This window comes from Sorghum bicolor, chromosome 7, assembly GCF_000003195.3.
Source record: "Sorghum bicolor cultivar BTx623 chromosome 7, Sorghum_bicolor_NCBIv3, whole genome shotgun sequence".
NCBI lineage: Eukaryota > Viridiplantae > Streptophyta > Magnoliopsida > Poales > Poaceae > Sorghum > Sorghum bicolor.
In genome coordinates this window covers 62,987,801-63,101,041 of record NC_012876.2, presented here as the reverse complement: position 1 = coordinate 63,101,041, position 113,241 = coordinate 62,987,801, and the positions used below count along the sequence as shown (strand labels likewise).

Genomic DNA, 113,241 nt, shown 5'->3' with positions numbered 1-113,241 from the left:
ATCGTGTCCCGGCTGATTCGAGCGATGTGTTTTGATTCCACCTTTCGAATCCCCTTAGTGGCATCCAGTGTCTTGACTATCAGCTCTGCAATCCAAAGGGATCTCCTCAGAGGGTGTTTGTGCTCAGTGCAGTTATACTCCAGTGTGGCTTGCAAATCTGGGTAATGGTGTTTCAATGTCAGCACCAAGTTCTCATGGAAGAAATCCTTGGGATCTGCCTCTGGAATCCACAGCTCAGTAGTCCATCCCATCCTTGCATTAGCAGACTGTGGTGGAGGTGGATCTTGCATCTCCTCATCTTCAGGCACTTCCTCCTGAGCTTCCACCCTTGATTCCTCATCTTCCAGCTCAGGAACTCCCTCCACACGTTGTCCTCCTAGGTTGAACATGGCGCGGTACTCCTCAGCAGCCATGCGTGCAGCACTACGGGTGCGGGGCGGCATCTACAAAAAGTTTTTAGACATAGATCAGATGGAGGCAATAATTTCACAATAGAGCAAGATAGAGAAGCATAAACTTTTAACAAATAACAAGACCATAGTGGGAAGCACGGAGTAAGTAAAATAAGGACCTAAATTTTCGACCATTTGCTAACTAGGTTTGCGTCCTACAGTCAACAAAGCTCTGATACCAATTTGTCACACCCATATTTTAAGAACAAAATAGGATGCATAAAAGACTCATATGTGCCCCAGGAATAGTCACACACATAAGTAGACAAATCTCAAATGTACCATTGCAGTGTTTATTACATAGCGGAATATATATCGAATCACATAGTCTCATACAAAAATGATAGCATAAAGTAAGCAACGCTCTCGACGGAAGCTCCACACAGGGACACTGTTGACTGGTTGACTCCAAACCTAGTACTCATAACGATAATCTTCATTCCAGTCATCTTCGTTATCATATCCTGAGGTGTTGGGAAATTGCAAGGGTGAGCACATATCGTACTCAACAAGTATAACCAGGGGTTCATGAGGCTCAAATAGCTGACACTGGTTTGACTGCATTTAGCTTTTATTGGTGGATAGCATATTCATAGTTAAATAACAATTGTCAAGGTAGCATATATAATCCATTTATCCCATGATCAAGTGTAAGCATAATTAATCTCATAGCATAAACGATAATCAAATGAACATAACAACTTAACAAGCTCATCGTCGGCGCAGCAAGAACCCCCAAGGCCGCTCATAACCGTGAGCACGGCTAGTATACCAGTTTTACACTCTGCAGAGGTTGTACATCTTTACCCATGAGTCATGATTTACCCTTTCGCCCGAGGTAGCTAGTCTCTTAACCCCTTTCCTAGGGAGGTCGGCAGGGATCACTATGAAGCCTTTCAAAAGTTCGTCTAACATGTTAGGGCCGCAAGGTTTCCTTTGCGAGCAGATATAGATACCCCCCTTCCGAATGGCACAATGACGCGCAGCCTATACACATAGGGACAGGGGCTCGCACTATACCCGTGTCGGTTCAGCCCCTCCGCCCTTTCGGGTAACCTCTAACAAGCTAGAAAAGTTCTTCATACTGAGCTAAAGCCAGAGCCATTATAGCCCTCATGGTTGCACTGTTGTCCCGGTGATCACTTACAGACAAGATCTCATATCGTTATTTGTCATCTTTTAACGTTCATTGCATAGCTATTAATCATCTTACAAGATCATGGATTATATCAAGCACTAGCACATCTACACCAAATGCATATCAAGTAGGTAGCAAGGAATCCAGGTAACAATCATCCATGATTTTGCTAAGGTCGACAAGGTGATAGCATGCATATGATATATATGTGTAGTTATAAGTGAATAGGTAACAAGGATGATCCCAAGTTATACTTGCCTTGCTCAAAGCTCTCCTGAGCTTGCTGGTCCTCAAAAGCTTGGGCTTGGTCACCAACGTACGGCTCACCGTCTAATCCCAATCATCAAACAACAACGCGCAATCCAATGTAGACAATCATACACGAAGCAAACAAACTATAATTAGAACAATACACCAAACAGTGGTAAAACAAATATAAAGGTTCACCAAAATATTCTACGCAGCGCTACGATCACATAAACGTAAAGTTCACGAAAATCGGAATTAAAACGCGGAAGATATGAATTTTCTAAGATTTCCTATAGAGAAATAATTAATTAAATGCTACTGCAGAATTAAAAAGTTTCAAAACAGTAAACCAATATTTCTAACATGTAGAGCATATAATTACGAAACTAACGCAATTTGAATGGACAAAAATGGAGTTAAAATGAGCATTTTATGACCAAAACCATTTCAATGGCAAACTTGTAAATAGCCGAAAGCGTATTTCAGTATCAACCGGCAGCTTTACGTATTCCGAAAGGAGAAAGCGTATTTTGGGAAACCTGTTTTGGACTGCGGGTTTAATCTCAACTTTTCCAGGGGCTCTTTAACAAAAGTTACCCCGAAGGGGTATGATCTAATCTGCGCCTTTGATCTGCAAACGGACGGCTCAGGCGCGCTGGGGAAAAGGGGTGGCCGGTGGCCGGCCGGAGCAGAGCTCTCCACGGCGGCGCCATGGATGACCTCGCCGGCGTTCTCGGCCTTCTCGCAACCGTGCACCAAAAGCCAAAGAAAAAACACCAGAGGGACGAGGAGCTCACCGCGGACTCACCTAGAACCTTGGCTCGGGCCGAGAGAGGACAGGGAGGTCGGGTCGTGGCGGTGGCTCGGTGTGGCTCGCGGCAAGATCCAAAACGCACGAAGCAAGGCACGGGGACTCGGTTTTGGCGACCCAAAAGCAAAGAGGAGGCCGCGGGGTTGCCCTAGGGGATATATAGGGGTCAGTTTGCGCGAAAACGGCAAGGAAATCGCGAATTTCCTGGGATCGAGCTCGGCATGGAATCGGGTCCTGCTCGGACTCGAGGAAGGGGAAGGTGACGCGCTGACACGCGGGCCCCGATCGTCAGTGAGAGAGAGTGAGAGAAGGGGCAGGGCCCAGCTGTCGGCCAGAGAGGGAAAAGGGAAGGGGCGCGCGCGCGTGTGGCGTGGCCACTGGGCCGCAAGCTGGGCCGAGCTGAGCGCGACTGGGCCGAACGCAAAGAGGGAGGAGGGGAAAGCTGGGCCAGATTCCAGAGAGGCTTTCCCCTTTTTTTTTTTCTTTTCTGGTTTCTTTTCCAAAACATTCTCCAAATAGAATTTTGAAAGCACAATTTATTTCTAACCAAAAACAACCAACACAAAATAAAATATGTCTCAGCATGAATGCACAAAATCATATTACTAAACTTATGATAAATTTTAATTTTCACAAAAATTATTTATTTGCTACATTAAATGCTCACGAAAACTCTTAAATAAAACCAATTAATTCCTATTAATTGAAATTCACATTTTGGGTGTTACAAAATGACGTTTTTTTCTACCGAAGCCTATTAGCCATAATAACGTGGCTTAACACGAGTTCTTTGGCTCCTTGTGGTTGCTTCTGATTTTGAGTGAAAAAAGCTCATGCAAAACAAGATGTTTTCTGAAGATCCACCAGGGTATTCTGTCTCGATCTAGGTACGATTTTGCAACGATTGCGTAGCTTTTTCTAGACAGAAGTTGAGCAAGAGATCGATGTCCGGGTAACGTGCCACTTTTGGTGCTTAATTAATTAATAACAACAACAACAACAACAACAAAAACAAAAGGAACAATAAAACAAGTACGCATTGGAGCGACAATAATACAAGTCGTTGCATCAGTCCCATCATCATCATACCTATCGAAATATATCTCGTATCGGAATGTGCGGCTGTAATGGAGCGGACGTGGTGCCAAGTAAAATCACTGGCTGGCCACCCTTTTTTCTTTCTTTCTCTGGATGATGAGTGGATGAATTGACGGTCAAATAAAGACGTCGAGCCGCAGGAAGGCATATATACCTAAGGTTTTAAATCTCCGGATAAAGATATTTAGCAAATGATCTCTAAAACAGCTATGGCAAAAGCTAAATGGATCGGAGCTATATATAGTGGGCTGTAGCCGCTAAGTTCTACGTAATAAGGCAAATATAGCTTACATCATCCTCAAACAGCTTAAAACCTTAATATATACTGGTAGGCGAAGAAACGAAGAATCATATCCGCCACGCACCTCGTCTCCAAATGGAGCAAACGGGTGCCTGCAGCCTGCCTCCATATATAGTAGCGAGAACCAAATTAGAATAGAAGGTAGCCACACATCAGCTAGCGACGACGACGCATCGCACATCTGACGTGAAAAAAGTGGAGATCGACGTCGCTTGAGCTTATCAGCCGACTCTACTAATTATTCAGCAGTATTTTTCTCTTACAATAAATTAAAAAACAGTACTTTCTACTATAACTTACTAGTATAATGCCCTTGCTAACGCTGCGGTTTTATCTCGGGGATATACATAAAAACATCTAATAATTTTGTTTCATATAGTTTAACCTTTACACAATATATTTAAGCACGTATAGAATCTAGAAACACTTTTGCATGAAGAATGCAAAGTAAGCTAAGTCTTTAACCATCTAAGTTACATTCTGTCTAAGTTCTTAATCATAACTTCATAACTTGGAGATCTTCAGGGAAGCTGTCAAAACATTCATTTGAACGACTCTTCAAAATGTTTGCCAAGAATTCCATCCTCGGTGTAGTTGATAGATGTCCATGGCAGATAGTAGTAAGCTAAATTATTAATTTTCTATGTAGTGTATGGACTATAGTTGAAGAATATATATACACCTACAGTGTTGATCGGTGGCAATCTTACGCCATCCCATGACTTCATAAAATTGTATACAAGGAAGCCTCTCAATCTCCTAGAGAAGAGCATTTGTGAGTTATACAAAAGTTGGTTTCATATGCATAGAGATGAAGAAAGTATACATGAATCTATGGTCACATTGCCAATGGCAACATGGATATGATCCTCGAGTACATCGGGTGGGATATTTTCCTTGTCTAAAATAATTGGCATGATTTGGTCCATCTCAGAGTAATTAATATCTGCATAATTTTTTCTAAGTTATACAATAGTTTGTTTCACTTTAGTAGAGAGAGAAATAAAAATAAAAACTATCGAAGAGATTAATTACCTGTGGCTGATATTGCAGTCAATGTTTCAGTCAAAGCACAGGAATTGCTACTATTTTGGGATGTAACCTTCTTCCGTGCTCGGTAGTTAGACATGTATTCATGTTTTTTCCTATTGATCTCTTCTCTTTGTTCACTGGACATCTCAGCTCGACTAATTCGCTGCTGCTCTCTTCTTTCTTCCCTCCTCCACGAAGCATCACTAAAGTGGCATTTGAGTAGTGTATAACAGAAGATTAGAAAGACACCCCAAAGGTGTTGTACACATACATATGAGTATACCTGTGACGTTCGTGATATCGCTTAACGCATCGCGTGTATCTTCGGACGTAGACATTGTGAAATATCAACGAAGATTTCTAGCTGGCAGTAGCGGTGGACAGCCGGTGATGTCTAGAATGCAGAAGAGCCGAAGTAATAAACCTTGAGGAAAGGGCAAAAATTAATCGTTTTCCTTTTTTTGTTAAGAATAAATGAAACCCAACCAACCAATTTATTAAGAAAAAACATGCAATCCACGGAGAGGTTCGGGGGGATTCCGCATTCTGCTATACTGACATAATAAACTGAAAACAAAAACTTACTGAATAATGAACTAAAAACAAGTTTAATTTTGACATCAAGACCACGTCGTTTAAATAGAGTTCGATCGTATTTTGTAGGGTAGTTTTAACAAATTTAATATTTCTATAAATGTATATATAAAGTTCGATCATATATTAAAACACCAAAATCTCTACTAAATTATTAAGCAATCTCTTAGGAACCTATCTTCCATCTAAGAGCAACTCCAAGACTACCCTATATGCACTTGGCAAATCCTAATTTTTGGCAAAACATGGAAAAAAGCTCCTCCAACACTACCCTATATGCACTTGGCAAAATAGGATGCTTGGCAAAAAGAGGGCCAACTGGCTCAAATTTGGGAGCGTTGGGAGCGTTTGGCATCCTGCTGCGGTGAGGCCCCACACATTCAGCATGCACGCATGCCTTAAATAGATTGTAACTTTTGCATAAAAGTCTCTCTGATTTTTTCAGGAATCACAAGATAGTCCAAATTTGCCAAAAAATAGCTAACTGTTGGAGAAGCCTCTTTTTTTCACTTGGCATTTGAGTTTTACACTTGGCAAAATCTAAGATTTGCCAAGTGAAGTTTAAGGTAGTGTTGGAGTTGCTCTAATTCTGTAGCCTAGTTCTAACAAGTTTAATTAGCCAATTAAACATTAGCTCTAAACCGATCGGACATAAAAATTAGAATAGAACAAAGAATATGGCTACCTGCTGTCGTGCTGTGTGCTGCAATGCAGAGTGAATCGGAGATGGAGAGCCTGGAGCCCTCGATGGCTGGACCTTGTCGCTGGACGAAGGTGCGTGCCTTTATGGTCGGGCGTTGTCGATGGCTCTGCGGCGAATCGCGATCGGCATGGTTGCGTGGATTGTCCTTGGCGACTCGGCCCTCGCCGCTTAGATCGGACGCTCACATACCGACGGTTGTTGTGGCGTGAGACAGCGGAGTGCGGCGTGAGATAGGCGCTTCCCACATGGAATCGTGACCATTAATTTTGGTGGATGTGTTTCTTTAGCCATTGATTTTAATGGTGTAGGATTCTTGTGTACAATTTCCTGGGTACACAGTGGTTGGAGACTCTCAGTGGGGGACGATTTTATGGGTGGATCAAGTATAATTAAAGAATTCTATTATAGTAGAGATAAGCCAAATGAATAAGCTGTGGCTGCTGCAGTGATGCGTTCGCCACTGCCGTTTGCAAAACTGTGCGTCATCATGGGCCCGTAATGTAATGTAATCTAGCCCGTTCGTTAATGTAAGATTCCTTGGGCCTCCAGAGAAGGAAAGACAGGCGCCGTAATGTAATGTAGCCCATTCGGGCACGAGGATCACCAGGCCAGGTGGGCCCAAGACCCCGCGCACATTATGGGCCGAGCCGCCGAGGGAAACGACGACAGTTCCCGCACAAGCAAATTCCACTAAGGCTTTTTTCTTTTTTCTTTAAAAAACAAAGAAGTACTAGTGTCACCTGTGTAAAAATCTGAAGGATAAGGCCCTGTTTAGATTGGGGATGAAAAATTTCTGGGTGTCACATCGGATATGTCGGAAGGATGTCGGAAGGGGTTTTAGAAACTAATAAAAAAACAAATTACACAGTTCGTCTGGAAACTTCAAGACAAATCTATTAAGTATAATTAATCTGTCATTAACACATGCGGGTTACTGTAGCACTTAAGGCTAATCATGGACTAACTAGACTTAAAAGATTCGTCTCGCGATTTTTAATCAAACTGTGTAATTAGTTTATTTTTTTTATCTACATTTAATGTTCCATGCATATATCCAAAGATTTAATGGGATGGATGAAAATTTTTTAGGTGGGAAACTTGGGATTGGAGAATTTTAGGATCCAGCAGCGCAGGCAAAGATTCAGAGACTGTCTGCACTCTGCAGCAAGGTCGATCGCCGGACACGGACAGCAAGCAGTGCACCCTCCTGTGATCTGCTGAGAAAAGTGAAAATATGCTGCGACTATAAAAGATAATAATAAATGTGCGGATGCAGCACTGTTATTAATGCACAACAGCGTTATTTCGGCCTTGTTTAGTTCCTAAAAGGTTCTGTGAAAATTTTCATATTTTCCATCAAATCAAATTTTACGGCATATGCATGGAGTATTAAATATAGATAAAAAAATAACTAATTGCACAGCTTATCTGTAATTTTCGAGACAAATCTTTTAAGCCTAGTTAATCCATAATTGGACAATATTTGTCAAATACAAACGAAAGTATTATAATGCTAATTTTGTAAAAAAATTTTAACTAAACAAGGGTCATTTCGTTCGGAAGAAGAAATGGCAGCGAATCAGTTTTTTCCGTTGGGGAACGCTAGTAGTACAGTACAACTACAAACCTAACTTATCCAGGGCCCACCAGCCTAGGATGCTGCCAACCGACTGGGCCCGCGTGGTGGGCCGGTCTGGCCTGGCCCTCAGGCCCTAGTCTGGTGTTGTGACCTGGCCCACCACCCCTTTCTATCCAGGCCTGGGCGGGTAGGGAATTTGTCGCATCTGTTTCGCTGATACCTTTGTTTTACTCTTGTCACACAGACACACAGTCATGGTGTGTGTCTATATATATATATATATATATATATATATATATATATATATACACCCTAGGTGTAGAATACTATTCTACACCGAAGTGTTATACTGAGCAAAATCCAGTATCACTCAGTATTCGCGTTTCAGTATTATTCAGTATTTCGTGGTCCCGAGTGTTGGGCAAGTTGATATTGAACACTCTCCAGTACTGCTCAGTATTTTTTCTACTCATTTTGACTTGCGGTGTAGAATAGCGGTACCGTATGTATATACACACGTACTAGGCTACTAGCACTACAATACTAGGGCCTTGTTTAGATGTGAAAAAAATTTAGAGCACTTTTATTTGTTTGTGATAAATATTGTCTAATTATAGACTAACTAAGGTCAAAAGATTCGTCTTGCGATTTACAGTCAAACTGTGTGATTAGTTTTTATTTTCGTCTATATTTAATGCTTCATGCATGTGTCGCAAGATTCGATGTGACAGAAAATCTTGAAAACCTTTTGAATTTCGGAGTGAACTAAACAAGGCCTAGCATAGCATACATTGTCATGCAGTACCCTGTGTGCTCCCTTTGATAAATGCCATGCCATTTTACAAATTATTATTAAAAGCACAACAACGGCTCTGATCACACTGTATGTAGTAGACGTAAAGAATACGTACGTGTCTCATGGCCCCAGCGGCCCATGCGGCGCGGCCATGCCTGAGGGCCACTGCACCTACTGTACGTCATAACAGGTTTAGTATGCGTCACCGTCACCGTCCCGCCGACTATGACCTTTATTTTATTTACGACTCTGTTCTAAATTATAGCTTATTCTAAATATCATAGAGAGTTAAAATATTTTAAGTTTTACTAAAATTATAGAGAAAAATTATACAAATTTATGATATCAAATTGATATACTATAAAAATATAATTGATGAAAAATCTAATAATACTTAGTTGGCATTGTAAAAATGTTATTACCTTATTGTATAAATTTGGTCAAACTTAAGATGCTTTAACTCTTCAAGATTCTTAGAATTACTTATAATTTAGGATGGAGGGAGTAATAATTGATGGTATATGCATCGTCCACCATGCATGGTGACTACTCCCTTCTGGTTTGTCCTAAGTCAAACATTTCAATCTTTGACCAACCATTTTAAAGATCCTTATTGTTTGACAATATATGAATTACATAATATGATAGTAGTTCTCATAATAAATCTAATTAAAATATAAATCTTATGATATGAAACTATATAATTTTTAAAAAAATTAATGGTCAAAGATACACACGTTCGACATAGGACAAACAAATGTGATATTTTTAAAAAAAACGGAGGGAGTAGATTACTACTGTTGCGTATGTATGATGACTAACCTTCGATTCTGAATTTCTGATCCATCCAAGTAATCCATCTAATAATAATCGTTAAAGTATACGTGTGCATCATGCTGCTAACTAGCTTACGTGGCACGAGCATTGGATCCTTAACTCGCTCTTATATTACATTGCATGGGAATTGGGAGGGAAGACAATCATGAGGAGGAGGAGGATAGCATCCGGTGACCATCATCATCAAGCATGTGTGATAAAGACGTCCGTCCTTGTATATATGTGCACATGGCCCACATGCATGTAGTAGTAGGTGGGACCTCAGGACAGTGATGTATGTGGCCAATTTCCCGTCGCCCCCACCGCACGCTCCTCCTTTGTCACAACTGTATTTATTTTCTTTACAAATAAGAAAAATATATATAACTCATGCATCTCAATTTAATTAATCAGCATCATATCTTGCCATTACACAAACATAAACAACAACTAGCAGTACTATAATATACTCCAAACAAAGAATTTGATGCTAATCTATTTTCTGAAACAGTACTACGTGCATGGGATCAGATAGTACTGTATGTACTATATACTACTAGCTAGTCTGGACTATATGCATGTTCTCAAAGTGAAGATGATGTCGTATTATAGTAGCCACCATCATCATTAACATGCATGTTACATGTGAGAGCTTTAGGATGGATCAAAGGAACAGGCCAAAATCAAAGAAGCTCATGCATCATGATTGCGTTGCGTTGCGACATGCATCTAAAATTATTACACAGTAGTAGTAGAAAGACTTTAATTTGCATCAAGCGCGGATGCAGCTCCCGTGCGTACGATGACGATCAACTGGTAGCGGTCGGGTTTCAAAATAAATCCGTGTTGGTACGTGTAGAGTACCTGGGTAAAATCTAAATCCATTAATTATTATAAACAAAGACAACTAATATAGTGGTAGTATATAACAGCCCAGAGGCGGAGCAAGCCATTTCGATTGAGGAGGGCTAAGCAATGATGACATGTCTAAATGTACTAAATATATGTATAAACGTATTTCTCACCAAATTTTTAAATATTTTTACATATATAGTTAATATTTATAAAGAAAAATCACAAAATTATCATAAAAATATCTAATTTGATGTATTGTTATGTTGTAAAATAAATATTTGTAAGGATATTAAAAAATTACTATTTGGGGGTGGGGCATGGCCCCTGCTAGCTCCCTGGCTTCGGCAATGGCAGCTCTGATCCTAAAAGGAACCAACTACTGATGACGACTGCAAAATAATAAGCCAAGTGGAGTAATTTATAATAATAATACGAACCTTGATCTTTTGCTTTGTTGGCAAACTGGTGTAATTTATAAAGACAAATTATGATGTTGATATTGAAAAATAATGTTCGCTGATTTGTTACCAGAGAGAAACCTATATAATGGCTGATAAGGCGTACCAATAAGTTCAAACTGCTAACAGGGTGTTTCCTTTTTCTTCTTCTTATTTGATAAGCACATATACATAATGAGCTATGCTGTGAAATAAGGTCCATATTTTATACAATGGCCACCATGAAATTCAACGTATACACTTGAGAAGAAAAAAAAGTAGTTGGTGACTGAATTAAAGAAGAGTGAATGCAAAGAGTGAGAAAGATAGGGAGAATCAATTTGTCGTTGGAGAAAAGAAATGCTAGTACAAAAACTAAAGACCCATCCGGGGTCCACAGGGCCCATCAACATTGGCTGCTGCCAACTAACTGGGCCCGCTCTGTGGGCCGGCCTGGCCTGGCCTGGCTGTGCCCGTGGGCGGGTGGTGGGGATTGGAACGGTGAGCTGGCCCACCTGCCCTTTTCTATCCAGTCCTCCTTCCCTGACCGACCAGAGTTTCCCCAGTATCAGTGAGTGATCCTTCTTCGTGTCATCCAAGCCAGTGGCAGTCATCGCAAATTCCATCACAATTGGAGGGCACAACTGCCTGCTTTAGCAACATCTATCATCGTTTTCTTCAGAGCAACGGCACAGGCACCTACTACCATCCATGCATTTGATCGGAAGCAACGTAACATCCCGATCTTTCCGATAGAATTTTGAAACGCCATGCATGACATGCATGCACGGAGCATGATCGCTGTGAGTTTTTTTTTTTCAACGAGAATTAACTCTGCTTTTAAGAAAACACGAGGTAACAAGTTTGCTGGGGTTGCCAGCCACAAAACAAACCAAGGCAGGTTTAGCCCGATTACAGAAAGGTAAACACAGAACGGCCTTAATAAGAAAACAAAAAATCAAAAGCTGGTAGATCTCGAAGATATCAGTAGCGGTAGTAGACTTGGGGCTTAAAATCTTTCAACCAACACAGAATTGCCCTCCTCCAGCACCTGCAATGAACCACGTACAATGATCGCTGTGAGTAGTGGAGTGGATATGATGGTGTGGATTGGCGTCTTGCCTGCGTCGTCGTCAGTGACAGACAAGAGGCCTCGTTTCCGTCTACGCAAATCCTACTGTCTACTACTCCGTAGTCGTAGTCTACATCATCGTGTCATCCCCAACCGATCCAGGATCCATCCGCTAGCTGTAGGCGTCATTGTAGCCCACGAAAATTCAAGCAAAAATAGGCGTGCCGATTGGGACTACGGACAGAGAGAGTCAGAGGGAGATTGTACGTTGATCGGACAGGACACGACAGGAGCGAGCGGAGGAACACGTCGCTCCGTCCAGCTAGCTACGACGGCGCCGAATCCATCCATCATCGCGAAGCTGACCGCGCATGCATGCAACGCAAACCGACTCCAAACCACCCAAATTTGTTCTATTTTTTTCCTCTCTCCTTCTTTGGCCTTGTTTAATTAGTTCCGTAAAGTTTTCGGATTTTGGTACTGTAACATTTTTTGTTTATTTGTGGTAAATATTGTTCAATTATAAACTAGTCTCAAAAAATTTGTCTCAGACAAACTGTATAATTAGTTTTTATTTTCTTTTATATTTAGTGCTTCATTCATGTGCCATAAAATTTGATGTGATGGGAAATTTTGAAAAGTTTTTGAATTTTGAGGTGAACTAAACAAGGCCTCTGTGATGAATGAGAAAGACGAGATATCGAGTGCCTAGAAAAGAATATTATAGCTACATACCAAAAAAAAAAAAGAAATTCATGGATCGCATGCATGTGCTGCCGGGCCGATCCTACACGGGTGCCACGTCGCCCCTCACCGCAAGGCGCGCGCATGTTGGTGCATCTGTGTAGGTACTGTCGATCGAATCGGTGCGGCGGCCGCGCGCGCCATGCCATGCCATGCCATGCCACGGCACCGGCAGTGCGCTCTCGCCTCTCGCTCATTCCTTTTGCAGCGGCCTCTCCCACACCGTGCATCACGCTACGTACGTGCGCGCTGCATATGCATGATGCATGTGTGCCGTGCCGCCTCCTTTTCTCTCACTCGCTCCCACTCCGGCCTCTCCGTTATTCCTCATCACGCCATCAATCCATCGTTGCGTGCCGTCCTGACCTAGCTAGCCTTTCTCTCTTTAGCCCTGTTTATTACTTCTAAAAAAATTTTTTGGTCCTGTTTAGTTCCAAAAATTTCCTTTTCGTCTCATCACATCGAATCTTTAAACACGTGCATATAGTTTTAAATATAGATAAAAAAAACAACTAATTACATAATCTATATGTAATTTGTAAAACGAATCTTTTGAGATAATAAATTAATCCATAATTAGACAGTAATTACCAAATCACACGAAAATACTACGGTAATCAAATCTAAATTTTTTTGCCAACTAAATAAGCCCTTCTGTTTTCGCGCTCACGGCTCACGCAGGCTGCATGGATCTGCTGATGAGAGTATACGTACACGAATAATCCATCCGGCACGGCAATGTTCATGCATGCATGCATGCATGTCATGCGCGCCACCCCACACACGTGAGGTGTTGCGGCCCGGCCGGCGGCGTGGCATGAACTGTCCACCACCACCCCTGCGACTGCGAGCATGAGAGAAGGATGTGCAACGATTTTATTCCCGCAAGTAGATTTTGTTGAACGTCCTTTCTGTTAAAAAAGAACCAAGAAGCAGAAGAACAAAGCCAAGCTAGGGCACAATGCATGCATGACAAGGCAGCATGGTTTTTTTTTTCTTTCAAAAAAGATATAACATTGAGTAAAGCAAGGGTTTTTTGTCTTCTTCTTAATGCATGTCTAGCATGTTGCTTTACCTTACGAGGGCAACTTTCAAAATGTACTACAAACTGCATAGTTTTTCATCACTATACAAATAAGCGCATGATTTCAATCCCGCTATAAAAAAAATCAGCTAACTTCGATACTTTATTTTCTCTTAGAATTTCATCATTAGAGCTCTAACATATATGTGATTTCATACTATAAAAAACCTCCGAGTTGTCTATCATAATCAACTAAGGCGCCTCACGCGCAAGGAGAGGCGCTTTTGATTTGACGTGGAAGAAGGAATTGAAAGAAGGCTAACTCACATCTTTCTTGTGCTTTGAGATGGATGGGGCACAACCGCACAACCCAGAGGTGCTGATTATTATGACATTTTTTTGCACATGTATGCACATTTTGTTGAATATCCTGATGACAATAAAGGAAAGGGCAAAATGCAACAAGATGTTTGTTTTTTTATTTGTAGAAAGCATTGAGTAAAGTAAGGTCTTTTTTTGATGAATGACATGTTGCTTTACCTTGCGAAGACAACTTTTAAAATGTGCACTACAAACTGTATATTTTTTCAATCATGCTTAAACCTTCATCTAGCCTTGGTATATTATTGTAAGAATTTCATCACTAGACCTCTTAGTTATAGGTAATTACATACTATAATAAGGGCTCTAAGATTTTGTCCACTGTAACCGACTAAGCCTCATGCGTAAGAGGGGAGCATTTGATTTGTCGTGGAATGATGGAATTGGTAGAAGGCCAAGCTCATATATTTCCCGCGCTTTGAGATCTCCGTGGGACACGAACCAAAGGTGTTGAGTATTATCACATTTTATTTGAACATGTACATTTTGTTGCACATCGTAAAAATAAAAGCAAAGGACACAATGCAATATGATGTTTGTTTTATTTTCTTTGAAGAAAGCATTGAGTAAAGCAAGGAATTTTCTTAATGTTTAGCATGATGCTTTAGCTTATGAGGATGACTTTTAAAATGTGCACTACAAAATGGATTATTTTTCAATGTACAATAAGTGCATAGTCTCAGCTCTGCTATAAACTCTAGCTAGCTTTGATGCTTTTTCTTTAGAATTTCATCAGTAGACTTATTGATTGCACGCAATTACGTACTATAATAAAACCTCCAAGATGTCTACCATAATCGACTAAGAATCATGCACAAGGGGATGCGCTTTTGATTTGACGTGGAAAGGAAGAAATTGGAAGAAGGCTAGCTCACGTCTTTCCCATGCTTTGCGATCAATGGGGCATGAACCAGAGGTGCTGATTATTGTCACATTTTATTCACACATTTTGTTGAATATCGTAAAAACAAAGAAAAGGGCACGATGCAACAAGATGTTTGTTTCTTCTTTGAAGAAAGTGTTGAGTAAAGTATTCTTAATGTCTGGCATGATGCTTTATCATGATGATGACCTTTAAAATGTGCACTACAAATTAGATCTTTTTCAGTATATAATGAACGCATAGTTTCAAATCCTACTATAAAACCTTCAGCTGGCTTCAATACTTTTTTAGAATTCCATCACTAGAGTCCTCAAATATACGTAATTACATACTACATAAAACCCCTAAGATGTCTATTGTAACCAACTAAGCCTCATGTGGAAGGGAGACACTTTCGATTTGATGTGGAAAGGAGGAATTGGAAGAAGGCAAGCTGACATCTTCCCTCACTTTGAGATCGCCTAGGCATGAAATGAGCACATTTGCTCATTTACCTTATGAGGATAAATTTTAAAATTTACTACAAAATTGTATATTTCTTCACTGCACAATAAACATATAATTTCATTCTTGCAATAAAACTTGGCTAGCCTTGGTAGCCTTTTTTCTTGGAATTTTATCATTAGACTTGTTAACTATATGTAATTACGTACTATAACAAAGCCTTTATGATGTTTATCGTAACCGACTAAGCCTCTCGCTGAAGGGGCACCGTTGATTTCTTGTGGAATGAATAAATTTTCTACTACATAATTGTATTTTTCTTCACTGCACAATAAACGTATAATTTCATTCCTTCTATAAAACTTGGCTAGCCTTGGTAGCCTTTTTTCTTGGAATTCTATCATAAGACTTGTTAACTATATGTAATTACGTACTATAACAAAGCCTTTATGATGTTTATCGTAACCGACTAAGCCTCTCACTGAAGGAGCACTGTTGATTTCTTGTGGAATGAATGAATTTTCTACTACAAAATTGTATATTTCTTCACTGCACAATAAACGTATAATTTCATTCCTTCTATAAAACTTGGCTAGCCTTGGTAGCCTTTTTACTTGGAATTTTATCATTAGACTTATTAACTATATCTAATTACATACTATAACAAACCTTTATGATGTTTATCATAACCGACTAAGCCTCTCGATGAAGGGGCACTGTTGATTTCTTGTGGAATGAAGGAATTTTGTACTACAAAATTATATATTTCTTCGCTGCAGAGTAAAGATAAAATTTCATTCCTGCTACAAAATTAAAACTCAACTTGTTTTGGTGCTGGTTTTTAGAAATTCGTCATTAGACTTCTTAACTATATGCAATTATACACAATAAAAAAACTTTTTAAGATGTCTACTATAACCGTCTAAACCTCACACAGAAGGGGAGGCACCTTTGATTTGTCATGAAAATAGAATGCTTCTGATTTGTGAGAGAAACTAGAAGAAGGGCGCCTCACATCTTTGCCTGCTTTGAGATCCATGAGAGTCGAATGTGAGACGCTCATGATTATAGCACTTTCTTTCCCCTCTAACAAGAATCCACAACTTGAAACTCTAATAGTCACTTTTTGATGAAAAAGTCCCATTATTAAGTCTAGGATTTTTTTTTCCTTTGCGTGTACGTATTAAGTTCAGGATTTGTATTATACCAGTTGTATGTATATCTTTTTATTTTGCCCTGAGCCTTTAACATGAGCAAAAGTCTATGGTTGTAGTAAAGCCGGGCCCACAGAAAAGGCGATCAAAGCGGTTTATCTGCCCCCCTCCTCTAGCCTCTCTCTCTCTCTCTATCTATCTGGACAACAAGTATTTAACAGCCTCGGCGGCTTGGCGCTACCGCCTTGCATTCTTCGCGTTGTCCGCTCGCCCCTCCCTCGTTTCACCTCCTCCCTCGCACCCACCCACCGCCGCACCGCCGCACCGCTCGTGATCTCCCGCGCGCCTACCTGCGGCCGGAGAGATGAGCTCCACGGCGGCCGACGTCCTCCCGGCGCTGCCGCCGATCAGGACGACCACGGCGCCGGCGCCCGCCTGCTCGTCGGCGGCCTCGTCGTCGACGGCGCTGGCGCCGGACACGGAGTCCGTAGCCTTGCCTGCGGCGGAGAAGCAGCAGCAGATGGAGGTGGAGGTGGAGGCCAGCTCGGAGGCCCAGGAGCAGGAGGCTGAGGCGGAGGCGGAGCCCACGACGCCGACGTCGGAGGGGACCCGGCTGCGGCCGCTGGCCGAGTGCCCCCCGGCGCCGCGGAAGCCGGCATGGGCGCCTCCGCCGCCTTCGACGCCCGCCAAGCGCAAGTTACCGTCGTCCGCGGCGCCGTCGCCGCGCCGGGCCTTCTTCCCCGTCGTGCGCGACCTCACCACCGTGTTCCGCGCCCTGCCGCCCAAGAAGCGGATCCGCGCGGGCTGACGGCCGGACGCGGGCCCGATCCGCGCCGCCGCGGCTCAGGTGGCCGCCAATTGGGGTCCTAAGGCACCTGGCGTACGTGCAGGACGGTGCACCAGCATCCACTCCTGTGCAGCGGTCGCGGATCTGGGTGTCCTCCGCCAGGGACGACGACCACCACGGCGTCTCGTCCACCGCTCCGCCGACCTCTTCTCCTCTTCACCGCCTCCGCCGAAAGCCGGCCGCGTGCCGTGCCCGTAGTGCACCTGCACCTCGATCGTCCTTGGAGCTGGAGGAGGACGACCATGATTGCAAAAGAGCTTGGTGTTGTTGCTCATGGACTCTTGGAGTTCTTGCACTCCTTGGCTTCTCCTTCCGACCACTCCCCCTCTGTTCTAATCATGGTTTGCAAGGCCATGACATGGTACAAAGCTCTCGTACAGTGTGTTCGGTTTATTATTTTTTTTCCTCTGCTTTTTTAGTGGGGTTGCGTTGAGTAGAAACTGTAGAATTGGAAAAAGGCTGTTTATTTATAGGGGTTAATGAATCGGAAAAAAAATTGGAAAGTCTGTAAGAGGGAGAATTCCCAGAGATCTGTTCATTATATTCGTTATATAAACTATAGTTTACAGTTTGCCAAAATCATTAGCTTTCTCCTAAAGAAAAAAGATCATGGGCTCCGCTCAGTTCAGTTCAGTTGTTCTGCTGGTGTGTACTTGTGTTTTTGCTTTACGATGGCCTTGGTTGCCGTGCCAATTGCAGCGTAAAAGCTCGTCCGTCCGTCTGTCGCAAGAACAAAGAGCTCAAAGATGGGAGAAACAAACAAGCTAAGGGCATCCTGCACATGAAGATAAGGCGAATCAAGCATGAAGATGTGCTAGTTTCTACTGAATTCGATCTGGTATAGTTAAAGTTTCCTAACCCGGATGAGCATTGTGATGCTTGGTGTGGGGAACTATAGGGATTGGATCTTCAGAATTTGTTGGGCTGCTTGCTGTGGATGGATCCATGGAGGATTGGACACAGGACCGTACCTGAGCATGGAAGGAAGGTGGGGGATGGATGGGAAGCGTGGGCAGGCTGGGGGGATGTACTTTGTGCTCTTTTGTCCCGGCACTACACTGCACTGCACTTGGTGTGGGAGAGGAGAATCTTCCATTCATGAGAGCAGCATGCATGGGGATGGCCAATGGCATTGCCATGGTTTTGTGTGTGTGTGTGTGTGTGGGAGAGCAGTAGTTTCTTTTTGATGTCTCTGGACCTGGAGGCTGCTAGATGGCTGGGTATGCCTCTGTGTCTGAGGCCAGTCCTTATTTATCTCTGTAAATTTCCTGTCATCCTATCCTACATGCCTTACATTCCTCCTCCTGGTTGCCTGGTTGTCTGGTAAAAAAATAAAAAAAAAATCGAGTTGCAACAGGTTTGTTTGTTTGTTTGTTGTTAAGTTCAGTTCAGTTGACAAATGACAGTGGCAGGCACAGATGGGATGGGGGACTACTGCGGCGAAGAAGCTGCTTGTGATTGTAGTACATGTGCAGAGCAAGCAGCCTCACAACAGTCACATGCAGGCATGTGGTGGAAGTTTTTTTTTTTTTTTTTTTGACAAATGGTGGAAGCTATTGGGTGGATGTGGATCCATCCATGGTGATTGCCTGATTGCTGGCGATGGAAGAAGCTGTGATGTGCATGCATGCTGAGGGCCAAGTGGGGGAGAGAGGATCCAAGAGACAAACAAGGGGAAGAAGCTGCAGACACTTTCTTCCTTCTAGCGCTTTCACATGGGCTGTTGCATCAGACGCATGCAGCAGCTTTGCTCTTGGCCTCTCTCTGCCTATGCTGCCCTATGGAACAGCAGAGGTCTCTCATCAGCGAGCCCCAGCAGCCCCTAGTTGTTTTAGGAAAGCCATCATGAGATGGGACTTGGGAGACCCGGTGTTGCCTCCTATGCAGTGAGGTGCAGGGGCACGGACAGAGCTTGGAGAGGCTACTAGCTTGAGGTGCATTTGGCTATAAATTTTTTTTGAAGCCGCTAAATTTGGTGCACATCATCTGCAGGGCGCCAGGGTGCTGACTCTACAATTTCCTCCTACGCAGCTTGGACAAGGAAAAATATATTTTTTTCCCTTGTAAAACTATATATGTGCTGTAGTGTAAAGCATTTGGCATTTCCTTTTTCTTTTTTCTTTTTGGTGATGAAGACGCTCAAGTCCTCAACAGTGTCTCAAATCTATAAATATCAAGGGAAATAAAGGCTACGAAGTGCAGAAGATGGATAATAAAACACAAAACGATTTTTTTTTTTTAAAAAAAATAAGAGTATATCGAAAACTAAAACGGCCGACTGCTGGTGGAAAAGAGTTGCTAAATCAGCATTAGGAATTTGTAACGCGCAAGAGGTGGAATCGATATAAGAAACGGCGATCTGGGGGAACATGATGCGGGGTCCATACGAGAGATTCGTTCACATTCACTGGTAGGTGAGCAGAACATGAGAATAAAAATATACGAGTAAACAACACTGTGTGTGTAACAACTAACAACCGTGCCTTTTTCAACTGCCTTCTTTTAACGAAAACGTCGAAGAGCATCCAGAACATCTTATGGTTCAATAGATGTAATTGAGCAATTTGGACTAATGCATAGGATAAAATTTCAAACACTTGATACATTTTATTCTGAGACAGAGAGGATATCTAAGACTTACTACTCATGCCTGACTAACTGAAGTTTAGTCCTTACTCCTTTGTTGTTTAGATACTAGAGTACCCTCAATTTGCCGGTCAGTGAATTAGTAGTTGTTTTTTTAAAAAAAAATACGCTAGTGGATTGGTTATTAGTAGTTATTAGGGTATAAATAAATAAAAGTATTGCACTCGATGATGATCTTAAACTAAGACTATAACAACTAATCCTGGGCCTTGTTTAGTTCACCCAAAAACCAAAATCTTTTCAAGATTCTCCATCACATCGAATCTTGGGGCACATGCATGAAGCATTAGATATAGACGAAAACAAAAACTAATTACACAGTTTATCTGTAAATCACGAGATTAATCTTTTGAGCTTAGTTAGTCCATAATTAGATAATATTTATCAAATAAAAACAAAAATGCTATATTGGTACCAAACGAGGCCTAGTGAATACGAGTAACCTCCTGCTCCTAGGAGAGGAGTAATAACGAGCCGGCATCCGGACATGTCTTGCAGTTGTGCACCCTCTGCAGGCAGGCAGGGGATTCGGTTGGTTTCACCACGAAACCCAGGGCGATGAATGGAGGGTCCCCAAGTCAAATGGGTAGGTAGCCCCTGCCCTGCACCAGCAGCAGCACGGACGGATGGGCGACGCACGCCATGAGGACACCACCACCACCCAGTGCGTGTGCGTGTGCGTGCCTAGGATTCTTCTTGGGAGGGAGCGACAGAAATGGCATTCCCATCGCCCATCGCCATCGCCACGTCGAGAAAACAAAAAAAAAGTCTCCCTTCGCGCACGGACACAAAACGTTACCACGGTTCACGCCTTCACGGCACCATTCAGTTAATAATATAATATAGGCCTTGTTTAGTTTGTAAAAAAGTTAACAAAATTTTTCAGATTTTTTATGAAGTACTAAATATAGATTAAGAAAATAACTAATTGTATAGTCTGTCAGTAATTTATGAGACGAAGTCTAGTTAGACTATGATCAAACAATATTTGTCAAATATAAACAAACGTTGTACAATATCTATTTTAGAAAAATAAATAAATAAAACTAACAAGGTCATAGCATAGTACAAATTGACTGCTCCTCTCGCCGTTCTCTGTTGCTGCAAGCTGTATATAGTGTGCGGAACGTGCGGCGCGGGCAGTAAATAAAAAACGACAGTGCCCTGCAGCTGCATGTTCTCATGTTCTGCTTCTGCTGCTGATGATCTGCTTCCGATGTGTGTCGTCGTCCTTGGTTTCGCGATTGTCCCTACATTCTCTTCGTCTGACAGTAGAGAGGAAGGGAGGAAATCTTCCCCTGCCTGCCACTGCCACTGTCACGGCGTCCGTCCTCGCTGTCACAGCGCGTGTAGCAGTAATCTCCTCTACAGTAGGTCCCTCGCACCGAACCAGAAAAGGGCGACATTGAAGTTAAAATTTATTTTAAATTAAACTAACCTACCTTGAATACATTGATAAATACAACAACACTTTTGTTTTACTAATCAATATTAGCACATGTTTGTTACTGTATTAATTGATTTGACTTAGCACTGTAGCTAAAATCACACTCTTTTTTTTTTTTTTGGTGAGGGGGGGACGGCCCAACGCAACATCTCGGATCACGGATCTTGGAGTACTACTATTTAGCACTGCTACGGCCTCACAGTAACTACTTACTCCCCCTCTCTAATCTAATCAGCGACAGGCACACAATAAAGAATCCGGCGAGAGACCCAGCCACACAAAAAGGTACTGCTACTGTATACACGTACGGTGCATTGCGCTAGTTGCTTACCTGTTGCCACCACCGACACACTTTCATTTCGACACAGCTCACATGAAGCAGTAGTATATGTACAACACGGTTTTATAAAAAGAGGAGTATATATGTGTTGATTGTTGCTTCTGGATCTGGGATTAGTATATACGACGCCAGTATAAAAATTAAAGAGTATATATGTTGCTTCTGGATCTGGGTTTGCTGAATCGCAGCCGCATTTTATCATGGGATCTGATGACATTGCACCGATCGATGTAATATTATTATTATAATAACCAGCAACAACTGTTGATGATCCTCTTTACTAGTTTCTTTGGGGGTTATGAGTAAAGAATGTCCATCAGCCTGGGATCCGACTCCGAGAGAGATGGGTGTGTGGTGTACGTCGTACGTATATATACTTTTCCACTTTATCCAGGCGTTGCTTTGCATCCAATGCAGCCAGCATTATTACTCTAACAAAGGGATCAACAAAAGTAGAGAAAACTATGTTAAATCATTAAATTAAAAAAAGAGGGTTGGTTAGCAATGCAAGGCAGGCTGACGCTGTAGATCCGGTTGCGGCTGCTTTACCCAACCCAACCACCACCAGTGCTTTCCCTTGCAAGACGGAGACGGGTAAGCTCATCATCGCTGGTGGCGCTGCCATTGCGTTGCCTTGCACAAGGTATCTTTGCACGTTCTCCGCCGTGGTGCTAGCTACGCATCCATCCATCCATCTCTGATCTCTCCGGCAATAAAAAGGCAACAAAGAAAAAGGGTACGGCGCCACACAACGCTACATTACACTACGAGCGAGAGATCCTGCTAAACATTTTTCTTCGTTCGTTGCAGACTCTCGCAATGCCAGAGGTACATATATACCGGGGGTGTGAAATAGCCCCAGGACACACGGACAACAGGCGCGTTGCTCGTACTGCTATACATGCAGCATGCGTGCATATCTAAGGATCCACTAGTACCATCGGCGGCAGTTTTATGCTACACGCGTCGATGAACCTTTGCTGATGCGTGCGGATTTTCACGGGAAATCCACTTATAGGGCTTTGAGCAACCGCGCGCTACTTCTCAACTAAACAAACAGGAGAATGCATTCACTTACAGAGTGTATATACTCTTTTTTCTAATGTCAATTCACTTATATTCTGACCAAGGTTGGATAAAACTGCTTCGCCATTTATACTGGGAGCTAAGATTCTAAGAACCCCGCTCATATAGAGAGCGATAGAGAACTAAGAATCAAGATTCACGAATCCTACCAAATATGCTCTAATTCTTATTTTGATCTATTGATTGATACGACTACATTGTGGAATGTACATTGTTTACTTGTTAGTAGTGTGTTTGAGGTAGCGATGGATGCAGAACATTGTCATACACGCAGAGGTGGATCCAGACCCCAGGCTGCCTGAGGCGTGGCCTAGAAATCTCTTTAACAATTCCTTTTTCAGCTCAAAAAATATATGAGAATATAGATTTTGTCCTACCTGATGTGATCTAAAAATATTTTCTAGTATTTTTAGCCTCTTTTTTGAGGCGTTTCTGGATCCGCTACTGTCTACGGGCCATGTTTTTATATTATAATATTTTGTTCATGCATGTACTAGGCAGAATCGTCGCAGATGCAGGTGCAAAGTGGCAACAGAGATCCAGATGCCACGGCGGCCATCCCATCCATCGGATCCTCCATCCTCCTTTTATCTGACATGAGTAGATGGATGAGATCCGGCTGCATATGCATACGCATATGCATGGCTGATCACGAGATCATGCGTCATGTTCATGCATGTCTGAGAGAGCAGTAACCAAGCGTGGTGTGTGTGTGTGTGGTGGTAGATCTAGAAGCGAAGAACACAGAGGCAGAGCCGGATCTCTGTCACACCAACTTGCTGCAGCTGGATGGCTGGCCACTGCTCGTGGGCCCAGGCCTTCCACATGTGACACGCCATTATATTAGGTGTGCAGTGTGCTACAGTATTTCTTTACCATACGTACAGACACATCGGAGCAGAGCAAAGCACCGTCACTGTGCCTGGGACTGTGGCACTACTGGTCTCTTTTCCTTCTCGAAGACTGACAGACTGTGATCGTGCTTTTTGAGCCCTGCCGGTGCCGGGAGCTAGCCAGGACAATCCTTCGGTTGGAAAGTGATGCCTCGCATCACTCTCTACCACCACTGGCCTTTAGCAGCAGCAGTAGCAGTACTTGCTCTGTAACAGTAGAAACAAAAATGCACACTGTTATGCTCGATCGAATTTCTCGTTTCTCAACACTGCATTATGAAAAACAGAAGATGCAGCACACTGACGAGTGGAACAGAGAGAGAGAGAGAGAGAGAGAGAGAGCTGACCCCAGCCAGCATATGCAATGCACATCCCAGACCCAGAGGCAGCAGGTGAGGAGTGGCACAAGTCCAAATCTTGATTCTGAAGCAAAGGCGATGTTCCCTCTGCCGTTTGCAACACTCCCTCCTTTTTTAGCCTTTTGACCACCCACCCTTTACTTCCTAGCTGCCCCCCAATGCAAGCCTTTCGGGGGTCGGCACGCATAACATTGCTGCAGCATCTGCATGGGATCCAATGCCAATGCCGGTTGCCGGGCAGTCCATCACTTCACTTCCTTCCAGGATGATCTGCCAATGCCAATGCCAGCGACTGTGCCTGGCAGCTGGAGCGAGAAGCTGATGAGCCCAAAAGCCTGCAGCTGGAAGAAAGGCACCGAGGTGGCCGGTGATGGTGAAGTGAACATCAAGTTTAAAGCTTCTTCTCCCCGTCCCGTCCCCCACCATCCCGTGTTTCTCCCCTGCCCTCCAAGTTTAAAGCTGGGGCTGCTGGATAGACGACGATGCAGTACCCATCATGATGTCGAGCAACAATTCTTGTGCTCCAAATCCCCCGTCCATCCATGCCTGTCATCTCAGTCTCTGCTAGTACGTCGGTTATAGGAATACCAATTTTAACTACATGTATAGAAAAATACAAATATCTATATACTGAATAAATATCCTTAAACTAACCATGTGATGATTTTTTTTTTTGTAATTTATAGTAAACCTATTTGGAAACACTGAGTGTTGATACTTTTCCCATTTGGAAACATGAATGTGATACTCTTTCTCCTATAATTAAATATAGTTAAACTTGAAATTTATTGAGTCCTTAGCAAACGGGATGTTCACCTTTTTTTTTTTGAGACAGAGTAGTACTTACGATACACGATGAGAGGAAAAGGTGCCACCTTTGAATCCAAGCAAAGTGTATACAGCTTAGACAATAACAGTAGTGCGTGTATGAGGACTGAGGTGAGGTGTGGTAGATACTACTACTAGTAATAGTAATAGTACGTACGAGACAAAGTGCCCTTTTTTTTTCTGAGCTGTTGTTGCTATTAGGTTTATTGTTATGTTTCGATATAATAATAATGGGCAGCTCTTGTACCTCATTCGTCTAATAATTTTTTTCAGTCGTCGGAGCGTGCATGATGCGTGGCCATATATGGTCGCATAGGATGCTCGCGCCTGAACCAAAGGGAGAACGGAGCAGGCAGCGAGCAAATAATGAGGGTCGATCGTATGATCCGAGCGAGCGAGAGCGTAGACGTAGAGTACACATGGACAAACAAAACACACATCGCACCGGCCTTGTTTAGTTCGTAGAAAAATTTGCAAAATTTTTCACATTCCCCGTCACATCGAATCTTTAGACACATGCATGAAGTATTAAATATAGACGAAAATAAAAACTAATTGCACAGTTTGGTCGGAATTGACGAGACGAATCTTTTGAGCCTAGTTAGTCTATAATTGGACAATATTTGTCAAATACAAACGAAAGTGCTACAGTGTCGATTTTAAAAAAAATTTCGGAACTAAACAAGGCCCGGCCGGCCGGCCCCAAGGCCAAAGTGGCGCCGGCACGCACACGTATACGGCACACTATACATGCATGCATGCATGTCCCAGATCCACGTACGCGCAGAATCGTCCTAATTAACGAATCGTACGTGCACATATATACAGCAGCAGCGACATATATATAGGTACGTGGTATACAGTACGTATCACGGAGATAGTGTAGTGTAGCCGTGTATAGCTATAGGTATATAAATACGTACGTGTTCGCTGCTGGTCGATGCCCAGTAGTGACGGATTTAGCGGTCGATGCCCAGTAGTGACGGATTTAGCATTTTAATCATGAGGTATATACGGATATAAATAATATAATATAATTAAATTACTAAACGATGATAAAATAGTTGTGAATATAGAGTGTTGAGACTGTTGTATGGGCTGAGCAGACTAGCAGTTGTATATAACAATGAATTATACGTGTACATGCTATTAAAGAGTATATATACTAGACGTTTTTTAAGAAATTTTGAGAAAGACAGCTATACCTGATGCTACTACTGTAGATCCGCCCCTGATGCCCATTGTTGCAGTTTTGCATGCAAAAATTAAAACAGTAACATCAGTGCGTGTTGTGTTACGGGGATCCATCTTTACTATTTACTACACCTGCTCCAGTCAATTATGTATTACGGCGCGGCCGGCCGGCGGTGGATAATGATGTCTGGTGGCGTTATTGAATTGCGTATCGTTTTCCCGGCGATCCAAATCAGATGGTTAATTCGTGAATAATCGAATCTCGTAATGTGAGAGGATCAGAGAGAGAGAGAGGTATAGGTAGCACTATAACTTACTGTGTATACAGCTTGTTCGCTGTTTTTTATTAAAAGAAAAACACCGTTGAATAGTTGTTAGATTCAGCGGATAATCTCGTACGAACAAGGTAACACTTGCTCCAACTAGCTTCAGTCGTTACAATTACACACACACGTCGCCCTTGCAGATATATAGCTATAGCTCATCAGTGATGTACAGCTACGGTGCTTGTTGAATTGCTTGCTTGTACAATGCATGCATGCGCGATCGCTCAGCTCAGCTCATTGTCCGGCCTTGTCCGTTTCCCCGGCCGGCAATGCAAATAAGGTACGGTGGTGGATAATGCAATGCATGCATATAGCATAGCATATATAGCATCCCCCGTCGTCACTACACGTACAGCGCGCAAGCAAGCGCCAAGCAGGGAAGCTGATGGACGGACATGCATGGGCCTCTCTGATCTGGCACCCTGCACCAGAGAGAGTGGCGTATGTTATCGTTGCAAACAGGCAAGACAATCCGGACCTGATCTGACGACGACATGATGATCCATCCATCCATATCCATCCCGTCCTCCCCATGCATGCATGCATGCGTATGTATCGTCTCACTCTGATCTGGACGGACGTGGACAGTGACTCAGTGATGAGCAAACAAATGTCATGTCTGTCTGCACCCTGTAATTAAAACTGGACAGGCAGCATCCATATTGCATCTCGCGGTCACAGGTAGCGTGGAGACGCCGCCTCGCCGTCGCCTAGTCGCCGTGCGCGCCGCGCCCAACAACAACCACCGTCCAGCCTAGCTGACGACCGTGCTAAAAAGCCAAACCGCGCGCGCACGGGACGGACGTCGAGGCCGCGCATCGATCCCATATATATATATATATATATATATATATATGCATCCTGCAGTAGTCCCCGCGTCGCGCGCCGGATTCCAATTCCTCTCCGTCGTCACCTGTCCATGCTCCATATATCCGGTCGTTGACGTGCGCAAGCGCAACCCCATATATCCCTGTGCTGTGCTGTGCATGCCCTGGCCCTTGGGGCACGCACCACGCAGGCGGCCTTCTCGGCACCACGACGACCGCCGCTGATTAGTACTGTATTCCCGTGTCCGGATCCTGTCTGCCCGCGCCCGCCGCCACGACGCGCTCGCTCGTGCCGCCCATGTTGCCGTGCCTGCCTGCCGTCATCGATCTGTATCCGATTCAGGGATCATCAGCTTTCGATCTCTGGCTTGGATTCTATGCATTCCAGGGAAAACAAAGGGGATGCCTGCAAATGCAATGCATGATCACATCAGTTCACGATCATTTTGCAAGGAAGAATATATATAATGGACCATGTACTTCAACAACAGAACCGAGTGCTACTGCTACCCCATGCATGCATGTAAACTCCACGGCAATGGATATATCCTGTCCACCTACCACTGGACCGGGCCCGTGCCTTGTTGTGGATCGCAGGAGTTGACCTTTGGCTGCTCTCCATGTGAAGATACTATCCAAGAAGCCGCAGATCCCAAAAAACTGTTTTCTTTCCTCTGAAATATAAAGTTAGTTAGGATACAGGTGTGGTGTACTGACCTGCTTGATCGCGACAGCCATGCATGAGCGCCTGCTTTTGACGTAATGCAAGTTCCCACGTCTCAACGTGCAGAGGAATGCAGAGCCGGGTCTAGATACTACTATATATGCCAAGCCAAGGCAATCTGACCTTACCAAACGTGCAGACTTCAGAACCACAAAAGGCACAGCGGCAAGCTAGCAATTCATGGCAATATTGTTATTGTGTCAGCATCGCTCTCCTGTTCTGTTCAGGATACGGCGACAGCCTCTGAATCGAAAGGATGGGTCAGTACAGGCCCAATGCAAGAAGAAGAATGTTCAAGCAGAGCCAGCTCGTGAAGAAAGGATGGGTCGCCAGCCCAGGCCCAAGAAGAAGAATGTTCGCCTCTACGGCCTTAGAATGGCAGCAGGCCTGAAGCTAACGAGAGCAGTGAGCCAGTCGGAAGGCTATCAAATCTGTAATCAAATATCCCAAAACTAAACCGACAACTCCTCTGTTCTTCTCCTCGTTGCTTTGCTTCCCTGCATGAATTCCGATTCCTCCTTCTCCCTTTCCCTGCTGCTAACATATTGTCTATAAGTTTCAGGGCATCCTGAACGTGGGAAGTAATTAAGAAGGTTTCAGCTGACGTCGATCTCATTCATAGCAAAATCAACACTAATAAGGTAGGTCTTAAACAAAAGGAAAAAGCTCGAGATCGATCGGACCTCAAGTCAAAATCTGACCTCAAAAGTTAAAAGTGTTGAGTTATTAGCATCCCCAACCATTTTGCAAATAAGCTTTGCATTCATGTATTTGCAAAAAAGTCTTAAAAACACTTATTCAACGGTTTGACATTTAGACTTTACAATTTTGTTAATTTGGCAAAAAGAGAGGAAGGATTGGCATATATGCCAAACCTGTTCACACTTGGCATTGGAAAATTGGCGCGAAGTGATTAATGCCAAACCATTGGAGATTGCCTCTTTTCACCTTTGCCATATTTTTTTGAGACTTGACAAACTCCCTCATTTGCCAAACCAATTATGCAAAACGGTTGGGGATGCTCATACATTGCATTTCTATTTTGAGAAACGAGTTGAAGAATGAATATACTATAAGTTGAAGAGTAGAAATATAGCATAAGGATCTCTGCATAATCAATTTCCATCTCCTAAGTTCTAATTAGCTGACATGCATGTCCCAGCTAGTATAGACGACGCGGAATCCGTCCGATACTCCTCCTACTACGTAGTACGTGCACTTATACAGCAGCAACATACGCATACGCAGTAGTACTACGTGTCAACGTACTGATCGATGCCTGAGCAGAGAAAATTAAAAACGTAGGACGGATAGCATTAGTGCGTGTTGTGTTTGCGCGGGGGATTCATCTTTACTACAGTTATTAATACGTATCATTTTGTCTAGGGGGTGTAGTAACTGTGTATCATTTTCGCTGCAGGTCACGGCGATCCAAATCTGATGGTTAATTCGTGAATCTTTTGACACTGTGATCAGTGACTGAGAGGAGGGTATGCATACAAACGCTTGCTTGCCCCGATCCACAGCTCAGTACACACGTAGGTCACCCAGATATCAGTGATCTACTACAGCTACACAGTGCTTAATTGTTTGCTTGCTTGTACAGTACGTGCTCATCAGCTCTCATTGTTGTGTCCGGCCTGCTTGTCCGTTTCCCTCGGCAATGCAGATCAATCGGGTACGGTGGTGGTTACAATGCAATGCATGGTGTGGCAAGCGAAAATGGAGCCACACATGGCAGCAAGCAGCATAACATCGTCAGTCCGATCAGTACAAGCGCGCAAGCAGATGGATCGATGGACCTATCTGACTCTGATCTAGCACCTCATCTAATTTGCTCTAGCTTATCGAACGTTGCAAACAGGCAAGACAATCGAGGTTGACATCGCTGGTGATGCCAATTCTCAAACCGGGTACACGTACACGTCGAGGCCCGGCCCGCTTATTCTCCTAGTGTTTGCCGCCGCAAGCTCCGCAGAGTTGGGACTATATACCACTCCGTACTGGCACTCTATTTATTCACTTGCCATTTTGCTGGATCATCAAGATCCATTCCCTTGTTTCAGTCAGGGTAACTTGCATTGCGTACGTTGCAGCATCGAGAGCAGGCATCGCCATTAACACAGTACGTCACCTGTCACCTGCTGCCCATAATTATTTTAGATTATTTTCTCCACCATTCTTAGCAGCAAATCCGATGGATCGATCTGCCCATTGGGTAGTGATAATTTCCTTTTTCTTTTCTTTTTTGATTATGCTCACTCTTAGTTAATTGATTGTCAGACTTCTCCAAACTCGATCGCAACAAATCTGCTCACTCAGTCTTCTATGACGTACTAATAACTTTTATCACCATATAAGAAGCAATGATGCCTTCACAAATGAATCTGCTCTCTGCCGTCCTCCTAGTCGTTGTCCTCCTACCCGTCGTCATGGCAGATGGTAGTGGTATGTATAGGTGCATATGCATGAACTACATGTTGCAAGCGACGGATATCATTTGATTAATCTTTTGCTAAAAGTTATTTGATGCGCCTTAATTTGACATTTGTTGTATAAATATCAATACCTAGATCTGAACCATGTAGAGCTGGCATCCTCCTGTTCCGAACACCTGAGCGGCAGTTATCAAGGGATATGCGTTGGATTGATAAACGACAACACCTGCAATAATGTATGCTTAGATGAAAGCAGCGACAACCTTCAAGGCTTTTGTAACCTTTTACAATGCTGGTGCAAAGGCAGATGCACCACCGAGATTGAGGCTGTTGCTAGCGCTCCGATCCGGCAATGATACATATATATAGATCCCTCAATCTAGACTTGGATAAGAGAGTCAGGCTAATTATGAAATATGTACCAAGGGAAAAACCGAATATTCTAGTTTTTATTTGTCATTATCAGATTTGAGCCGATTCTGAGTGTGTATCCCTTAATGTATCTGCATTATTCACAGGTAAGACCTTCCCACCCTAAAAGTATTAAGGGCCATGACCGATTGTGGCTATCCGATCGATCAAAATCACATCTACATTATTCTTTTACCTTTTCCTTCGCCTAATTTTCCAAACCATAAATTATGTTATCCCTTTGTCTCGACGGTGTTTGAAGACCTCTAGGTGGCCTACCAATCGATGAGCCGCTTTACATGCTGTATGCCGGAGCGTGCAGAGAGTATCGTCTTCCACACGTGCCGAGAGGACGTCAACGTCGTCGACGGCGAGGGTACATTACTTTTGTGTAGCCGAGCTTGAACTCAATGAAATCAGACGGACTCCACCACTATATATAAACGGAAGCTTTGGCATGCACAGCACGATCACTTACGGGAAGACATCATATCATAATGGGGATAAACAAAATATTCATGCGTGTATAATAATGTATGTATACCAATTGGAATTCATGTCTTAGTGCATTTACATCTGAACTCTTTCAGTGCATACCTCTGAAGAACTCTCTGAACTCTGAAGAGCATACCTTCAGGCTTCAGCAGAGCAATTAGAAGAGCTAAACTTCAGTGCATTTACCTGAGTTACCGATTGCAATCGTGTGATGCCTCATTCTGATGTTGGCATAACACCATCCCTGCACTGTGCACAGCGTCCAATCTTCCTTTAGTTTTTTGCTCTTGTAATGTAATAAATAAAAAAGCTCCACCTGTTCATTTTCAGAACTTCAACAGGTGGTGGACGCCATCTTTTAGGAGCACTTGCATTCCATTTCTTATGTTCTGATTGGAGCCAATGGAATTCAGAGATTAAAGAACTCACTTTGTGACCAAACTCATTGCAAGATTTCAAAAAAAAAAAAAAATCGCAGGATTAGCCCCTTGTAATAATATCACAACCTGTAGTCTTAGGCCAATCTCAATGCATAGTTTTATAGCACAGTTACCAAGACTATAAACTAGATAACCGAGCCATATGAGTTTCATGGGGATGAAACTCCTCTCTCATCTGATGAAACTCCTTCATTTAATGACCCTGCCAAGTCAGCAATTTTACTTATGTGGCAACCTATTTAATGTATATTACATTCTCATAAAACATGCATTGAGACTAGCCTTACTTTCACCACCAAGATTGAGGATATATATACTCCACCACTTTACTATCTCGCATATCAATAAGTTGCAACCTAATTTGTTCTACATACAGTAATCACCGGCACTTTTCCATCAATAATATTCATTATGCTCGGAAGACTACAAAAATCGTTTGATACATCGACAAAACGTGATGCAAAGTGGATCCCATCTCGAAAAATCTTCTTGCTTGTATCTAGTGTATACTCCCTTCGTCCATGAAAGAATTAATTTATAGAGTTATCCTAAATTAAAATTTTTAAACTTTGACCAAATTTCTAGAAAAAAAGCTAAAATTTATGGTATCAAATTAATATCATTAAATTCATCATATAATATATTTTTATATGATGCATATTTATGACATAGATGTTGTTACTCTTTTCTATAAAGTTAGTCAAACTTTAAAAAAATTGATTGACACAGATTTTAGGAATTGAATCTTTCGTGGACGGACGGAATAGTTTAGTATATAGAGGTCTTAAATTCACAAAATGTAGATGTTAGAGAATTCGGATGCCTGCCGGCACTCCAGCAGCATGCAAGAATCTTCCACAGCTTGCATCATTTTGACGTAGTCATTCTACAGCTTTACAAAATATATATATAAGATGCAATTTTAATGTCATGATACGATTCAGGGGCACACAAGAAACAGTATAGAAAACGAAACTGTTTTGGCAATAAAGAGAGAGCTCCAGATATCAGCATGATCTATAATTTTGTGGAGCTCCAGAAGACTAGAATCGCTGACCTGCCGAGTGCCGACCCGGAGGCTGGAGTCCTGGTCTTGGCTGGCCGCCGCCGCCACCACCGCCCGCCTAGCTCCCACCGCCCCACGTTGCCGCCCCACGCCCTGGCTGCAGCCTACGCGCGGAGCCGCGCCGCGGAGGCCACGGCCCGTGCTGCTGCTACCACTTACAGCTTGCCGCGCGCGGCGCAGCCCGCTCGCCGCCGCGCAGCCTAGACCCTAGGGTTAGGGAGCCCGAAGCCGGTGGCGGAGTCGCTTTCGTGAGGGGGCAGGACGCCGGGGCAGCAAGGGTGGTAGACTGGTAGCCGGGTGGAGACATGGAGTGCCTGTTGGGCTAGTGGGCCGGCCTGTGAGGGCTGGATAAAATAGGTCTACATGTTATACCTTATTTTACATATTATTTATATGTATAACATGTGTTCTACCTCCAAGGTCTACATAAAATAAAAAGAATATTGCTTAGACAAAATAGGTGTGGATTTTAGCAAGGAATGAATAAGTTTTTGCTTGTAAATGAAGCAGTCCAAATCTAAAGGACTTCTTTCGTAGTTTCTTGGAAGATAAAGTTAAAATGCTTAGATGTTAAGTCTCCCGGTACTATAAATAGAGGGAGTATGTAACCTTTCGATCTTAAGTAAGGAATAAACAATTCTATAGTTATCATGGTAAGTTATCTACTATATAAAAAAATTCATGATAACAAATTATGATGATAGATTTGTTATGAAAAATGTTATACACAAAATATTATACATAAAAGTTATGAGTATAACCAGGGTTTTCAATTTTAGTATTAAATTTTTTTTGGCCACCCTCAAAACTATAGAAATTTATGAATTAGGCTGAAAGTTCACCGATTTTTTTAGAGACTTGCACATGAAGTATACTTTTTCCCTAAAAGAATAGATCTAAACAAATATTAGCATGATTTATGACTAAAATCTATTGACTAAAATTCCATGTCGCAAACAGAGGCACTCCACTGTTCCACCTTTTCGGTGCCACCAAGAAAGAGCAAGACGACAAAATTAAAGGTCCCAAACGGATTGAGGAAAACTCAACAAACCTCCATCCAACACGGAAGACCCGTGGGTACGAAGATCATCAACGAGACTGGTCCAATGGGGATAGTCATTCCTGGAGAGCATTGTCACGACAATGCATTCCACGATCAAGTGTCTGAGTTTGAAGCTGAGGTAAAGAAGTATCCATGACAGTGTCATTCGTGACCTACATGCATCCGCGGGGATCAAGGCTCGCAAAGGGGTGGTTTAGTTAGAACATGGTAATGCATACTACTACAGCAATAATTCTTATGGTGATCTTGCCTAGTTGATAGTGTATAATTCCATTCGTATTTTTCTAATTTTCATATGGTTCGGTGTATTTCATAAGAGAGACATATATGCAAATAGCTAGGAGCATTTCGAGGGCCGAAGTTGTTGGAGGTTCTGCGTATTTCATACACAGTACCTGATATATCAACTAACCAGACATGATTTTATAACCCACTCAACATATGATAATATAAGCTAAGATACATGAGTAAAGCATGGCTTACATATATATAATCTACACATATTCCGTCCAAGAAATAAAACTGCAGACCATTCTAGCTAGCACGCACCATATGTCTTAGCTAGGTCTGACGATCGAACCTGCGCCGCGCTCTTATCTCATCAATGACGGACGGAAAACTCTGCATGAGCTGGAAGTACCCATCCGTCAGCACAGCAATCTTGAAGTTTTCCTCCAGAACAAAGTAGTCCAGGCACGTGCTCTTCAGCTCCGAGCAGTTGTACATTTCAGCACAGCTGAGAACCTCGGCAACAGTCTCCGCCGATACGCAGTCCCATAGCTTGCGGGCGCACATGAGCTTCAGCCGGTACAGATGGTACATGTCAGCTGCCACGAGCAAATTCTGGAACAAGTCGATGTTGTTGGAAGAGCTCTGGATTTCATCATCCCTTGGTAGTTCATCCGTGTACATGAACCGCAGCAGGACCTGGAACGTTTTCGGCTTGATGTCGTGCAGCGTGATGCAGCGCATCTTGGCCTCCGCCATGGAGCCAAAGAGCTGCGCTTTGAAGACCGGCGAGCAGGCGGCGAGCACGGCCTTGTGCGCACTGAACTTCTCACCGCTGACAGAGAACACCACGTCTGAACCATCGGCGCAGTCCAGGAGGCGGCCGAGATGGCCAGCGATGTCGGAGGCTGGCACTGGTATTGGGTCGTTGTCCCGCTGCTGCAAAACTATGACGCCAAGCATGAAGGTGACAAAACCATCTGTCGTCAAGTAATCCCGCTCTAGATCACTACGTCGCACGAACTGTGGCAAACCCCATCCACGATTGGCTGAATAGCCATCGGGTGGATACACGAGCACACTAGTCCGCACTGAGTGCTCTGATGACGGTTCACCGTCTCTGCCCATCACGAAGCATTCGAAGATGGCCTTCACATTTTTGGACTCGCTGACGAGAAATAGAAAGAGAGAGAGGTATTCACCATTATTGTCGGCCTTGTTTCCATGCGGGTAGGCATCGTACTCTCCAGATGTGGCCCCCAGCGGAGAAATCGTCGGAGCAACATCGTCTGCTGATGGCAAGGTTCTTGGTTGCTGCGAAGTCAAGCTTGAATTCGATGAAACCAGACTCCCAACACGTTGTCATAGAGCTCAGAGATGTGGTTCTTCTTGTATATACTCCAACCTATCCAGGATGTCTCTGAAAAAAGAAGAGGATGAGACTCTTTTGCGAGTGTACCTGATGTGATGAGTATGAGTATATACAGTAGACAGGAGGGAGTTTGAACGGTTCGATTGGCAACCAACACATTCATATACTGTTGATGAACCAGCACGGCATGCAATGCAGCCACCTCAGTTTTGACAATGAACAGAACTTGAGACTCCAGAGCCGCCTTCGTTTCAGCTGCCGTTTGAACCCCCCCCCCCCCCCAATGCCCACCCAGTCCTGCCTAGCATGGCAGCACAGATGCAGCTGCCAAATATGCTGAGAGAAGAAGGTACCAAATATGGCAAATATGCTTGAGCTATGTATGCACCCAGCACAGTTTCAGGAATTGATATCAGGAAAAAAAATAAAGGGACAAGTTTTTTCCATATATCATGACGGGGATGAAGCACGAAAGGTTCTGTACCTCTCATATGCATGTACCCTTAAATAGAGAACTGCAGAACATAAGAGTGATCCTTCAATTTCCAACAAAGCAGACATAAATAGACATCTCTAAGTTTCTGTTCATGTTATACTAAGGAAAACGTTCACATCACTATATTAGACTGCGTCAATTCTAAATACACTCTCTCATATATGAATGAACATCTCACCAATAAAACTATCTGGTAGTACCATTAACAGAGCCAATTCATGCACACTAGTACCAACAACCAAAGACGATATATACAAGTACCCCCCCCCCCCCCCCCAAAAAAAAGTCAAATAATATGGTTGAGATTGGTAAGGATTCCTACTACCTCCACTCAGAATAAATATGATGTTTTAACCCGAATAAATAACCTTTTTCATGCCCATTTTGTTCGACCAGTTTGTCGGAAACGTTATGCTTTAGTCACTAGAGGCAATAATAATAATCCATACAGTACCATCAAGAAAGTTCACACCACTAGAGAACACTGTCATGGTTTTTAATTCACCATCTATTTTCATCAAGCATCCATTACTTAACACTCCTTTTCAACCATGAAAAATATAAAGATATTACCAAGTCACAAACTTTCACACTTGATAATGTAAATTGAAGAAGTACCTGAAAGAGCAGCAAAGCAATAAATAAAAGACTGATTGCTGCTGGCAGGAAAGATCCATCTACAGCCTGGTGTCACAATTTTGAAATTCCCATAGTTGAATGAATCAAGGAGAGAAAGCTATTATGTTAGCATAGACATACAAAATGGTACTAGACCTGAGGCATGACATAAACAGCAACCAAATGCTTCACGGAGAACAGATAACGTATTCGATCGACAACTACATATTTCTGAGGAACTGAAAGAAACAACCTCCTTCTGTTACCTTCTGTGATGACAAGTAATAAATGTATATAGCTAGATACACAAGGCAAGGTGTTGTCTAAGCCTCCAATCCATGTCAACGCGACATTACTTCCAGATTTCCAGTTCTCAAGTGAATCAAACAGCACAAGGTTATATGGACTATATAAAGCAAATTATACCAAATTGCGATCCAATAGGTATTTTATAATCGCAACATGCACAGGTGTCCCCCCTGCGGAAATATCATCGGAGCGGACAGAGAGTCCCCGATGGCGATGTTCTCAACTGAATAGGTTTGAACTCGAGAAAACCAGAACCCGAAATCGTCGCATCCGACTGCATCCTAACACAAGTCGCTTGAACTTTGAACACCGATTTCACAAGCTAACAAAAGCTTAATCTAAATTGGACTGGAGAGCAGCACACGGCACGAGGATACTCACATTCCGGCCTCCGTTGTCAGAGCCACGACTGCACCACCGCGGACTAATGGCTCCTCAAGAACTTCACCACACGCTGTGCACCTCTCGTCGCCTAATCGCCCGGCCGCCGCCACCCGCCGCTCTTGGCCTCGCCTAGGTCTAGCTCACGGTCTCGGGGCGACCGACGGCCGCCACGGCTAGTGAGGATGTGTAGCACTCGTGTGCGGGCCTGGCCCATAATGGTGGTAAGGCCTTCCTTTAACAGTTTGAGCGGGTCGAAGGTAAGAAGCCCATATAAACGTGTGCCCATTCAAAGGACCCGTCCGGATCATAACTCGATCATTATAATTTAGATTAGACATTAGATTATCATAGTAGATTTATAATAATAATAAGAGTGTTTCGGTCTTATGGATTATTATGATTGGTTAAACTTGAGAACTTTCTAGTTTATCCTTTAGGTCTTGTTTGGATGTTGTTGAATTCACCTCAATCCACATGTATTGAAGTGGATTGGGGTGAAATTTAGTTCAAATTCCACTCCAACCCACCCTAACATATGTGGATTGGTGCGAAACCAACTACATCCAAACAAGGACTTATAATTTGACAAGTTAGATATATAACCGATGGGTAAGGTGGACTTTCAACACCCATAATCCCCTATAAGTCGTTGGTCATGAAAAGCCATGATTGAAAATACTATTTACTGATTTATTATGAAAAAAATAGTAAAAAACAATTGAACGGGCTTTGGTCTCACCTGAACTATGGGATTATGGTAGTCAAGAGTTTTGATCATATAATCGATTCTGTTTGGATCAAAATCTGATTATTATAATCACAGGGGTATTCAAATAGGGCCTTAACTGGCCGCCTAACATATGTGCTACACTTTGCCGTCTAAACCTGTAGATGAATTTAAAACACACTCAAACTCAAATACCGAATTACTTGTCTCTCAACTTTCGAAATCAGATAAATTGCAACCTCTTTCTAAAATAGTCTAGGTTAGTTTCAATGCCGAATTTGGCTAATATGCCACGTGGACCCCATATGTCTTCGGTTTTTAGTTATGTGATCTTTTATTGAATGTTGGACACCTAAATCATCACAAATGAAAAAAGTTTGAACTAAACAATTATAGATCTCTTAAAATGCGACAAATTTTGTACTCCATCCGTCCAAAAATAAAAGCCATTATGTAATGCATGCAGATCAAACTTTCTCAACTTTGACTAAGTTTGTAGAAAATGTGTGCAATTTTTATATCTCCAAATAAGTTTATTATGAAAGTATATTCTATCCAATAATACTAATTATGTATTATAAATATTAATATACTTATATATATATATAATTTGTAAAAGTTTTAAAAAGTTGACTACTTGAAAAGCGAGAACGACATGTATTTGAGAGGAGTATAGAGCAAGTCTCCGTCCAAAGTTGTTTAAAGAATTCAAAATTTTGAATATCATAATTAAAGATTTTGAAATGTGTCTCTAAATGATCTCAAATAAAAATATTTTTAACTAAAAAGTTACAAATTGCATTGAAATCTGTAATAATTTGGTATAAACCATGTCAATTGCCAAGGTCATTTGGATTTTTTTTGAGATGTGTGAAACTAAAATGAATATTTGGCCTTTAAATGATCTCATAAAAGTTGTGTCAATTACAAAGTTATAGATTAGATTTAGAGCTACAAAATTGCTATAAAATATGTCAACATCCATGTTCGTTTGAAAAAACAAAAAAAAGAAATCCAAAATCCAAAAACTTTACATCAAATATTTAGGTCTCTAAATAATCTTGGATAAAAATGTTGTGAATTAACATAGATGTGGATCACATTGAGAGATACAACTTTGGTATAGGCCATATCAATGTACTAGGTCATTTGAACAAAAAAAAAATCAAAACTTGATATTCTAGAATGAATATTTGAGCCTCTAAAAGATCTCAAATAGAAACATTGTCAACTACAAAATTGTAGATTGCATCAAACTCTATAATTTTGATAAAAGTTTTTATTCATCCCACTTCATCATATGAAAAGTTAAGGTTTTTAATATAAGAGACCCGAGAAGGCAAGAAACCACTTTAAAAATGGTCAAGGATGGTATTTGATCAGGTTTTGAGTTAAGGGGGTAAGTCAGACATTACTCTTGATTCTTTTTGTTTGCTAAAGTGTTATTAATTCATATTCATATTGAGAATTCCATGAATATTTCAAATATAAATCTACTAATATTCAGTCTAAATCTGTGAGCTAGCCATCCTTTAATACCCAGTAAGCCTCACAAAGAAAAAGAAAAAAGAAAAATGAGGGTAAAGTTAGTGAACATTGGACAGGTACAGTACAGTTCATCATGCACACAGCAGCAGATATCAAATAACCTTTACTAATTTTATAACTCATCACTGAACAAATAATAGATATGCCATGCACCTTACAAAGTGGATTATTATGCAAAAAAGAAATAGTAACATGAGTAAAGCAGCCTGGCACACATATATATTTTATATTCTTGCAGTACTGTTTTAGTTAAACTCAATTGACATCCGGAACAGAGAGGAAAAGAGGAAGCAAACATAGCTAGCTCACGAAAGAAAGCCTCAAGAAACTGCAAACCAATGTAGCACGCACCATTTCTTAGCTAGCTAGTGTCTGAACTCTGAACTCGGGCTCTTATCTCGTCAATGATGGACGGAAAACTCTGCATGGGCTGAAAATACCCCTCGGTTAGCACAGCAATTTTGAAGTTTTTCTCCATGACAAAGAAGTCAAGGCACGTCCTCTTCAGCTCCGGGCAGTTGTGCAATTCAGCGCAGCCGAGAACCTTGGCAACAGTCTCCCCCGATACGCACTCCCATAGCTTGCGGGCGCTGCGAGCTGGTACATGTCAGCTGCTGCGAGCAAATTCTGAAACAACTCGATGTTGGAAGAAGAGCTCTGGATCTCCTCATCTCTTGGTAGTTCATCGGTGTAGATAAACCTTAGCAGGATCTGGAACGTTGCCGGCTTGATGTCGTGCAGCGTGATGCAGCGCATCTTGGCGTCCGCCATGGAGCCGAAGAGCTGCGCTTTGAAGACCGGCGAGCGGGCGGCGAGCACGGCCCTGTGCGCGCGGAACTTCTCGACGCCGACAGAGAAAGTCACGTCGTCGGAACCGTCCATGTGATCCAGGAGGTAGCCGAGATGGCTGGCAATGTCAGAGCTCGGCGCCGGTATTGGGTTGTCCCGCTGCAGAACTATGACTCCAAGCATGAACGTGACGCTGCCGTCCTTGACATAGTCGGACTCTAGAACGCTCCGTTCCACAAACTGTGGAAAGCCCCATGAGCCGAAACCCTCGGGTGGATACACCTTCACACAGCGATTTCCATGCGAAGATGACGGTTGGCCGTCTCTGCCGAGCAGGAAAGCGTCAAAGATGGCCTTGACGTTCTTGGAGCCGCTGACGAGCTTTAGAAAGAGAGAGAGGTAAACAACGCCACTACTGTGCGCCTTGTCTCCATGTGGGTAGCAATTTACTCTCCACACGTGCCCTCCTGCCGAGAAGTCGTCGGAGGGGACGATGTCGCCGATGGCAAGGGTCTTGGTTCCTGCGAAGTCGAGCTTGAATTCGATGAAACCAGACTGCGAAGATGTCGTTGCCATAGAGGTTGAAGATGTGGTTGTTCTTGTAGCTATACTAACCTATCCAGGACGATCCAGGATGAGACTCTTTGCGAGCGTGTATGAGTACTCTATATATACACACTGCAGAGAAGGGAGTTTGAATGGTTAGATTGCCAACCAGCTGGGCCGTATATTGATGAGGGAATGTGAACCAACACGGCATGCGCGATGTAGCGCCGCCTCGGTTTTGACAAGGGACGGAACTCGAGAGCCGCCTTCGTTTCAGCTGCCGTTTGACCCGCAGTCCCGCACCACAGCGGGCGTCCGTGGCCGGCCAACGTGTGCTGCTTTGCCCGTCGGCACACCGCACATGCCAGTTGCACTGCATGCCCGACCAGTCCCGCCTCCAAGGAGAGAATAACGTTAGCGTAAATATACAAAATGGTAAAACTGAGGTATGCCAGAAATGACAACTAAGGCCTTGTTTAGATACACTCAAAAACCTAAAACTTTACAAGATTCCCATCACATCGAATCTTGCGGCACATGCATAGAACATTAAATATAGATAAAAAAGATAACTAATTACACATTTTACCTGTAAATCACCAGATGAATCTTTTACGTCTAGTTGCTCCATGATTGGATAATTTTTGTCAAATAAAAATGAAAGTGCTACAGTGTCAAAATCCAAAAAGTTTTTGATCTAAACAAGGCCTAAGGCTTAGATCCGAAAAGTTTTTGGATTTTGACACTGTAACACTTTCGTTTTTATTTGACAAACATTGTCCAATTATGGAGTAACTAGGCTTGAAAGATTCGTCTCGTGATTTACAGGCAAAGTGTGTAATTAGTTTTTGTTTTCATCTATATTTAATGTTCCATGCATGTGCCTCAAGATTCGATGTAACGGGGAATCTTGAAAAGTTTTTGGTTTTCGGGGTGAACTAAACAAGGCCTAAATGTTTCACAGAGAAGGAATATTTTATTTCATCTACTTATTACTCCCTCTGTCCCTGAAAGCTTCAACTCCTAGAATCCGTGCCAGTTAAACTTGTTTAACTTTGATCAACTTTATAGAAAAGAGCATCAATATCTATGACATAAAATGAGTATCTTATGAAAATATATTCGATGATAAATCTAATGGTATTATTTTGGTACTATAAATCTTAGCGTCTTTTTCTATAAATTTGGTCAAAGTTTTAAAAGTTTGACTTAGGACAACTCTAAAAGTTGCAGCTTTCAGGGACAGAGGGAGTATCTTGTTTGGTAAGATTCCTTTAAAAAAGTTTTGGTTCCTTTTTTTCACTGAAAAACGGCTTTAAACGATTTTCCTAATAAACCGTTTGGTAGAGTTCTCCCGAAGGAGCAGGAGCTGGAGTTGGAGTAGCCCTACTAAACGAAGCCTATATGTCTAAGAGCAACCTTTGAGGCAGCGAGTCACCATTCTTTGTGTGAAATGGTGTCATATTGTGGTGCAGCGTGCAGGGGACAAAGAGACCAGGACCCAGTGGCGGAGCTCGCAGTCAATCCAAGGGGGGGCCAATTGCTACAGTATAGCAATAGTTAGGTTGCGGTTACCACGTGGTATGGCAGCACTAGTGAGCGACCGAGCATATTACCATGGTGCCTTCAAGCAGTTAGATGCGGCTTGTGTTGTTTGCAATCAATAGTTCAAAATCATGAAGGCTTGTGTTTGATTCTAGCTAGATTTACGTACCATAATGAATTTGTTGCATCTTTAAACATCCAAATCATTTGAATGAGCTGAACTCTTTAGAAAATTTTCTTGGGCAAGGGGGGGCCGCTGCCCAGGTTGGCCGATGGGTAGCTCCGCCAGTGCCAGGACCTACTGTGGAGAAATTTCGTGGTGGACAAGGCGATAATGTGACTACAAGAGTCGGGCAGCAGTGGTGAGACTAACTCGCGTAGGCCTTGTCTGTCGAATCTAACACCATGACCAGGAGAAAGTTGGTGACTGGAAGTGTGTACCTTGATGGATCTCTAACCTAGACTAGGGGGTCATATTTTAGCAAACAATACAACGGAATATATCACCGCATCTCTAGAAGTTCACCCACTTTATCCTTAGCTCTTTACTTACCGTGTTTATTGCTTATATGAGTGTATTTGGTTTGTTTCCTATACAAGCTTGTCTAGTAAAACTAAGCCAGGCTAGCCTAAGTCTATCCCTAGCAAGCAAGACCCGTTTGTTTGGTTGCTTACATTGCTGAGCTTGGCTAGGATGAGTTTGTGTTTGGTTGGTTGTCTTAATTTGCATATAATCACCCTCTTCTTTGAGTTGGTGAGTTCACCCCCATCAAACATTTTTGTTGAACATGTGGTGAGCAGAGAATAATGTAGCGAGCACCTTCCACCATGCCATGGCCACTAGGGCATCTTCAGCGAGGAGCACAATTGTAAGATGTGAGCACCTCCTGGCGATGAGGTCGTGGCGAGGAGGTCATGATGAGGGGCTCTGGCGAGGAGGTCGTGACGAGGGCCTTCGACGAGCAGGCCATGGCGAGCACCTCCATGGCGAGAAGGTCGGGGCGAGGACCTCCAACGAGGAGCTCATGGTGAGGATCCCCATGTGCATCTCCGTGCGGGGACCTCCATTTGCATCTTCGGCGAGGACCTCCATGGGCGAGGACGCGCGGTGGCCATGGTGCGCGTGCAGGCCGCACACGAGAAGGGCACGACAAGGAAGTGGCCTTGTAACGAGATGGGGCGAGGAAGTGTTGGTCCTGTGGTGAGATCCAAACATGGCGCACGTAGAGGGAGAGGGAAGAGTGGCGGCCATGCCATCTTGTCCACCGCGCGTGGAGGTGCACCAGCGGGGGATGAGGACGACCATGGAGAGGGAGCTGGCGGGGTGGGCGTTGGGACTGTGGGGGTGTGGTAAAATGCATTGGGAGGTGAGGGGAAGAACACATAGGGCTAGTTCGGGCCTCGCCAGGGTGGAACGCTCGATTCGCTCGTTCAAGTTGTGCCAGACCCCGAACGTACGGCTTGCCAACCCTGGCCTGGCTCCAGAGGCTGAATAGTCAACTAAACAGACTGATTTTGGCCTCAGGGAGCCATGGCTGGGTCTAGATAGACAACCAAACACACCCTATATGTGTAGAGACGGAGCCACCACTAGGGTTGCTGCCCTTAGTCCCTTTGGCTGGGACAAATCGAGCATTCGAGCTAGAAGCAAGACGGTGGACGATGGTAGCAGCACTTCCAATCTCCACACCGTGCTCCACTCCAAGCTCGACTTGGTCCTCAGCGGCTCACCACTCCCGCTGATTTGCTACCGCTGCACCTAGTGGCGTAGCTAGGGGCTAGCAGGGGCCAAGCCCCCCCCCTCTATGGTCTAAAATTTTGTATATACTCCTACTTCAGCTACTAGCATAAATAGTTATTTTGAAGGAAATAAGTTCGTAAAGGTATTATTTCTATGGCTTTTCTTTGTCTCAGCCCTCCCTAATTTGTTTCTCTGGCTCCGCCTTTGACTGCAGCGGCTGTCGGCGAAATTTTAGATGAAATATTAGATCTAGTCACTATTTTTATAATTTTTTTGGATGCATTTGCACCCCTAGTTAACATGTGGCTTCGCCCCTAGTTTCGTTGATACACACTCCTATAACTTGTGGGCGCACATGAGCTTCAGCCGGTCCAGCTGGTACATGTCAGCTGCTGCAAGCAAGTCGAGTTACAGATCGACGCCGGAATCAGAAGACCTCCGGTCCTCATCTCTTGGTAGTTCATCGGTGTAGATAAACCGCAGCAGGATCTGGAACGTCGCCGGCTTGACGTCGTGCAGCGTGATGCAGCGTGTTCTGGCGTCCGCCGTGGACCCGAAGACGGGCGAGCGCCGAGCGGGCGGCGAGCACGTACGGCCCTGTGCGCGCGGAACGTCTCCTCGGTTTTGAGAAAGTATATAGAACTCGAGATTCCAAACGATTATGGTAATTGGCACCGTTAATCGGCACCTGGAGCTCTCTTTACCCCGCATTATAGCAAAGGCAGCCGCTTCGTTTCAGCTGTCATTTGCCACGCACCCCTTTCTTCCGACGAGTGGGCTTGCCATGCCATGCCGCTCAGGCGATCCTCAATGGGAGTTTCATGATACAGTTTCCAACACATCAATATTTTGGAAACAGTGCATAGGAGTTTCATGGGGATGAAACTCTCTCTACTCCCATGAAACTCTTACCATCTCTCTTCATTAATATAGCGCCACATCAGCATATTTAATGTGCATGAAACTCTAATAAAACCTCCATTGAGACTGGCCTCATCAGTCTGCTAAACGTGTTCAGATCAGAGAAAGAACCTACTGAAATTTTACAGGAATGTTTTGAGGGAGCCACAAACAAGCCCAGCAGAAAACAGAAACACAGGCGCTGCATTTTCCGCGGTTTGAATGCCCAAAACGCTGATTATGTGTATGTGTTACGGCAGCCGTCAAGAATATTTTGTGCAGAGGATTCAAGTCTTGAGGTGTTTGCATACTCACCAATCACAGTTTTTAAGGAACTGATATCAGGAAAAGAATTAAAATAAAGTGGCAACTTTTCCAAATGTCATGACAGGGATCAAGCAGGAAAGGTTCTGTACGTCTCGTGTACCCTTAAATAGAGAATTGCAAAAGATAAGACTGCACCTTCAAATTCCAACAAGGCAGACTCACATACACATCTCTAAGTTTCTGTTCATGTTATATTAAGTACCAGGCAAAACATTAAAAAAAGACTGATTGCTCCTGGCCGGAAAGGTCCATCTATGGGTGTGACAATTTTGAAATCCCCATAGTCAAATGTATCAGGGAGAGAAGGCTGTTATGTTAGTGTAAATATACAAAATGGTACACCGTACATAACTGAGGTATGACAGAAACAGCCTTCTGTGATGACAAGTAGCTGTGTACATTCAGATACACAGGCAGGGTGTTGTCAAGCCTCCAATGCATGTCAATGCGACATTACTTCCAGACTTCCAGTTCTCAAATGAATCAAACAGCACAAGGTTATATGGACTATAAAGCAAATCATACCAAATTGCGATACGATAGGAATATTATATTCACAACATGCTTGGGGGATTAAGCTTATTTTTACAAAAATAAAACCCAAAAGACAAACTAGTCTACTAGTTTAGCATAACCTCCTTGGCATTGCATCTGAGTTATGTGCCAGTACCATCCACCTTGCCTACCATATCAGTATTCCTTGGCAGATTCTTCATTCAACAATGCAAGAAATATAGTGCCAAGATCAGGCATTCAGTTCGTCAACAAAAACTACATATCATAATTCCTAATATGCTCAGAAATCTACAAGACAGTCACCATCGTCCAAAATGGCACATTGAATCCATGGTTGAACACGTAGACTATATACATGGAGGTTTCAGCATGTTATATATTAAATCTCAACCCTCTGTTTCAGCTTAGCAGCAAGATCAGGAAATTCCTGCACCAACCACATGAAATCAGCTGTGAACACTATCCTCTTGAAATTCTTCTCCGCGGCAAAGAAGTCAATGCACTTGCTCTTCAACTCTGCACAGCTGTGCGTCTCGGCACAAACTAGAGTAGAAGCAAATGTATCCACTGAGATAATGCCCCACAGCTTCTGAGCACACATCAGCTTCAGTCGGTCCAATGCATAGCGGTCAGCCGCAGCAAGTAGATGGCGCACCATTTCAGTGGGAGAGCCTCCAAGCTCATCATCTTCAGGCATCTCATCCGTGTACATGTAAGCAAGCATAGCTTTAAATATTGCTGGTTCCATATCCTGCAGTGTGATGGATGATGCTGTGGCTTCGTCCATGGAGCCAAAGAGCTCAGCTCGAAAGACTGGCGAGCGGGCAGCAAGAATAGCACGGTGAGCTTGGACCGTCTCGCCTTTAAGAATGAATGAAACATCTGTCCCAACATTGGAGTCAAACAGACAACCAAGATCAGAACCTATGTTGGAGGGTGGCACTGGAATGGTGTCGGCACCGAGAACTATGATGTTACATAGAAACGTGACCCGACCATTTGCCACACAGACTGACTCAAGAACGCTTCGCTTCACAAACTGACGCCATCCCCAGGTTACAGGGCCTTCAGGGTATTCGGGACATTCACACGAGTAAACCTTGACAAACCTCTTATAAAGTGAGAAATTAGAGTCAGATGCTCCATCTTCTCTCCCCAGGCAAAAAGCATGGAAGATGGTCCTGACGCCTTTCGAATCGCTAATAAGCTCGAGGTACAAGGAGACGTACTCGCCCTTTTCATCTTCCTTGTCCCCACGAGGGTAGCAGTTAATCTTCCAGAGGTGTCCCCCGGCGGAGATATCATCGGAGCAGACCAAGTCCCCAACGGCCATGTTCTTTGTCTCTGAATAGTCAATTTTGAACTCGAAAAACCCAGAGCCCGAAATCGTTGCATCCGATTGCATCCTAACACAAGTCGCGTCAACTTCAACACCGATTCACAAGCTAACAAGGGTTTAATCTAAATTGGACTGCAGAAGATCGAACAGCAAATGAGGATACTCACATTACGGCCTCCGCTGTCGGAGCCACGCCGGCACAGCGGTGGAGTGATGGATCCTCTGGAACTTCACCGCACGCTGTGCGGCGCTCGTCGCCTACTCGCCCGGCCGCCGCTACCCGCCGCCGACAAGCCTCGCCTAGGTCTAGCTCGCGGTGTGGGGGCGACCGAGGACCGACGGCCGCCACGGCTAGCGACCACTCCTGTCGTGGGCCTGCCTCAAAATGGTGGTAAAGCCTCCCCTAACAATTTGAGCGGGCCGAAGGTCAGAAGCCCATATAAACGTGTGCCATTCCATGAACAGTTGGTGGTAGGCCCATTTGCCCCAAGCCGAGTGTGTCGGCCATCAGCCTGGCACTTTTTAACCACAAACCACAATACGGTTCAGTATTCGGCTTCGGCTTCGGTTTTTTATTCAAACCGAACCGATTACCGATATACATCTCACAGACCAGAAAGCACAGACCCCAGCCCACCACGGCCCATCAAGGCATCAACCATCCATCGTTGTGAATCCCATCTATAGTTGGCCAAACGGGCGGTCCGGCCCTGGCACTATACGGCACTATACGGCACTATGTCTATCGTGCCGTGCCGTCTCAGGTCATCGTGCCAAACTCTCGACCCAGGCACGGCACTATGGCTCCTTAACCGTGTCGTGCCGTGCCGATAGGCACTGTGGCCCATCGTGCCCGTGCCGGCTCGTGGCTTTGGGAGAAGTCGAGAAGCTCATTGCGCCCTGTCTCAAGGAGAAGATGAGCGCTACCGCTGTCGTATAGTCAGGCGGGAGAAAGAGTGGTCGCAACAAAGATGTGTCTGCGCCGCCGACTAGGGAGTTAAGGTTTGAAAGTGTTGTGTGATGCTTATGTACATGACTCAGAATACATTTAATGGTCATGATCTATCATCAAAGCATCAGATGATGGAAATAATCGTGCCAGCGTCGTGCCAGCCTATTAATCGTGCCGTGCCCGTGCCGGCACTGCGGGCCGAAGTTGCGGCCCAGGCACGGCACTACCATCGTGCCGTGCCTGGACCGTGCTTTTTAGTGTCGTGCTCGGGCCGGCCCATCGTGTTAGTGCCAGATGGAAATCTATAATCCCATCTATCCATCCGCATTCGACCATCCAGTAGCTGCTGAGGCGCCCCCATTCCTAATTCCCCAACAGCCAACACAACAGCTCTGAAACCCTAACTTGTCCTTGTTCAGGCCTCAGCACCAGCACTCGCGCCCAGCACGTGGCAACGGCAGACGCAGACAGCCCTAGCACCAGCAGAGCGCGGTTTGGCAGCGGCGGACGGCCCAGCACCAGCAGAGCGTGGTGGCGGCGCCAGCGGACGGCCCTAGCAGAGCACGACAGCGGGTGGCTAGAGCAGGTCGCGACGAGGAGCAGGGCGGCTGGCAGGTTGTTTCTGTTAATTCGATTAAAACCAAAATAGAAAAACCAAAACCGAATTCTATGATTTTCTGGAGAATCGATCGGGTGATATAGGTTTAAAACCAATTTTTTTATAACCGAACCAAATTGTCGGTTAAAACCAAACACCGAGGCTGAGTCGGCTGTACACGTTAGCTGATGACCGGCGGTCTTGGAATGATGAGGCTCTTGACAGCAACTTGTTGCACATGGATGCACAAGCGGCCAGAAGAATTCCACTAGGAAGGCGCATGGTTGGGAGATCGTCATGAGCTTATCCATTCAACAGTGTTTTCTCTCATAACAAATCAGCAACAATAATTTATGTCATGTCTTATCAGCCAAACGAACAAAGCGTTTCGTTCATCCTATCGCCTTCCGGTGGAACAGGAAGTGCAAGAGCGGGATTATGGAGCAGGCGCAGCCTCTCACTCGATCGGCCGCTCTTAATTAATGATCCCCATTAGCAGCGACTATGGAGATGCAAAGTGCCACCGAAGGTTAAGGTTTTCTGGTCCCATGACTTTATACCTTGTAGAAATCTCCATCGTCAACATAGAGCAAATAGATGTGTGCGGCTTCTGTGGCAATAGGGAGGAGTCGACTTATCATGCGTTGACACAGTGTACGTATGCCGTCAGTTGTTGGCAGAAGCTCAAATCTCTCACGGGTATCAAAGCCCCCAAGCTAAATCCAAGAACCTAGACAAGAGACTTGCTGGATAATTCTTGTTGTAAAGATGGAGACCAAGAAGTGATCTTGTGTGGTATGTGGTCGCTTTGGAACTCCAAAAATGATCGGCGACCTGAAAAATCTCCAATAGAACCAAAATACCAACACTCCCTCCATCCTAAATTATAAGTCATTCTAAAAATCTTAAAGAATCAAACTATCCTAAGTTAACCAAATTTATATGATAAAATAATTATTATTATGATACTAACTAAGTATTATTAGGTTCTTCTTTAATTATATTTTCATATTATACTCATTTTTTGTTATAAATTTTAGTATTTCTCTCTATAATTTTGGTCAAACTTGAAAATGTTTTGACTCTCCAAGATTCTTGGAATAACTTATAATTTGGAATAGAGGGAGTACTTTGGAATGATGAAATGTAAAATGCTAAAATTTTCAGAGTTATGTTTAGTTCCATTCACAATAAAAAATTTATTGCTCTCATTATGGCTTCTTGAGGCTTTTTTTGGCCTCTTAATGCCAAAAAAAATGGAGAGTGGCAACAATTTTGCCAAAAAAATTACATGATGTTTAGTTCTATTATACAAAATGATAGACCAAAACTAAAAAATTTTTGAGATAAAAGAGGAACTAAACACACCCATAGTTAGGACGTAAAAGGGCCCAACTTTGATTTACAATTTTTAGAGAGATGGTCAGTCCGAGGTGGTCAATAAGGTGATCGCCATGTACCTACACTGCGTGACTGGTGATTAGCCATGGGCTTGGGTGGACTGGCTTTCGTGGGCGGAGTATTGTTATAATACTTCCTTCCACACCGCTCTTTGTGCTACTTCCTTTGAGGTCGTCTATGGGCATCCACCCCCGCCGATGCTACCGTACAAGCCCGGGATGTGCGCGGACGGAAGTTGCTGATGCCCTCCTTCGTTCTCAGGACGAGGTCTTGGCCGAGGTTCGCCAACGTCTTCTGCAGGCTCAACAGCTCTCTAAGAAATATTATGATGCAGGTCATCACGAGCTAAAGTTTCAGGTGGACGATTGGGTCTGGCTGCGGTTGCTGCACCGTACGGCTCAGTCCCTCATGCCCGGCGCCAAAGGAAAGCTCGGGCCTCGTTATGCCGGACCGTTCCACATCCTTGAACGAGTTGGTGACGTGGTGTACCATCTCCAACTGCCCGAAGGCGTCCGTCTCCATGATGTATTCCATGTTGGCTTGCTCAAACGACACTGTGACGATCCTCTAGCAGCGCCAGGTGTTCTCTAGCCAACTTGGGATGGCCGACTCCTTGATCCCGCCAAGGCGCTCTGGGTCCAGCAACGCCACGGCCGTTGGAATGTGCTAATCTAGTGGCACGGCCTTCTCGAAGAAGAGGTGACGTGGGAAGACGTCGATGAGTTCTGCTCCTTCTACCCTAACTTCTTGAGGATGAGTTGTTTGCGCAGGCGGGAAGAGATGTTATGATAGGCGTCAAGTATACAAGGCGCAAGCCCACTAGTGGCTAGGCGCAGCCAGAGGGCTAAAGGCCCATATTTATCTTATTATTCAGTTATTTAGATGACTATTATTATTTAGAGAGAACTATAAATATTTATAAGAACTTGGAGATTGGGTTAAGCAAAAATAATATTTTGTTTCTGGCTTCCTCAGGGAGCCAGGATTTGCCCTAGCCGCCACCTACCCTAGCTGCGCCACTGCCACCCTTCTTCCTTGCGAGATCACAGCGCCCCGCCATGGTAGCCGCCACCTACTCTAGCTGCGCCACTGCCACCCTTCTTCCTCGCGAGATCACAACGCCCCGCCATGGTCCCTCGCGACTCAAGCCTTGTTCCCCGATCTGTCATAGCTACAACCTCCGAACTGTCAAGGGCAGGACCCCGGTTCCTATCAGGTACCAATTCATGGCATCACAAAATAAGCACCTGATGTTTGTCATGCGTGGCTGGATATATTATTTCGAACAGACTGCTCTGGTATACTTAACAATAATTCACATTCATATGACTAATAGTAACATAATAATATGCTCAAAAAGGATACCATGCTAAATATATGCTCGCACACCTGAACTCTATACATTGATATTTGCTTTTGCAAGCTATATACCAACTGTACCCCTCAGTTCAGCACCAAGGACTGAAAATTCCTACAACAGCACCACAAAACCTTCAGTGAATGCAGCCACCTTGAAATTTTTCACCATGGCAAGGAAATCAATGCACTTGAACTTTAGCTGTGGAATGTTATACGTCACAGCACTAAGCACAAGCTAAAAATGAAGCTGCAACATCACTGGTAAATTTCCCGATGAATTGACTGCACAAATTTGCTTCAGCCTGTCCAGTGCATATCGTTATGTGGCTGGTGGGGATCGAGGGAGATGGATTGGGATAGAAGGAGCGGCGGCTGAAGGCTTGAACAGTACCCGCGCTACAGTACCTGTGGGTACTGTTCATAGGGAGGCGGCTTTGAGAGCAAGAGAGGAGGCTAGGGTTTTTGGCGCTAGGAACGCCGGCCGCGGGGCTCTACCCACGGCTGGCAAGAGAGAAGGGATTTCCTTCTAATCTCTTGCTTGATTAGATTGATACATCTCCTCTCTTTATACAGAGAGGTTTACTTGACTTACAAGGAAGACTTACTTGACCCCTAAGCAAGCGACTAATTAACCCTAATGGACTAAGGCCCAATAGGTCCTTGACTCTTCTAACAATATCACTCAGCAGCAGCAAGTAGATGTTGCATCATCTCTATTATATAGTCTCAGTTCATCTTCAGGCATCTGTGTACATGAAGTCATGAACCGAAGCATAATATTGGAAGTGGCAGGGTCGACGTCCTGTAGCATGATGGATGGCACTGTGTCTTCTGCCCATTAAGCTGAAGAGCTCTGCTCTGAAGACTGGTGAGAAAACAGCATGACAGCACAGTGAGCAGGAAAGGGAATGACTCCCGCCCACAATGAACAATACATTGGACCCGACGTTTCAATTGCTCCAATGAAGAAAAACATGAAAGACCAACAACAGGGGGCACAAAGATTAGACAGATTGCCATGGATAAGAGTTCTATGCACCAACATCTCAGTGTTACCAATTTGAAATGCCATTTGTCAAATGAAATTAAGCAGCAAAGCTTAACTTGCGAGTATGAACATGCTGGAGGAGTGGAGGTACTACAAGATTGAAAGTAAATGATGGTGGAGCATCACTGAGTATATTACAAACCATTCATCCAGCCAAGTGTACTACGGTCTACTGACAGATAGCTGAATATACATTAATGCATAAAATAGCTAATAACTTGAAAGCTGCCATCACACGCACCCTACTTCAGGACTGTACATATCCATGAGCACAAGGGGCTATGTTACTCCATAATTTGTCGAAAAACATGTAACTCCATAATCCTAACTAAAAGTCTAGAATACTAATTTAGCATAACCACTTAACTACCATTAATTTACATGAGTGGTCCCACACTTTAACTTGGCAGAAACTTTACCAGGTACTGCAAGAACAGTTAGTTACGGGCACTTGATCCATCACCACACTAAATCTATGATTGCACACTCGAAGTATAGACGTTAAGGTTTAAGATTGCCCAGTAACCCTCCTCCTCAGCTCAGCAGCAAGGGATGGAAATTTCTGCAGCAGGATAGCAAAACCATCTGAAAATGCTGCCTCCTTGAAATTTTTCTCCACACCAAAGAAATCCAAGCATTTGTTCTTCAACTCTGGACAGTTGTATGTCTCAGCTAAAACTAGAATAGAACCAACTGTATCGACCGAGATATGTCCAATCAATTTCCAAGAACAAATGAGCTTCAGCCGGTCCAGGGCGTACCGGTCAGCTGCAGCAAGTAAATGCTGCAGCATATCAGTGGGAGAGTTCCCAAGCTCTTTGTCTGCAGGAAAGGAATCGGTGTACATGAACCGGAGCATAACTTTAAATGCCGCAGGCTCAATGTCTTGCACCGTGACAGTTGACATTGTGGCATCTGCCATTGAGCCAAAGAGCTCTGCTTTGAAGACCTGGGAGCGAGCTGCAAGCACAGCCCGGTGAGCAGGAAAGGTCTCGCCATCCAGAACATGAGTCGGGCATGAAAAGAAATGAAACACATTCTGGCCAGATCGAACAACAATCCGAGGGCAAGCTAATGTAGTCCAAATCAAACAAGCCTAGGCAGACGCTTGGAAGCGAGAAAAAAAATTATTTTATAATGTTTGAACACAGGAATCACAACCAGATTTTTCAATTTCTCCTAGTAGCATGGGGTTCTCCTAGTGTTTTAGCATTCAAAATTTAGTATAAACTTTCTCTAGTAAATACCTCCTAGTGAGGATTCCCTAGTGTTTTGACTAGTGGTAGTGTTTTATTACTAACTAAAAACACTAGGAGAACTCCACCATTTTGGTAGTGAATTAAGGTAGAGCCTCGCCCATTTAATCGATCTAGTTTGCAACCTCAACGCGTGGTATTGCAATCAACCTCTACTCACTATTCATAGTTCAATCTACTCACTGATTCATAGTATTCTTCAGGAAGTTGTTTGCTTTTGAATGCCATTGACACCGCCGAGCCAGTCTCCAGGTTTTCCAAGCTCTTTATCAGCATCAGATTTTAGCATAATCTATTAGATAGTTTAATAGTGATGTGAGAGGTCAGTGTTGAGATTAGATGTCAAAAACTTTGTCTAAGATGGATCACAACGCAGTCATGTTTGTGCCCTGCCAGGACTAACGAAATTATTTCACATATGAAAAAAAAAGTTACTGTAGACTCTCTTTGGTTCTTGAGGAAGAGAAATATTTTCAAAACTTATATTCAGTTTTAGCACCAATGAATAACATTTAGGCATGTGATAACTATCAATGTTATATTTGGTCTAAATCTTGCTCCTGCAGGTTATTATTTTTGACACCAGCCTGCAAATTATAGTTGTGAAGAAAGGTATAATTAAGTGGAAGTATGGTTAATCATACAATTAAAAATTAAAAAAAAGTTATAATGACAATAGAGATTTTGGTATTTTAAAGACTAAGACATGAAACAATTTGGCCTTTCACAAGATTGAACTCTATTTCTATAGATCCTAAATAAGAATGCAACAAAACACCTTACTAGAGAATGTTCAGAATGCCCGGCAACAATAACAAACTTATACATTGATTGTTGTAGATAAGTGTCTAGCTTGGTAGAGGGCATCAGTAAGTAGTTCAATATTTATAATTATGTTTTTGAGGCATTTATAAATTGTTAAAGGAAAGTGTACGTATTAAATTTAATTAGAGCTAAGGGCTACTAAAATTGCATATATTATTACCTGAAGCATTGAACTATTGTTATATAGGATATTAGTGTTCCTTATGAGTTCTCTAATATCCATGTATTTGTGCATCTTGACCCTAGATCATGAAAAGAAATGGCCTTTCGCAGGAGATCAGGACATTCCATGCCCATTGAATGACCTGCAGTAGGTAATAGGTATATCATATCTCTATTGTTATGAATTCGATCGAGGAAATTTTTGAAGTAACACAAGGATGCGAAGCTTTGGATGCTTACTGCTAGATGGAAGAAGGAGCAGAGCAGCAGATAAATGCTCAAGACCATGGAGTTTTTGTGCAAAATCTTCTTGGTAGTAGCAACCTTTTGGCCGACAGCCCCCGTCTGTTGATGCAACAAGCATTTGCATTCTGTCAAGCACGTTGCGTGTGTGCTCTTGAATGATATCCTCCAGAGCTTCACTGTGAAAACGTATGAATAAAGATTAGCGTAACAATGAAATCGGCCAGGTATACAAACCTGTGAAGATAAAGGGGGGGCTGGTCAGGGCTCTGCATCAATCCAAACTGGTGAGCAAGGGAAGGTGGGGGCTGGGGGACGAACCCAGCGGCGGAACCAGCGAGTTTGATTAAGGGGGCCGAACAAATATGACTAGTGCAATAAAATATATATAATTATACATTTAAAGAACTTTTTTTTAAAAAAATATTATACTATTTCTTACCAAAATCATCATATTTGAAAAAAAAAATAGATGAAATTGATATTTCTTGTACTATAAATATTAATATTTACATAGGTATTTAAAGAAATGACGACTAGGCTTGGGGGGCCACTGCCCCTGCTAGCCCCCCTTGGTTCCACCACTGGACGAACCAGCTGTGACCAAACCATCAGGCATCTGTGTGGGAAGCGACGCAGGCACCCCAGAACAACCCCTACGTGGCTACGCGTGGCATATTGCATAGGAGGAGCTACGGAGAAAGAGGACAGAACCGAAGCCGAGGAGGCTCCGACTGTAGCAGTAGAGTACAAGGACATCATGATTGGCGAGGCCAGGTAGGCGTACGACGACCTTATTTATGGCTATGGTGGCCGCGCGGCAGTCATAGGCGGTGTTGTAGCGGCGGCGAAAGTGGTGGGTTGGACGATGGTGGTTTGGTTCCGTAGAGGGAGCAGAAGGCAAGGTCGAAGAGGGTGGCCCCACCGCCACCACCCCTCTTCATGGCCCATGCGCCGCTGCTGCTCGTTCGCGGCCCCGAGGCCTGAGGCAGAAGGGACTGAGTGCGCAGACGAGCAGGTTCGCGAGCATTCACGAATTAACGGGTGAGAGACCCGCTATGGCCTCAATCCAACGGCTCATATCGCATATTAGCCGGATCTGACGGTTAGCAGGCTAACGGGTTACATGGCTATATCCATTGCCCGTGGTTTTGGTGCAGGATTCGTTATGTAGAGATTGTCTTCGGAAGCTAGCATGCTCCTAGACTCATTTCTCTGTCTCAACCGCTCAACAAGGGCGTGAAAGGGGTCAATAAACAAAATCAACATTATCATTTTTTGGTACTGAAATATTGCTATGTATTTCTATAGTGATTGATACATGCATTTTTTAGAGAATTAACTCTGCTTTTAAGAAAGCACAACATAACAAGGTTTGCTGGGGATGCCAGCTGCATTATAAGTTCATGGCAAATAGAGCCACGTTACAAGTTAATGCAAGATAGAGCTAAACATTCGAAAACATCAGTTGTTGTGGTGGTCTTGGGCTTAAAATTCTTCAGCCATTGCAGAATTGATACATGCATTCAAACATTACTTATTGTTCAAGCAAGTACTCCTATATATAATATTTCATGGTACTATTAATCATAGGTTCTCATGTCTGGCATCCATAGTTTAGGGACACACAGATAGTTGATATATATTGTTTACTTTTAACAGTGAATATATATAAAATTGTGCATAGATGATAAAAAATATTTGTTGATACATGATTTCTATAATACAAAATTGATGTTATTGTTAGATTCATTTTACAAAATACTAATGGTTTCGATTATTTACATCACTTAGTTGTTATACTAAAACTAATATTAATATTTTAGCTCTATTAATACTAATAAATAGAGATGAATCTAGTGGGTTTACTGATGACTGATATGTACATTTACGTAATCTGGGAAATGAAAAATAATATAAACTGATGTTTCATGTGTTATGTAGGGTGCTAATAAGCTACAGAAATTGAACATCTATATCAAATGTTGGCTATGAAATGAAGATGATCCTCCTACATGGATGCTGGAAAGGGATGCAAAAGGGCTGCTGCTGTAGAAGTTTTTGAAAGAAAATGCATAATGAAAGATGGCTAAAGGTTGGAGAGAACATTGTAGCTTTAATGAACAAATGACCATGTGGGATTTGTATGTCCACAGTATGGTGTATTTTGTTATGTTTCTAATCAGATTTTCTTTAGTTGCTTCTTCATTTTTTTTTTAAAAAATGAGAATCAAAACTTGGCATAGCGAGAAATGTACAAGATAAACAAACGCAGACTAACTATATTATATCTGTCTACAAGATAAAAAAAAGGTATATGTCAATATGAAAAGTATAGGTAACACGTACGAGCGATAAAACTGAAAAAATGTAGATAGAAATGAAGAGCCAACTGAAATATGAGGCTATCAGTATCAGAAAATAGTATGTTTAAGTGTGCAAAAGGAAAGTCAAGTAGTTGGAGCGTCAAAAATATAGATGATATAGGAGTAAAGGAGTAAACTCGGAAAATGACGGATGAGTATAATAAAAAGATAAGGACACTAGCAGAATCACGAAACTGGCGCAAAAAAAGAAAGAAAAAAATGAACAAGATATGAGGGCACGAGGATTCAAACGCGGGGTGTTGAGCATGGAGTGGAAGGCCGAATCCAGAACTTGGGAATCGAACATGCACTGCGGAAAGCTAGGAAAGGGAAACGGTAAAATGCAGACGGGTTGACCAGTGCGAATCGTAAAACACAAGTGATGGTGATAGATAAGGATTGCGCGTGCATGCCGTTGCAGTGACGTTCATTCGGAGATTGATTCCTAGGAGCTGGTCTCGCTCTGGAGGAACAGAGGGAAGCATCGATTGAAAGTCGGTGCAATCATGGAGGTCGTCAAGAAGATGGCTCAGCATTCACTCCATCAGTGTAATACATATAAGAAGACCAGTGAATTTTGCAGCTGATCTCTATGATTAGCATGCATCGGTTACTCGGCAAGATTTTGTATGGCTTAGTCCTCCTAGCTTCTTGTAGCACTGTCTACTATTTAATTTGATTGTAATGAAACAATATAAGCAATGATGCAAAGCTTTTTTAAAAAAAAAAGTCAGAACAACTTATAATTTAGAATCGAGGGAACAGTTGTTTTTGTTCTAACTCTGTGTACACTTTTTCCTACTTTGTCGTGTCTAATAAAAATAGCAGCAAAACTCTTGTCATCCTCTAAAAAAAGAACACCAAGCTCAGCCTGCTCCATCGGCTACAAACCATAGCCTAGCATGTGTAGCATCTGGAGCACCGCCTACCTGATACTGATGCAGCCGAGGAAGAGAGGGAAAGAAGAAGTGCATCTATCACAGCGTGTGCAAATCGGTCTAAGCGCCAGTGCATAGTGGATGGAGTCAAAGTTAATTCATTAACTACAAACTTTCAGCAAGAATCACATGTGTGGGGTAGAACAATTGTTACTAAAAAGAACTGCATGCCCAAGAAAGGTACATAGGAAATGCAACATAATCAAAATGAGAATCAAACAACATGATGTGGTAATATTCAGGAAAAGCTTTCATCTTCCACAAACCATGAATTTCCAGTTTTCCACCCGAAGAATGTGCACGACTCCGGTTACTGAAAAACTAATGCCATTGAATTCGGTATTGCCATTCAAATAGGATAACTACATAAATAGGAATTAGCAAATAGAATGGGGCACCACAAGATAGACGCACAGACAAAAAAACAACATCGAGCATAACCCAGCTTCAGTAATCAGTACAGGTCAGGACCAAGAGTACAAAGAAATACCAAGACATATAGTTTAGGCCACACATTGTACATGATGTTCTTATTTTGGAACATGATGAGGTGACAATATCCACACCTTCCCATTGGTCTGCATATGCTCAGAAACTATGGCGCCAGAACAACAAATGCTTAGACACAAGTTGAGCTAGTCCAATGCTATGAGACATAATTATTATTAAATTAAAAATGCTAGGAAATACGAGATGCTAGCCAGCATCACCAAATAAAATATTTGAACACTGCACTAATAATGCTCATGTCCCGATCCTCTCTCGCAGCTCAGAGATAATGGAAGGGAACTGCTGCACCAACTTCGCAAAACCATCGGTTAACACGGCCGCCTTGAAATTATTTGCCTCAGCAAAGAAATCAATGCACATGTCCTTCAACTCTGGGCAGTTGTACATTTTAGCACACGCTAAGGTTGAGGCAACTGTATCCACTGACACATCCTCCCACAACTTTTGGGCACAGAGAAGCTTCAGCCGGTCCAAGGCATACCGATCAGCTGCAGCAAGCAAGTCCCAAAGGGTCTTGATTGGAGTGTTCCCAAGCTCTTCATCACCAGGTAAGGCATCTGTGTACATGAATTGCAGCATGAGCTTGAATGTTGCTGGGGCAATCTCGTGAAGGGTGATGGGCGTCATTGTTGTAGCCTCAACCATGGATCCAAAGAGCTCTGCTTTGAAGACAGGTGAGCGGGCAGCAAGCACAAATCGATGTGCGTGGAATGTCTCACCGCCAATGACAAATGACACATCCATTCCATCCATACTATCCAATAGAGTACCCATATGTTTCCCTATGTTAGAAAGTGGCACAGGGATGACAGAGTTGCTCTGTAACACCACGATGGTGCAAACAAACTTGATATGTCCATCCTCCACATAATTATTAACCATATCAGTATGGCTCCCAAACTGAAATAACTGAAGTATGTCAAAATATCTTTCTGATGGGAAGGACCAACTACTTTCAAATTTAAATGCTTTACCATCCTTGTTCTTTATTGATGTAGTGAAGATGGCCTTGACCCATGTGTTTCTAGACTTCCTCAAAAGTTCGAGAAAAATAGAGGGATTGTCTCTACCTTCCTCTGGAGTCTCTTGGGCCCCATGTGGGTAGAAATTTATCCTCCATATGTGCCCCCCGGCAGATATAGCATCAGAGTTGACAGCATGGCCTGCGGCAAGGTGTTTGGTTTGCTCATAGTTTATTTTGAACTTGACAACAACTGAGGGAGAATCCATTATTGTGGTGGTTTGTGCCTCTAGGATGGATGAGCGGCGTCGCTTACTCACTGCATAATTATGGATGAAGTAAATTTGACATTAAATACCTAAAATTTTCCATATCATAGTACATGAACTTTTTCAATGCCACTAAAGTTACCATTGCTAGTCTCAATGGTGACTCCCCTCATTCTGTGGCGTGGCTAGCTCTCCGGAATTGGTAGGTTTCGTTTCCTGTGACGACGATTGGAGACAAGGTAGTTTGCGAATTGAATTTCACCTGCATCATGGGAGAAACCAAGATTACGGACAAAAATAAGAACAATACTTATAGGCTAAGACTATTTAGATCCATTTGATAAGTTCATCCTCAAACCCACACAATTACCCACTACCCCATCATGGATAAGAAATGAAACACATGCTCATCACCCCACCATACCCTTGGAAAGGTGGTACCATGATTGGAGGCCCTGGACTATGGTGGCGTGGGGCTCCTGCACGGTGAAGAGGATTCGGTGTGACAAGCTCAAATAGATCTATGGCAGCAAAGCTTAATCGGTTTCGATGTGGTGAGATCGGGATTCAGTGATGACTCTAACAAGGTGGGATGGATTGTGAGAAGAGGATGATATCTAACAATGAGGCATTAGGGGGGAGGCGGCGGCGTGCCTGAGACCTATGTGCGGCTAAGAGGAAGGGGAAAGGAAAGGGAAACCCTAGAATATGCCTTATATATTAGTAAGCGGGTGCCATCGAGAGCGTGAGATCAAATAAGGTGTGTTGAAATGGGTTGCATGGCCCATTATAACGTGGAGACCACATGTGTAGCCCATGGGGCCACCTAGGTTGTGAAATAGGCCCATAACTTAACAGTGGACATTAATTTATGACAACAAATTTGTTTAAGATCACCACTCCTCTTGGCAGAATGGATATGCATAATATATTGACTTGGATATGCAAGGAGGGTGAAGAATGGTAGATTCATAAGAGTACTTGCTAAAATTAAGTAGGAATCATGTATGTTTCAATCTGCATCATCAAGAGATATTAAGGGACAGTCATGCTAATCCACTCCACAAACATGGTTAGAGGGTACAACAAGACTTACAAGCCCCCATATTACAACTCTTCGCGTGCGCAAGCACCATCAAGAAAACAAGAGTGCAAACCTCAATTTCCATACTTGCACTAAACACTTGTAGTGATTGTATTCATCTTCTCTTGATCACCTTGGTTGATGGATCTCTCAAGTATATTTGCTAACCTATCCTATAGCATCCAAATGCTCCGACCAACTTCAAATGGCAAGGAAAAGGTGTACATACTACCCCCCAAACACCCTCTAACTAGTTGTTGTCATATTTGGGTTGTTATGCCTCTCGTTGGAACATCCGTTGGCTGTAATATCCTCACTAAATCATATGATGAGTGCCACATGGCTAGCTCTTGTGCCCCAATCACGTCACTAGGGGCCTGTTTGGTTGGGTGGTTAACTCCCAACCAGGCTCTAGGAAGCCACCCTTCAGCTGTTTGGTTGTCTGTAAATATGCCGAAGCTAGGCTCTACTAAGCCACTTTGGACCTTGTAGCCTGGCTCCAGAAAAACATGGAGGATGACCATTTTTCCTGGCCAGGCTCTGGCCAGCCCTTGGTCAAGATGGCATCACCTTCCTTCTGTCTTCCTCACTGCATGGCCACCGCACGACGGCGCTGGCGCTCCGCAACGATGAGCCTTCGCAGTCATCACCCTCTCTGCCTCCCTCGAGCCAGGCAGGAGTCCTCTAGTCTGGCGCCCAAACCCTCGGCCTCGACGAGCACCTATGCACGATGGGCCATGGACGCGGCGTCGATGCTGGAAGTGTACTGTTGCGATCGGCGCAAGCTCCTCAGCTTCATCCTCTCCACTCGATCTCTCCCGCGAGCGAGCATGGTGATGTCTTCGCGGATCTCGGCCCACCGGTGCCACCGCTGCGAGCGCGGGCGAGCGTGGCGATGTCGTCATCCTCGTCCTCTGGGTCGGCCAATTCACCGGTGCCGTTGGATGCTGGGATGGCTGGCAGGAGAAGCTGGCGGCGGGGACCATGGCGAACTCACCGATGCTGAATGCACTTCCAACCGGGAACATCTACCCGTGAGGGTGTGTCCCGGCAACGGCAAGAGCGTAGTTCTGTAGATTTCATCCCTACAGTGTCTCGGGCTCTCGGCAACGAGAAGAACTCATCGTTCTGCCAACAGCAAGAGCAGCCATAAAACTGAACTCTTCTTCATATTTCATCCCGATGGCGAGCTATTCTGAAACTCGCAGAATTGTATACCATAGTTGGAAGGCCAAATCTCTTCAGTTACAGTGATCTTAGGTCAACTACAGAGAACTTTTGTTGAGCAATCTTGGTTCTTTTTTAATCAGATCAGCTTCAGTTGCAGAATTGTATACCATAGTTGGAAGGAGGATATAGATTGGTTTACAAGGTTTGTCATTCTAGTAATCAAGTATATATAGGAATAAGACTGGACTTGTGTTCGATGTGTGAACTTTTGAAGGCTTAAATAAATAGTTAAATATTGCCTCCTGATGATTTGAATAGACACAGAAAATTCACCCTATGACCTTTGTATCTGATACATTTCTGCTCTCAATGGTAAAGCAAAATGCAAGAACTCTATTTTGCTTTTGATGCCTAAACACTAGTACAGTACAACACCTTCTTCTAGTCAATATTTGGTATGGTAGTTTTGTTCTTCACCTCACCATATCATTTGTGCCCTTGACCCCTTCTCCTTCACTGCCTAGAAAATTGCTCTGATGTGTTTTGTTAAGTGATTTCAATCTCTTCATTAAGATTGTTTGGTTAATGAATTTCACTAGGTCTTGTTCTTGCACAATTTGGGGATCAATCATCTAGTTATCCAATGGGGTTGACCAAATTTTTTGGCAACCATTTTTTGCATAAATCTCTTTGTTTTTGACATGTCTTTTGACCAAGCTTCAATCCTATGATTTTGGGTCTCTTGTAGGGTCTTCAACTCATGCTCTTGATTTTCCATTAAAATCTCTTCACCTAAGTCAATCTGTTTGCATATATGAGACTAAAACCTTGTATAGTATCAAATATTTTAGTCCTTTTGGACATGTTGTAACAAAATTGTGAAATCACAATTACCATAACAAGGGTACTTGGTTCTTCAATATCATCCTTAATGCATTTAATAGCAATTATGTGGAAAACACATTGTTCTTCCAACAGATCGAAGTAGAATATACGATGGTCTTCTAGAAAACAAACACGAATCATTGGAGTTGTGGAATCATCATGTTAGAAAATCATGGAACTACCATAAGCTACTAGTGAAACTTGAGCACCTCACAAGGCTAATGCCCCCTATTTGGAACATGGGGTTTTTCATGTTTGTCACTACTACACAAATGATTTTGCAAGACGATATCCTTTATTAACGGAGGCGGTCACAAAATCCAACCATCACGGTTAATGCCTATGATTAATGGAGGCATGTATTTTTTATTTATCGAGGTGGGCACTTTTTCCCACCTCTAAAAATTGATTTACAGAGGCGAGCGTTCTTAAAACAACTCCCTCCAAAAATAGCATATTTTCACAAGTGGTCATATTAAAGTGTCTGCCTCCATAAATTGATTTTCAAAGGAGGGCACACTATATTGCCCGTCACTAAAAATTGGTGGCCTAGACAACCCATATCCCGACCCGATATCACACTCATCATATGTATACAAAGAGTTAGGTTTTGGGAGGCCACTAGTGTCATCATCTCTTTCCTCTCCTCTTAGCCACCAGCAGCACCCTCATCTCCCAATGCCAGCAGCGCCCTCAACTCCCTCTCTCTTTCTCCCCACGCTAGCTCCCTCTCTCTTCCTCCCCATGCCAGCTCCCTCCCGACAGCGCACCCAACTCCTCCCATGGCGGCGCTCCCCTCCCCTCTCCTGGTGGCGCATCCCTTCTCTCTGTCTCTCTCCCACTCCTCTAGGCACATGGCAATGGTGCCCCTCCTCGGTGGCGGTTGGATCCAGCCACCACAGTCTCCTCCTTGGTGGCGGCAGATCTGACCATCTTCTCCTCAGTGGCAGTAATTCCAACCCCCTCCTCCTTAGTGGTAGTGGATCCGGCCTTATTCTCCTCGGTGGCGGCAGATCCGGCCTTCTCCTCCTTGGTGGTGGCAATTTCGGCCCCCTTCTCCTTGGTGGCGGTGGATCTAGCCCCCTCCTCCTCGATGGTGGCAGATCTGGCCATCTCCTCCTCAGTGGTGGATTCGCACCCCTCACCGGCGGCGGCAGATTTGGCCACATCCATAGCAGCGGCGGATCCGGCCCCTTGGTCATCCTCGGTGGCCGACCCGATGGCCCTAGGAGGTAGCTAGAGATGGGGTGGCAGATCGACAACGACATAGCTAAGGTAGTGGATTGACGGCAATGGCGCAAGGCCTAGATCCGTGTGGCCTAGATCCAGGCCATGTGGGTTTTTTTTATTTTTTGTTTATTTTACTCAATTTACAGAGGTGGGCAAAAACAACTGCCTCCATTGATCTTCTATTTACCATGACCATTGATTGGAGGCGGTTGTAATGCCCTATCTCCATTAATCCATTTGGCCCACCTCCAAAAATTTTTTTATAATAGTGTGTATTTCTCATAATTGCTATATATTTACTGTGAAAATGATCTAATTCAAAGTACCCAATTTATTCATGTGAAGTTCTTGCATTCAAAAGGGCGGCTAATTGTTTCGAATATGCTCAGCCAGAGATAGAAATGAAGGAAATAGATTGTCTGAATTTGAAGACATCACCAGAGGGGCGAGAGCCACACCTGAATAAAATTCCATTGATTCCGGCAAGCCGGTGCATGGAGGGTCCAGGACTGAAGTTTACAAAAAGGTTTAGGACTAGGAAAAGAGAGAGATTACAACACCAACACCACCAACACCACCACCACCAACAACAACAACAATACTCAAAAGACTCAAGGATAAGCCTAGACAAAAGCTGAAAGATGCCAACCGAATGTTGCTTTGCGCCACCACCGAACAACATACTCGGTTTCACCGTGACCATTGTGCCCTCCACCACTCCTTGTAGCTAAGCCATTCTGCTACCGCCCTCCATTTGAGGGCCAACTAGTGAGATGGGGGCTAAGAGTAGCAACGGACACGCAAGCCCAGGATCATCAAACATGGCGACCTCCCTTGGAACTGATGGTGACATCCTCCAACACATCCGAGCCCACATGCCACTATCCAACGCCATCCACGGGGAGGAAGCCATGGAGGGGAATGGCGGCAGTAGTGGAAATACCACCCGACATTTGTTTTTTTGGCACCATCAAGACGACCACCAATGGAGTAGAGACGCCAGAGGAGGACACTCATCAAAACATCAGCAACAACTGACAACTAGAGCCAGTCTCACCCAAGAGGGTCCAACAACAACATGGCCGTGGCATATCCCTCCACAGTGGCACACTCAAGAGGGTTACGACATCGACGATGTCGCACCACCGGCTCCAGAAAACCAGAGCTAGGTTTTCACTAGAGGGGAGGGACAAAACTACAATCAAAGAGTTGGGAGCCTACATTATCGATGCCTCCAAGGAGGTAATCGACGTTGGAGTGCGTCGCCGTCGATCGCACATACAGGGTCATGCATGGCTTTCACCATAGTCTGTCAACTTGCCAAAGTGAGCTAGCATGGACGTGCAGAGATTGCACTGCTCATCGAAGGACCTCAACGTTCTGGAGCACGTAAGGAGGCACAACACCCATGTGGGCCCCACGACTAGGTACCGCAGCCCGGTCGCGCCAAGTCCCATGGTCGGGAGCCGCACACTACCTACAGGCCGCCGTGCCCAGCAGCGCTATAGCCTCAGGCTGCCAATGAGCACCACCACCATGTGGCCACCTCGAGCGTCGAGGACCCACCAACGCCTCTGACTTTCCATGGCTGCCCCCGCCACCGCAAGAAGTGGAAGTCACGCCAGCACCATCAGATCGATGGCAGGGGTCACCGGATCCGGCCACAGAGCCACCGGATCTGGTGAAGGTTGCTCTAGAAGCATCGGGAGCAAACCATAGCCTGAGCGAGCAGAGCATCCACCGTCGAGGAAGCATCTTCTTGCCATTGTTCGTCGTGCCCCGGCAGAGCTGGATTGGGCAAAGGGCATTGTGTCCAGACCCCTAAGCCACGGATCCAGAGCTGTGCCACCCTCCATGATCGCCACTGAGCGTCCTTCTTGCTGGAGGCTCCAAGGTTGCCAATGGGAGGAAGGGAGAGGAGGGAGCACGCATCCATCCCCAATGAACACAGAGCCGACCACTGGAAGCAAGGATCTGACCAAAGCTAGCAGATCGAGATATGCTCGAGGGATTTTGGATTGGGGAGAAAGGAACGATGGAGGATAGAAACATGCAGGGGCGAGCCTATTTGGGTGCCGCCCGCTGGCCGCCGCTGCCACAGCTTCGCTGGCGAAGAGCCGCGGCAGCAGCGGCCGTGCTCGCCAGGGAGGGTGTGGTGGTTGGCGGCCAGACTAGGTCGCCCTCGGAGTCGCCTCGCGAGCGAGACGACGCGATGGCCGCATGGGCTGTCTGAAGCAGTACCTATCAAATTGCCTGAATTTAAAAGAATGAGCACATCTTGTTTACCAATAAAGCCTCTAAACCTCATAGTTCTTCTCTTCCTGGGTTTTGGTTCTGCGTGGGGTAAATATTCTGCAGAAAACAACATGCACAAACAGTCAACACCTTATTCAGAACAGTTCCCATCTTGTTCACTGGTATTTCACCCGTGTTCGGCTGGCCATAAAAACGGCTGATGCTAATTTGTTGTGAGGAAAAAACACTACTGGCTGACCGTAAAATTCTCGAAAAGCTCCAGTATCATGTGGATAGGAGGAACCTAGGCTGGACATTTATATATGCATGATTCTTGCTAGTCCACTTATCGAAACAAGCATAAAGCACAATTCATTGGCTTTTCTATATGCTTTGAGAGCTGCTAGCTTATTGTCAACTGAATTCTTGTTAGATATTTTTTTGTGTCATTCTTCTTGTAAGGAGGCTTGGCCTTGCCAATGATACTCCTACTAATCCTCTTATTCTTAAAAATAAATGACAGAGCACTAGCACTAGCAGTATCCATTTCTTTTGGTCTATGTAAAACAATTATATAGCGAATCTCTTCTTCCAGCCCTCCTAAAAATCTAGCATAGCAAAAGTTGCACATCTTTAAAGCTTCGTGTAAGATAGGATCAACAGAGCAGGTAAACCACAACAGAAGTGTGCTACTGCTTATGCATAATCTCCATATCTTTGCACAAGATCAGAATCTCATCAGCAAAATAGTCCAAATGACCTATACTAAATGAAACAGGTTTTGAATTAATTTCCAATGTGCTTCAGAATATAGGAGATACCAGTCACTAAATCATCTAAACACCATACTAAGTTATGCTTGGACAACTAAAATACACATATGGAGATAAATTACACACAATATCCCAACCTTCTCCCGCAGCTCAGCAATAATCGAAGGGAAATTCTGACCTAACTGCACAAAATCCTCGGTTAAGACAGCCTTCTTGAAATTTTTCTCAGCTGCAAAGAAGTCAATGCACTTGCTTTTTAACTCCCTGCAGCTGTACATCTCAGCACAAGCTAAGGTAGCAGCAACAGTGTCAGCTGAAACCTTGTTCCACAATCTGTGGGCACATATGAGCTTCAGTCGGTCCAATGCATAACAGTCAGCTGCAGCAAGCAGATGCTGCATCATCTCATGGGGAGAGTCCCCAAGTTCATCATCTCCAGGCAACGTGTCAGTGTACATGAACTGAAGCATGATTCTGAATGTTGTAGGAGCAATGCCATGCATGTAGGGTGATGGATGGCATTTTAACCTCAACCATGGATCCGAGGAGCCCGACTTTAAAGACTGGTGAACGTGCAGCAAGCACCGTTCGATGTGCATAGAATATCTCGCCATCGAAGTTGAACGATACATCCGTCCCATCTTTGCTATCCAGTAGCCTCCCAAGCTGTTTTCCGAGGTCTGAAGGCGGCACGGGAACAGAGCCCTCACTTACCACCATGATGGCGCATACAAACACTACAAGAAATGTGATGCGTCCCTCTGTTACATGATATTTCTTTATGTCAATTTGTGAAATGAACTGGTGCGCCACCCCTGTTCGTCTTCCTCTTCATCGAATACACAAGCTAGTGCCCTTGGGACTGAGGTGGAATTCAATTGGTCATTTCCTTTCAACCAGGCAACGAAGATGGCATCAACACATGAGGATTTGTTCAGAAGCTCAAGGAAGAAAAAGACATATTCACCCTTGTTTCTCCCCCTGACCCCAGAAGGGTAGCAATTCATCCTCCACATGTACCCACCAATGGAGATGGTGTCGGAGTGGACCGCATCACCAATTGCAAGGCGATTGCTGTTCTGATGATAGTCTACGTTAACCCAACATGGAGGCCCGCTCCTCTATCCCCATCGTATGGGCGTATGGCTCTTCTTGCTAACTGAATAATCTGCAAGTAGTTCAGCAATAGGTTATATATAGCAGATTTGACACTTCCTAAAACTTGTAGACGCTAACAAATGATTCCAAGTACATATTTGGATCACTGAATAATTAGAAAGAAATAAAAGCAATCATCAATGGCAAATTATTTTGGATAGTGATAGGGAGCTTAAGGGTTCACTTCAGAACGAAGTGGACAACGGCCAGGCACGGTAATTGGCAACACAATCAAGCAAGCAAGCAATCCCGAGGCATCGCAAGATTAGCATGTCCTAAAACTTGCTGGTACACTTATGGATTTGGCGCAGTTGCCAATGATTCCTAACACATACTAATAAGCTAAATAAACCCGTTATATGCAGCAAGAACTGAAGACGAACAGAGCACAAGATCGATTCTCACTGCCAGCTGTCTGCCGAAGGTTGTAAACAAAGCAGATGAGGTGCCGCCGGCCGTTCCTCCTACTACACGCACTCCAACCTCTTCCTCTCGCTCTGCAGGTGCAGAAACCCCTACCCTCTCGCTAGGGTTTGTGTCACGCGGTTGCGGCGACGAGAACGATCCGAGAAGGACGGACGGTGGCTGGCGCAGGATTCCGTGGAATCTCTTTAAGCCCAGCCCAAGGTTGCCTCGTTCCTTTTCCATCTACCGTGCGCAGGTATGGCAGAGCTTGCGCTTGATTTTGGGCCTACTGGTAATGGGCCTTCGCCTATAGACCCGGGCTCTGTTCATGTTCTTGAAGATTCTTCCCTAAAAAAAGAAAGAAAAAAAATCTCTTTTTCCTTCCCTAATTTTTATGAAAGTCTGTTTTTTCTTTCTCAATTTCAAAACCGGATAAACCATCTTCTTTAATTTTTTAAACCGTGTATTTTATCTTCATGGAGCGATTTCGAAGGTGGTTTCATTATAGTGAAGGGTGGTTTTGCTACTGTGAGAGTGATTTTGTCTTTTTTTTAAATTATTTTGGCTAAATCTTTAAAAAATTATAGTAAATCATAAAAAATTATAAAATAAAAAATCTAATTTTTTGGACTCCATATAAATAGATCTACACAATGAATATATAACATACAATAAACATATAAGCTTAGGTGCAAATTTAACGTTGTCGTCGCCGCCGCGCCACCGTCCCTGTGGCCGTGCTCATGGCTGTTAAGGAGGAGGTGGTGGCCTCGTGATGCCTAATGTCATGCTTGGCAGTGGTGCCATCGTCGGGCACTTGGAAGAACCGTTTCGATGACGACGAAGACTTAGAGTTGCAATGCCAGCAACCAATGCATGCTGCAGGGTGACGGCGACTAGCATGACGTCTCCAAGAAGTACACCATCACCTCGCCCCGAGATATGCACTAAGCAGATGCAAAATTCCAGATCGCCATGTAGGAGGAGGCCACCAAGAAGGAGGCAGCGACCATGGGGAATTGCAAGGCCAAGGGCCGATGCACAGGAGGGAGATGGTGGACTCTAGCTCGGGGTTCATCATAGGGGGAGCGGACTCGTCGTCATGTGTTCCTCGCTCCCTAAAGATTTGTTGGTAAGCGTTTGTTGTCGTTTGTTGTTCAACTACTACAGTTCATGCACTCACCTGGTTGTGATTTGATTCATTGTTTATAGTCCACTGTAATTCGATTCCATTACCACTTGTGTTTACATTGTCCAATCAATCAACATTAGGTACAGTTTTAAGAGTGAGTATAACAAGAGGTTCTTAATAAAATACTCAACATTAGGTACGGGTGAATGGCCCGATCGCAAAAAAAATATAATAAGAGGTTGTAAGCAGATTGAATGTTGAGGTTGAAAAGAAAGGAAAAGAGAAAAAAGAGAAGCGGACTGTAAGCTTATAGGTGGCTTAGACACAAGAGGAGATTAAGCACAAGGGAGCTGTTAAAAAGGAAGAATATGGAACTTCAAGATTATAATTGTATCCTTTGCAACAATAGAACAGAGGAATCATTGTTGCACTTAATGCTTCTTTGCCCATTTGCTCAAGCATACTGGGCATCGCTAAACTGTCATGTCATTCTACAAGAAGATCTCTACAGGAATATAGAAAGTTTCAAATTACAGCTGATGTCACAATTTCCATGGAGCTCATTATACTAATGGGTTGGTCCATTTGGAATGCAAGAAATGGTCTAATCTTCAATCAAGTGCAACCATCAGTAGAACTGTAGAAGACACAAAGCGGGTTGATCCTTTCTTCGTGCAAAAAGATGTTATTTTCCATCCAAAGAGCAATGGTAAACAATCTTGTTTAATCTTTTTAATTTCTCTTATTTCCTTTCCCGTCTCCTGAACCTCCTTGTCTTGCTTTGCTTGTCTTGTACTGTTTTGTACTTTTTTATTTTTAATAAATTTTTGCACCGTAGGGGTGTAAACCCCTCCAGTTTCTCTAAAAAATGGCGTCACTTTTGGCTTGCTCAACTAGGTGAGATGGTCAAGCCATTCTGCGGACAATCCGGATAGCTCTTCTCTCTAAGCAAGTCCATAATACTAGTAGTTATGTGAAAAGAATACGGTACATATGGTGTGGAGCATTGTCACATCACAAATCAAGAGGCCATTAGTTTCTGTAACCAAACAGATTAAACAGTAGAGTAGAAGGTCAAATGAAAATTTGCAAATGGTCCAGAATTCTGACGCCAAAGTTCAAGTACTTCTAAGTTCAACGTGCTTAGATTTGGAGATTTGCCATTATAATTTGTCATTGGTATCTTTCTGACATGTGGGACATACACAAGTCAATTTAGTAAAATTATAATGGCAGTCTTCAAATTTTCCATAAAAGTATCGGACAAAGATAGCACACATGGACTTAAAACTACATGGATTTTGGACTTCGGAGTAGCATAGCAAAAGTAACATCTCAAAAGCATGAAGCATAACAACACCAAGACAGCAGAGAAACAATACAAGGCTATTAAGTTTGCATAATCTCAGCTCCATAGCTTGACACATCAATTGTGATACCACATACCAGTCACAAAAATATATATCTGAACACCATAACCAGTCAAGTTTGGATGCCAGTATGCCCCACCAGGTTATAGTCCCATCCTCTCTCGAAGCTCATCAATAATGGAAGGAAAATGCTGCACCAATTGAATAAAACCTTTAGTTAAGAAAGCCTTCTTGAAATTTTCCCCAGCTGTAAAAAAGTCAATGCACTTGCTCTTTAACTCCAGGCAGCTGTACATTTCAGCACAAGCTAAGGTAGTACCAACAGTGTCGACAGACAAACCATCCAACAATCTCTGTGCACAAATGAGCTTCAGTCGGTCCAATGCATACCGGTCAGCCGCAGCTAGTAGATGTCGCATCATCTCTAAGGGAGAGTCCCCGAGCTCATCATCTCTAGGCAAGGCATCTGTGTACATAAACCGAAGCATGACTCTGAATGTGGCTGGAGCAATGTCACAGAGGGTGATGTTTGGCATAGTAGACTCAGCCATGGAACCGAGGAGCTCAGATTTGAAGACGGGTGAACGGGCAGCAAGCACTGCTCGGTGTGCATGGAATGTCTCATTGTCAATTGTGAATGAAATATCAGTCCCATCCATGCTATCTAGCAGCATACCAAAATGTTTTCCAATGTCTGAGGCTGGCATAGGGATGCTGACATCACGGCTAACCATGATGGAGCATACCCAAGTGATATGTCCCTCTGTCAGGAAATTTTCCTCTAGATTATTAAATGAAATATACATACTAGTGATAAAGACCCATTCAGCAGCATTCCTGCTATGAGGCAGAGGAACACAAACCCTTGATGATGCAATCCTAGAACATGGCTTACCGTTCTTGTTCAATAAAAGGATGTCGCAGATGGCCTTACCACTTGTGGATGTGCTCAGCAGCTCCAGATAGAGTGTGAGGTATTCACCACTGTCAGACCCAATATCCCCTCTTGGGTAGCAGACTATCCGCCACATGTGCCCGCAAATGGAGAACGGATCACAGTAGACTGCCTTGTCAATGGCAAAACGCTTGGTTTGCTCATAGTTTAGTCTGAATTCACGGGAAGCCGAATCAATAGTCCGCTGCTCCAGCATTGTCATGCGGGGTCAATTGCCTGCTGCATAGTTAGGAAGTAAATTGTGTATCAACAAAGCAGAACTTCTGGAAGTGTCACAGGGTTGTGGTGTGCGTTTAAACTTTGTTAGTACTTCTGTTGCTTTCTATAAAAGCAGAGTATTACCAGAAGTTGCAATCAAATTGAACAACAAATCATCAGAAGGTTAACAGTTATCTAGTACTCTTCTTGCTAATGCACATTGGCGAGACTAATTTTAATAACCTGGGAAATTTCCCAGAGAAGAGAAATCCTTAAGCAGAGGGGCCAAAATAGGGGGGCACAGGGCACTCACTGTGCCGCCGGAGGTGAGAACTGATGATCCCTGCTTGTTGGTGGCGGCGACCGGAGATGAGGCGTTGCACGCGGCACGCTCCGACCTCGACAACTCACCCCACCTGGGACCGACACCTCCTGGTGATCCTGGACTGCCACGGGCTGAGGGACTCTGGCCGAGTCGTGGTACGACGTACTACGCCTGGCGTCCTCCAATAGCCATCGCGTCTCTGGTCTCTCGCCTCCCTCTAGGGTTTGCCTTGCGACAGGGGCGGCTGTGTCTGGCCGGGTAGGGGGGAAGACCGTAAGGGCCACTTGGGCAGCCTAGTTTTCCGGCGGAATCCCGGCCTTTTTCGTTAGAGCCTCTTTCAAGCTAAATTTGTGTATTTTTGGCAGCCCACTAAGCCAAGAATTACAGCCCGCTTCCCTGTGATTTCTACAAGGAAGAAATCCACGACTCATTCGGCCAGGAGGTTTCTTTGTACGCTCACAAACCACACACGGCTTCTTTCTTCTTCCTCCACTTGTGAGCTCGCATGGCTTCTTCCTCCACTCGCGACGCCACCCAGTCACGAGCCCACCGCCACCATAGCATCAGGCCACCCTCGCCGCCGCATCCGTCCCCCGCCGCAACATCCCTCCACCTCGTTGTTGCTCGGTCTCTCTTGCTCATGCGACGTCGACGCGGAGGTCACGCTCAGGCGCTCCTCCAACGCCGTTGTCTCACTCCTCGTCCGTTGTTGCCATCTCCATCTCCACCGGCATTATCATCCATCTCGAAGATCAAGGCACTTCATCTCCTTTGTTGTAGTAGTTTCTAGATCTGCTAGGGTTTGACTCATAACTCCATTGCTTTTCGTGGATCTTGGAGCTGCAGATCCGCGAGCTAGGACACCGCTACCGCCGCCCATGTGAAGCATCGAGACTGGGCCATAGATTGACCAACTGGGCTGTGTGTTTCCAACTCTCAAGTCCAACAACAAAGCATGTTCTTCTCAGTCTCATCTCAAAACAAAAACAAAAAATGACCAACAAACCATGTACTCATTGTTTTTTTCCATATCCAATTAGATTTGTACTAAATTAAAATTTTGCAAAACTGATCATCAGTTTTAAAATATATAGTTTCACAACATGTGAACTATATATAATGAAAATGTTTCTAGTAGTGAATTTTAAAATATAAATTTATGTTATTAACATATATGATTTTATAAATTTTCTCTTCAACGATTATGACAAATGATATATTGACTTAGGGAAAAGCTAATGCGACATGTTTTAAAAATAGAGAGGGAGTATATGAGAAACATCTCTTTTGAGAAAAAAAATGCATATGTGAGGGTAACAAAATTTTCTCCGCAATGGATTTTTTTCTCACAGAAAAAATATAGGAAAGAAAATAGGGAAGCTACAAAAGAGGAAGAAAAAAAGACGATCTACAATAGAGGACTTAACTGTTATATTCTGTTTCAAATTATAAGTCATTCTGACTTCTTGTAAAAGTTATGTATTTATATCTAGATACATCGCAAATCTATAGAAAACCAAAATGTTTTATGTTGAAACCGAGGAAGTATTTATGTGATTCTTTATATGAACATTGACAAAGCACATGGCAAATAATTTTGGATTAGAGTTTGGTTTTTTAAAAGGCCCTACGTGGATAGAAAAAAAGTAACACCTTGCCTTGTTTTTTTGACGCCAACTGTGAGAAGCTGGTGTGGGCGAAAGCTTGTTCGACTCTGCTCTCCACCACGTTGGAGAGTAGGTACGCGAGAAGGCGGTTCTGGTCCGTCGGATGCTGCAGGGGAGGGCATGGGCGTATGGGCAGCACGGCCCTAAGCAGGGATGAAAATAATACCGATATTTTCCGATAGTATTCGAGACCGAATTTATTTAGAGAGGTTTACATTTGTCCTCCGAGTTCGAATATTCAATATCTGATACCATATCTGTATCCGAATACTTAAATTATATGGCAACTGCTCCGGTACTCCCTTTTTTTATAATTTGCACGAATCTTAAAGCACATAATTTAAGGAATTAATTGTTTTATTATTTTGCTTCTGGGTCCCGCCTGGGCTCAGCCCGTCCAAGCCAAAGCCCTGGTCCAGCCCGTCCAAGCCCATCCCATGGCCTCCGAGACGGCGTCCGACGGCGTCGGCAGAAAAAAAAACTTCTACTCGTATACCGGGGGAGGCGCCGGCACTCACCCGCCGCGGCACCAGCGGCAGACGGCGGCTGGCCGCGACTAGCCGCGACACCGGCGGATGGAGGAGGACCGCCGCGCCGGACGCGTCACCGGCCGAGGGAGGCGCCGTCCCTGACCCTGCCGCCCCCCGTCAGCAGGAGCCGGCCCTCGCCTCCGTTCAGGCGGCGGCCAGCCGCGACTAGCTGCGACACCAGCGAATGGAGGAGGACCGCCACGTCCGACGCGACACCGGCCGAGAGAGGCGCTGTCACATCTCGCACACAAGCATATGAATATCATCGCTCATTCCAGAAAATATCATCACTCACATCAGGTAGCTCTCTCTTTCTCTCTCTGCTTGCTGGTTTGCTGCAGAGAACCATCTCCTGTTATTCTGATCCTTATGCTTGCTGCATCAATTCTTTTTTTTGGGAGGAAATTGCTGCATCGATTCTTCCAATTTGTAGTCTCTGTTGATGCTGTTCAGATACGCATTCAACCGCTTTGTTGGGTGTCTTTGTTGCATACCTGAAGGCGAGGCACTCTGGTGATGTCTGGTTGAATGGCTGCATGCCAACCTCTGCAAGGGAAGGAGCTGCAGCCATACGATGCTTGTGATCCTTCGGTGTTCGGCAGGCAAGCTCCGTTCCACCAGCCATGCGGCTTGCGCCGCTGGAGATGTCGTCGTCGGGGTCGGAGAGGAGCGCAACGGAGGCGAGGGCCGGCTCCTGCCGACGGGGGCGCGGCAAGGTCAGGAACGGCGCCTCCCCCGGCCGGTGTCGCGTTGGGGCGCGACAGTCCTCCTCTAGCCGCCGTGTCGCGGCTACGCCGCCTGCCGCTGGTGCCGCGGCGGGGTGAGCGCCTCCCCCGACCGGTGGCATGCGTCTGATTCGGCCGGTCTAGGAGTAGAGATTTTTTTTTTCTGCCGACGCCGTCGGTCGGCGTCTCGGAGGCCACGGGATGGGCTTGGACGGGCTGGACCGGGGCTTTGGCTTGGACGGGCTGAGCCCAGACGGGACCCAGATGCAAAATAATAAAATAATTAATTCCTAAAATTATGTGCTTCGAGATTCGTGCAAAATTTTGAAAAAGGGAGTACCGGAGCAGTTGCCAAATTATATATTTATGATGTCGATATTTAATCGTATTTTATTCGACATAGTTGATATTATCTGTATTCGAATCCGAATCCGACCAGAAATATGAAAACAAATATGATATCAGTGATATATGTCCGTATCTAATCCGTTTTCATCCCTAGCCCTAAGGTTGGACTTGGACTGCTCTTGAGCTTTCTATATATTCCTTTTTTTAGAATCACATGGTACAATATAGACGTTTAAAATACGCATACACATTCACTCCTATGTACATACTTATGCAAACCTTACTCTTATGAGCACCTCCAAAAGACTGAGACTGTTGACAGCAACACCGTTTACCACTAAAAACATAACACCGTTAAGTTCTAAAATAAATCTAGAAAAATACGAGCACCCGAATTCAAGTGGGGTAAGTTCCACCACACAGAGAACCCAACCAGTTGATCTATAATCAGTTCGCATATATTCTATTCACTTGTATCAGTGTTATGCATACCTTTTGTTCTTCGTCAACGGCTACACCAGTGGCGGAGCCAGAATTTTAAACTTGGGTATTCCTACTTTCACAAAGTTAATCTATATGTTGAAAATATAGTCAATTATACTGCAAGTTAGCAACTTTAAACTAATATTTGTTTTCTAGAATATAGACTTCTAATTGAAATGCTAGTTTTTTTACATGTTTTGAGCTCAAATGTGTAAAATACTATATATTATAGCAATATACATTTATATATATAAGTGTATACACATATTTACATAAAAGTATATCAAAATAGTTGGGTATTCCCGGGAATACTACGGAATACCCTAGATCCGCCACTGGGCTACACTCAATCAGGTAGCATTCCAGCAAACGCAATAAAAGAGAAACGGTCTACCACTCGTATGTCTTAGGTTCGCGTTCTCACCAAAAATACATCATTGTTCAACGACTATCGTGACCGCTTCTGAAAGGAGGGCATAAGCGTCTTCAAGAAGCCGCTACGTTCTCGTCTGTTCTTGGAAGAAACCTGTTGTAATCAGAGATATATACAATAAATAAATACTGTGTACTATAACAGCGAATATATATATATATATATACACACACAAGATCATTGTGTATTGTACCCACCGTCGTCAGCTTGCCGACCAGCAACGCAGCCGGCCGTCCTGTTTGATTAATAATATTCACGTTCTTTTCGCTGCCATCACGATTGCTCCTCCTTGGTCGCCTGTGGAAAGGGAAGACGAGCACCAACAACCTCTTCCAGCTCCAGTCGTCACCGCCGAAGCAACGCTGCCGGATGTTCTGCTGGCTCATCGCGCGCTCCAGCCGATTCACAGCTGCCTGCGGCGGCCGCTGCCGCTCGTCGCGACGAACACCAACAGCCGCCTGAAATTAACGAGGCTAATTAAGCTTCCAATTATATACTGAAGTATTGAACATGAGTATATCTACGAGACTACGATCGGCAGGCAATTTCACATTGTACAAATATTGTTGGAACCGGCCGATCGAACGTACCGTGCTTGTGTCCCAATCTCGACGAGGAGGAGGAGGAGCAGGCGGCGGAGTGGGGCTTGCAGTAGCCGTGGTGGCTGCCGTCTGCCGTGCCGATGATGCCCTCAGCTGCCGCGAGTACTCCAGCAGGTCCGCCCGCCGGTTACTCTGAGATTTGCCGTCTTTCCGTCGTCGCCGCTGCATGTCAGGACCATCGCCATGGGAGTGATGGTGATCTTGACGCTGCTTATTCTTGTGGTGGTGGTGGTGGTGGTGATGCCCAAGGCCGTGGGATGAGGTCGCCGTGGAGGCGGAGCCACCGTGATCCCTTGGTTCCGCTTCCGCCACGTAGAACGTCACCAGCACAGGCTTCCCACCCAGCTGCTGCCTCCTCTTGTTCTTGCTCATCTTCATCCTCAAGAACCCAGATTGCCAGATATGGTAGAAGTCTAGCTAGCTCGTCGATGTCTAGCTAGCTAGACGCAGCGAAATTTGTACGCTCTGCACTGAATAGTGTTTCACGGTGCTTCGGAGAATTCGAAGACATCCAGCTCCGGCCTCCATCAACTGTGAATCCGGGTACCGATCGATTGGTGCCCTGCGAAGCTGCTCTTCCTGTAACTGCCAAAAGGCACCAGAGCTTTCGGTTCAACCAAAACCATGTTAGACAATAAAATAATGGCATGCTGTTTTGTAGTCTCCACCATGCATTTGCATACTGACTAAATTGTTGCATCTCCCCTGTTACTTGCTGTTTGGATAACGACAGCTTCAATGCATGCTTCATTGGTCTTGGATATAGTTTTCTAGAATAGCTGTGGCATTGGGTTGGTCCAAAGGTCCGCCCGCATTTATGGCAACGTACCATATGCAACCCAGCTTCGTGTACAACTTATACAACCACCAATTAAGGCTACATGATCTAGATCCAACGTTTGAGGTTTTTTCACTTAAACCCCTCCACCTGTGGGTTTAAATCTAACCCGTGTGTATTTAGATGGGAGGGTTAAAGTGAAAAAAACCTCAGACATTGGATCTAGATCTTATGCCATTAATTGGTGGTTGCATAGGTTGCACACGAAGTTGGGTTGCACAGGATACATTCCCCGCATTCATATGCCAACTTTGTGTGAAGTCTTTCTTATTAGGAAATTAAAAAAGACAGTCAAGCCTCTGAACTATTTGGTCTCTAAGAGCAAGTATAATAATGGGCTTATAGCCAAGTTAATACTAATGTGGAGGAAAGAAGAGAGGAGAGAGATGATAGCTTGGCTCTTATGTAAGCATCAAACTGGGCACGGATGCATAGGTAGTGATGGGCCCAAATAGCAAGTGTTGTGAGAAAGAATAGGAAAAAGAAGAGATTTTAGAGATAAGTATGAGACAACTTATTGATCTTGCTCTAAGATCGACTGACACAACCCAAGTTTTCAGCTCAAACGGTTGATCTGAACATATATATATATATATATAAACAAATGCTCTAGCAGACTATTTAAAAGTTGGATAAAATCCTGCCCGAACCCATCTCACGGGCTGATTTTTTGGGATGGGCTTGGACTGGGCCTGCCTGGGCTGTCCGTGCATTATAGTGAGGAAACAAATAAAAGAAAAGTTTAGGGTCATGCTCAGGTCTAGGAAACTTTTTTTTAGTGGAGCACTGTCTTTATTCATTCAACGAAATACACTTACAAATGCCATGAGGAGGCTCTACAAACAAAACATGTCTACCTATTGGTAAATTTACAAAGCTTCTAGCTATAGAAGATGTGCATCCTGTCTTACGAAGGCAAAATCAATCCTTGAAAAGTTCTCCATTCTAGACTTTATTTCCAAGACGATGGCGCCATACCTGCCCATCCCCTCGCCCTGGATACTTCGAACCGCGTTAGCACAATCACTAGCCAACCTTGCTGCCCGCAAACCAAGGTCACTGGCCACCTCCACATTAGTGTTTCCTTCCAATAAGTTACAAAAACTGTGACCAGACTCTGTCTAAAAGTTATGAACCAGGCCAAACCCGATGGGCCCAGGTTGAGCAGAGCTGCTTAGATCTGACCGGCCCTAACTCTCCTCTACGGTCATGCTGGGCTCACCACCTCAGGCCCGTTGAGACCCATGACATATGGGTTTCTTATGTTCCCAAAATCTAATTCTTCCTCATTATGGTCAAGTGTTTTGTCAACGACAGCAGGGACGATGCCAGCGGTGGGACTAGAGGGCTTCAGACCCCTACCGCTGCTGGGTCAGCGGAGCCCCTAGTGCTTTCCTTCTAATTTTAGACACAAATTTATAAGGTAGGGTGACTGAGACCTTTATTTTTTAGATATCTCTTATGAATTTCATCATTGATCAATGTTTTTAATATAAGACTACTTCAAACTAATATATTTTTTCTATTGCGAGGGGTTATAATAGAGCTAAATCGATGTAGCATTTTTGTTCATCCCTCCTAAATTTTTTCCTGGCTTCGTCCCTGAATGACAGGATTTCAAAGAATCTGCAGTTGACAGTGGTGGCAACACACGTGTCACTGAATATGAGAGACAGAGGGAGAGAGACACTTTACAACTCAGATCTTACAAAATATACTGGACAATTGTAGCTGATAGCTGATCAGGAGACCACCAGTGATCAATAAACATCTAACATTGTTCTTTTGTTGTCCAAAGAATGTCCAGAAAGAAAATAACCCAACATAATGTTCAATATCAGGGTCTAATCCGTTATCATATCACTAGTTTTATGATTAATCAATAACATAACAATTTTAATTTGTGGTTTCTCAGGTGATGTAAAAACAGCGGCCAACAAAAACATGTCATCTCATCGGTTTGACAGAGACATTCAGAGCCTTCAAACAGCCTGCCATGCAGTCGAAGCCCAGTTGGAAATTTGCCAGCAACAACGGTGCATTAATAGTGCAATACGACATACTGTTAGACTATTGTAATTATAGATTGTTAGGTAATAGCATAGCGCGAGTGTTACACCTACACGCGCGCTATGCTATTATCTAAAAATCTATAATTACAATAGTCTAACACATACAAGTACACCCTACAAGCTTTGAGTAGATCAGAAAGAAATTATGGAGCTAGGGTACCAAAATAATAATAAAAAAAACCTAAAGACCCCATAGCTTCAAGCATAATCCAGTTTCAGGACAGACAGACCGACAGAGCAGGGGGCAAGAGAACAGAGAAACACAAGCTTAACTAAGCTATAAGAATTTGCCACTATCCATCCATGGCCTGAGTTCTGTGACCATATCCTCAACAACCTCGTCTCAGTTTACCAGTATATGCAGCAACTTAGTTCAAATACAAGGAATCAACTTTAAAATACCAAACACTTGAAAACTAATCAAACAACAATCACCACAATATATAAGCAGAGCATGATGGTAAAGCTATGATTGATCACGACCAAATATGCGGACAGGCAATAACGGAGTTAATATCTCAAAAGCGTAAACTCGGCTTCATGACTGGACAGGACCAACAAAACACAGAAACATCCATACAAACATGCAATTAAGCTACTGATGCATATAACCATAAATTTGCACCTGACCTGGGTAACCTCCACCGCATCACCATCACATGTATCATTAGCACAGTGCATACTTAAACAAATAATGCGATAGAGCAAGTTCTAAGCTGTAGATCACCTCTAGCACGCTTGAAAATATATATAAGGTAGCAGTCACCAAAATATCAGAACACCAATAGATGGAGATGAATTGCAGTGATGTCACGCCACAGGCCTCTCTCGCAGCTCGGCAATAATGGATGGGAACTGCTGCACCAACTGCACGAAACCATCAGTTAACACAGCCTGCCTGAAATTTTTCTCCAATGCAAAGAAGTCAATGCACTTGATCTTTAACTCTGAGCAGTTGTACATTTCAGCACAAGCTAAGGTAGCACCAACTGTTTCAACAGACACAATGTCCCACAATTTCTGTGCACAGAAAAGCTTCAGCCGATCCAAAGCATACCGGTCAGCCGCAGCCAGTAGATGACGAATCATTTCAGAGGGGCACCCACCAAGTTCAGCATCTCCAGGGAAGGTGTCAGTGTACATAAATCGAAGCATGAGTTTGAATGTAGCAGGAGCAATGTCATGTAAGGTGATGGATGACATCTATCGTAGCCTCGGCCATGGAACCAAGGAGCTCTGCTCTAAAGACCGGCGAGCGAGCAGCAAGCAATGCTCGGTGTGCGTGGAAGGTCTCATTGCCGACGATGAAGGACACATCCGCCCCATCTGCAATATCCAGCAGGTTGCCTAGATGTTCTACAATGTTCGAAGGCGGTACAGGAATAGAGCTGTCATCATTTACGACCATAATGCCGCATAGGATCCTGATGTATCCATCTTTTACATGATATTCTGTTAGATCAGCCTGTGCGAGATACCGAGAATTAACCCAGCCTTGCTTTCGGAACAGATGAACCCCTGTCATTCTGTGAAAAGTTGAAGTTGGTTTCCCATCCTTGTCCATCAAGAATACGTCGAAGATGGCACTGACGCTGCTCAGTCTGGGTTGGCTCTCTAGCTGAACGAACACATAGAGATTCCGGTGGCTGTCAGAGCTCGTCATTCCACGTGGATAGCATTTTATCTTCCACATGTGGCCGCCAGCAGAGAAAGGGTCTGAATAGACAGCCTTGAAAACATCGCGCTTGTTTTGCTCGTAATCTAATCTGAATTCGTGGAAACGGAAATCAATAGGCCGTCCCTGCATCACAGCCGATTGGTCTTGATTGTCCACTGCCAAATTTAACGATCAAGCATCACAATGTTAGATGTCCGCAGTTTCTAATATAACAGAAATTCAGGCTTTAAAAACTAAAACCGCTGGTGGTGACTCACTATCTAGCCGCTGGAGGTGACGGTGGAAAGGTGTTTGTCTGCTGGTTCAGTCCACCAAGTTCGGCACCTCGCCACCCCGCAGCAGCAAACCTTCGCCGGAGTTCGCGTCTCTCGCCGCCAACTAGATTCCTCTTTTTGAAACTTTTTCTATAGGTTTAGGAAAATATATATATATGGGGAACTAAACTTAATACAGACACAACTGAGTGATAGGTGGAGTGGCAAAGGAGGCTACGCGCGAGGGCGAAGTCTCAGATTTGAATCCCACTAGACGCGTAGCGCGTGATTTTACGCGAAAAAATACGCGACTTGCGAAATCTTTTTTTCTACTTTAAAAGCCGATTTCATATTTTTCTAGAAAAACATTTCCACTAACGGTTGGCTAAGAGAAGCGCCTATGAAAATACATTTCTACAAGCGGTTGACATAACTGAACCTCCTGCAGTTACTGCCTGTGGAAAAATTTTCCACAGGCAACCAGCGCAGACTGTTCGCCAAACCGCCTATAGAAAAAGGGTTGCGAACCGCCTATACAGTACCTCTGTACCTCTGTGTACTAGTGGACCAAATGACCTTGATGATAACACAATTGCCATGTAACCACATCATGCTTAATACTATTCAGTATGAATTACAAGTGTCACTCGATCATGTTCGTGTTAGTTGATCCTATTTGTACAAACATTGTGTCCAGTATGCTACCGTCTAGATTATCCTGCCACACTATGTTTCATAAGTCATTGTACTCAAACTTAATTAAATTCATAAAATTTAATCAAATGTATTAAACGCAAGTGCTTGCAACCACACATGTTAACACATGTACTTTGAAAATTTAACCAAGGAACTATCATCATCTGATTATAGATTATAATATAATGGAAAACTTTTACTAGAAAATAAATACTAAAATGAAAGACGTTGGCTCTCACGTGAAGTCAAACCCAAGATCTTGGGAGTGCTAGTAGAGCCATATAACGAACCTAGGCCTTGTTTAGTTCCGAAAACTTTTTGTTTTCGGGACTGTAGCATTTTCATTTTTATTTGACAAATATTGTTCAATCATGAAATAATTAGGTTTAAAAGATTCATCTCGCGATTTACTGTGCAATTAGTTTTTTAAAACATTTTCATATATGTTTGTACGTACTCCATGTACGACACGTAAGATTCGATGTAACGGAGAATCTTGAAAAGTTTTTGGTTTTTGGGTGAACTAAACAAGGCCTTAGCTAGTCACTCATTCACATTAGGAAAAACAAGGAACAAATTAAACTAATAAATGGCGCATCATCAGAATATAACTACAAGATATATGAACGTATATTGTATATGGATATATAGGATTAACAATAGCGAGATATGAACATCTGTTCTGAAGAAAGAAAAATGATTTAATACGCAATAACAACGGGAGAAACTAAACTTTTCAAATATATAATTATGAAAACGGTGAGTCAGAGGCCATCAGAATGTAAGTAAGAACAAAATTCAGTCATCGAATGCATACATGCGTAATGAGCATTATTCAGTAACAGTCCTCAATTCGCCATAAAACTTAAAAGCCTGCGATTCCATGTTCCAAAACCCTGAATTGGACATGTCAACCCAATCACCCAGGTATATATATGCACGTATGACTATACCCCCAGCTTCTTCCTCAGCTCAGCAACAATCGCCGGAATCGTCTGCACCAACTGAAGAAACCCATCGCTTAACAGCGTCTTCTTGACATTCTCCTCATCCGCAACGAAGGTAATGCAGTTCCTTTTCAGCTCAGGGCAATTGTACATCTCGGCACAGTGTAAAATAACACCAACCGTATCAGTCGACACGTACTCCCACAGCTTCTTGGCACAGAAAAGCTTCAACCGATCCAGCGCGTACCGATCGGCCATGGCGAGGAGGTCTTGAAGCATTGCACTCGGAGCTGGAGCGTCCCCGAGCTCATCGTCCCCAGGCAAGCAATCGGTGTACATGAACCGGAGCATAACCTTGAACGCCGCAGGGTCCATGTCGTGCAAGGTGATAGACGACATCCTGGCGTCTGCCAAGAAGCCGAAGAGCTGCGCTTTGAACACCGGCGAGCGGGCAGCGAGCACCGCCCGGTGAGCCGGGAACGTCTTGCCGTCGACGACGAAGGAGATATCGGAGCCGGTGGCGCAGTCCAGGAGGCTGCCGAGATGGCTCACCAGGTCGGGGGGCGGGACGGGTAGGGTCTCGTACTTGCTGGCGGCGGCGACCGTGACCCCGCACTCCAGGGTGACGACGCCGCGCACCATGTAGAGGAGCTTGAGGTCGCTTCCCGTCGCGAACCGGTGCCACCCCCACTCTTGCATGCCCTTCGGTAATGGGTAAACCTTCAAGAACCTTCTTGTGTGGTTGAATGATGGCTCGCCGTCTCTGTCCAGAACGAAGACCTGGAAGATTGCTTTGACGCTTTTGGATGGCTTGCTCACGAGGTGGAGGTAGATCGATAGGTGATCGCCGTACTTCTGTGGCCTGGAACCAGGCGGGTAGCAGTTGATCCTCCAGACTTGGCCGCCGACGGAGATATCCTCGGAGCTGATGAACTCCCCGGCGGCGAGGTTCTTGGTTTGCGAGAAGTCGAGCTTGAATTCGAGAAAACGAGTGTCAAACATCTTCTCGTGCGTTACTATGCTCCTGATCCAATTCCGATGAACAATATTAAGGCCAATTATTCACAAGCTGACAGTAACAACAATAACAGATCATCGACAATTTTTTATCTTAAGAAAATGGATGAGATATGCTTACCGGCGTATGTAGTGTGTGTGGCTGGCTGCTCAGGCCTCAGGCCTCCGGCGCGCCGGCGCTGCAGCCGGATCGCGTCCCCTACCCCTTTCGCTATGCCTGCGCCGAACTAACGCCGCCGTAGGACGAAGCCTAGATCTAGTTTTCTGTTGGAAAACCCTATCTGCACAAGGTGATTGGATCGGTCACCTGGACCCGATCTATATTGACGGTGTGTTGGAGCTTCTCCAAGAGTACTCCCTCGGTACAAAATTAAAATCGTTTTGGATCAAATTTGGGTCAAATATTAAGAATATAAATCATGAATAATTTTAACATTAGTACGTGAGTTTGAAAATATAAAAATCATATATGAATAGATTTGTCTTAAAAATACTTTTATAAATATATATATACAGTTTTAATAAATATTTTTATAAAAATAAAAAATTAAAGTTAGGTTTTGAAGACCGTGTCGTTGGTCAAAACAACTTTCTTTATAAATATATATAAAAGGAGTACGCAATAATTACATCTCCACCCCTCATAAACTCACCTTACAATCTTTGGGCACTTAAAAAAAACCTGCTTAAAGTTGCATGTACTTAAGTCGCATGTATTGTATTTTCCTCGTGCGGTCTCCTCCTTTGTATGTGAGATTTTGGCGCGACCGGTCTTCTTTGCGCCAAAGCTCTCGCCGTCCAGCGTTGACGATCTTTGTCTGCCGCCACAGACCTGGGATGAGGTAATAATCTATCGATCTACTGCTAGCACTTTGCCGGATTTTGGTTTTTTTCCCTGTCCTAGGGCTTCCTAGTTCCTGCCAGTCACCGCCACCACTGGGATTGGCATGGCCGCCGCCGCCGCTGGCATTGGTGATCATCGCCAGTCGCCTACTGCCTCTCTATGCTCGGGCGTAGCCACACTTTTGCCCGGGCATGGCTGGCTGTAGCCATGGCTTTGGCTAGCTGGACGGGCGGCTAGAAGGTCTTGGCGGGCGCCTAGGAGGTGTTGAGGTGCTGCTGGCAGCTGGCCCGGCCGCTGGGAGTTGCTGCAACGAGCAAAGGTGCCTGCCGCCAACTGGGATATGTCAGGCACTACTGCAGACAGGATCTTTGCCGAGGGCCTCAGGCCTTCGGCAAAGGCTATAAGACCCTCGGCAAAGGCTTTCCGAGGGCTGCCCTCGACAAAGAGCCCTTGGGAAATTTCCCGTCGGCAAAGGGATCTTTACCGAGGGCCGTTTGTCGGGCACTCGGCAAAGATTTTGCCGAGGGCTGACGCCGGCCTTCGGGGAAAAAAGATGTCGTTAGGCCACGGGCTACAACTGACGGCGTCTTTGCTGGCCCAAAGTTGGGCCCTCGGCAAAGAATTTTTTAAATTTTTATTTGGGTAATTTCTTTGCCGAGGGTCCCCATGCTGGCCCTCGGCAAATAATTTTTAAATATTTATTTGGGTAATTTCTTTGCCGAGGGCTACCATGCAGGCCCTCGGCAAAGTCTTTTTTTTTGTTTTTTCTGGAGAATTCTTTGTCGAGGGTCTTGACCATAGCCCTCGTCAAAGACCTGTTTTCTATTTTTTCTGAGAAATTCTTTGTCGAGGGCTATGGCCAAGGCCCTCGGCAAAGACCTGATTATTGTTTGTTTTTTGAATTTCTTTGCCGAGGGCTATGGCCAAGGCCCTCGGCAAAGACCAGAGAAATTTTAATTTTTTTTGTTTATTTTCATCCAGACAAAAGACAGATACATATATATACCATCACACAGAATCCACAACGAGCACATACATCTCACGAACATCACATATATATATCATGAACATCATGTATGTACATCCAGTAGTCCACAAGTTCACCAAATCGAACCAAAGTTCCAAACCGCCGACACGTACGCACCGTAGGGCTGCGAGAACTCACCATCCTCCCCAACCGTCTTGCCTCTGCGTCGAGGGTGGTGTGTCGAAGGCTCCAGGATCCGGTGACGTACGAGGCGGGTTATTGGATCCCGCTGTCGACAGAGGCTGCACAAACAGTTAGATGTTTATGTGAGATTGCAGTAATTATTTCTGCACTACAGTTACAAAGAAGAAGTTAACTTTGACACTTACAGTAGAACTAAACGGCGGCGGCAGCTGAGGCGCTGGAGCTGACATCGTGACGTCCACACCTGTATGCTGCCCCAGAGCGGCCAGGACCCTCATCATCTCAGCCATCCTCTGGTCCTGGGCCTCTCGCGCGAGACGCTCAGCCTCCAGCCGAGCAGTGAGGGCCGTGATCTGCTCCGTCTTCTGGGCGTTGTCGGCCTACAAGATTACACTCCAATGTTTCAGTAATGCAAATGTAATTCAGTGGCGAGAATATTAATTTACTATGAGTGAACCTAGAATTACCTGAAGCGAAGCTAACATGCTCACTGTCGGAGTCGGCCGTGCGCGGATGGGCTGGCTGGAGCTCGTGCTCTGTGCTCTGAGCTGCCTGAGAGTGGGGGTGGTGTTGGGGTCGATGGCGGCGTTTGCGATCCAGGCCCGGCCGTGCTTCCTACCGCCACCGAGCCTCATGACGGCCTCGGCATCTAGTGGCTCGGTGCGGACGTCGTACTCTAGCCCGTGCCGCTCCCGTACCGCCGACGTGTACTCCTGGACCTTATCGTACACGTTGGGGTCGGAGTACGCCTCGCGAGGGGCAGCTGCGTCCCAGGTCCGTTGGCCTGCAGTCTGGTGAGACGCAGCCCAAGCCGTGAACATGGACAGCTCCTCGTCCGGGTGCGCAGCCTCCTACGAGAAAAGCGACAGAGGGTGAGCAATCAAGCATACATTAAACGCGAAACTAAATAGAAGACAAATCACTTACATATAATTTTTTGAAGGCGGGGAGGCTCTTGCTGCCTTGGTGGTGAGTGGCAGCTGGTCTTTGCAGACGCAGTGCCCGCTGAGACTCGTGCCTGTCTAGGTAGTCCTACGTGAACCACCTACCCACGATCGCGGCCTAGGCATCGGCATGCGCCCGGCACCACCAGGGAATCACCTACAAGACAATGAGTGTTTGACAGATATGAAGATATAATTGAATATATTAAATTCAAAAAAGAGACAATCTGAATGTTATTCATCTACCTCCAGGTACTGCTCCTGGGTCATCGTCATCGTCCGCGCCTGAGCCTTCGTGATAGTCATACTACGCGCCGACGCGTAGAAGTCTATCACTGCCTGGACGCGCGCCTCGTGGTGCATGTCGGTGACATACTTCCTACAGGAGGCGTGCGCCACAGACTCTGCCAGGGCCACGTCTTCGTCCTCCACCCTGAAGTACCTATGCACAAAAGATAATACATCCAATTATTATTTAAAAAAATAGATTTTAATGTAATGGATTAATTATTGTTGTGTAAAAGGAACTTACCCAAAACTCGGCCAGTATCCACTCCTGGGGGTTGCGGTACGTGTCGTCCTCCCCTAAAGCGTACCTGTCCCAGGTGGTAGCCGGCTCGCGGGCCACCGACGCCAACTCCACGAGGCCGGGGAAGTACTTCTGGCACAGGGTACCCAGGATGGTCGGGGGAGCGCGCACGGGAGTACCCGACACCAGATCCAAAGACCTGCACCAGTTAGAAAAAAATTATCAGTTTCTCTCTAAACCCTCAAACCTATCAGATGAGGTAGTTGTGATATCATTTAGATTTACTTACTTGGGCGGTACAGGGCGAAGCAGTGCCCGACTCTGAGGTAGTGGGTATGGAGGGAGCTTCGCGGGACCTCGCTGGTAGACACCCGACGCCGCGCCTCCCTCGTCCTCGGGCGCCGCGCCGTGCTCCTCGTCCTGGTCCTCGTCCTCCTGGTACTCCTCCTCCAGCGTCGGAGCCACGGGGTCTGGGGTGGGACTCCGCGGCCTCCTACGCCCCTGGCTGGTACTCGTCGTGGAAGGCCTCCCCCTCCTGCGGCGTCCTGCGCCGGCTGCCCCTGACGACTCTGCCTCGCCAGTGAGGGAAGGGCGTCTCGTGTAGGCCGAGGGTGTGTCACGTCGTGGCCGCCTGCTCGCCATCTTTGATCAAACACCTGCACACACAAAGAATGAAACAAGACTTATTAGTAAGCATATTAGAGACTTTAAAATAAATAAACAAAACAAAAATGTCAATAATTTAAAAAAGACATAGTATTACATGTATAACGAATAGTCCTCGTGATTGGGATTAAAGGTCTTGTCATCACTGTCAATATTATCCAAATAAGCGACACTATCCGAAGGTCCTACGTCATCGTCTTCGTCTTCGTCACCAGCGACAAGTAATCGCTCAAGCATTTGTCTGCAGCCCAACTAAAAACCACAGGTCATGCCTCACTAGAGAAAAGAAGTGCAGCTTCGATTCCTTTGACCCCTTACCATTTCCGTCCTCTATCGCATGTCTCTGGTCGCTTGCTATCATAGTCAGACACGCGAGCTCCCCACGAAGAACGCCGCGCTCATGCCCAACAGTCGCTGCTGCCCCGTACTCCCTTCCTCCCCTCTTCAGCGAGCTCCATTGTGATCCGGCACCCACTCTCCCCACTAGAGACGAGGACGATGACGACTGCTCCAACGAGGTAGGCTAGCTCTTCTCTAGATCTAAGCCCTCTTCCTCCTCTTTCTCTACATCTGAGTGCTCCTTCTCCTCCCGTTTGGATCTGAGTCCTCTTTCTTATCCTCCCTCACCTCCTTCTCTGGATCTGAGGAACATTGCGGTGCCTAGGGTTCCGGTGAGCTATGGCTTCTCTTCCCTCTTCCCTTCCAGTGAGTTCGTCCAGGGATTGTTTCTCGTACATTTGGGCAATCAACATGATTCAAACAAATGGAGTCTTACTAAACAAGAATCACTTATGATACAGTCAATGTATAAACAATTAGTAAACAAAATTGTATGTCAAAAGTTAAAATTACATCTTAAAAGTTCAAATTAAGGTATGTATAGACAATTAGTAAACCAAATCGTATCTTTAAAACTTCAAGTTAAGGTCTTTATTTGGTACTTTCTTAAAGGTGCGATTTTAACCAAAGGCAATCTCCTTAAGCGAAACAATATAGCCATGGTCGGCATGTCGCCATGGAACGCGAGCAATGCCAAGAATCAATTGCAGATATCCATATATTTACACAATACATATTGATTACGAAAACATACTTATAAGATTACAACAATAAAGTTTTATGTATAATGGACCATAGGACAAACATATAGCACACACCAATCATACATTCATTCTACACTAGAACAACTATAGTCTGGCAGCACTACTCTTAGCATAGAGGTAATAAATATTCCAAATACATTTGTTTTAGATAACTGAAAAATCAGGCTTCAGCTACTTTCAAGAAAGAAGCATCGCTCCACGCTTAAAACAAGTACTACTCAGCATATAGGTAATACTGCGTGCAGTGCATACTCGAGGGCACCCTGACTCCCTAGAAGTCCAACCATCTGATAATCTTCATATATTTCTGTCGACACAGCTCAAAATATTTCTGTCCGGTGGAGTGAGTTTGCAAGCAATCATCAAATTGTATAATGTACGCGAAACAGATTCAAACTAATTCAAGAAAAAGTGAAAAACAGACATGAGCATACAGAAACTTGCATTGTGAATTTGTGATACTAGCTAATATGGAAGACGTGCAATAATACAAATAAGATATAATAACGACTTCACTTACCGAATTGCCGATCGATTGGATAATAAAAAGCCTGCATATGCATGATAGTAACATAGTATTGGCAACACTTGCAAACCAAAAATTCAAGCTCTTTTCAGTAGATTTAGATAGCTTTTGCCAAACTCATAATGCCATTAAAGCTAGTACTATAGCCATAGCTAGCATGTATACATACATGCTGCCTCTATGCCAACCCGGTTTTTCCACAACCGTATGCGGCCGCATCTCCTATCCTACGCCTCTTGCTGCTTTGCGATTCGCACTGGTCAACACACCCTCTTTTCCCACTTCGTTTCCAAAACATTCTCAGTCATTCCAGTCCTCCCGTTTCATTCCTGCCCATTCCCTTTGTCCTCAACCTTATCTATCTGAGTCTTCTTCTACCTCCTCCTCTTGGACGACCTCTTCATCTCTCCGTCCGTCTTCTCCCTCTCTCCCCCATCAGATCTGCTCGTCCCTCTACCCCTCTCTCTGAGTTGTCTTCCACCTCCACCCTCTCCCTCTCTCCGTCTTTCTTCGTCTCTCCGTCCCCCTCTCTCTATCCATCCCTCTCCCCCTCTCCCTCTCCGGCTCTCTCTCCTCTCCCTCTCGTCTTCTACCTCCGAGTTCTCCTTCTCTCCCTCAGATCCGACATTGGTGTCTCTCCCTCCCACTCCCTCTCTCTCTAACACTCTCCCTCCCTCTTGTTAGGGTTTTCATCTTTTTTGTTCAATTTTTTGTTCCTTAGTTTTCTGTTTTTTTTCCTCGCTGGTGTGATTTGAGCTGCCTTGTAGTACCGTTTCTTGTTATTAATTACCAACATTTTTTTTATTGCCCTGGATGCTGCTATTTTGATTAATTTTTAGATATATATTCTATTCTTGTTTTATTTCAATATGATTGATGGAGGCAATAGATGCACTGCCTCTGCTGTTGGTTTATTTGAGCACATGCCGATGATGATAGATTACGTGATGATTTTTATAAACCTAGCACATGTCTATGTCTATATTGGTTGTTTAATCTGTGATGATTCTTATCTATTAGTATTGTCCATTTCCTATAATTTCAAGGATGATGATAACTATATTTAATCTACTAGTGGAGATGATTCTTAATTCAGGAATGGGGTATGCATGGATGATTTTATTAATGGTTCATCCACTATTGGAGGTAATTGTTCTCTGCATTAGTTGTAAGTTGCGTTGGGCTATACTGGTTTTGTTCAGAGAAAGTGGATTCAAACTAGGACTCCGTACTTCCAATAGATAGAACTCCTTTTTTATAAAATAACTAGGATTTCTTTTAAGAAAATAGTCTTTTATAGTTAATAGGTTCTTTTATATAAATAGTCTTTTATAAATCGTCTTCCATAACTCATTTATAAATAGTCTTTGATAGTTAAGCCTGTGACCCTAGTTTTATATAAATAGTATTCCATAATTCCTCAATATTAATTATTTTATTCTTTTAATTTAATATATTATAAGAGTTTTTAACCTTGTTTAATTTAGCAAGCACATCCTTTTTCATCTTTTTTGTTCAGTTTTTGGTTCCTTGTCCTCTGTTCTTCTTCCTCGCTGGTGTGATTTGTGTTGCTTGTAGTATTGTATCATGTTTGTAATTACCTACTATTTTCAGTATTGTCCATTTCCTATAATGTCAAGGATGATGATAACTATATTTAATCTGAGTGTTTTCTCTTTTCTAAGATGGCACTTTAGACTAACGTTATGATATAATGATTTAATATGTTAATTGGACTGAGGCTATGGTCATGTGCAATGATGACTTAATCATAAGTTTTAGTAACTATTGTTGAGGTTACACATATGTGTGCAATGATAACTACTTATTGACTTGTAACTATTTTCTAAGCCTAAGTTTTTTCTTCCGTAGCCTTTAATGCCTGTGATGAATCTATGCACATCCTTTTTCAATGAGGAAAGATCTAAGTTGATGACCGATTCTAGTGAGGTACTGGGCAATCTGTCATTTCTTCGTGCTGATCCATTTATTCTTTAGTGCCCTTTAGTTGCTTCTTGCACTTTTGTGCAATCTATACTTTTCTATGAATATGCTCAGCTGTTTGCGGCTGCATTCCTTATCATGTGGTTGTGCCTGCTTCAGGTTTCATGTTGGTCAATGCCTCCCTTTCCCCCCTTTTTTGTGCAATCTATACTTTTCTATGTATGTGCTCAGATCCCAGATGCTCCTAGAATATGGTCAAGTGATAAAATATAGTATTCTGAGGCCTAACAAACTTATAAGTTTCAATTCTTTCCAACCTCTGCTATTATAAATGAGGTTATCACTATCAATTGTTCAACTGCTTGATTGCTTGATAATTTTCAATTCAGGTAGTTCTCTTGTTGATTTTCTGAATTATTTTAGAATGTTGCTATACTCTATCAAATGTTAAGTATTTTTTGTTTACTCAACTATTTGCTAAACTCAGGGTTGGCACATTTATGTACTGTGTAAATGTTGGCAAATGATTTGTAAAAAATTGAAGTATTTTTTGTTGATTCTACTTGATATTACTATTTTGAGACTTGGTACAATGGAACTGTTATAAAATTGCGGATATGGGTGTCACTGTTTTATTACCTGGGAGCATAAGGATTGGGAAACAAAAGTTTATAAGTTTCAATTCTTGCAAATCTCTGCAAACCTATATCAGCAACATTGCGGATATGGGTGTCATTTGTATTTTATATTCTTTGCAAATATGCCGTTGTGGAGTTGTTCATTCGGGTGGCAACCTGGTTTCCCCACAACCGTATGTGTGCGCCCACCTTATGCTCCGGGTGTCACTGCTCCAAGATTATTTGGAGCCTCTCTCTCTCTCTCTCTCAGAGCAAAGCATCGTCTCCTACCTCCGTTGCTAAATTTTGTTTTTGAAAGTTGAAGCCTTTTTTCTCACGAGTTGGACAAGGCTTTTCTCAGATAGTGGCAAATGATGAAAAATCCCCAATTTAGTGATGAAAAGGTGATCTTGTTCTTGTGAGGGACTGGGTGGTGTTGTTCTTACTACAAAACAGACGCTTATGTTTCTTGTGTTGTTTTTATTTTTCATCTTGATGCCTTTTCATGCTATTGCAAATTCTGTCTATGGCCCTTAAGCTCCAAGAACAAGATCATATGAACGTAGAGGATTGGTTCTGAGGCCACTATTTGTTACAATTAATGTTTTTCTGTTTTCACAATATCCACTTTGTAGCTAAGAGTGCATAATTGTAGATGGGCATACCATAGTTGATTGTACATCCATGAGACCTGGCATCCACATCAGCCTGCAAAACAATTTTTTTTCACTAACTGAAGTAGTTTCACTTGGTATGCAATACCTCTAACAGATTGCCTTGTGCTCCTGTCAATATTTTCTCTGCTTCTATATTGCTGCTGAACCTAGAGCTACGAACCTAACTACAATTTTCTTCTATATATGCAGTTTGCAATATATATATATATATATATATATATATATATATATATATATATATATATATATATATATGCACATTGCACAGAACAAATTGAGAATCAATATGCACTGTCAGTGGGTTATTCAGTACAAATGATTGAAGGTGTGTAGTTCAGTAAATTTAAACTGCACTTATTTAGTATTATGTTTTAATTTGCACTTTTTTGTTTAGATAGATATGTTCATTCTGATGTTCTCACATTTAACTAGTTTATACATTGATTTTACAATATTTGTAGTTCTCTACTATCTGCTAGCTTATTAAATTTCAAAATCATGTTTTTTGATTTTTATACATTCTATGGTTATGCATTACATATACTTAGGTTTCATGATTGTACAGATACGCATTACTGAGTTCTCAAAATCATGTTTCATGATTTTTATAGTTCTCATTATATGATATAGAGCAGCCAACTAATTACTGAGTTCTCATTATGTCTTTCCGATGATCTTTGGTTGTTTGCTTGGTTCTTACATAAATATTGAGAAGGGATATGAGCATAGTTACTGTTACAAATTTGAATGTCTTTCATATATCTAATACGCTTTTCCCCTAAAATCCATGAATATGTTTAGTTACTTTCCAAGCAGTTACTAATTATTATTTTGTTATATGCTAGCTGATTTAGACCTGCATTCGAAAATCAGCTTCTGCCATATCATAAAAAAGACACATGTATTTGAAATTTCCATAAGTTTCTATAGGCATAGAGCAGTTACTTGAAATTTCCTTATGTTTGTATTAGGCATATAGCAGTTATATTTCTCTGAAGCAGATTATCATTACAAGTAACTTTTTTTTGCTAACAGCAAAAAATCTCAGAGGTATACGTCACTTACATGTGCAATTCAGATTCTAATTCCTTTAAATGAACACAAGCTAATAGATTTTTGCTTTACAGCCTACCTCAATAGATTAAATTCTTAATTGTTTTTTGTGCAGTATCTGCTTGCTGGACCAAGGTCGACACTGTAGTAGGAACAATTATTTAGATTCTTAAGATATGCTTTATCTACGACTATTCTAGCTAGATGTCCTTTATCATGCGTCTAACTTTAGCTCTTATGCATGGTGCTTCCAATTTTTTTATCTGTGCTGTAGGTTTTTTGTTTAATATTCATCAAAGTGGTCATGCAATAGCTGCCCACACTGACACTGCAAGTTGTTAATAAATTACTCTACCACTGCTATATAGATGTTTTCGGATTATTTTTTTAGTTAAATCGGTAGAAGTACTATTTTTTTTCTCTAAAATTTACAGCTTGATTCAAGTTTTTTTGGTTCCTGCCAGGCAAGTTAACGGCAAGAGAAAGATTAGGTGTATTTGCTTCACAGACAATTAAAGTAGGAATGTGCCGGTCAACCCCTCATGTTCAACCCCTCATGGATTTAGTAATTAGAAACTATTTTTACATTTTCCAGGTTTTTTATATGTCATAAAAATATTTCACTGCTGCTACAACAAATTTTCAACTCTGTTTTTTATTGGTTCTGGATGCTGCCATTTTAATTATCTATTTTTTATTGGTTCTGGATGCTGCTATTTTAATTAATTTTTAACTCTGGTTTTGCTAATTGTCTTTTCTTTTCAGCTTCCACGCCAAGACATTACACCTTCAGGGCTTTAGACAACAATTGCCATTGTTCAAAAGGTATCATAGTTTTAGACATCAGTTACTGTGGTTTGTAACAAAAGAACAGTAGCACATCTTGCTGTTACCACGTTACATTAATTTGCTAAAAGGGAAACGTTTGAAATAAAAAATGGAAAATGTTGAATTTTATATCCATTTGAAGTCTTGGAATCTTTTCTGGCGCTTGGTGGAAGTGGACCTTCTTGAGAAATTGCTGCCAAGCTCATGTTTTGAATCCTAATTTGCCAGACCCGATAACTATACATGTAGGATCTGAGGACTACTACCGCAGCTGGTACTCATGCTATTGTTTGTGGGAGATGTATAGATGCCAAACAGAAATCCTATATTTTTGTTTTGACAGGATGCTAATAGGCTGCATAAATTGAACATCCTGTACCAAATGCTAACCATAAGGGGGATGAAGGTGATTCTCCTATATCATTCTTGAGAGAGATGAATGAAAGGGAGTGATGCAAAGATGAATGAGACGAATGAAGAGACATAAACTCCTCCTATAAGCTTGCTGCTTAAACAAGCATTATGGCCTTGCTGTATGTGGCACGAAATTCTTAAAAGTCCTCTGGATTATTTTTTATCAAGTAACATACGTGCATGGTGAAAAAGGAATCTTGCGTTTTTAATAGTTTCTAGTGGCACCAATTTGGTACTGTAAATTTTAATGTCTTTTCTTTAAAAAATCGGTCAAAGTTTAAAAAGTTTGACTTAACACAATTTTAGGAATTGAAACTTTCAAAAAAAGATGTTGGAAGAAATATGAGCTGTATTTAAGTACTAATTAACAAGATGAATTAACACGGTTGAAAAAACTGTCAAAAAAGGTGAGAAGGAAAAACTGTGTAGAATAAAAGGTAGGAACCGATGAAAAGATATGCTAAAATAGAGAGAGAAGCCCTTATTGAGAGATAGGTACAGAGAAGGGATTCAATAATAGAAGAGCAGGTACAAAGAAGGGGATTCCTGCGTATATGGGAAAGGAGAGGGAATGAGAGGGATGGGAAATCCAGTTGACCAACGCACGAATCTTAGAGCACGTTTGATGGCGCGAGATAAGGCATGCGGCCGCATGCCGTTGTGGACTTGTCCATTCGGCCTCTATGCTCCAACCTTATCCCTCAGCTCATCAAGAATCGATGGGAATTGCTGCGCCAGCTGAACAAAACCATCTGTCAACAAAGCCTTTGTCTTGAAGTCCTTCCCCTCCCCGAAGAAACCAATGCATTTCTTTTTCAGCTCTGGGCAGTTGTATATTTCGGCACACATCAATGTAGTGGCAACTGTGTCCACTGATACATTATCCCAGAGCTTGCTTGCACACAAAAGCTTCAGTCGATCCAACGCGAACCGGTCCGCTGCAATGAGCAAGTGCTGCAACATCTCGTACGGGGAGTCCCCAAGCTCGGCATCCGCAGGACAAGCATCGGTGTACATGAAACAGAGCATAACTTTGAATGTCGCTGGTGTGATGTCATGCAACGTGATGGATGGCATGTTGGCGTCGGCCATGGAGCCTAGGAGTTGTGCCTTGAAGACCGGCGAGCGGGCGGCAAGCACAGCCCGGTGAGCAGGGAACTTCTCGCCATCAACGACGAATGAAACATCGGAGCCGCCATCTGTGCAGTCCAGCAGCAGGCGCCCGAGATGGCTCCCAATGTCAGAGGGCGGCACGTCCAACGGGTCCTTCTGTATAACCTTGATCCCGCACGCAATGGTGAATGAGCCACTATTGGTCATGTAGAGTGACTTGAGGAGCCTTCGCTGAACGAAATGTTTCCATCCCCAGGATTCAGCAGCACCGCGGTGTGGTCCATAATCACGCACGCACCTGTATCTATGGGATGAAGATAGAGCCCCGTCTTTGTCCATCACCAAGGCCTCGAAGATGGCTTTGGCGTCTCTGAACTCGCTCACATGGCGTAGCAAGATAGATAACCACTTGCCGTTGTCCTCTTCCCTTCTTCCACGGGGGTAGCATTCGATCCTCCAGAGGTGCCCCCCAGCCAAGATGTCCTCAGAGCAGACTTTGTGCCCGACGGCGACGTTCTCCGTCTCCGAATAGCTGAGTTTGAACTGATGGGTGAAATAAGAATAATCGAGCATGCTGGCACCTAAATTTAGAGAAGTTGGATGGACGGGATTGCAGATTCGAGGATACGTCAGCAGTGTATAAATAGTGCTACTGCTACTCAGAAGGAACCTGCCCAAAGCCCAATCCGCACCTGCAGCCGCAGAATGCCAGAACCGCTGCGGACCTGCCGAGTGACGACCTGGTCACCGTAGCTGGAGTCCTGGACTGGCCGCGCGACGCGCCCGGCCGCCGGCCACCGCGCCGCCGCCCGTGCTTCCTAAGCGCGGAGGCCGTGGACCCTGCTTCCGTGCAGCTTGCCGCCCGCGGCACGCTCCCCGCAGTCGGTCGACGCCGCCGACTAGGGTTAGGGAGTCCGGGCCGGGGTCGCGCCGTCGCGGCTCTTGAGGAAACAGGGTCGCGAGTCGCGCGTTCCGTGAGGGGGCAGGACGCCAAGCAGGGGTGGTGGGCGGGGGGAGTGGGCCTAGTGGGCCGGCCCATGAGGGTGGGAGTTTGACAGACGCCGAAATGCTGTTTTCTAATCACACCCAAAATCTTCCTAAAAAAATAATAATCACACCCAAAATTCCTCAAAAAAAAAATCACACCCAAAAAATGACATGCGTAGGACTCCATCAGCAAGCTCCACACTCACACCACACACCTCTAGGACCAGAACCCCACCGACAAATCACACAAAAAAAAGAGCATACGACGCCATAAATATAATATATGATCCATTAAGTGTAAAAAAAAACATATATGATCCATTATATATTTTATTTGAAACATGTTTCTTTAAAAAAAACAATCTATTAACAATGTGCTAGTAAAAGTTTAAAAGATTGTGAAAATCATTGTATTATTTGTGTTTCTTAGTCACATCTCAAAATCCAAATATTTTAGGACATCACATTTTTTGAAGCATTATGCATGGTTCCATTACAACGCAGGAGTATAGGTTATACTACCTTCGCTTCACATTATAAAGATGTTTTCGATTTTTCTAGATACAATTACTTTTATTATGCTAGAAAAGTTAAAATGTTTAATAATTCATAAAAGGAGGCAGTAGTAAATAATTATATAATAAATTTAATTATATAATAAAATTATGACGATCTGTGATACAAACAGGACCGGTGCGGTATGGATCACAAATCTAAAAAAGGAAAATATTCGGGTGAAAAAAAGAATATGTATTGGAAAAAGGAAAAAATTGGAATGGATGCTCGGGAGCAGGCGCTCCGAGTGGAAATATCCTCCTTGTCCTTGTCTACCTCTACCACTTCATTAACATGATTCATCCTCGTGTTCACAGCTGAATCCGAATACATAAGCTTTCTTCCCCTCTTTCTTCTCTTTACATAAGCTTTTTTCCCGGGGCACGGACTATTCTCATACGAGCATCAGTGCATTAAAGCCCATTACGAGGCGAAGGGACAGTTGGGACACACACAAAGATATACCGCCAAAGCAAGCAGTAAAGTTTTGTTGCCGACCATTAATGACTAGTTCGAAGACTAGGAGCAGGGGCACGTGCCAAGAAAGATTTGTTACTTTCCCTATGGTTTTTGAACTCAATAAAACTTTCTCTTCTCGTAGAAGTATTTTCACAAAGTTAACTTCATTTGCAACAGTTTTATCGGTGTTAAGTCAAAAGATTCAAACACATTATCAACCACTGGTTCTGGTAGTGTGGTTCAGAACAACAAGAATAGGAGAAAGACCCAAGACCTCAAGACTAAAACAAAACTTATTTTCTCTATACCCATAAAGAAAGTCGTTTTTAACAAAGTTTGGATTAAACATTAGAAATATAAATCATGAATAATTTTGAAGTTGTTAAGTTTAGAAATATGAAAACCGTATGAATAAATTTGTCTAGAAAAATACTTTTACAAAAAATATATATATACTATTTTTTTGATAAAATATTTTTTATAAAAAAAGTTAAAGTTAACATTTAGAGACTGTATCGTTGTTCCAAACCACTTAGAGTACATTGGAGGACTGCTCGGTCCACGGCACTGTTGTCTTGGTCAGAGAGCTTTTGATGAGGGTGTTCGGCCGCCGCTTCCCTCTACGAGTGTCACTCGCCGTGCCCACCTCCCTGCTCGCGAACGCCACCGCGAGGGCCGCTCCCTGGTCATGCCGTGACACTCGCTGCATCCTTGTGTTCTTGCTCGGTGCCATATACTCCCTCCATACCCATAATTCTTGACGTTTAGGACATAATTGTGCTAACCAAGGAGTGATTAATTAGGGGTTAGTTTTCCATGTCTACCCCTAATAAATATGGTGGCTGAGGCTCTTTATACAAGAAAACAAACTGGCTCAGCTGGCAAGTGCCTAGCAATTCGAGCATTGCATCCTGGGTTCGAGCCCTGGCAGCAGCCACTCATTTTTGCTTTATTTTGCATGCTAGCAGAGCGCAGGCGATACAGCTCAAAAAAAATTCAGTCAGAGTTTGCAAGAAAGATTCGAATCGTATTACAAGATAAAAAATCAAATGAGTGAATTAAAAAAAAGACAAACATACATATTTTCATTTTGAATTTGTGACACACAAATACGCAAGACATGCAATACGAATAAGCTAGACACAATAACGACTTCACGTGCGAAATTGTTAATAGCTAGGATATGATAATAAAAAAAAGTCTGCATGATAGTAAATAGTAGCTGACACTTACAATCTGAGAATTTAAGCACTTTTAAATGGATTTAGATAGCATTTGCCAAACCTAAAATGCCATAAAGTACTATATATAGCCAAGGCTAGCATGTATATGCATGCGTGCTGCTTCTATGCTCCAACCTTCAACTTGAGCTCATCAATAATCGATGGGAATTGATGCGCCAGCTGAAAGAAACCATCTGTTAGCACAACCTTCTTGAAGTTCTTCTCCTCCGCAATGAAGCCAATGCACTTTTTTTTCAGCTGAGGGCAGTTATATTTTTCAGCGTAGATCAAAGTGGCAGCAACTGTGTCCACTGATACATTATCCCACAGCTTGCTAGCACACAAAAGCTTCAGGCGATCCATCGCGAACCTGTCCGCTGCAGCGAGCAAGTGCCGAAACATCTCATCCGAGGAGTCCCCAAGCTCATCATCCGCAGGACAAGCATCGGTGTACATGAAGCGGAGCATGACTTTGAACGTCGCCGGCGCGATGTCATGCAGGGTGATGGATGACATGCTGGCGTCCGCCATGGAGCCCAGGAGCTGCGCCTTGAAGACCGGCGAGCGGGCGGCAAGCACAGCCCGGTGAGCTGGGAAATTCTCGCCGTCGATGACGAAGGAGACATCAGAGCCATCCGTGCAGTCCAGGAGGAGGCCGAGATGGTTCCCGATGTCAGAGGGTGGCACATCGAGGGGATCGTCGTGAACAACTTTGACTGCTCCCACAATGATGAACGAACTGTTCGTCACATAGAGTGACTCGACGACGCTTCGCTTCACGAAGCAACGCCAACCCATGCTGTCGTTGTTGCTGCCCTTCGGCGCGAAAACGCGCACCAACTTTGTTCTATGCATGGGACGAAGATAGAGTACCGTCTTTGTCCATGACGAAGGCTTCCAAGATAGCTTTGGCATCTTCAGATTTGCTCTCATGCTGGAGGAAGATAGATACGTACTCACCGCTCTCGTTTTCCTCATCCCCACGCGGGTAGCAGTCGATACTCCAGACATGCCCACCAGCAGAGAAGTCCATGGATCTGACTGAGTGCCCGATGGCGACCTTCTCCGTCTCCACAAAGTTGAGTTTGAACGGATACATGAAACAGGAATCGAATATGCTGCTGACACTGGCACTCATGTTTACAGTATGTAGCTGGACGGGCGGGGACGCAGATGGGATATGGTCGAGTATATATGGTAATCGTTGGGTGTGTACACAGATGGAGCTAGCCTGACCGACGACGACGCTTGGAACTCCGAGTATAGCCGATCGATCGAGCAGTGAAGAATGAAGTAGGGGAGGAGATATGGATCGTCTCCGGAACAAGGAACGATGCATGTCTTGTGTTGGGACTTAGCAGGAGTAATTACTAGTAGTAAAGAGAAAACGAAGATCGAAGAGACTGTCTCGTATTCTTTCACGAGTGGATAAGGGCACTCACAATGTAAGACTCTATTATAGAGTCCAAGACAATTAATTACATACTATTTATGGTATTTTGCTGATGTGGCAGCATATTTATTGAAGAAAGAGGTAGAAAAAATAAGACTCCAAGTCTTATTTAGACTCCAAGTCCACATTGTTCGAGATAATAAATAACTTTAGACTCCATGATAGAGTCTGCATTGTGAGTACCCTAATACGCCCATGCATCACTGCGCGACTATATAATAGCCGTGTGTTGCTACGGTAGCCTCACAATTTTTTCCATCACTGCAAATATAGCTACAGGCGTGCGTTGCTATGAAAGCCTCAAAATTTTCAACGCAACAGCCATTGCCATGCGTTGCTACGGCCTCAAATTTTTCAACAAAATAGCTAATGGCGCGTGCATTACTGCAACTATACTCCATAATACTTTCCTCTGTTCCTAAAATTTTCAACTTCTAGAGTTGTATTGAGTTAGAGTTTTAAAACTGACTGAATTTCTAGAAAAAAAAACGCTAAGATTTATAATACCAAATTAATACCATTAAATTTATCATAAGATACTCATTTTATGTCATAGGTATTGATACTCTTTTCTATAAAATTGGTAACTTACACGGATTCTAGGAGTTGAAGCTTTTAAAGACAGAGAGAGGATAATCCAAAATAATATGCATTTGATTTAGACATAAATTTTGATCAAATAATATAATGCAAAATACCTGATAAACATAACGGTGGATAGGTACAGAGGATGGAAATAAAATATATTGGTTGCTTCTAATAAGAAAAATGAGATGCAATCAAACAACAAAGGCATGGCAAAAGGACGCATACTGTAATGTGCAAGGAGTTCAGATATGGAAACATATGAAATGCATGTTCACGTAATGTTGACACCAGGCCAATTATTCACATATTGCAAAATCAGGTCTTCTATTTTAGATCGAAGGAAAACGCATAATACGCTCCAGTGGCTTCCTTCTTTTGCTTCATTTGGCTTTCTTCTTGCCAATCCACAGCATAATCCTGGAAGCATGAAATGGTAATGTATTTGGAATGGATAGTTTCTGGAAGCAGCCCATGCCTACTTCTTCAATAGACAATTACTTGTAACATGAATACTTGTTCAATAGACAACTAATGTTTAATTTGTACTTCTTGCCAATGACAGTTTCTAACACAAGCAGACTACTTGTTCTGGAATCTGAAAAAATAAATTGTGCTACAAAGTGCAATACTAGCAGCACTAAATCTGAAAGAAAAAGATAAATGTACTTAGAAGCAAATGGAATTATGGATTCACAAACAGAAGAAATATTCATTTGGCTTTTGAGTTCCAGACTAGGCAAATCTTAACTGAATAGACACATGCAAAGAAACATCTTTCCTTTGAAACTAGTAAGAAGCACTACTGAAAAAGCACGTGACATCAAATCATTGACAACTACTCTCCCTAAAGAAATATTTATGTATCAAACATAACAATTACCAGTGCTTGTTAAGAATTGGCTACTCATGTATCTAAATAAACACAATCTATCAAAACTGTTAATTTGTTCCTTCGACTTCTTTGGCTCCATTCAGGGAAAGAAAAAAGATAACACAAGAAAGGTTCCATTCAGTTTTCAGATAACAGCTTACTTTTGGGAAAGAAGGAAATAGAATCAGCTTTCGCATCCAAATATTTGGCGGGTCTCACATCCAAACTTTTGGGCAAAAGGAAACCTAATCAGCTTTTTGGTATCGTATCTCAGTAGTCCACAGGCATACTTAGGGAAGTCCAGACACCCTGATAACTCCTAGAAGTCTACATTTCAGTTCTTTGGTTGACATGGCTCAAAATCTTTCTGTCATAGAGTTAGTTCGCAAATCAAGATTTAAATCATTTAAGGAAAATATTCAAACGAACTCAATGAAAAGCAGACATATACATACGAACTTGCACTGTGATACATTCATTTGTTGTTGTTTTTTTGATTGAACTACATTCATTTGTTTTTACTAATTAGATACACAATGTACGGCACACAATACACAGAAGACAAACTTCACTTTGCCAAATTGTTACTAATTGGATAATATAAAAATTAAAGTCTACTAATTGGACAATATAAAAATTAAGTCTGCATGATCATAATATAATAGTTGCAAACGGAAAATAGTAGCACTTTTTAACAGATTTGGCGAGCATTCACCGAGCTCGAAATAATGCCATAAACCTAGTACATCTATAGGTTGCGCTGGCATGGAAGCATGCACCTATAACCCGACCTTCGCCCTCAACTCATCAAGAATGGATGGGAATTTTAGCACCAACTGAGCAAAACCATCCGTCAACACAGCTCCCTTGAAGTTTTTCTCTTCCCCGACGAAGTCAATACACTTCTTTTTCAGCCCGGGACAGTTGTATGTTTCAGCACAGATCAAAGTATCAGCAACTGTATGCACAGATACATTGTCCCACAACTTACTGGCACAGAGAAGCTTCAGGCGATCCAACGCGAACCGGTCAGCGGCAGCGAGCAAGAGCCGAAACATCTCATCCGGGGAGTCCCCGAGCTCAGCATCCGCGGGACAAGCATCGGTGTACATGAACCGGAGCATGAGTTTGAACGTTGCTGGTGCAATGTCATGCAAGGTGATGGATGACATGTTGGCTTCGGCCATGGAGCCCAGGAGCTGCGCCTTGAAGACTGGTGAGCGGGCAGCAAGCACAGCGCGATGAGCTGGGAACTTGTCACCATCGACGAGGAATGAGACATCAGAGCCCTCAGCGCAATCCAGCAGGAGGCCGAGATGGCTTCCCATATCCGATGGCGGCACCTTGAGGGGGTCGTTATCAAGCAGAACTTTGGCCCCGCACATAATGATGAACGAACCATTCGTCACGTACAGCGACTCGAGGACACTTCGTTCAACGAAGCGATCCCAACCCCAGCTGTCATTCGCACTGGCACTGCCCTTTGGTGTGAAAAGGGTCATCGTGCAGTTTCTATGGGATGAAGATAGATTACCATCTTTGTCCATCACGGTAGCCTCCAACATAGCCTTGACGCTTTCGGATTCGCTCTCATGCTTGAGGTAGATAGATAAGTACTTACCGTTGTACTCTTTCCTATCCCCACGCGGCGGGTAGCATAGGATCCTCCAGACATGCCCACCAGCGGAGATGTCATCGGAGCTGACTAAGTGCCCGATGGCAACCTTCTCCGTCTCCAAAAAGTTGAGCTTGAACTGATGTGTGAAACTGCAGGAATCCAACATGCTGGCACTCATTTTTCACAGTAGCTGGACGGGTCGCAGGTAGAGGAGTGTAGGACACTACTGCATGTGGAGCTCCGAGCAGCCGAGTAGAGAAGAAGGAAGTAGGGGAGGAGATGGATCGTCTCAGGAATAAGGAACGATGTGTTGTTGAACTATGGTGTAATTAGTAAAAAGAGAATGAAAGATCGATGGCCGCTTGCCAGCTTCGCGCTCGCGCCTCTGCTCGACTGCAGCGGCGCGACGATGGTGGGAGGCGGCGGGCCGGCGGCAGCGGGAGACAGTCTACTGACCAGTGGCGTGGCCGCGCGGCGCTGGCGGGAATGCGGGAAGCGGGCCGGCTCGGCTGGAGGCAGCCAGGCGGGGCGACCGCGCGGCCGCGCGGCGCTGGCGGCGGCGGCGGCTCACGGGTGTTTGGAGTCTGTTCGATATTGGGAAAATTGGAAATGGGGATACTGTTGGAGTGATTTAGGGTTGTATGGTGGGCTGGCTGGCGGGAATCGAAGTTTCGGGCCACACCAAATTTGGGCGCGGGCCAGCCAAACTTGGCTCAGAATTTTGATCGGTATGTTTTTTTCATATACAATATATTCCCAACAAAAGTAAAGGAAATTTTGCTCTCTTTTTTTTTTGCGAGATTTCAGCGAAATTGTGAACCCTTCGGCACCCAGCGAAAACTACAAAATTGCATTGATATTTTTTTTCTAGTGCATTTGCTAGATTTGTTACAATACAGTGCCTAGATTATTTAAAGTTGTTTGCGAAAGCTATATATCCGTCTATTTCAACATTGGATTTTAAAAGCCACCATCCAAAGCTAGGAAAAAACTCCATGTGTTTCAAAATGGTAAGCACGTTTTGTAAAAAAAAAATCAAAATTTTACAAACTTTGACCGGTCATTATTCAAATTCGGGGATAGATTCACTGTTTTCATGGAACATATCAGTGGTGAAGCCGCTAGATATAAAAATGTTTGGCTAGAAAAATATAGAGCAGAGCTGTTTTTGGAGATCTGGAGGTACTTGGAGCTCTGCTAAACAAATCCTTAGTGTAGACCAAAAACTAAATAATGTGCTATGTTCAGTTCACAATGAGATTATGTTAAGATTGATCAACTCCAATAGGCTTTACTTGATCCCTCAAAACTAAATTTGAGGTCCCTACTAGAGCCCTCAAATTTGAGAGGGGTCTCAACTATACCAGCGTGCAACTGAGGAATGACATCCAAAGAACAGGTGCTCGATGGTTTCTTCTCTGCCTTCTTGACACATAACACAGCTATAACCCTCTTCTAGGAATTTGTTCCTTCTTTGGAGCATATTTCTTGTGTTAAGCCTATCATTGAGAAGTAAGCAAGCAAAGAGTTTTATTTTAGGGACACATTTGGATTTCCAGATACAGGTGAGCAACCTAGGGGAAGCCACAGATGAGAAGTGGCACTGGTAATATCTACTGGAAGTAAACTTCTGTGAGCCCCAGATATAGGTCTAGCTATCTTTGATCCCCAAGGATTCAGGCTGAAAGGTAGAAAGCTCCCCCTAGAAAACAAGGTATTCATTGTAGGCCTGTCTGGTCATTGGGATTCTGAAGCAGTCAATCAGGGGGTCAGCATTTCTGAGCTTCCAAAGGGAGATCTTAGGATCCTTGGCAAACTGGAACAATGAGGGGAGGGCTTGTGAGTGGATTGAGTTGTTTATCAGATCATCCCAGAAGCTGATTGTGTCACCTTTGCGTGGAATACAAATAGCAATGCCTCTATACTTGATGTGAAGCCTAAGGATGTCTTTCCACCAAAAGGAGCCCTTTTCTCTAGCAAGATGAGGAACCTCTTCAGAATAATATCTCTGCCAGATGAGATTGACCCACTGCAAATTTTCCTTCCTATATTGATTTGATATATTATGTTGTATAGTGCTCGTGCATAGAATTAACTTTATAAAAGAATACTACTACACATAGAATTATTTTCTTTAGCCCATTCTCCACTTTATTTTTTTTTCTCAATTTAGTTCAGTGTTTCAATACTAGTAGTTGTTCGACACTCACTACTACAAAACAAGGATATTGTAAGACATTCTTATAACAATGTGTTACAGAGAAGTTTCATAGGAACACAAACAATGTGTTACAGAACGTGGTTGTAACGCATAACGTTTGTTCTATAAAAATATGTTACTAGCACACGATTATAGTAACACAAAATTAATGTTACAATATGGTAGTGTTTTGTAACACATAACTGGAACATGTAGATGTTGTTGTAACACAATAATATTACAGCGCGAAGTGTTCCGAACAAATATATATCCAAGTGGAGTTCTAAGTCATGGGCGACAAGGACAACACATCAGGAGTGGTGGTAGCACATTCTAGCAACTGATGTAGTGATTGTCTCAAAAAAAAACGGTTGCCTCTGCCCTGCAAGTGGTGAACAAGTTTGGCCTTGGTTTGTCCTATCAGTTACTCCATCTTTTCTTGTAATCGCTGGTGATTGGGATTGGAGAGGAAGGCAACATGGGAGAGGTGGTCGGATAGAACTTGGGGGCAAGGAGGCAATGAACAATTTGAAAAATGCTTCGGGGGAGAAAAGTTCTCACGATTTTGTCATATGTGTAGTTTTCTACTTCATAGTTTTGGATGCCGACTTAGACTCGAACTTTATAGACGTGCAAAACAAATCTGAATCAACAATGGTAGGCACAAGTCAAATATGTATGTGACTCAATCTAAAATAATTGTATTACTTCAACAAACTCATGCATGGATTTGTATATATAGCAGCGGATTGACGTCCTACTTTTAAAGCTTCGAACAACTCCAAAATACATCCAACTAACATGTTATTGGCCAGGACAGAGCTCAGCTCCTTTGAAGATCTTGCATGGACTCTTTCTCCATTGCCTCTTTAGTATCATGATGATGTGACCCTCTGCTTTACTTGCGACAGCCTGACAATATAATCATTGTGATGATCAAGCAATTAAGCCATTGCTTGAGAGAAGCTGCAAAAATATTATCACTAGCTTACAATATTTAGAGAAGACCCGAAAATCTTCAGTCCTACACAAAATGATTAGGAGAAGTACAAATTAATCTGAAATACTTCCCAATTCTACTAGTATTCAGGAATAAACTCAGATTCTGACAGACTTAGGAACATGAGCAAATTTGGTTCTCTTCTGAATTTTAAAGCGGCATGAATATTAGCCTCACTTAGATTTATATCTAGTTGACTTCAACAAGTATTTAATTCAATAACAAGATGAATAATGGCTAGTCAGCATAAATTGAATCCCCAGGACAACAATATTGATTACTGGCAATACTATAGTTACCCCTGTAGTAGGTAGAAAACAGTACTCCATTTCCATAGCACGCAGGAAGTATATACTAGACAATGAACAAAGCAAGTAGAGGCAATAAGACAATTAAGATATCAGGCAACAACAAGGTAAAGGAGATGGATTTTTCCCAATTTGCTGCAACTCACCTTCATTATCTTGCACAACAACGATTGGGAGAAGAACTACAAACTAATCTAAAATATTTCCCTGTTTTAGTATGTTGATAAAACTTCAGATCTCACTAACTGGGCAATGCTCCTGCAAAATGTCTGAAACGGTTTATCTTCAACAATTTTTAATTCTATGAATTTGGATCTCTAAACTTAGATCTCTGAATTTAGTTCACTGAAAATTAAAACAACAAGAATATTACTCCCACTTGGAGATGATATGTTGACTTCAACAACTTGAAGTATCACGGCTATCAATTTATTGGTAATACCAAAGTAACCAAGATCAACTAATAATAGAAATAAAGGGTAATCAAATAGTTTGTTTTGATTCATCACAAAACAAACTGAATAAATAAGATAACAGGCATATGGTTCAGCTTATAATAGGATTTGAAACTCCAGGGGAATTTTAGAATATGCCCAAGAAGAACTCCTTCACATGCTCCAGTAGCCCTGTCTCGGGTAGTTGACAATCAGAACTCTCTTAAAGTTTGTTAACGAGCAAATTCACTTCTTTCAGAACACAGGGAAAACTGCTACTCTTCTACTCCCTAGAAATTCAGGGGCCTTTAATATATTTGTTAGCCTGCGGCTGATGAATGATAAAAAGACAAGTTCCAGAAATCATATATCAATTATCTTATTGTAAGTTTCAGAAAATCAATAAGGCATATAAATGTTTGGTAACATGTACTATAGAAAACTGTGGGTAACAGGTTTGCAGTAGGGTGTGTCAGCTTTTGGTCTCTGGGTGTCTCTGTTGTTGGTTTCGTTTAGTTTCCAGTTTTTGGTCTAAGTGTCTGGCCGTTAACTTGGTTGAATTTGGGTCTGCTGTTTGATGGTGGGGGTTTGCACCTGATGTGTGCCTGAAAAACTGTCGGGATGTTGGCCTTTTCGTTGGTTTAGAGGTTTTATGGTGTCAGAGGTTTTTGCTTCTTAGTCCTTTCTACTTGTAATTTGCTGAATGTTGTATTTCCGTTATTCGTAATGGGAATGAGTTGTCTCTAGTGGGGAAAAAATGTACTATAGAAAATTAAATATTAGAGAAGACGTGCCACTCTACCACAACAAGCAACTACAAATTATTGGAGAAATAGAATTGGAAAACCACGGAAAACATGAATACTTGTTCAATAGACATGTCTAATCTGTATTTCTTGCCAATGATAGTTTCTAACACAAGCAGACTAGATGTTCTGAAAACTGAAAGAAAAATAAAAGAGATGATATGTTGACTTCAACAACTTAGATCTCTAGATCTGAAAGAAAAGAGAAATTTACTCACAAGCAAATGGTCATATTCACAATCAAAAGAAATATTCATTTGGCTTTTGAGTTCAGACTAGGCAAACCTTAACTGAATAGACACTTGCAGAGAAACATCTTTCCCCTGAAACTAATGAGATGCACTACTGAAAAAACACAAGTGATATCAAATCATTGGCAATTACTCTCCCTAAAATAAATAGTTGTGCAACACATGTATCAAACATAACAACTACTAGTGCTTGTTAAGAATTGGTAACTCATGTATCAAAATAGACAGACTCTATCAATACTGTTATTTTGTTCCTTCAATTTCTTTGGCTCCATTCAGAGGAAAAAAAGATCACACAAGGTTCCATTCAGTTTTCAGATGACAGGTTACTTTTGGGAAAGAAGGAAACCTAATCGGCTACCATGAATTTGCATTTTATTTTCCAAGAATCAGAGTTTGGAAGATAAATTAGAAAAAATCAAATGAACTTAAAAAACAGAAATGTGCATATGGACTTGTACTGTGATACTACACAGGGCACAACGCCAATAATATAGGATACAACGTCATTTGCCAAACTGTTAATTGGATAATAAAAGTTTCCATGAAAGTAGTGATAGTCGCTACACTATGCAAACCACAAGCACAAGCACTTTTAAATAGATTTAGGTAGCATTCACCGAGCTCATAATATCATAAAGCTAGCTATTATATTTGTAGTAGCCTAGTAGGTTGCCATGCATACATGCCCCTATATGGTCTATCCTCCAAGCTTCTGCCTCAGTTCATCAAGAATCGATGGAAAATTTTGCACCAACTGAGCAAAGCCTTCGGTCAACAAAGCCTTTGTCTTGAAGTCCTTCCCCTCCCCGAAGAAATCAATACACTTCTTTTTCAGTTGTGGGCAGTTATATGTTTCGGCACAAATCAAAGTGGCAGCAACTGTGTCCACTGATATATTATCCCACAACTTGCTAGCACACAAAAGCTTCAAACGGTCCAACGCAAACCGGTCGGCAGCAGCGAGCAAGTGCCTAAACATCTCATCCGGGTAGTCCCCAAGCTCAGATTCTTCAGGACAAGCATCGGTGTACATGAACCTAAGCATGACTTTGAATGTCGCCGGCACAATGTCATGCAAGGTGATGGATGACATGTTGGCGTCCGCCATGGAGCCCATTAGCTGTGCCTTGAAGACCGGTGAGCGGGCGGCAAGCACATTCCGGTGAGCAGGGAACTTCTTACCGTCCACGACGAAGGAGACATCGGAGCCCTCAGCACAATCCAGCAGGAGGCCAAGATGGCTTCCAATGTCCGATGGTGGCACCTCGATGGGGTCATCACCAACCACAACTTTGACCCCGCACACAATGATGAACGAGCCATTCGTCACATAGAGCGACTCGAGGACGCTTCGCTCCACGAAGCGAGGCCAACCCCAGTTGCTCCCCGGTGCCAAAACCTTCACAAACTTGTTTTTATGGGACGAAGATAGAGTACCGTCCTTGTCCATGACGATGGCCTCGAAGATAGCCTTGACGCTTTCCGATTTGGTCTGATGCTGGAGGGCCATAGATAAGTACACACCGTTGTCCTCTGTCCTAGACCCACGGGGATAGCAGAGGAGCGTCCAGAGGTGCCCACCAGCGAAGATATCCTCAGAGGTGACTGACTGCCCGATGGCGACCTTCTCCGTCTCCAAAAAGTTGAGCTTGAACTGATGTGTGAAACTGCAGGAATCCAACATGCTGGCACTCATTTTTCACAGTAGCCGAGCAGTGAAGATTGAAGAAGGAAGTACGAAGTAGGGGTCTAGGGGAGGAGATAGATCGTCTCCGGAATAAGGAACGACGTGATCTTGAACTGTGGAGTAGTTAGTAAATAGAGAACCAAAGGTCGATGGCTGCTTCACGCCTCTGCTCGACTGCAGCGGCGGCGCGACGATGGTGGGAGGCGGGCCGGCGGCAGCGGGAGAAGGTCCAGTGACCAGTGGCGTGGCCGCGCCGCGCTGCTGGGAATGCGGAATGCGGGACGGTGTCGACGGGAGGCGGCCAGGGGCGACGGAGCGGCGCAGGCGGGACGCGCGCAGGAGCGCGGGGCGGCCGGACGCTGGCAGCGGCGGCGCCGGCTCACGGTTGTTGGAGAGGCGACATCATGAGTCGGGAAGGAAAAAAAGTCTACATCAGCCCGCGATGGAGTGGTGTCTATTTTACCTAATTTACCTCCTAAACTATCGAAAACCGTTCAAATAACCCTCGAGTGGTTGGTTTTTTATGGTGGTTTTGCTACAGTAACCATGGTTTTGCTACAGTTGTATAACTTAGTTATAGATTTATTTATATTTAACAAGCATAAACCTGAATAAACTTAGTTATACATGATCCTATGAGTATAAAATATTTACTATAGTTCAAGCGTAGAATAATTGGTCCACCATAAAAATTTCACCACAAATGGACCACAGAAGCTGCAGCTATGAATTATTCCAATTAATTACAAATAAAATTTGTTTTTTCTAACTAATTTAAAGCTACAGAAAAGATTTATATTAAAGTATACCATATTATATATTCATTGCGTATGCGGAGTCTAACAAAATTAGATTTTCTATTTTATGATTTTTCTGTGATTTACTATGAT

The 113,241-nt window shown here is 43.6% G+C and overlaps 11 protein-coding genes, 1 long non-coding RNA gene and 3 pseudogenes across 15 annotated transcripts; 1 reads left to right on the top strand and 14 right to left on the bottom strand.

Moving 5' to 3' along the window:
• On the top strand, positions 16,762-17,992 carry LOC8063991 (predicted GPI-anchored protein 58). The gene has a single exon (XM_002445794.2). It carries the CDS (start codon positions 16,928-16,930, stop codon positions 17,369-17,371), a length of 444 nt encoding a protein of 147 aa, XP_002445839.1. The 5' UTR covers positions 16,762-16,927; the 3' UTR covers positions 17,372-17,992.
• Positions 31,027-33,254, bottom strand: LOC110436887. Of its 2 annotated transcripts, none has more exons than XR_002454768.1 (2): positions 32,922-33,254; positions 31,027-32,377 (listed from the first exon to the last, which is right to left on the bottom strand). It is a non-coding gene; the product is annotated as an uncharacterized LOC110436887 (long non-coding RNA). The 2 variants fall into 2 exon arrangements; XR_002454767.1 differs by having other exon boundaries at positions 31,027-31,813.
• Positions 34,400-36,093, bottom strand: LOC8063990 (BTB/POZ and MATH domain-containing protein 1). Its single transcript, XM_002444691.2, has 4 exons — positions 36,081-36,093; positions 35,888-35,972; positions 35,427-35,572; positions 34,400-35,171 (listed from the first exon to the last, which is right to left on the bottom strand). The coding sequence occupies exons 1-4, from the start codon at positions 36,091-36,093 to the stop codon at positions 34,558-34,560; spliced, it is 858 nt and encodes a 285-aa protein (XP_002444736.2). The 3' UTR covers positions 34,400-34,557.
• Positions 40,183-41,043, bottom strand: LOC8063989 (BTB/POZ and MATH domain-containing protein 1). Its single transcript, XM_002444690.2, has one exon. The coding sequence runs from the start codon at positions 41,041-41,043 to the stop codon at positions 40,183-40,185; it is 861 nt and encodes a 286-aa protein (XP_002444735.2).
• On the bottom strand, positions 46,049-47,740 carry LOC8063987 (BTB/POZ and MATH domain-containing protein 1). Its single transcript, XM_002444688.2, has 2 exons — positions 47,549-47,740; positions 46,049-47,448 (listed from the first exon to the last, which is right to left on the bottom strand). Coding segments are annotated over exons 1-2 (1,029 nt in total). The 5' UTR covers positions 47,551-47,740; the 3' UTR covers positions 46,049-46,421.
• Positions 53,248-54,223, bottom strand: LOC8063985 (BTB/POZ and MATH domain-containing protein 1). The gene is made up of 2 exons (XM_002444686.2): positions 54,179-54,223; positions 53,248-53,778 (listed from the first exon to the last, which is right to left on the bottom strand). Exons 1-2 carry the CDS (start codon positions 54,221-54,223, stop codon positions 53,248-53,250), a joined length of 576 nt encoding a protein of 191 aa, XP_002444731.2.
• LOC110437151 (BTB/POZ and MATH domain-containing protein 1-like) lies at positions 59,007-67,284 on the bottom strand. Of its 2 annotated transcripts, none has more exons than XM_021465470.1 (3): positions 66,925-67,284; positions 60,412-60,531; positions 59,007-60,319 (listed from the first exon to the last, which is right to left on the bottom strand). In XM_021465470.1, exons 2-3 carry the CDS (start codon positions 60,440-60,442, stop codon positions 59,274-59,276), a joined length of 1,077 nt encoding a protein of 358 aa, XP_021321145.1. In that variant the 5' UTR covers positions 60,443-60,531; positions 66,925-67,284; the 3' UTR covers positions 59,007-59,273. The 2 variants fall into 2 exon arrangements, with proteins under 2 accessions (XP_021321145.1, XP_021321144.1); XM_021465469.1 differs by lacking the exon at positions 66,925-67,284 and adding an exon at positions 60,694-61,031.
• Positions 67,630-69,399, bottom strand: LOC110437136 (annotated as a pseudogene).
• LOC8063983 (BTB/POZ and MATH domain-containing protein 1) lies at positions 71,667-73,432 on the bottom strand. Of its 2 annotated transcripts, none has more exons than XM_021465810.1 (2): positions 73,178-73,432; positions 71,667-72,885 (listed from the first exon to the last, which is right to left on the bottom strand). In XM_021465810.1, exon 2 carries the CDS (start codon positions 72,866-72,868, stop codon positions 71,855-71,857), a length of 1,014 nt encoding a protein of 337 aa, XP_021321485.1. In that variant the 5' UTR covers positions 72,869-72,885; positions 73,178-73,432; the 3' UTR covers positions 71,667-71,854. The 2 variants fall into 2 exon arrangements, with proteins under 2 accessions (XP_021321485.1, XP_021321486.1); XM_021465811.1 differs by having other exon boundaries at positions 71,667-72,882.
• Positions 77,266-78,628, bottom strand: LOC110436739. Its single transcript, XM_021464187.1, has 3 exons — positions 77,966-78,628; positions 77,573-77,833; positions 77,266-77,468 (listed from the first exon to the last, which is right to left on the bottom strand). The coding sequence occupies exons 1-3, from the start codon at positions 78,353-78,355 to the stop codon at positions 77,391-77,393; spliced, it is 729 nt and encodes a 242-aa protein (XP_021319862.1). The 5' UTR covers positions 78,356-78,628; the 3' UTR covers positions 77,266-77,390.
• LOC8063982 lies at positions 81,650-82,694 on the bottom strand (annotated as a pseudogene).
• On the bottom strand, positions 97,127-98,878 carry LOC8063980 (BTB/POZ and MATH domain-containing protein 1). Its single transcript, XM_002444681.2, has 2 exons — positions 98,601-98,878; positions 97,127-98,489 (listed from the first exon to the last, which is right to left on the bottom strand). The coding sequence occupies exon 2, from the start codon at positions 98,479-98,481 to the stop codon at positions 97,477-97,479; it is 1,005 nt and encodes a 334-aa protein (XP_002444726.1). The 5' UTR covers positions 98,482-98,489; positions 98,601-98,878; the 3' UTR covers positions 97,127-97,476.
• Positions 101,256-102,270, bottom strand: LOC8063979 (annotated as a pseudogene).
• LOC8063978 (BTB/POZ and MATH domain-containing protein 2) lies at positions 104,657-105,628 on the bottom strand. Its single transcript, XM_002444679.2, has one exon. It carries the CDS (start codon positions 105,607-105,609, stop codon positions 104,824-104,826), a length of 786 nt encoding a protein of 261 aa, XP_002444724.2. The 5' UTR covers positions 105,610-105,628; the 3' UTR covers positions 104,657-104,823.
• Positions 111,256-112,348, bottom strand: LOC8063977 (BTB/POZ and MATH domain-containing protein 1). Its single transcript, XM_002444678.2, has one exon. It carries the CDS (start codon positions 112,346-112,348, stop codon positions 111,362-111,364), a length of 987 nt encoding a protein of 328 aa, XP_002444723.1. The 3' UTR covers positions 111,256-111,361.

Excerpts from the sequence above, each read along its gene's own strand:
- LOC8063991 (XM_002445794.2), top strand. The coding sequence starts at position 16,928 with ATGAGCTCCACGGCGGCCGACGTCCTCCCGGCGCTGCCGCCGATCAGG.
- LOC8063990 (XM_002444691.2), bottom strand. Across the intron at positions 35,573-35,887 it reads GCCATGCTAGGCAGGACTGG|TCTGGTTTCATCGAATTCAA; the intron begins GTGGGCATTGGG and ends ACGTGTTGGGAG. Across the intron at positions 35,172-35,426 it reads AAACAAGGCCGACAATAATG|TTTTGCAGCAGCGGGACAAC; the intron begins GTGAATACCTCT and ends TTGGCGTCATAG.
- LOC8063989 (XM_002444690.2), bottom strand. The coding sequence starts at position 41,043 with ATGGCAACGACATCTTCGCAGTCTGGTTTCATCGAATTCAAGCTCGAC.
- LOC8063985 (XM_002444686.2), bottom strand. The coding sequence starts at position 54,223 with ATGGCATTCAAAAGCAAACAACTTCCTGAAGAATACTATGAATCA. Across the intron at positions 53,779-54,178 it reads CTGAAGAATACTATGAATCA|AATGTGTTTCATTTCTTTTC; the intron begins GTGAGTAGATTG and ends CGATCTGGCCAG.
- LOC110437151 (XM_021465470.1), bottom strand. The coding sequence starts at position 60,442 with ATGAGGGGAGTCACCATTGAGACTAGCAATG. Across the intron at positions 60,320-60,411 it reads CACCATTGAGACTAGCAATG|TGAGTAAGCGACGCCGCTCA; the intron begins GTAACTTTAGTG and ends ATAATTATGCAG.
- LOC8063983 (XM_021465810.1), bottom strand. The coding sequence starts at position 72,868 with ATGACAATGCTGGAGCAGCGGACTATTGATTCGGCTTCCCGTGAATTC.
- LOC110436739 (XM_021464187.1), bottom strand. The coding sequence starts at position 78,355 with ATGAAGATGAGCAAGAACAAGAGGAGGCAGCAGCTGGGTGGGAAGCCT. Across the intron at positions 77,834-77,965 it reads GAGATTGGGACACAAGCACG|GCGGCTGTTGGTGTTCGTCG; the intron begins GTACGTTCGATC and ends CGTTAATTTCAG. Across the intron at positions 77,469-77,572 it reads TGGTCGGCAAGCTGACGACG|GTTTCTTCCAAGAACAGACG; the intron begins GTGGGTACAATA and ends TGATTACAACAG.
- LOC8063980 (XM_002444681.2), bottom strand. The coding sequence starts at position 98,481 with ATGCTCGATTATTCTTATTTCACCCATCAGTTCAAACTCAGCTATTCG.
- LOC8063978 (XM_002444679.2), bottom strand. The coding sequence starts at position 105,609 with ATGTTGGAGGCTACCGTGATGGACAAAGATGGTAATCTATCTTCATCC.
- LOC8063977 (XM_002444678.2), bottom strand. The coding sequence starts at position 112,348 with ATGTTGGATTCCTGCAGTTTCACACATCAGTTCAAGCTCAACTTTTTG.